Here is a 144179-nt window from a genome sequence, read left to right on the forward strand (position 1 = left end):
CCATAGTCCCTCCCAAGATCATGCCCACTCACAGCTATTGGTGAAGGTGGGGGAAGGAATGCTGGAGGGACAGCCCCGATGTTGTGCAAGCGGTAGTCATAATATTGATATCAACAGTAAGCACAGCACTGCAGGAGCTGCTGTGGAAAATCACTACCGTCCCAGACCCACTACAGACTTGTATCTTCTGTGGTCCAGGAACACACACTTGCTCCCAGCTTGCCAGCTGCTCTAGAGACCTTCTCACTCTCTACAACCATCTGAAAGGAAGCTGTAGCCAGATGAGGGTCGGTCTGTTTTCTCTGGTAACAAGCAATAGAACAAGAGGGAACGGCCTCAAGTTGCACAAGGGGAGGCTCAGGCTGGATGTGAGGAGGAATTTCTTTGCTGCAAGGGCTGTCAGGCATTGGAACAGCTGCCCAGGGAGCTGCTGGAGTCACCGTCCCTGGAGGGGTTTCAGAGCCGGGTGGGTGCTGCACTGAGGGCAATGGGCTGGTGGGTGATGGGGCTGGGACAGAAGCTGCACTCCATGGGCTGAGAGGGCTCTGCCAGCTGAAACCACTCTGTGACTCTACATGTGTGACCTTGCTGATGCACTTCTGTTGGAGCTTTTCCATTTCTCCAGCTGAGCCTTGCAGCAGAGACTCTGCTGAACGCCCAAAACTGTGACTGCTTTTTTTCCCAGATGCAACTCTTCACTTCTCTGGTGTCTCAGTGGGAGCAAAATAAACCCCATAAAACAAATGACTCACTCTCCAGCCAACCAAGCAACCTGCCCTGCCTCCCAAAACACTGTTGCTTCAGTGCAATACGAAACAGAGAAACAACTGCTGAAATGTTTGTTCAGTTTCTGCAGATAAAGCCCTCCCTGCTCTGCAGTGGGCTGAAGGCTCAATTTCTGGCTCATGTAAAGTTTTATTTAAAAACTGAAAAGTCCATGTAAACAAAGTTGAAGTGCTATTGTTCCTAAAGACAGCTCTGGGCTTTTCTCTATGGTAACTTCACAGAAGGTAATTAGGGAGCCATAGCAACAGCTACACCTCCCAGCATACTGTCTGCTCCCTCTCAAATACTGTGTTAGCTCCAAAACATACAGGCAAGCATCCCAGGCTGGTTTATCTTGTGCAAGAGGCAACTGATGTTTCCCAACATCACTTGGACCTTTGTTTTTGGCAATGTTCTGTTTACTTCTGCTGGAGTGTGTGAACAGGAGAGAGTGGCCAAAAGCTGTGATCGTGTGTCTTTGTCTTAGGAGGGAAGCCAGGCATGAAGTGTGTCTGTGCAGGCCAGGAAGCATTCCTAACTGTGAATTATCACATGCTGTGCTTGGCTCCATGTCCTGCAGCCACCTCTGCAGTGGGGGTGTTCTATAGCAGGGGAAGAAATTGCAGCCTCAGTGTTCAGCCCTCCACAGATCTGAGCTTTGTGCTTTAGGACTCTGGGGATTTTGCTCCATTACTGACCTAAGTTACACACAGTTACCTAATTTGTACTTTATGTCCTCCTGTTCCCTGGTGAGTATCTAAAGCACTGGTACCCACACTAGTGGGTTGCCTCAAATGTCTTCTATGACAGGCACTTCTTCAGGCACTCTGAGATGCCCAGACATGCCTGAGCAAGGGTTTTGTGCTAGATGTGACATCCAAGCACTCAAACCAGTGATTTTCCCTAGTTCCCCACAGGTGTCTTCCTCTGTGTAAAATGGGCCAACAACATCACTCTGCTTATGAAAGTCTTACAAACACATTCAAAAGCTTTTTTGTTACAAGAAGACACCAAATAAACGACCTGACAAGTTGACAGTTTCCATCAGTTTCCATCCCTCTTGATGTCAACTGCAATGGAAGGTGGAATATTGTAAATGAGGCAAGTTTGACATATAAATTGGACATTGTCCTCAGATACAGTGGCACAGGGCATGAGGCACAGCTGTCCTAAACAGACCTTAGACCTCAAGTACTGGTGGGCACACAGTCACAGCAGCACTGCTGCCTCCTTTACTTTGAAGCCTCTGGAAAGCACTGTCTTGGTCTGCCAGAGTATAACTGCCAAAGGAGGATGGACAGTGGGCCTGGGAGGCCCTGGAAGAGGTGGTAGTCTTTGGATGAATGATTTTTCTTGAAGAAGGCTCTCTTGCAGGGACACATCATGCTGGTAGTGAATGAAAGAGGCAGGGATGGCAAAGCCCTTTAGGACTCACCACACAATGGGACTCTGCAATGAAAGTTTTGCTCACCTGGATGAGGATGGATCTCAAGGTGTTTGTTCTTTGCTGGTGCAGATGTGGTGGTGGTTTAGAGAGAGCCACTTCTTAGTGGTGTCATGGTGGTTCAATGCCCAGGCAGTGCAGGACACAAAGGATGCAAACAGAGCAGAGGAGATCCTGTCCTGTCCCTCTTCCCCAAACCTCTTGTGTCTGTCCCAACACTGAGGACAGCAGCAGAAATTCCTGCTATAAAGAAGAATTTGGAGCATGTTGAAGCCCAACCACCCACTTAAACAAGGTATTTAGATGCAACAGGTCTCTGGTTTAGAGCTGACAGGCGTTTACTCTACGAAGACATGAAAGCTGTAATTTCCCATAATGAATAGCAACTGCTTATTAGCTGATCTCTCCTTTCCTAATTTTGTTTGATGTGGGATCTTGGCAGAAGTGCAGCCTCTCAGCTGCAGGTGGGAGATAGGAAGCAAACTTAAATATGCAGGAAGAAAAATGGAGTCTATCAGAAAAGTGCAGTGAGAGAGATTACAAACATTAGCATGAAGGGATCAAGAAAAGTCAGTTTAGGAGCAGTTTTTTCCTCTCTGGACAAGTATTTCAGTCTGGTTTACCTGCTAGTGTGAGCACAGTGGCTTTGTCCTCTCCACAGCAATTTGTATCCATTATTGCTGAATGTGGCTGTTCCAGATCAGGACTGGACACACCATTTTAATTTCTCCTCCTCAGGCTAGGCCTGTTAGAAAAACACAGAGTTGAATCAGGAATTAAGGGGCACCCAGTTGTCACAGAATCAGTATGGCTGGAAAAGATCTTCAAGATCATCAAGTCCAGCCTCTCACCTCACACTGCCAGGCCCATCACTGAACTAACCCAAATCCCTCAGCACCTCAGCTCTGTGTCTTTTGAATGTCTCCAGGGATGGGGACTCCCTCACCTCCCTGGGCAGCCCCTTCCAATGATCAACAGCCCTCTCAGGGAAAGAGTCCTTCTTCAGCTCCAATCTAAACCTGCCCTGGTGCAACTGGAGCCCATTTCCTCATGTTCTATCACTCATTACTAGACAGAAGAGATCAACTGCCACCTCACTCATGAGAGTCATCATGTCTTCTCTCAGCCTCCTCTTCTCTAGGCTAAACATCACCAGCTCCCTCAGCCACTCATCATCAGACTTGTTCTCTAGACCCTTCACCAGCTTCGTTGTCAATCTCTGGACATGCTCCAGCACCTCAGTGTCCTTCTTGTAGTGGGAAAAGGAAGAGGGAGAAATGTCTTGATGAGGATTGTTAACACATAAATGGTGTCACCCTGAGTTCTTGTTTTGCTGTTTTCTCATTCCAAGAAAGTTCTGTTTATTTTAAACTCTTGGTTTCCCTATTTGCAAGAAGGAATGCTACAATACAGAGTGAGTTCTTGCTGTGTGGTCATTGGATGGTGTTACAGGAGATGGAGTGTGGGGTGTTGGTAGTTGGATCCAATCTCTTTGGCTACCAAGAGCACAGAGACCAATGAGTACATGAAGAAGTTAAATGCTGACAGGAGTGATCAGCTTTAGAGGGTGTGATTATGTACAGGATGCACTGTCAGACATTGCAACCCTCATTGTTACCTTCTGATCCATCTACATGGGCAAACCCAAGAGCCCAAGAATGTTCTCAGTATGTGAACCAGAGGAGCCAACAGGTCAATCGAGTGATAACAACCTGCCATGTGCACGAGCTGACAGCCCAGGGCAGACTAAGGACTGTGTGTGGTGAGGACAGAGTAAGAGCCCAGCACATGCTCTGTGGCAGCATTCTGCAAGTCACAGCCTCAACTTGGGCAATTTTTGCTTAATTTAATTTCTTTGCCAATTAACACCAACTTCTGATGCTTGATTTGGGTACTGAGGGAAAAACCCAGAAGAGAAGACAATTAAAAACACTTAAGAAAGCACATTACTTCCCATTCCCTGGGGCTCAGATAAAACTTTCCCTGTCTCCCTGCTTCCCACCCCCATCTCAGTCTGGAGGCAGTGAGGGTTGATGCTGCTCTTTGCTGGTGGCTGGTTTTCCTCCACTCAGAGCTTGGTCACCAAGAGCCACAGCCCTGCAGGAGTGGCCCTGCCCTGGTGTGGGTCACCCACAGGTTACAGACCTGGCATGATTCAAACCCTGTGATTTACACCTGAGCAGAGAGAGAAGCTTGACGTGAGGTTCCTGCATCCCCCCAGCTCTCTGAGGAGGTGACAATATGAATACACACCCTGCTGTCATCTCATCCCAACCACAACGGGCTGATTGCATTAAGTGCCCTGTCAGCTATTCATTAAATGCCTGATTGAAGACTGTCACCAATGGCTTTTCTCTTTTAATTAAAATGGGCACTTTTGAAGGCAGGCATGGCTCTGGGCTCCTGCTGCAGGTGCTGGACTGGAAGCCGAGGAGGACCTTTCCCCCCCAGCTCCCCTCTCTCCCCTCTGATTCTGACTTTGGAGAGAGTGTTAATTAAAAACTGTTTGAAGGATTCATCTGCTGAGGCTCCTTTCTTAATTAGCACACCCTATTAGCAGTAAAACTGTGTAACACAAACAAGGTTTCACGTATCTTCCCTTTTTCTTCTCCTACATTTGCTGGAGTGATAAGAGAAGATGGATGATCTGCGGGTGTTTCAGCTGATTAGGAGCCAAATCTTTGTTTGTCCCTTTCTGCCCCAGTGTTACAAATGTCCAGATGAGGGACATTTCATCTGTGTCAACCACCCTGGAAAGTGAAGCATGTGCATGCAGAGGGCTCACTAATGAAGTGGTTTGGATGGCAGTTAGCACACGCAGAGCGTGTTAACATGGTGAGGACCAGCTCCCAGAGGTGCCCTGAAAGACCAAAACAGCAACAGCAAGGAATAAATACACTCAGTCAGCAAAATGGTTTTGTCAGTGCTGAAATACACCATCTAGAGCCTCTCTGCACACTTCATTTACATTCAGCAGGACAAGGGAGGTTGTGCTGCCCCTCTGCTCTGCCCTGCTGAGGCCTCATCTGGAGTCCTGTGTCCAGTTCTGGGCTCCCCAGATCCAGAGGGACAGGGAACTGCTGGAGAGAGGCCAGTGCAGGGACACCAAGATGATCAGGGGACTGGAGCATCTTCCTGATGAGGAAAGGCTGTGGGACCTGGGGCTGTTTATTCTGGAGAAGAGGAGACAGAGGGGGCATCTCATTAATATTTACAATATGTAACTGGTGGGTGTCAGCAGGTTGGGACACAACTTTCTTTCTGTTGTATTCAGTGACAGGACAAGGGGTGATGGGATGAAGCTGGAACACAAAAAGTTTCATTTAAACATAAGGAGAAACTATTTGAGTGTTTGAGTGAGGGAGCCCTGGCCCAGGCTGCCCAGGGAGGGTGTGGAGGCTCCTTCCTTGGAGGGCTTCAAAACCCACCTGGACACGTTCCTGTGTGACCTGATCTAGGTGGGAGCTGCTTTGGCAGTGGGGTTGGACTGGATGAGCTCTAAAGGTCCTTTCCAACCCTCACCATTCTGTAATTCTGTGGTTAACCCTTCTGGAAATCAAGGCTCCTCATTCAGCTGTTTGAATGGGGACTGGAGAGAGAAGCTTGATCTACACCCACTTTGCCAGGGCTGTGGATGGATTGGGGAGGGAGTAGTGGGAGACACGGCTGAGCATCCTCCTCTGCTCACTGATTCCTGCTAGAGGGGCCCCTCTGAAGGAAACAACACAGCTCAAAATGATGCTTTGGAAACCTTCACCTTGGCTGGCAGCTGATTCCTACCAGTGGTATTTATATAGAGCCCCGTGCCTGAGGCCTGAAATGATGGAGGGTGGTAATTCCTGAATTCTTCCGAGGAATACAAAGCCCAAATATTATATTCAAGTTCAGAGTCTCCAAAAACCCTATTAACAGGCTTCTCTTCATTATTCCTTTGATTTGCATAGTGCTGTCTTAATGCAGCCTAAATGTAATTATTTCTCATTGCTGTTTTGCCTGTATTAGTAAAAGCTAATGCCACAGGGCCTTGTTCAAAAACTGCCTGTGTAAATATTGTTAAAAATAAATGCATAACATTAATTCTCCATCGTTCATGTCACTGTTTGTTTAATGCTCTAAAAAGCTAATTACCACTAATTTTATTCTACATCTTCTTCAGGTCTTACAGACTCGGCACTATGAGATAAAAGAATTAATTGTTAATTAGCATACCTTTTTTTGGAGAACACTTTTTTCCTTATCAAAGATTACAAGAGGAGGAAGAGAGAGGGAAGGGGGGGAAAAAAAGGAAGCTCTCGATATTTCTGCCAGCGATGGTGCCAAAATGGGCTTTTTCTTAAACAACAACACAAACTTTTATCTGGCCCTGGGGAGGAGAAGTACAAGCTGTGGTGTGTGAAGGCAATAAAAAGCATCAGTATTATTATTAGCTTTCCTTGCACTGGATGTCTGAACACATTGTACCCGGCTGTGTCTGCAGCCTGATGGGTTTGTAAAATGGGGAATGATGTCGCTGGAATTTCAGGGATCCACAACCAAAAGCCTGAGAGCCCTTTGCTGTGAAACGACCTGGGAGGCATCATGAACATCACCTCTGAGCGTGAGCACTGCAGGATTGTGTTTGAAAGGGGGATTGTTGGGGGATGTCAAGCATTGCAGTGCTCCCTTCCAGGCTTCCCAATGCTCAAGGGAAGCCAGAGAGACCTCAGAGCCAGGCAACCAGGCGTGAGATTTCCCACATTGCCACCTCAGAAAGTCAAAATGCAATCAAGACCATCATACAGGATTAGATTTACACCACTTGCTCAAAGGCTTGTGCTCGTTGCCTCACTTTACTGTGACATCCCCCAGCTATAGCTGTGTCTCTCAGTAAGATGACATGGGTAGGTCCCATGTAGAAGATATTCAGGCAAGCAGGAGGGCTGCAGCATCTACTACCCCACAGTGGTAATATGGCTCCTGCATCCTTTTTACTCTGGGGGGGAGAGGGTGTCATCAATTCCTCCAGTGCTTGATTAGCACAGACTACACAACCCTTTGGTCTCAGGCTCATACATAGTGCCTTTCCTCCATGCTAAAGACAGGTTCTATATGGAGAGACCATAGGGAAAAGGAGACTTTTCTATCTTTTTATCCTTTCCTAGGGCCTTCCTAGTCCAGACCAGATGGGATTTCAAGAAAGGGATAAACGAGGGGTGCTGGGCTCCTGTGGGAAGGCAGTGGTCCTATTCCTGCCCTGGTTTCAGTATTCTGCCCGCCGGTCTCCATTTCTTCATCTCTATGTGGTTGCCTGTCTGACATATACGTGTTTTGGGCAGAGATGTTTACAGTGAGCTTCACCCTGACAGCAGCAGCTTTGCAGGTGACAGGAAGGGGCATTTCACCAGCTTTGTCTTGCAGAAGCCAGGACCCTGTCAAACACCACCACACTGATATACCAAACATACTTCTCTCCCCAGCTTAAGCCCCAGATCAGCCAAGAGAAGGCCAAGGGCAGCCTGGCTGGGCTCAGCAGTGGGGTGGCAGCAGGAGCAGGGCAGGGATTGTCCCCTGTGCTGGGCCCTGGGGAGGCTGCAGCTCCAGGGCTGTGTCAGTGCTGGGCCCCTCACTCACTGCCACAGGGACACTGAGGGGCTGCAGCTCCAGGGCTGTGTCAGTGCTGGGCCCCTCACTCACTGCCACAGGGACACTGAGGGGCTGCAGCGTGGCCAGAGCCGGGCACAGAGCTGGGGAAGGGGCTGGAGCACAAGGGGCTGGGGAGGGGCTGAGGGAATGGGGGTGTTGAGCCTGGAGAAGAGGAGGCTGAGGGCAGCCAGCAGCACTCTCTGACACTCCCTGACAGGAGGCTGCAGGGAGCTGGGGGTCAGACTCCTGAGTCACAAGTTACAGGACAAGAGGCAATGGGCTGGAGTTGCCCCAGGGGAGGTTGAGGCTGGAGCTGAGGCAGAACTGTTTCCCTAGAGGGGTGTCAGCCCCTGTGCCAGGCTGCCCAGGGAGCTGGGGGAGTGCCCAGCCCTGGAGGGATCCCAAAGCCCTGGAGCTGAGGTGCTGAGGGCTGTGGGTCAGTGCTGGGCTGGGCAGGGTGAGGGCAGAGTTGGACTCCATGATCTTCAAGGTCTTTTCCAATCAAAACGATTGTTATTCTAAGAGAGGCAACACTGAGTCAGCTTTAGCCCTAAAGGTTTCCTTGCTGTTGTGCCATCCCCTGCCACAATGTGTAGGGCTACCACAGCATTAATCTCTGCTGCAGCAAGCACACCTCGCAGCCTCGCCGTTCGGTGTCGCGATGGGAGCACGCTGTTCATCCCAGAGCACACTTGCTGCCTTGCTGATGTATTTATAGTTATGTTGCTTTTCTCTCGAGCTAATTGGAAATGTCAGGGAACTTTTAATTTGTAACAATGAAGTGAAACTCTTCTGCCTGTGTATTTACATAAATTAGGGGGAGTTTGCACACAGACATTTCCTGGAAGAAAAGAGAAAAAAGAAACAAATTCAGGATGAGTTTCCCACTTGAAATATTCATGAAGCCAGGCAGGAAAATATAGTAACTGACTAGACAGACTTGTTAAACTTAAGGGCAGAGCCATGAAGATAGTTAAAAGCGAGTCTTGCTAGGCTTCTTACCCTTCCCACTCATTTGGTGGTGGATTCTTTCTGCCCTTGGGTTTTGTCCCAGGCAGAAGGAGACAGTCCCTTGCATTGCAATCCGATGCTGCCCAGCACGTCAGAGCTGGGCTATGTCTGTTCAGGTGTTCGACCCCAGAAAGTGGATGGGCTGGGAAGGTCTGTCTGGTCAGAGCATGAAATGAATTCCATCTGGCTTGTCAGTCATGCTCAGAGCCTGCAGAGCAGCCTCTGCACCAGCCCTCGTTAGCGTGGGTCAGGATCCACGGCAGAAGTCAAGAAGAGCTCTGCTCCAGCGGCAATCACAGGGCTGTGCTGGGCTTCAGCAGGTCTCTGCTTTGGGCTGTTCCTGAAGGGGATTTGTGGGTTGTTATTCTTCTGTTAGAAAGGTTGGGGTTTTTTTGCTTTGATTGGATGCTGCTTTGCAGAGGTCCCTACAGCCTTACAGAGATGTGAGGGACTCCAAAGTGAGTGCCTTGCCTCTGGCCAGGGCTGAAGGAGGGCAGAGGATTCTGGGGTGGAAAGTGAGCATTTATTCTGCAGCAGCAACCAGAGGGTTCTGTTACTTCTCAGCAGGAAAGAAGAACCTGAACAATTCAGCGTTTATAACTTGTCTTAGCTTCATCTAAGCACCTGTCCACATCCATGACCTATTACCCACTCCCAGTAAATATTTAAATCTCAGATAGCTTAGCATTTTTTGGCTATTTTTATTACACCTGCAGTCAGAGCACTGCGAGGGTCAGTGATTCAGCTGCCAGCATAATTCATCCACAGCATTCTCCAGCCCTATCCTATGAATCTCCTATTAACCTGCATTATTCCATTAATTCAATATTTATCTCTGGTGCTGTTAATGGTGTATTTGATTTAACAGGACATGAATATTGCATCCTGCAGTGGTGAGGGGGAGAGAGAGAGAGAGAAAACCCAGAACAGGATAATTGCTAATCTAATGTCCTTGTGAAATTGTTAAACATCAATTCTGCTAGGCTTTACCCCAACCATGGGGCTGACATTTCAATCCAGTTAGCACAGATGGAACATTTAGTAATGTGTACAAAGGGACATATTCCACGAAGGATGCTGGAACCCTGAGAAGTTCACATCTGTTTGACGTTTCACACGGTTTGCTGTGGCTACACAACAATTCCAATCCAAGGGTAAAAATATGTCCTGGAGGAGCACTAACAGCTTGATTTAGTCTCGATGCTTTGTCATTTTCAGTCATGGTGGCACTAGGATACAGTCTGTAGAAAAGGTTTGGGCCCCACATGAATGACCCACATGCTCAGAGAACTTTGAGTTGATTCCCTGTTCCTATGTTCTTGTGTCTTCAAATTCACTCACAAATTCCTGCTTGCAGACCTTGTAAATCCCCAGACAGACTGAAATCAAGCAGGGATGGTAACATAGGCTTAGAGATAAGTCTGGTCTCTGTATAGCTCTATTTTGGGCCAAACGATGGACACCTGACAGATGCATCTTCCACAGAAGTGCCACATTTTCATTTGAAACTGCCAAAGGTGGAGAATCTTCCACAGTTTGTTTCAGTGGTTGAACATTCACACTGATAATGTGTTACAGCATCTTTCTCATCTCTCTTCCAATTATTGACTTTTCTTATTCTTTCCTACAGAGCACTTTGAAATTGTCTAAGATAACTCTGCCTCTAGGTTTCTGCACTTTACGATCTGTTCTGGGCTTAACATTGGTCTCAAATGTTTGCAGGAAAAAAGAAAATCCAGCTGTAAAAATAAAGAGAGAGAAGGTGAAAACTGGTCAAAGTTACCTGCCAGTGCTGCCACCCTGAAGCCTTGTTCCATGGCTTGAATCCAAAGCCTTGCACAGCAGCTCTGTGCTTCCAGCTGAGCCACTGCTGAGCCTATTCCACATGGTCAATCTTCTTTGTCCTCAAATTTCCTCTCCTGAGCTCAAGACAAAGACTCTGCACAGAAGTTGACTGACTGGCCTTCATCTCTTACTCCATTCCTAAAGCACAGCTCATGGGAGGGTTTGAGCATCTGTTTCCATTCTGAAATGCTTTTGCAGGTTCCTGGTCAGGGCTTTAACTAAGAAAGAAGGTCCTGTCTGCACACAATCCCTTTTGAGTTTTATCTTGATTCCACTGAATGCTGGGAGAGGGAGTTTGAAGCTTTTACCAGGGCTCTGTGGTTACCCAAGCAGTACAGATCAATAAAGCTTGTTGATACATACCTCATTATCCTGTCTCTGACTCAAGAAGCTCCTATTTACTCAGGTCATCAGAGAATACCTTTAAGTAGGTCGTTTTGGGGGAGGAGGAGGCACCTACTCATTCTCCCTGTTTAGCATTCAAAATTTGCACTGAATTTCCCATCTATCATGGTGTGGTGAGTGTTAATTACATGGGTGACGAGAAGCCAGAGAGGGTGAAGGCAGCATCAATCTTACCCTTGTGGTACTTGCCAGAATATTCATGCAGAGTTTTTCCCTTATTCCTGAATCTGCTCAAGCATGTAATGATGAGAGCTTTTTGTGTGTGGGGAGGGGCAAGTTCAGACTTCTCACACCACGAGTGCCTCCTCCTCCTCCAACTTGATGTTTCCAGAACTGCAGCCTGAGGAAAGACAGGGACTTGTCTTGCTCTTGTAGAATACAGAGAGCATTTGCAAGTGGTCAGCGTTTCTCCCAGTCTCCTTTCAGCATCTGAAGATGGTAGCAAGAAAAGCTTTTATGGGGAGTGTAACAGACCAGCGTTGAAAAGTGATATCTGCTATCTTGTAAGTGCAGGCAGTGATGAAAAGAAACCAAGGTCAAGGATCAGAGACTTTGTATAGGGCAGATGGATCAGACATGCAGTGTATCAAATTGATGAGATAACTCTCACCTAAGGTATTTACAATATCAAGGGCCTTGCTGGAAGAGCAGTACAAAGGGAGAGTTTTTCAGCTGTACTTGCTGCAGGGTGGTCAGCCGTGTCAATACTCCACAATTACTACCACAGAGAACCAAACTCCTCCTCACCTTCACCACAAAAGTCTGATACAGGGAGAGATTTGGACAAAGTGCTGAATAATAGCTTTCTTACTGATGCTACATGATTAAAACCGAGTCTGGGCTTCAGTACTGGATCCAAGCCAAAATAACAATGCCTTAGTAAATCTCTGCAAGGGCCTGCCAATTTGCTGTGATATAAAAGTGCTGCTCAGCTGGTCCTGTGCCTTCCACGAGCATCTCACAGCTCCCCAGCGACAGGCTGCTTGGGCTTTCTGGATGCTTGGGCTGTACTGCCAACCAGCAGTCCATCTGCTGATTCCAGTAATGCCTGGGCCTTTCAGCTGAGGCTTTCTGGTTAGGTCAGGGCTGCTTTTCCCCACACAGGGAGCATTAAATCCTCATTTTTTTCAATATTACACATTAGATTTTATTTTAAATACCAAAAGTTCCCCACAAAGTCACATCATCTTTCTCTGTGCAGCTGTAAAAAACATTAAATCTGAGAGCTGCTGATGAGGTTCTAGCTTGTCTCAGGCCCAGATAGGCACCAGTACACAGTTTTTTGGTATCAACAGCTTCCTGATGAAATACATCTCCAGTCAGGCCAGGCTGGGCCTGCAAGCAGTGCAAATACTGGACCTCTGAGAAACTGGGAGTTTCTGCTTTTTCTTTGACCTCACTTGAGCATCAGGAGCAAAGTAGAGCTTTTGAAATATAGGGTAAAAAAAAGAAGGGATGTTGAATACAAAGTGATCAGCTTCCTCAGTGATGAAGGTGCTGGGCCCTTGGATGGACTCCATTCAGTTCCAACTGCACTGAAGTGCTGCAACACGTTTTTGTTTGGAATCATTGAATTCTTTAGGTTGAAGGGAACCACTGGAGGTTAGATGTAGGTTAGATGTCACCATGTTTCTGTTTTCAGGGCCAAGACCAAAGGCAGCTGTTTTCAAGTAGCCTGCACAGTGGGTGTGAGTTTAAGGAATGCAAGAATTACACCAGACCACAGTTAGTTGTTTCCCTTTCTGATTCCAAACTGTCATATTGTTCCAGTTATTATAAAAGATACACCTCCAGACATTATTTGGCAGCTGTGTGCAATGAAATTGTTTTCACTGACACCAGAAGAGGCAGAACCACCTCTCCAGCCTCTGATCTGAAAATTATATCAGTACCTTGAATTTTACTGCCAGACAGAAGTGTTAATGCAGCCTGGTGACCTCTACCAGCAGTTCTCACCTGTGAGTCCCTCTTCTCTCTTTTTTTTTTCACTGCTTGCTTGTATGTCCCAAATCCCTGTTTGGGTGTCAGTTATTACAGGTAGTCCCTGATTTAAGACTTTGTTCCTATTTTGGGAGCAAGTTTGCCTCAGGACATGTGAGCAAGAGATTAATTTAGATCACATGTGGTGATGAAAAAGCATTTGTCTGGCAGCAAATGTATCATCATGCTTTGCTGGGGCACTATTCTTCCAGGGCTGAAGGAACAGCCAAGGAACTGCTTTCATTTGGGGGTCCTCAGGGTCCTCTGTTGCAGCCAGTTCTCCCTCTTCTCTGAATATATCTTCACCACTTCAACCTTGTCTGTGCTGGGAATCAGATAGGTTTTCCAAACCTGCTGCTCAGATATCATTGTTGTTCCAAATGAAACCTCGTGTTTTTGCTTTTTGGTCTGCTCTGGAGATCTGCAGTTGTGCTGATACTGGCAAAGAGTGATCAAAACTAAGGCTTTTTTGTTTTTTTCCATACAAAATCTAGCTTAACAACTTGAGTTTTAGTCAGAATGCATTCTCAAGTAAACATTTCCAGCCAGCTCCAGTCATTAAGGGGTATGTCTGACTACCTGTAACTAAAGGCAGACCTGCACCACTTCACATTAATGCCCTTTCTCTCCTTTCTTTCTTTTCTCTTTCATCACTCAATAGAAAATCACTAACCATGTCAAATTCAGGGTGAAGAGGATTTTTATTGTATCTATTATTGTAGCATTCTTCTGATCCAGGAGACTCAGTTAACTGGGACCTGAACTCAGCCCCTCACCCCTTAGCACACATAATGTTGGTCATTCCACACAGGTACAATGTTCCCATGGAAGACAAATCCTAGCCTTTAGTTGTCTCTTGTTTCTGTCCTAAGAATAAACCTCTGAAAGAAATGAATGATTGAATCAAGGTGTCAGGAAGGAAGAGAAGCAGAACCTGTAAGCTGGTGTCTCCATGGTATGGCCAGCACCTGATGAAGGTGCTAAATGAAGCACCTGGCTTTTAAAAGGCTATAGTTAGATGCAATGAATCCCAATCTCAAGCTCTGAGAACAACTGAGTGTTTGGTTCTTTGGTCAGCCCTGAGGAAGCCCTCAATTATTTTAAGCCCATCCCAAACTGTAGTTTTGTTTCTTTACCTTCTAAATGGAATAAGAAAAGCATCAAGAACAACCTGCTAGATCAGAGAGTACCTTGGGTTTAAACTGAAATGAATCTGTGGAGGTTGGAGCTTTCTGTATCACTTTAAACCTTTTGAAAAGTTAAATTTAGGTCAATATCAAAGTAAAACATCATTTCAGCATGCCAGGGCAAAGTATTCACTTTGCTAGTGTAGAAACTGACTTCTAAAATTTTTATGTATTATTTTCTCTCTTTCTCTCTCCCTTTTGCTCAAAAACATTTGTCAAAGTTGGTTTGGATTCATATATAATTATTTTCAACCTGGCCAGAAAATGGAAAGAGCAGAGATGAAACTCACACTCCTTTCCCCATCTACAGCCTGCCAACCTGCCCAGAGGAAGAATTTTCAGATGCACACTCTTCTGTGCTCTGAAACTAAAGCAAGAAAGGATGAAGTAAAGTTTTGCCCCTCTGCAGGGGTTTAAAGCTCCAGACTCAGCTCGAAGTGAAAGGTGATGATTGCATCATGGCAGATGATTCCTAGTTACCTGTTTATTTACTCACCTGTTTTTAAAAAGCAGTAGGTGATGGTTTCCCTGCTTGTACATCTCTCACCACGGTGATAGATGCAGCAGAGCATTGCCCATTTTCCATTGATAATTAATTCTGATGTATGAATGAGCCACTGTTTATAATTAGCACAGTGATGTACAGGCCCTGCTCTTCGTGGCTGATTTTTCATCTCTATTACTATTCACTTGTTGGTGACAGTGACTGTTTTCCACCTCATGAAGTGACAAGACTCACATGTCAATACTGTCTCATGCATTAAGGGAATTTCACATTAGAAAGAACCACAGAACTCAGATGCACTGTAAACAAGGCAAAAGAGAGCACAGTTTGAGTGGGGAAACTGTGAACAAAGAAGTCTTTTCTATACCAGTAGGATCCCCAAACAAGCCACAGAAGCCCGCAAAGACATGATAAATACACCTGCCAGGCCCAGGTACCAGGAACATCCTTCTCCTTTAAGCATCAGCATTTCTGAACAGCACAGTTGTCATTTTTACATCAAAATGAATGGCTGGGCTTTCAAGGGGCTCAATGGAGGTATGACAGCTCCTATACAGAGAGAGCTGACTGCATGCAGGCAAACCCTTTCCAGATATTCAGTCCCATCAGGATGGAAGATTATGCAGAATTGTGTTGCTATCGTTAGTATTTTACCTCACAGGAAAGTTATGAAAGGATTGACATATTCCTTTCAAAGCTGCTTTCATTGTAATAGAATGTTTTCTCCTGCAATTTGCAATTACTTTTCACTTTGGGGTTATATTTTTAATCTCAAAATGACCTTAAAATTAAATCCATTTACTCACAAATCTTTTGTTTTCAGGAGCAAAAGTCCTTGCTCAGAACTTCATTAGGAAACAAGTTGTTTCATGCAGGCTGGCCAAAAGTTTTAACTTAGATTTTGGCATCAAAACCAGAGAATTAGGCTCTGAGGGAAAGGACCCTTTAGCATCACAGCTTTGGTCCTATATATCTCTTTCCCTAGAGGGAAAGCAAATTGTTAGTGGTCTCTATAATTAGTCTTGAAGGACCTTTAGGTCCTCTCTAGATCCCAGCTTTCAGCTTTTCCATCACCCTGCTTCCCACAGAATAGTGCACCCTTTGCTAACACCATCCCCACCCAGGTATCGTCCACCCTAGTCCCCACTTCATTCCCAGTCCCCACCTCATACCCAGAGATGGATCTGACTTAGAGCTGGGGAAAGTTATGACCAACTTCTTACAGGAGCTACCACTACAGAAACAGCTCCACACAAACCCATGATGGTATGGAGTGGACTAGAAACCGCCAGTGCATATATTGCTTCACGTCCCCCAGTCTGCTGTCTCTGCACCTTTGTCAGCCCCAGAGGAATTGGATTTACTGCATGCAGAAGTCTCCCTTTCCCAGCACCTTTAATGCTCTCCTTTGCAGTGCCAAACAGCTGCAACACCATGAATCTCACTTCACTTCTTGTTTTCCCAAGGCTGACTTCAAAAATCCGTGTGTCTTATTAAAAGACGAACTTTAAAGACTAGTCCTCTCCCAGCCATCATCTCATCTTCTGGGCTTCACTCTCCAGGCTATGCAGTGAAGTGGCTTGTACTCATCTTGTGGTAAATGCAGTAATATGCATTCTACATGACCCAGGGGGCTAGGCAATGATATTACACAGCACAGTAATATTTCATTCAATCAGATACAGGCACAAGAGAGAACTGTGTATTAAAATGAATGCAAAAGAATTATTAGCTAGAAATTGGTTTCAAAACCAGAGCCCCCATTCAATTGTATTTCTTTCTCTCTTGGACAAACCCTAAAACACTGGGAGTCGACCCCTTGACTGGTGTAAATTGTGAAATTTAATGTGGCCATGATGCTTTATGATGAAGTTCTGGCTTGTATTAGTTGTACACCAGTGTAAGCCCTCTGTGTGCCAGGAAATTATTGCAGCTTATAATTGAGATTGGTATCTGGCCCCCACAGAGTAACTGTAGTCTATAGCATACAGCTAATGGTTTTATTAAGAACTTTTCAGTTCTCCTACTACTTTATGGGAACGTTTTTGCAATAGATGGGTAAGTATTTTATCACTAGGAGCACAAGAGAAAGATACTCCCAAAACTTTTGTGGATGCTAGAATGTCTTGGTACAAGGATGCCTACTTGTATGCAAGGCATTGTCTCTGTGCTGAGGAGCAGCAGGATGACGTGACAGGAATTTGGATCCCTGAGGGGACTGCTGTTACATGAAGATCTAGCCTAGAGCAGAAGACCTGCATGTCAGTCCAAAGTACATGCCTGCCAGCCCTGGCACCAGCTCTGCTGCCTTCCTGTGCACACAGTGAAGCCCCTCCACCTCCTTCTCAAATGGTGAGCCCAGAACTGCTCACAGTGCTCAAGGAGAGTCTGCAGCAACACTAAATGCAGCAGAACAATCCCCTCTTTTGACCATCTGGTAAGATTTTCCTTACAAAATTACTGCCAAAGGAGGCAGCAGATCCATATTTGTGACTCAAAGGTGATAGTGAGCCCCAGATTGTGTTCAGGAACGAGTGTGTGGCAAAGGCAGTGACCTGGGGAGTTCAATCTCAGAGGCAAGGCATAGGAACATAGGAAAGCATAGGAACAGCCATATGCCTGACTGCCTGGCTTCTCCTCTTCACTGCTGCCACCCCTCCAGCCCACTCAGCCTTGTCAACACATAAGCTTGCACAAGCAAACCTGCTCCAATGATTTCTTTTTTATGTGTCATGAGATGCAACCAGCCACCTGATTGAGGAGCTTATGGTCCCTAAAGCAGATTTATCCAAGCAGCTAGCAACCTTGGGCCTCCCTGAGAACAGGTTGAGGAGAAATCAAGCATCTCATCTGTATTATCTCTGGTTCTGTGTTAATCTATACAGCATGCAAAGTATAGTATACCACAGAATGGGCTACACAAGGCAACATGCCCACAGTCATCTAGAAGACCACTGCCCTCACTGCTCTTGGCAAGGGGCTGGAGGTCTCTTCCAACCCAAATCATTCTATGATTGTATGACTCAGAGCTGTCAGTGATGGAGAAAGTTGCTTTACTTCCCCGAAACAGCAGTGCACAACACCTGCAGGTCTGTGTGGCTTTTGTCTTCTGCAGATGTCCAGAGAAAATGCTGTGATCTCCCTCTCTGCTCCTGCTGCTAGAATCAGGAAGGGACTTTTGATTACATCCCAGCAACGGGCTACACTGTGATAATTGTGCCAACATGAATCTGGAGTCACTCCACCTGTGGCTGCAGAACAGCCCTACAATTGTGCCACCCTGTGTTGCCAGATTAAAAGTGAAGTAATTGGGACTGTCTGAGTTGGCAAAGACTTGGAACAAGGCCATTGTTAGTGTTCATTAGTAGATCTATTGAAAAAAATCTGCCTCTAAAGTAAACAGCAGTTCCCCAAGACCAATTTAATATCTATTTTTACTTCCATCTCTGAGAGTCTGGAAAAAGATTTTGAAGAAAGCTTCTTTCAAAGTCTCTGGTGACTGGACTAATTAAATCAGGGGCCTCATGTGGAAAAAAGACATAAAGAGACAGATACACTTTGGTAACCTCTTATTTTTTTTGTTCTGCAATGAAAAATATTATTGTAGAGGTTGGGGTTTTTTTTCTCTACAAATCCATGAGATTTCTAAAGGAAATTATTGTGAAGAATAGCTTCCTCCTTTATGAAAAGGTGCTCACTAGCCCTGAAACACCACATAATTTAGGGATGCAGAACATGAAACTGTGCTGACTTTTGTCACTCCCTGTACTCAGCCCTCATGTTTCCAGGCATTCAGCAGCCCATTTCCACTGTTCTGCAACTTTTTTAAGGACTAGCCAGTATGGTGCTCTCTCTTGGATATTTTCCTTTCATTATTTATATCTTTTGTCTAAAATATATGCAATTTTCAATTGCAAGTGCATCTGGTTTTCCTCCTTTAAAATCTAAGTGAGTATTTAGTAATGGCACTTTACAGTTTTCTAATGGCTCCTCTCAGAGCAATTTGCAGACACTAATGACTGTGCTCTAACAACACTCCTGAGAGCAAATGCTGTCATAATACTGTCCTCAGTTTTAACAATATGCAAGACTGAAGCACAAATAGGTGTCTGTGGTGGTGGAGAATCCACATCACCTAACCAGCACCCACCATGTGAGCCTGGAGCTCAGTGGCTGTCATTCCCTATTGCTGGAGAGCAAAAGCCAGTGAGGACTATAACTTTGACATCTGGTTTTAGAGGGACCATTCCTAGCTCTCCTCCTCTCTACCTCGTTGGAAAGATGCTTGCATGAGGGACACTCAGGGGAGCAAAAGTCATTTAATGAAAAGCATGAAGGCAGTGTAGGGCTCTCCCTTTGTGCTTTGACACACACAGGTCTGTGCTGGGAGATGCTTTCCAGCATGTCCATATTTACCCATGGATATTTGAGCAAGGTCTTCTGTGTTTCAGCTGTTCTTCCTTGGCAAGTTGAGGATGGGCATGAAAAAATTGGATCTTCTGACCTCAACAGTTGCCCTCATTTCCCAAATCAAACCCAGATTATATGGAAGAGCCTCAGAGCTCAGTGATGGTAGAGTCTGATGGGCCTCATTGCCTTGCAGTGATATTTGCCACAATAATAAGCAGAATGGCATCCCAACAGGGCCTTGGGTGACTTTGAGCTACTGCTTAAAGTCATTCATGTCTGCTGAAGGTCAACCCATGGCAGAAGTCTCAGCTGAAGCTCTCTGTGAGGAGTAGGATACCTTAATTTGGGAAGGGAGGGTACCAGCATCCTGTCCCAATTTATAACCGTCTGTGTAGGAAGTTATTGTTTCTGAAAATGGTAAAACTGCAACCTCTTCATAACATTTGTGCTGAAAGGAGTATCAATGTATCAATAATAAAGAGGGAAGTGACTTGTTGAACTTGTCAATTTGATACAGTCTTTGCAAAGTTGATACAAAGCCATACAAGTCCCTGTTAGGATGCTGTTTTGTCTGTCAGTTTGCTTCACAGAAAGCAATTATAAAGGTATCCTGGGCTGCATCAGCAGAAGCAAGGGCAGCAGGTCAAGGGAGGGGATTCTCCCCCACTACTCTGCAGCACTGTGTCCAGCTCTGGTTCCTTCACCATAAGGACATGGAGCTGTTGAAATGGGCTTGGAGGAGGCCACAAAGGTGATCAGAGGGTTGGAGCCCTTCTCCTATGGAAACAGGCTGAGACAGTTGGGGGTGTTCATCCTGGGGAAGGCTTTGGGGAGACCTCAGAGCAGCCTCCAGAGCCTAAAGGAGCCAATGAGAAAGCTGTAGAGGGACTTTTTACAACAGCATGGAGTGATAAGACAAGTAATGGCTCCAAACTGAAAGGGGGGAGATTTAGATCTTAGGAAGAAGCTCTTCCCTGTGAGGCTGGTGAGATTTCCCAGAGAGGCCGTGGCTGCCCCATCCCTGGAAGTATTCAAGGGCAAGTTGGATGGGGCTTGGAGCAACCTGGTCTAATGGAAGATGTTCAGATAGTTGATTGGCTTATCATTGTCACTGGTCTGGATTTATTATCTATAAGTCTTTATAACATAGACTTGGCATGTTTATCTTGGTCTCCATTCAGCCTTACTATAAAACTGACTTTGTCTTCATTGCCATTCTCATTATAAAATTGACTTCCAGAATTGAAACAATCTAAACACTTTGCTAAATGATTCCCAGGTATTGATTATGCAATGATATGATCTGTAAGGATGTATAATGTATATACACTCAAAGAGATACACTCTATATACTGATCATCATAGGGGAAAAAAGATGGAGACAATATTTTCCTCCCTTATGATTCCTAAATGCCCTCTTAGTCCTCTTGTACAAAATTGCCATGCACGTGGTAGTTTCACTTTATCGTGTGAGCACACTGACATGTTTAGCATGTAGAAACCCTGAGCTGGTAATTAATGTCTGTCTAATTACTTGGAGAGACATACTGAGAAGCTTATTCCTTATAACAGGTCAGCACATGGAGCATCATCCCTTCTCATTGCCCTGTCAAGAGAACAAGTCCTTCCTTTGCCTCTGCTCAAACCTGCACTGTGAACTCACTCTCTGCAGTCACCTTGGAAAATTACACAAACAAACAAGAAGAGGAGGGAAAATAAACAAGAAACAATCTCAGGTCTTAATATAATTTGCTTCTTCAGTACTTCAGATCAGAAGGAAGCCTAGTTCATCTAGCCACTGTACTAACAGCATTGCCTCGGGAACAGCACAATCTCTTTCACGTTTACTGTGGGAAAAAATGACAAAGTATTCCCTTGTTCATGTGTTTCTTCAGTTATTTGGAGAGATTCAAGGGAATCAGAAAAAGTACATGCTTGCTATCTACCTCTCCCCCTTTTCCCAGCCTCCACCTTGATTCATCTTGTTATAAACTTTAGCGATTTAACACAGTGTGTTGTCTCCTGCTGAGCAAATGGAAAAGTGACAAGAGACAAGGTCGAGCTGCCCTTTGCTCCTCCTGGCACACAAGCTATTTCATGTGTCTAAAGCTCAGGCTATCACAGGACTGGAAAAATATCAAAAGATATTAAAGTTAAGAAAACAAGTCACCAGGAGACTGTAACCTTCATCAAGAGGGAAAGAAAAAGATTCTTATTCTTGGCTTTCCTGGTTGCTTTGTGCTTGTTTGAACACACGAGGCCGTTTTAATGTTCTATTTTATTTCACCCACTCTTGTTGGCAATGTGATAGTTTCAGAATGGAAAGCAATTTTTGTGAATTGATAGTTGAGAGAGGTTGGAAGGTACGTGTGTGTACATGCACACACCAGCCAAGAAAACCCTTAGTTGTCCCAGCAGAGGGACAATAAATATGACCATAAATACCAATAAAAACAAAATGCTGAGTTTTTTCTGAAGATTGATTACAGAGGAGACCCCTGTGAAGACAGTGGTTATTGGTCCCTCTTGGGATATTTTATGCAATTGTACAAGCACATCAGGGCCACACTTTGATTTTTCCTCTTGGTGCATCCAAAAGATAGCAGCAATAGATAAATGTATTTTGATGACAGTCTTTGTTTTGTCCACAGTAAAGGCAGACCTGGAAAGAAAATCTATAGGGTTTGGGGTTTTTTTCCCTTTTATTGCTGCCATTTCAAATATGTAGTACATTTGAATGGGGAAATATATCTAGGGAGTGATATGCTTTACTCTGTCAAAGGTTTCAAAGGTAAATAAACAAGTTTTATTGGTTGCTCTTTAGATCTAGATGTAGCATTTAATAGATATATTAAACAGTGATACAGCTGCCAGATATTCCAAGGAAATATTGTTGATATCACAGCTAAGACTTACAGTGTCATAACAAATCTATATTTTACTAATGGAAACAAGGCTTTCACACATAAACTGCTCAGAGCTTGTGAATCTCATTTTCTACCCCAGTCATTTCTCCCATACTCTCCCAGATGTTTTGCAATTATACCCAACTGCTGCTGCAAACAAACCTGTGCTATACAAATGACCTTGATCTCCTAATAGTTGTGTTGAGACGCTGAAGAAGGAAATGAGATGTAAACTTGGGGTGGAGTAAGGCTGAAAAGGTACAAGCAGAAGGACTCTTTAATGGACCAAGCAAGCAAGAAGGATGTAAGTACTTACAAAAACCATGATTAAGTAACTAAAGTAGGATCCATGTAGATGAAGTGTTGATGCCTAAATGCAGAATTAAAAAGAGAGAGCCCCTCCATATTCACTGCATCTCTATGGTGGCCAAGCTGCTTTCTTAAGAGCAAGAGACAGTGAGTTTTAATCTCTTCAGGAAGCGGAGAGCCTGGGTCTCCTACATCTTTGGGCTATTATTGCTATTTATAGCCTTTGGTATAAAAGCCTCTATGCATTGGTGGTGGATTTGAAATAATCTCTTTCAAAAGAAGAATAAATCTCAGCTTTTCTCTTTCTTCTTCTCTTTAGGCAATGACAGGGGCACTTGCCCTGTGGGGAAAGTTTCAGGTCATGAGCTCTGAGTGCTTGAAGTTTTGGAGCTGGCCTTGTTACACCTATCTAAATTAATCCCAGAGGGTGTACCTACACCAATGATCTCACCTGTCTTGCTGAAGCTCAGTGCCAAACATCTTTTCCTTCTCCCCACACAGCTGCAGTGACTGCTCTAGCCTGATCATCCTCATGAAGCAGGAAAAGCCTGTTTCAGTGGCACCATGGTGCCTGGAAACCAGCCTTGTGTTCCACAGGGTGCCTGCTTTTGCAGCTATGGGGCTGTTCTGCAGAGAAAAGCCAGTGGGGCTGGATCAAGGTCATCGGCTGATCAGACCCATTAACAGTGTTATTAAAGTCCAACCCACTCAAAACCTAATTAATTCTCCCCTTGCTCATGTTATGAGTCCACAAGCCTGCTTTGAGAGATTGTCTCAGCCCAAGTTCTGGAAAAATGTGCAAGGAAAGAGCTTGGGCAAAGTGTGTGCTGAGGCAAGTCAAAGCTTTTGCTTGTTTAGCCAGCTTGTACACGTAGTGCAGTTGCACAGTCCATCAGTAGCTGTTCCAAGCTTGACTCTTCCAAATCTCCACGTGAATTATTTTACTCCAAGATAAAGTCATACTGCTAGCAACAGGGACAGAAACTGTAATGCTCATGTAGCTAGACAAAATTAAATCTGGATTCAAGCCCACTCTTAATCTTACAGACGACTCAAACCATGCCAGCTTTCCTTCTGTATTGCGAAGAGCACATTTTCATGCAGCTGTTGTCTTCTGCCCCTCTCTTGTTGATGCCAAGATGTAATAGCAGGGTTATATTACTGGCTCCTGGAACAAAATAGTGACAGTCAAAGTAGAGTTCTGAAAGTACTAAGAGATATTAGAGGCCAGAGAATGTAATAAAAGAACGATCATAGTCGGCTTTAACTTGCTACGTATTAATGGGCCAAATGTCACTTCCAGTTGCAATTTAGAGAAGTGATTTCTTGACATGAACACTAGTTTCTAGGAAGAGTAGATCTTTGGTACATAAGTAGGGGGATTTGCCCTAGAATTAATCTTTACTGAGAATTTTACTGGCATGCAAAGACTTTAGAGGGTGTTTCTCACATTCTTGAGTGACTTGGATACAGCTTTTGGTTGTTTCATATTGAAGACTGTTTTGGTGCCATGTTGTGGAGACATTTATAACAGCTCAAAGTCTTTGGCCATGGTAAATGGAAAGCAAAATTCTCCAGAGTGCTGAGTTCTCAGTGACTCTTTGTGACATAATGACCAGACTGGACATTAGTTTGTCATGTCTTTTCCAAGGTTCAGAAAGCCTCCATAGTCTCAAGATAAAACATACTTGGACCAGCAAGCAATAAAGTGTCTGAAACTAAGAGTAGTGATAATTTCTGGGAGCTTCCTAGTAGAACCACAGGTAAGTTCACTGACTGTTAAAATTGACTCTGACAAGTCACAAGTCCTAAAAGTACAAAATGTTTTCTTTCCCTTCCTGGGAATCTTGAGGAGAAATGGTTGAACCTTTGTTGAATTATTCTGAAACTGATCTGAACACTCCAACATGTGTCTTCTTTACTGATATCTTCTTCTTACTAGTGTAACTAGTCTCTGAAACTTCCAAGGGGCTTCAGGACAGATAAACTTGGTCTCTCACAGAAATTTAGCTCAAGGCACACACACTACCAGAGTCTCACTGCACCTAACAGTTTGCTGTTGGATGGATTTCATAGAGGATGAGCAAGACATTAAGACACTCTTGCATCAAAGCCTCAGTGAGAACCTCAAGTTCTTGAGACCATGGCCACATTTTTGGAAAAGAGGTAGAAAAGCAAAGTCCAGTGAAGACAAAGGATGAAAAATGGATCAAACATCAAGAACTGAAGAGATGAGAGAAAAACTAAAAATGAGGAGCAAAGGGAGGATCTGAAGAAAATTCTTTCTGATATAGCACTCAATAATAAATAAAATATGTACCACCACAATGTGCTACAGCAACTTGGCTTTGGGCTGTTCCCTCTCTATCTGATATAAACAAAGTTCCCCCTGCTTATTAAATTCATCACAGCCAAGTCTCTGCTGCCTGGAGCTACTTGGTCTCCTCAAATACTTGCATTACAAAAGTGCTTCAGGGATTTCATTTCCAGTAGTTACCAAGATCTACTTTCATCAGGATTTCAGACCAAGTTGAATCATCATGCTAATGAAATGCTGTCCTGACTGTACACCACGTGCTCTGCTCAGAGCCACTATTTATTTTCTCCCCCCCAAAAAATTCCATGAGAACAGTTTTCTACTGCAGGGAAGATGTATTCCCATTACAAGGCCAGCAGATCTTTCCATTAGTGCTGGGTCACTGTAAGCATCCCTCCCCTCACAGGTACACTGTCAATCACATTGTAATGCCTGAAGTCCATACTAAGAAAACGCTGAAGTTTGATGCCTGAGTGCAGCTCCAACCTTGCTCACCTCTGGGGGTTAGTCATGCCATACTCCAGCTACAAGCAGCAGCACAAGCAAAGTTCTTTCTTCATTATACAGATGTATTCCCAGTGACAGTAGGTGGTATGAGCATAGGACCAAGATCATATGTTTACCCAGCTTAATGATGTCTTCTCTTTCATCATCACCAGTCTCTGCGTTGCATACAAGGATTGTGTATTGGGTGGATCTATGAGGGCTGCAGCTTGCTGTTAGCACCAAGGGTGCACTCAGTAATGGGGTTGTGACCATGCAGCTGTGCAACCCATAGAAGGGTTGGAGTCACTCCTTTATCACAAAACTGACAAGAATAAAGTTGTCCAGTTGTCCAGGCAGAGGGCACATTACCCCTGAGAATTGTTCCCTTATTTAATAGACAGAACAGTAGTTGATCCTTTCCTTTTTCTGATATCCCCAGAGTCCACTTGGGCCCTGAAATGGCCACTCTGATTACTATCCAGGTCTTGACCCCAGTACAACGATCCTGTTCCATCACAAACTGCTTTGTCTCGGGCAACCTGACAGTCACCTCCCACCAAACTGGGCAGAAGAACTCAGTGCTCTTGAAGCTGTGGCTGGATTCACTCTTCTCTCACTCTGGATGACAGATACAGGCTTTGAGTGACACAGGACAGACTGAATATTGTCAGGGCTAGAAGACTAAACACCAAGTGAATGGAAAGGACCTGAAGGCATCAGCAATGGGGATAAGTGACATTTGCTTATTGCTGTAATAGTACCCAAGGCAGGGCAACTGCACAGCTGTGCTAGCATAAGGACAGCTGCAAAAGCAGATGGCTCTGTATTCTTAGTCCAGTACAAAAAGAGACTAAGATTGACCCTAAATAAAATGGAAGGTAGAGCTCTGGATAAAAACAAGCTGTGTTTTCCACAGGTGAAAAAAAGCCTAGCTAGGAGGATGAGTCAGTCCAATGAATGAGTCATAGAAAAGGAACCAAGATCATATGAATTCCCAGTGACATACAGCACCATTAGACACAGTGGAGCTGCAATGTCCAGACCTAGTTTGAGCTTCCTGATTTTTGGTGTTCCTAAACTTTCAGACTGGTACAGCCAGGAAATATCAGACACAGAGGTTGAAGAATGTGGTAACAGATGGAAGCAAACTCATAGGGCAGCCACAGTCTGTCAACATTTCACAGCTGGGACCACAATGGGCTCAGCTGAATCTCTATACTTACTTCCCCATTGAATCTCTCTATTTGATAGGCATTGCACTTTCAAGCAAAATAGGGATTTTCCTGGAAAAAAAGTAGAGTTTTCTTCCACTCCTCCAAATTTATCTTTCTTTTTAGTAGAAAAACTGTTTTAAAACAGCAAAATCCATTTTATCCTTCCAACAAAAACCTTTCTGCCAAAAACATACTGTTTCCAGATTCTGAAAACAGAGCCAGAGCTGGGGCTGAAGGAACAAATAGAGAAAACCAAGCAACAAGCAACAAACTACTCTGGTAACATCACATCTACAGGCTCTAGGTTCTGTCTCTCAGACACACTGGGGCTTAATTTCTCTCTGACACGCAGATGGAAATCAGAGACAATGACACTGAAGATGGGGAAGCTGCTCTGATGAGAATATTAGATAAGATTGTAGCAGAATCAAGTCTTTTCTAGTTAATAAAAAAATCAGTTACACTCCAGGTGGTTTTTGCAAAATTCAACCACTTTTTTCCCCTACAATAAGCCAAGCTCAGGTTAGCCCTCACAGCTGGGATAAACAGCTGAACTAAGACATCCAAAGGTGAAAAGCAGAAGGGAGTTTCAACAACAAAAATAATTCCATCCTCAGGAACAAAAAAGTATGAGAAAACTCAGAAAGTGAGACAGAGAAAATCCCATGTTGTCTTGGTGCAGATTACATATGGTGGCAGTGACAGGTTTGACAGGCCTTAGGGACATTCTGTCCCGGGTGGGACAAAAAATCATCAAAACTGCACTTTGCAATATGGATGCTGTGGGAGGCTCAACACAGAGCCATGCTTTGCTGACAAGCTACCCACTGGCATGATTTTTTAATGCTAGACAGAATATCAGAGAACTCTCTCTTCTTTCCCACTCTCCCTCCTTGCACTCCTGTATGCAACATTTTTACAGACTCACTGTATTTTCTTTTCATTTGCAGTTGAAAGCAGAAATCAGTTTTGTGCTCCCACAGAACCCTGCAAATTCCCACCCAAATTATTCCAGAGCTGATCTCCTTACCCAGAGGGGCTCTGCTGGCAGCGTTTTCCATCGAACATCATTTATATTCCCACTGAGTTCAGCGATAAAGCTCTCCCATCTGAATGACTGAGGTCAGCATACAACACCACCTTGCTGAGAGAGCCCATTCCCAATTGGCTTTGGGAGTAGTCACCAAGTTAGCTGTCATGCTGCTATGAAGCCTCTCTCATTTGGATCCTCTCATTTGCCTGCTGAAGTATAACAAATTATTTTTCTCTCTTTCTTTCTCTTTTTTCCCCCCCACAAATGATATACAATTGCTGAAAGCTGAGCAATGGCTTTTGTGTGAATGTGCAATTGAAGATGGATCCTTGGTACTCGTTATTATTCTGTTTCAGTAACGGTCATACCTTGAAAAGCCAAAGGAAAGCAACAGAGCATAAAAGAGAAGCTCAATGAAGCAGAAAAGGTTTGATATGATATTCAAAGCTCATGTTCTGTTCAGTGGACAAGGTGGGAGACTATCCTATCCAAATATCAATGCTAATATACAATCCTTAGGTAGAACTGGCAATCCAACTCCTAAATATTATTTTCTTCTTTCTGAGCCATGAAAAGCCAGATAGTGCATTAACCACCAACAGCTTCTTGTATCAGATATTAACCACAAGGACTACACCGGGCTGTTTGATGAAGAAAAGAGAAACGGCTGCTGGGATTCACAGGCTCTGACTCTGCTAAGGCACTCTGAGCATGGCCATAGGACACTGATGCAGGAGCTCCCCTAGGCTAAGAGTAACCCAAAGAGGCTCATCTGAGCCTCTACTGAAGGCCAGAGGAAGGAGAGATTTCTTCTGAAAGAGAAATGAGTTCCACACTGGCCTTTGCCTATAGGATTGTCCATCTCTTTCTCCCCTGACTATAGATTTAGGCTTGTGTTTGACCTTTACACTGGAAACTTGCAGGGGAAAACAAAGCCCAAAAGAAACTGCTTTTCTGGCAACAGCTTTCAGCTGAGTTTCCTCCCATATATCTCAAGCTCCTCCTTCTGGGACAGCAGCTCCTCCTTCCCCAGAGCTCAGCAATCCTGTATTAATTGCTTTTGTATTAATATACCAGATAGTGGAATGTCTCTTATGCCAAATTTGTCACATTTAGAGCACTGAGTCTTCCCTTGGACAGATTTTCTGGTTAAACAGATAAATAAAACTTTAAGCAATTTTATTCACATGGCTTAACATGATCCAGCATTACCACAAATATTGCCATAATGAGGACAGCATGAAAATGCAGATGAAATGAAATGGCTGAGCATTTATCCATGTGATGAAACTACTTATTAAGTCACTACTTAGTGACTTAAAACCCTTTCTAAAAGAACTTGTGGAGTGCCAAGAGACCCTCATCCCTCAGGAATACAGACTCAAAACCATTAGGATTCAGGAGGTAAATTTCTAGGAGGAAGGTTGCTCACTATCTCCTGCACTCTTCTATCCTATCCTGAAACATCTGGTACTGGCCAGCAGAGACAACCTTGGACTGACAAGTTCAAGGTCTCAGTCTGTGACATCTTGCAGTGCTGTGGCTTACTTACACCAGTGTGCATGCAAATTGGAGTCACTGAATACTTAAAACATCCTTCCAGACACATCTCCTTGTTAACTATTTCTTACAGGGACATTTAAACTTTGTTATTCAGTCCTGGTTGAGATATTGATAAATGCATGTATTAATTTATTATTTCAGCTTTGGATTTGGGTTTTTTTTTGTAGTTAATTACACAGCAACTTAATTTATCCTTTGTCAATTTGTTTTCCCTCAATAAATGATCTGCCAACAATATGTTATTTTTAATTAGCCTGCAGCAAGTGTCTCGATGAATGTAAATCAAATGCTTATTTGAGCCATTAATTGAAAAGGAGAGATCATTGGAATTCAGATTGTGTTATACTTGGGGTTTTTTTTTTCCATTTTCTTATTCTGAAAGGATTATGACAAAATAGTGCCTGCAGCAAGGAATTGACAACACACTCTGATAATCAAAAAGAAACAGAAACGTACAGAAAAAGACATAACTACTTTTTTCTTTTAGCAGACAATAAATGCCAGGTACATAAACCAAAGAGAGAACTAGAGCTGAGGATTTCATATCTTGATAATTGGAAAAAACAGAAACCCATCTCTCTACACCTTTTCTTTCATCCATACATATACACACACATGATTTTATTTATTTCTTATTTTTACATTTAGGGAACAATCATTCTGGATCTATGTGCCTTAAGAGGTGCAGAAAGCCCAGACACTCCTATAGAAGAGTGTCCATCTCAGTGGAGAAATGAGAAAATGATCAGGAATTAATATGGGGACAAGGAGCATTCTGCTGCACGTAGGATTTTGCAGCTGCTGGGGCAAATATCTTCTGGATCACTGTCCCAGATTATATTCCACCTAAGCCTGTTCCTCTCTCCTTGGATTTTGCACCAAGGCACTTCTTGACCCTTGTGACCTTATCTAGGTGAACCTGCTTCTGCAGGGGGGTTGGACTAGATGATCTCTAAAGGTCCTTTCCAACCCCCACCATTCTATGATGACATTTTCCTCAGTCCATTATCACTATGGCAAAATTCTCTCCAGTGTTTGACCACTTCTTTCCCTTAGTTCAGTGGAAGAGCTCTGTTCCATCTGTTTTGTATTCTACAGTTTTAATTCAGATTTCAGGAGCATCAAAACCTGAAAAAAATATCTGCAGTGTCATTTTGGTTTATGTCCTCCACGGTTAATTACAGCAAGTCTTTCAGGTTTTAGATGTCACCTTAAACAAAACCATTGCTGATCACATTTCAGTCAGAGAGGTGTTTGAGGGTTTTATTGCATTTTATAATCACACAATTCCCTCTATTTCAAGCAAAGCATCAATGGCCCATCTGGCACATAAACAATAGTTCAAAAGAAAGCCATTGTCTTACAATAATGAAGCAAGAAGCATTTTAACCTTGATGTTCTGGGGTGTTTGAGTACTTCTCAGTGAAAAGAGTGTTTATGGGAAAACCTCTTGGTAGCTCAGATTTTCTGAGGCATTTAGAACAATGGTCTCCCAAAGGGACTTTATCCTCATAATTATCTTCATTACTGTTTCTTTGTGCCATGTGTCACCCTGTTGCACTACTCCACCTAAAGTGTCCTTGATTGCTGTGTGGCTGCTGACAAAAAAGTGACAGGTACCTGGTATTTAGTGGAGGGTTCACTTAAAGGGGGTTTTTAACCAAATCTGAAGGAATCATTGTTTGTGAAACACTATATTTTGCTGTACAGAAATGAGGGCATACTCCAGCAGCATTTTATCACCCCTTGCTTTCTGCAGTGTCACCATGAATTCTGCAAAATGGAAAGCTGCTGTGATCATCTGTGATTTGAGTTCAGATTTACTGTCACTGAATGGACAGAGGTTCTTAACTTCAAAGGGCAGAAGGATTAGGGCCTGAGAAACAAGTTATGAAAAGTATTAGAAGAAACACTTAATGAAAATGTCATAGAAGTGAAAGTCCCAGAGAAGAACTGATGAGGTTCATTTAGGAAGTTTCACTTCCCAGAACAGGAGTGCTCTTTGCCATTTGTGTCATGCATCCCTATGAGATCAGCATCCCCTGAGTCCTGACTGCATCATCTGTTAAGACAGCAGTTCCTGTTCAATTGCTAATAGCTCACTGTGCAACTGCTTCTCACCTCCAGTGAGTGCTCCAACACACATTTAGTTCTCCTGAAGTCATTAATAATCGGAGCCCACTAATAAGATAAGATGTCTTCCCAGTGTTGGAGTTTGACTCATAGCTAGATGCTTATAGATGCTGATTAAATTCTCAGTAAAGCTCTCTGCTACTTTCAGGATCAAAATCCCACAGTTGAGTGCCAGTCAAGTGCTTAAAGCCCCCATTCAGATGCTGTCTATCCCAGTTGCCTCCATCAGCCAGGTGAAGCACCGAAGGGATGGTTTTGCAGGTGTACCTGCTCTGACATGGGTCCTCCTCCCCTTAGAGATACCTCTTACATGGAGTAACTCTGAAAAAACATCTCCAGCTGGATCTCCAACAATATCTCTTTGCACAGATCCCCTCCATTTCTCCATTTTCTCCTCTCTTGTCTCTTAATGTGTCTTTTCATCTCCACTGTCTCATCCTGTGTGTCCTCTCATCTCTCCACACATCCCCTTTTCTGTCTCTCCTCCAGGGGATGCCACTCTTTGCTAAACATCTTTGCAAAGGTACCACGTGCTCCTGTGCCTGGCTGAAGTTCTGGTGTGCAGTGGGTTGTTTTAATCCGTTTCAGAGCTGCTTGGAACTGCCTGTGACTGGCACAGGACCAATGGGAGGGATGCACAGGAGGACAGCTCCCTGGGTCCCGTGGGAGTTTGTGTGTCTCCTGGTTTAGCAGCTGTGATGTTGCAGAGACCCTGCAGACAATATTTAAGAACTATGAGGATTTTACCAGCAGAAGTGTGGCACCAGTAGCAAAGATGGTGAGATCCAAAAGAACTCAAGAAGCCTAGAAACTCTGCTCTCAGGGTATTGAAGCAGAAGTAGCAGGTGTCCTGGGCTTGAAGGCAGGTCTCCTGGGCTTGTATTGCTATATCCACACAGTGTTGCTCTGTGCTAGGAGGGGCCAGAGAGGTCAAGGCCACTGTGCTGCATGGCACACCTGAGCACTCTGGTATCTGAAGAGCTCTGGTCCATGGCTTAGGCAGCTGCAGAGCAATGGTTTTTAGAATCTAAACTTTGTATGGAGATACCCAGCATAGCTCTGAGACAGGAATTAAACCACAGATATTTGTATCTGCTTAGAACGTTCAATAATTCAAATAGGTGATTGCCTCAACTGCTTATGTGGCTTTCAAACTGTTGCATTGTCCAGATGAAGACTAGTGATCAAGTGACCAGGTCTAGGATTTCTACAGCACTAGAAGAGTTTGGTGCTCAGGTGCCTCCAACCAGCAGCTGCATCCATGAATCCAGGTAATAGAATTTGGCAAAATGCAGTGAACAAAAGGTACTGTTAATGCCCCACACCAGGTCTCTTCGAAAACTGCACTTATTTGGAGCATTGGCTCTTAACTTTGAGACAGAGGCAACATATGATAGACAAGAGAAGGAATACTGTCTCATAACCAATGGCTTCTCCATGTCAGACAGTCCCACTTGTGAGGAGACTCTCAGATGCAGAGAAATTAGTTGATGCTGGTGACAGTCACCAGTGAAAAACTCTGCCAAGGCTTTGGGTTCTTTGGAAGATTCCTCTTCAGGGCATTAAAGGAAATATGTCTGGATAAAACTGGCACCTTGAGGTAAACAAAAGGGCAGATTCCTACTAGGGAGATAAGACAAAAGTGCCCCTTTCAGTCCAAGGTGAAGGACAGTTCAGGAATTGCTGTTCTTGTTCTGCAACTACAATTTTTAAAAATAAACAAATCTGATTAAAGTTTAATTCTAAGAATGCCCTCTGTTTTCAGATGCTTGATTGAATTACCCTTTAAAAATTAAATTGTAATCCTTTAGGAGTTATTGATTCAGAAGGGAGAAAATGCCAATAGTACCATTCTGGCCTGAAACGCTGCCCATCAAATTGACATAATGCTTTCAATTTGCCTAAATAACTCATTGCATCTGACTTATTCCCGTGGATGGCTTCTCCAGCATTCAGTATCCACTTAGTAAGGCAGAAATAAAAATGCAGAAGGGGTCATCCTCAGTTGTGCACAGTGACAGATGCACCACTTAGGCACAGAACAATTCCTTGACATCCCTGGCTAGGGTGACATTCTCTTTTAGCGACTGACAACAGGCATTAGGGCATCCTCATGGCACTGTTCTGAGCCTTTGGGGTTAGTGGTGGCCCAGGAGGACTTTGGGATATATCCATAAGCACTGAATATCCTTTGTTAAAAGGAACATGCACATGCCAAGCTGCACAACAGCACAGTAGCTTCTGGTTCCTCTTGGCTTCCCACCCATCCACCCAGCTCCCACATCTGAGATCTGAATGATGAAGAATAAGACTCAAAACATTCCTTTCCTTTTCTCCCTTGTTGAATTACATCTCCAGCAACAGTGAAGGCATCACAAAAGAAGGAATAAACCTTCCATTGTGTTTTGCAGGAATCTCAGCTCATTTTTGAATTAAAACACCAACATGACAAAAAAGTCAGAATGAATAGAGCTACCAAGATATAAACATGGGCTGTGTAATTCAGATTCCCCATGCTAACAAAAGGTTGCAGCTCTCAAACAGAGGCACTGTTGAGAAAGCACTTGAAAAAAAGGATGAATCAATTAATGCTTTTGATAGTTTGAATGTCCCACTATCTAAAAAACAAGCATTGCTTTAATAGTGAGATAATTCAGTTTACTGAATCCAATTACATGTAATTGGCTTTTTCCCTTTTTTTTTTCCCTCCCCCTCTCTTAATTGCTGTTGGAACCAGGGCTCTGATGCACTTCTGCTGGCTCTGCCAGATGCTCCTGTTACTGGTGTTGCAAGGGCATTCTAGGGATCAGAGGATTCAATTAACATCAAAGGTGCAGCCTTCAGCCTGAATGGACACATCAGCTGCTTGGAACTTTGCAGCCCTGGATAAAAAAGTGCTTATGAAACCCAGCCAAAAAAACACTTATGAAAGTTCCCAAAGAGGCAAAGTATAAGTTATACTTTCCATTCTATTATGGACAAGCAAGACTCTTTGCTTTGCTCTCAAGCTCATGTTCTGGGATGTGAGGTTTTTAATCCACATCTTGTGGAAAAATGTGACAGGACAGCCAAAGGCACTGGAGGTTGGGTGAATCTAACAAGCTTGGTGGGACCTTTTTGGTAACATTTGCTTGTTTGCCTGGGACCTCTGCTTAAGCAGGATTATGTCTTTCTTCCTGGAAGCTTTCCAGCCTGGCCCTCTCTAGGACTCCAAATCCTCACCTGGGCAGAACTACAAGCTTGGCTCAGACATCATCAACACAGGGACAGCTCATGTTTGTAAGCTCTTGTACAGAATCACAGAATCATGAGGGTTGGAAGGGCCCTGCAGAGCTCATCCAGCCCAACCTCCTGCTAAAGCAGGTTCTTGATCAGGGGGCACAGGAACGTGTCCAGGTGCGGTTGGAAACCTCCTGAGCAGGAGCCTCCACACCCTCCCTGGGCAGCCTGGGCCAGGGCTCCCTCACCTCAGCACCAAAGTGTTTCCTTGTGTTTAAGTGGAACTTGTGTTCCAGCTTGTGTCCATTACTCCTGGTCTCATCACTGGACACTACAGGAAAAAAGTTTTACCCCATCTCCTTGACATCCACCCTTTAGGTACTTAAGTGTTGACAAGGTCCCTCCTCAGCTGTCTCCTTTCTAGGCTGAACAGCCTCAGGTCCTGTAGCCTTTCCTCATAAGAAAGATGTTCCAGTCTCCTCATCACCTTTGTAGCCCTTCACTGGACTCTCTTTAGAAGTTCCCCATCTCCCATTTCTTTGGAAGTGTTGCACACACTACCACTGACCAGTACTAGAGGTGGTAGCGTACACTTGTTTGCCCCAGAAAAACTAGGGACAAACATTTTGGGATTTTGGGTGCATTACCTGCCTGGAGTTCCAGGTATCCTGCAGAGGCCTTCACTGCCTCTGGCTACTGTTCTTTCACCTCATTTTGAAAGCAAACTGGCCAGGAGTGTGCCTCATTGCTAACAAGAGTGCTTTCTGGGAGATGCTGTGGTGAGGCCTCCTGGCCCTGTAAGACAAGCGAGCCAGAAGGCACATGAGCTGCAACTCTGGGGACACTGCAGAAGCATTTTCAAGACTGTTGCCTTTTTTATGCAAAAACTGCTCTCCAAGTTTTACAGGAAAACTTTCTCTTTTCTTTCCTTTTAAATGGAAATAAGGAAGAAATATTTGAAACCAGTTCTCTTAATAATATGACCACATTGACAAAAAAATTTCCCCCTGGCTTATTCATCTGCAAGTCTCCCCTCCATGCTCATTCTGTACTGCATGACATCTGAACAAACAACCCATTGAGTGGATGGGAGGAAGGCAGTGTGCTGGAAATGCTGGGTGCTGTTATTAGCCCAGCAGTGATTGACAAGGCAGTTCACACAAGTGGATGTAGCTAGCGAAGTATTGTCAGATGCCCAGGGATGAAAGGTGCTCCAAGCATGCAGAGTGCTGCTCTGAATTAGCATCAGCATCTAGCAGGGCATGCTGTGTTTTGAGTCACAAAATACCAACTTAATGGCTAGAGAAACAATCCAGTCCAGGGAAGCGTATGCTGGAGGATGGGAGAGGTGCTGCTTTGCAGTTTGAAGATGAAACCCCTCCTCTGTGCTCTTTTCCATGCCTATGTTGATTTTCTCTTCCTTGTCTTGCAAATTCAGAACCTGCATGCTGCTGTCAGCCCAGGCTCATCACCACTTCAAGTATGCAATGGGAAATTTGATGTAATTAGCCACTAACTGAGAGTTAAGGAATATAGCCCAGGAACTGATGCATCCATGCAGTCATGGGGGGTGGCTGATCTCAGTCATGTCAACTGACTTTGGGCCAGAATCTCTCAACAATCTGAGCTCAGGGGATTTGGAGGAGTGGGAATAACAACTCACAGCTCAGTCCCTCCCATCTTTTGCACCATTTCAGCAGAAAATACTGCCACACCATTTGGCTGGTCTTCTACATCTTGCTTTTGGATGCAGAAGAAAGGGAGAAGGGTCTTTACAGACAAACCCTTAAACCATGGCCCTTTCCACAGAGGGCCTTGCTAACACAGTCCTCTGCATTTCCTGCCCCAGGGCAGAACCTCTCTGTCTGCTCATAGCTGAAGAGTGGGCAAGAGTAGAGCCTTCTTGCAACTTTTAGAGACATGTCTCCACTGGTAGCTGTAGGAGAAACAATTGGCAGGTGGCTGCAGAGTCGAAAGGTAAATGCAGGCATTGTGCCTGCACGCAGGCATCAGTGCTGCTCTTGGGAAACATAAGATATACAGAGGGGAAAAGATGACCTGAACCCCCTCAATCCTCCAAAACAACTGTGCTTCAGGTCAGTATGGGGGTGGAGGAAAGAATGTGGATCATTTCCTATTTAAGTCTAATGGGGTCATCCACTTCTGATCTTTAAGATTTGAGAAGAAATGTAGAACATTGTGACACAGTTGGGAACCCAACTCAAAGCTCCTTCCAAACTCCTCCATTACTTTTTAAGACAGATGCTTCGCAGGATGAGTACTAGCCATGAGGTTAGAAGCTATAAATACAGCATGCAAGACCTCCAGGTTGCTCTGCAGTTGAAGGCAGCCTTGCTTTTGTACCAGCTGCAAAGAATTCCTCCAAAGTTATATTCAAAGAAAAAAGTTCCTCTCTTACCTGTGCTGTTAAGAATATTCTTTTCACAGACCATTTCCTTGACATTCTCCAGGTCAGGTGATTTATCCCATGCCTGGTGAAGGCTGTATGTTGCCTTTTGCACTACCTCTTTTTTTCCTGGCTGTACTCACTTGAAATAGGATTTTGTGTGTGATTAAGTGAGAAGCTGCTAAGACAAAGGCTGATAGCTTTCCATATTTATTCTTCTGAGGTGCTAATTCAGTCTAGAGAATCTCAGGTCTATGAAAAGAGGTCAGACACAACTTCTTCCTAATGTAGGGGTTCTGTGAATTTAATCTATTATTGTTTGATGATGTCATCTGTAACTTTATTCCAAAGGAACTACATTTAGCAATTGTGAATGTTCATGCAGTCAAGGAAAAACCTGTTTGTCTTTTCCTCCTCTGCACTGCTGTTCTTTCCTGAGTCTCACAGCAGGTCTGTGACTCTAGACAAAGGAAAAAGTGCCTCTAGTTTGAAAAGGTTACTTATGCCCTGGGCAGTTCTCGCTTTGACAGGCTTTGGCTGGCACTATCTGGACACAACTGTCATGTTCTGTGGAGACTGATGCTACACAGTCCTGACTAGTCTGAAACACCAAGATCTCTTGTCTTAGAGTGATTCCTGAACACCATAGAGCCAATAAACTCACTTGAGGTTGTATCTTTTGCAGGAATCAAGCCCTTCTAATACTCTGTTTCCAGTCTTCAAGCCAATTATCTCTGCAGTGATGTTGTGTCTTACCCCATGACTGCTAAAAGCATTTTACAGGAGACCTTGCCAGGAGCTTTCTAGTGATCCATGCAGCAAATGGTTGCCTGTTGTTCTCTTTGAACAGAGGCTTCAAAGCCTTTACAAAACCACTGTGACTGTCCTGCAGACTTGCCAGGTCCCTTCTTGCCCTGTTCTTTACCTCATTTCACACTGATTTGCCTGCTGCAACCCTCAGGTCCCCAATGAGTAGATCCCTTTATAGACATTTATACAAGTGACCTCCTCAGTGTAGACATCTTAGCACCCAGCAGATGCAATGAGGGGACAGGAACTGTAAGCAACAACTTTCAGGACTCACCATTCCTTCAGCTACTGCTCTCCAGACTGAGCTCTGCAGGCCCAGGACTCCACAGATTACTCTGAAAGGGTTTTCAGGAAGATTTTCAGGAACATGATCCTACTGGCAGCACATTTACATCCTCTGGTCAGGGGCCCATACTGTACTTGACAATGGTCAGAGATCCACAAAATGAAGATGACTGAAGAAGAGTCATTTTCCCTCCCAGGGACTGGAATGTTTCTTCCTCTTATTTTTTTGTTCCCTAAGCCATACTCCTCAAAAGTGCCTTGCATTCAGTAGCATCCTTTTCAACGCATGACACTGGATCTCATTGTCTTTTGAAGTCTTCAAGGTGGAGATTATGATGTCACAGTGTATAAATGCAGACAGTACCTGGCACAAAAGGGCTTTCACTATGGCTGGGCCTTCATATACTACTGTGTAATGGCAATTATAATAATAATATAGCATGTGAGATTAGAATCTGGCTGTACTGATGCAGAGTCTGGGTTTGGAGGCTCAGCTGCAGCTCCTCAGGCCAGCATGGAGCTGACCCAAGCCATATATGTTCACAGAGATGCTCAGGAAGCAAGAAATACCAACATTCCTGTGCCTGTATGGTAATACTCACAGCAGAGAGCAGCTGGGTAGCCACCACAGCCTGCCTGCCCACAGACAGCACACCTCCAGCTGCTCATTACTCATCCACAATACTAATACTGCAGTCTGGCACACCCACTGCTGGGGAGAACTGCTGCAAGTCACCTCAGCCAAAGCAAAACAACGACAGGCAACCAAAATGGCAAACATCTTTTGGTTTAGTATTTTTTTTGCTTTATGTCCTGCACTTTCCCAGAGGATGGAGAGTGCTACGAGCTCTGCAGAGCCCTGGGTGGCAGCAGAGCCCTGCAGCTTCCCAGGGCAGATTCAGCACTCGAGCGTTTTGCAGCACCATGCAAGTGGCAAGGCTCAGTTGTCCAGTTCATGGATAGTAATGATTGCTCACTGGGGCACGTTATATTAAATTCAGAGAAGTGGCTTACTGGATAACTCAGTGTAAACCACTCCATGAACATTTCACTGGTGTTTGTTCCCTCCTATGTGATGAACAGCCTCTACCAGAAATGGTGCTGGCCAGTAAATAGATTTTTTGACCCTGAAAAATTCTTCTTTTTCCCCTTCAAAATAGGGAAACTCATCCCCCTGGAATAACCCACTCTCAGAAGTTCCAGGAAATGTAATATGGAGACAGCAAACGAATTTCAGGTCAGCATTATTTTTTTGTTTTCCAAAAGTTCATTTCAGTTGTGAATTTCTTTATGTGGACACACGTGAATTGAGGCCGTTTCCAGACCCAAAAAGACAAAGCCCTGAGCAACACAGAAGCATGAAATGGTCAGGGTTAGAAGGGATCTCATCTTAGTGGAGCTCATCTTGCCCAACCCTTCTAAAGCATGTTCTTCTCGATCAGGGGGCACAGGAACATGTCCAGGTGGGTTTGGAAACCTTCTGAGGAGACTCCACACCCTCCCCAGGCAGCCTGTGCCAGGGCTTAACTGAATGTCTCCAAGCAGGAGGTAGAAGCAGACGACCTCCTGAGGTCCCATCCCACCTGGATTATCCCTTCCTTGCACGGCAATGTTTTGACACAACTCCAAAGTCAGTGCCATTTTCTGTGAGCAAATGAAGCAGCTTTTTCTACAATCTCGATGCCAACATAAGAGCTACCCAAGTTTTCTTTGTGCTTTCAATATCTTCAGAGTTTGGTTTCTGCCAGTGCATCTACTGTCCGGTCTCCTCCCCTCCAGTAACCTGCAGCATTTGCATTGCTCCCCATCCCAACGCTGCACTTTGCACCTGAATTCTAACATCCTCACTTCCACAAAGCCTCAACACTATCTCATCTAGACTAAGCCTGTTTGACCTCTTTCTCTTAATTGGCTCTGTCAGGGAAACACTCGTCATTCCAACCCTCCTGTTGATCATTAGTGCCAGAATCAACAGGGGAAAAAAAAGAGAGGGGAAAAAAAAAAGCCCAGAGGCCTTCAGAAGCAACACCCTGCATCTTCCAACTCGTGACAAGGAGAAAACCTGGTCCATGCTTACAGCCATTCCCACCTTTCCCTCACCTACCTCACCATCCAGGTAGGTTTTCTTCTTCTCACAAGCTGCATCTTCCAGCTGGTGACAAGAAGAAAGGTGGGAATGGCTGTGAGCATGGACCAGGTTTTGTGGAGTTCTGCATTAAGGCAGCTGTCAATATCTCCAGAACTGCTGTGTTTTCACCCAGAGGAACTGCCTAGTAGCTCTTGCAATGAAGTTACAACTGTTGTCCCGAGGTGACTGTGTGAAGCAATGATGGCTGCTTCTGTGTGAAGTGTCAAGGGAGGAATGGGGACAGAGGATATTCACTGTAGTGACAATGGCAGAAATTGGTGGGTTTTTTGAGAACAGCACTTCTGCAAGAGTCTGAAATGTTCTGCCAGTTATTGTCTGAGCTGTCTGGGTGATATTTCTCTTGACTCTGCTTGAAGGTTACTAGATGCTTCCCAGCAGCCATGGAAACTCAGGACATGGCCTCCCTTGTGTGGGCACCCACCTGAAGGTTGCAACTGGGCAGAGGAAACAGGAGTGTGCAAAGAGGCCAGTGGAGGCCTGATGTGTAAGAAGAGAGAAGATGGAACTCCTCAATGGCTCTGTTGGGATCACCTTTTTAAAGGTTTTGCTAATTTAGCTGAAACTGCTGTGGTTGTGGAGCTGTTTGGAAGCAAAGACTGGAAAATGCCTTCCTAAGATATGGCTAAATAAATTGCTTCCCCATCCATGCATATCACTGGTTTCTTCCATGGGGAAAGGATGGCAGATTAGCATTGCTCATCTTTCCCTTCACACCCGTAGCATGTTGTTCCTGAAACAAAAGAGATCTTGTCATCTGCTTAGCCTAAGAGGTGCTCTGGGGTTTTTCAGGGCTTGAGGTGAGCGTAGGACACACTGCACCACACAGAAGAGACCGATAGAGACGTGGGGGCTGAGATCTGGCTTCTGAGTTTCAACTCCTGCCTTTGCCACCAATGTCCTGTTTGACCTTGGTAGTGTCACTGAGTTTCTCAGTGCCTCAGTTCCCCTCTGTGTGCTAGGAACACGCAGGGGTGCCCTACTGCCTTTTGTGTGGTGATGATCTAAAAAGCAGGCACAGTACGCTTTTCTTGTAGCTGTTGTGCTAAGCTTGGTGCTGGTATTTGTGGAGAGGGAGTAAAGAAGAGGGAGACAAACTCTCTGTTTTTTTCATGCACAAATTAAATTACAGGAAATTTTGTTTCATCATAAAAAGAGCTTTATTTACTGTGAGGGAACAGGCTGCCCAGCTCAGTTGTGGAGGTAATGCAGGTGTGCATTCAGACATCTTTGGAAGTTTTAAACAGCTGACTGGACAGGGCTTAGATGTAATTGATCCTGCTTTGGATCACCTTTGGATCACCTGCAAGGTGGCTGGGCTAGAGCATCTCCACAGCTTCCTTCCAACCTCTGTGATTCATCTCTGCAGGTCCTGCTTCAGTACTAGAGAAATAAATCAGAAAGTCTTTTCTGAGGTGACCCTCAGGAAAGGTCTGGTAGGATCTGCCCTCTGGAAGAAACTCTCTGTCAGGAGATGTATCTAATGCCTGCAGCAGGGTGTGTGCTGTGTGGTGGCAGCTGGTCAGGGGGACTAGGTGTGTAACACAAGAAGAGCATCATCACTACCCATGGTGTGAAGTGACAACTCCACCTGCATGGCTAATATTCTGGTTTTTGTGGCCATAAAGCTTCCTTTGCACAGCTGTCATTCCAGGTAGAGGCTTTTTGTTGGCAGGAGTCTGGAGGTTTCAGTGTTCAGTGCAAACATGTATCCCTGCTAGGCAGCCTGTTTGTCATATTGTCCATGGCTCGGAGTGGTTGGGTGTCTGTTCCTTTCAGCCTTGAAATCTGCCTGTGAATGAGATCCTGCCCCATCTCTCTCGTCTCATCCATGCTCCTGGAACATGCATGCTCTGTGGGAGAGATCCCATGTCAAACCAGCTCACTTGGTTTGTGTACACTGAGCAAAATATTTGAGTTCACTCCCTGAGTCACCTTCTGTGGGCAGAGGAAATGTGAGCACTGCAACGTCAGTGCTGGAGACTGAAGTCATCTGTGCCCTTAAGTAAAAGGTGTAAATAGCCTTTTCTTCCCACTCCTTGTGTCAACAGCAACAGAAACCAAGACTCCCACTCTCTGCAAGAATTAAAAACCTCTCAAAACCTCAGGCCTGTGACTCTCACTCTGTTTCTATGTGTGTTTCTAAGCCCTCTCAGTGTTCTGGTACCTGTCCCACTGCCTTTGCCAGTTTAGAGGCAAGATGCTGCTTGTGAAGCCTTCTATTTGGCTCTGGAAAGCAGGCCAAACACACAGCCCCTATGTGCCAGGCCCTGAACAAACAAATGAGATGTACCTCAGTGTGCAATCAGAGGTTTGGCTGCAGCATTTGTAGTACTTAAGCTCACTTTTATTCAGGGTAGGAATAGCTGTATGGCCATGGGAGCCCCTCAGCTCCCATAAAGTGGGATCAGTAACAATGGGAAATCCATGATGGAACAGGCCCCTTGCTGTTGTCTTGTGAGTTAAAATGAGGTTAAAGGTAGTGTAAAGGTAGATTCAAGCTAGTTTGGGTCTGTCTGTGCACATGTCACAGTGACCACAGAACAAGGCTATTGCTTGACCAAGAAAGAAGGATGTTTCTTGCTGTGGTATTTTCCTCCATCCCTCTCTGCTGTCTTTCAGTCCTCCTCTCTCCCTTACTATCTATCTTCCACATGTCTCCATTTTAGATGCTAATACTCAGATGCAGAGCTGACCCCAAAGCCTTTTTCCAGGAGAATAATGGCAGCAGAGAAAGACACTCCATAAACATGTCCCCAACACCTGCAGTTGTGCTTTTCCTTTCTCAGTGCACCTTCCCTGCATCCCAGACCCGAAGTCATGTACAATCTGATACCAATTGATATTGGGAAGATACCTGGAGAGCCTCACTGGGGGTTAATAAATGCAAGATACCACAGCAAGTATTTAGAAACTGGGAAGATCTAGAGGTTAAGAAAATACTCTTAGCTGGAAAAGTCTGAAGGCTGAGAGATGAGTAGGGAAGGCATCATACCTGCTTGCTCTACTCTTGCTCTGTCTTTTTGAAGGGCAGAGTTAGAGAGAGGGTACTCAGTGAGATGAACCCATGGTCTGAATTGATCTTATTGTTTCTTGTAGAACCTGCCAGTAAGGAGCATGGCATTTCCCAGGGGTGTCTGAGAAAATGCAGATAGAACAAGTACTTGTAGGAAAGGGGAGACAGTTTTTAGGTATTTGAGATTTTTTGAAGGGCAGGGTGAGATGTTTTAAAGTTGTTGTCCAAGGGAGCTTGGCCAAAGACCCTTAGCCTGTTGTAGTGTTGAAAGAAGAAAGGTCTCAGTGATCCACTATCAACAGGGATCACATCAGCACCATCCCTGACTTGGGCTTGGGTCTCACTGGGAGGGTTTTTCCTGGCCTTTGACACCTGAGGGAGCTGCAGGTATGTGGGATGTGAACTGTCTTCAACAGACAGTCCAAGCAGAATGAACTACGTGACAAAGTCATTTGACTTAGTAAAATAGATATTTGGAGTCATCTGTAAGTTCTGGTAAAAGGAAGGAAGATGTTTTTACTCCCTCAGAGCTTTTGTTTAATGCAGATTGAAATGTTTCTTTCGGTATTGCAGGGTTTTCCATCCAAAAACTTTCTCGTGTAAATGTGAAGGCAATATCCAAGTAAAAATTCAGTAAAAAATGGGGAATGTTCATTTCCAAGGTTTCTCTAAATATTTTTGTAGGTTTTTTCTTGAATAAACAACCCAATAAGCTTTTGTGAAATACATCAGGGTCACCAGGTGCTTCATCTGATTCACGATAAGGCTGCAGCTATAAATAATGTTAACAGCAATAGAAACTTGATCAGTAAAGCTTGGCAGCAGTGTTAAGGTATCAAATAAAAGAATGAGTTGAACTGAGTTAGCATGTGTGTGAGGTTCCCTGAAAGAGTCATGGCAGCATTTTGTCTTGTGGATGTAGAAGAGAGAAAAATCTTCTGTTCTGCCAGGGAGCAGAAAGGTGTCCTGGGACAGAGGAGAGAATATTTTCCTTGAAGCATTTTGCTGCTTCTCTGCAAAGTGTGTCTAAAAAGAGCATCCCCTGAAATGGCTGGATTTCTGCTACAGATTCGAATTACATGGAGATGGAGGATAAAAGGGACATTAGCAATTATCTCTGGTGATAACTTTAGCTGCTAGAAAAGTTGGGCTGGTGAAGAAGAACTATTAATTGAAATCCCCAGTTAATATAGAACTGTCAATAATGAATGCATAATGGAGAAAGTCCATTTAATTTTTAATTATCACCAGCCTCTTCCAAACAAATACAGTGTATTAAATCTCCCTGTCACCTTCACCCATGCAAAGGGTGTTTGATGGAAGTCTTCATTAACCCCAGGTCTGCTCACGGCATCCTGCCAGGCCATTAGCTAGTTAGTTACAATAGCAATGACTGGCACTTGGCAAGAAAAAGCCCAGGCGGTTGTTGCCAGGTCCAGAACGTGGCAGGAATTAACTCTGTGGGAAGAAGAATTTCAGGAGGAGGCTGAGCTCTCTGACATGGTGGGATCTGGAGCTCCTGCTGCATCTGATATGGGTTGGATCCTTGGGGGTTAATGTAGTAGACAGTCCCAATCGAGTCACAATTCCCAGCTGAAAGCACTATTGGTTTGGGGGTCCCTTCTGTAGGATGACCTCCAGGACAGCCATGGCAAGTCAGCCAAATCAGCACAAGTAAAGCACAATTTGTCTTTTATAAATTGAGGAGCATGGATATGCATATTTTCAGGTTTGAATAATGGGGTGTGGGTTGAATTAAGTGCTTCAGTCTTGAACGCTTGACAGTGTTCACACGTGGGTCTGAACAATTTCAGCCTGTGCTAGGAGGTCTCTGCATGGACCGTGTTTAATGACCCCATTTAGGGTTTGACTAGGAATCTACTACTGGAAGCCAACTTGGGAAGAAACTCCCATGGGCTTTTGGTGAATTATAGCTGGCCTGGGACTTCCATCTCCACCAAAGCACAGCATCTCCAGCCAGGCAGTGCTTATTTGCAGCATTAATGCAGATGGAATAATTGTGATAATGATCAGCACTGTGGGAGGCTGAATTCTGCTTTCCTGGTGATACAAATCAGAACTGTTTCTCCCAAGTTTGTTAGTATCAACAACATGAAACTCATGGAAGCTGGGTCAAAATCAATCTGTGCTTCTCTGCTGAAAGTGTGAATAGAAGCAAGCAAGGAGTACTGACTTTACAGGAGCACTGACTCACGGAGAGTTGGCAGAACTTCATGCTTGGGATGGGTGTGAGGGAAGGGTTTATAACGCTGAAGAGTCACCTTCTCTTAGCACTTGTCCCAAATGTGTCCCAACACTTACTATTTTTAGTGTTGCTCTCAAATGAGTTTGCCTAGGGACAGCCTTCTGGGGATTCAATTAAACTCTAGGATAAAATAAACACTATCCCTTAGCAAGGACTTGAATGCTAAGCAGAGGCATTATTTGAACAAAGTAGGGCTGTAAGTTTCAGTGTTCGAATGTCCTCTGTTTTCATCAGCTAGTGGTCAGAGACAAGTGAAGACAGGAAAAACCCTGTTCATTAACTCAACTCATCCACTCCCATAGCCTTTCCACTACTGCTCTGAAGTGATCTAAACACCTTAAGGGCATTTCCCTTGGAAACAATTATACATTTTAGCATCTGAATTTGAAGTCACTGAAACAGTGTCTATTCTTTTTCAGATTAGAAACCAAGCGACACAGAGACCTAGGCTGCAATGCCATTTGTCTTTTGAGTGACCTTAGACAAGCTTGTGTCTGTTTTTCCTCTAATTAAATACTTGCTCAGTGCATTGTGATCCATCAGTCATCACGTGGATGAAGTCTCTTAGATGATTCTATCCAGATTTGTTTGTTTTTTCTCTTGGAGAAGGGGAGTGGTTGTCTCAGCATATATAGAGACTGGGTGAGCTACTGCACTACAGCAATACACCAAAAGCAGGAGGAATCCCAAAATTCACATCTCACTCAGGAATATTGTGTTTGGAGCACCAGCTTTGTAGGGAATGAAGTTCCCTAAGATGTGTTTGACAGTATCCAGTGCAGCTGTGACTTGTGTGAAGTCTCCTCAATATCTTATCAGAATTTCTGAGCTGGTGCAATTTCTGGATGGTTCAGATTCACCTGAAGCTGGGTTGCAGCTAGTTAGTAGGTACTCATATACACCAAACTTTGAAAACATCCATTATCAGTCCACACCAGAGTGTGCCTTGCAAGATGTGTGCAGCTGGCTTTCTGCTCTGCACTGGGAGACTCCAGCTGGGTGTTGTGTCCAGTTTGGGACATTAAACTTTAAGAGTGATGGAGACCAAATAACTGAGGAAACTGCAGAGGAGACTGATAAAATGATCAAGAGGTCTGGAAAACTGTGACCAGCAGGGAAGAGAAATAATTGGGTTGTGTAGCTTAGAGAAGAGAAAGCTAAGTGATAAAATCCTTAACACACAAAAAGGCGGTTCAAGAAAGGGAATGATGCCTTCTTCACATCTGCTGTGGCTATGGAATCACGGGCACAGTCTTTAGCAAGAAAGATCCAAGTGAAACATAAAGCAAACTTCTGTGGAAGAAACCATAAAAGCCCTGAAAAAGGAGGAGGAGTGAGCGAAAGAAGTCTGTAGGTTAAACAAATACCTGACAGGAATGACGTGCAGAGCTCGTCACGTCCTTGGACAGGAGGATTAACTTAATAACACAAATCATTCCCATTTTTCACTGCAATTATACAAGTGCACATTGAAACAGTACCAAACATACAGAGCTGGCTGTACACATGCAGCACACGCTGTCTTTGCACAGATACATGCATACAATGACTTTAGAAAACAAGAATCTGTCATTAGCTCCCTGTCAGCTTCTTCTGGGTGACTTGGCCTCATTAATTGTAATACTTATTGTAATACTGTAACTGTCTTAGAACAGATTTTCTCAGGAGCCAATTCACACTATGCAGTCAAGTAGCAGTCTTAGCAGCTCCCTTTTGTTGAGATGCTACTTTTTATTTATATCTCTCAGTCTAAAAGAAGCTAAGATAATAATTGCCAAGGGGGTTTTAATCCAGCTTTTCTGTCTCCTGCTGCTGCAGCTAAACAAAACCTTGGGTCCATCCATTCCTCCAGATGACAGCTAATCCCTTTCTCCTCACTGTTGAAGCAAAAAGCAGCTTAGGAAGGTTTGGGGTTGGAGAGGAAGCAGCAGTGTTTGAAGATGTTCCCAAAATGCGATGGTATGGAGGACCTGTGGGCTATGCTCTCCTCTTGGTCAGAGAAAACTGACTTGTTTTGTGCTGTGGTCAGTTAAAATCTGTGTTTTCCATGGGCCTGTTAATTTTGGAACAAGCTGTACTGAAGTCATTTCTTGAATCTGGGACCAGTCTGTGTGAAACAAGCTCTTGACTCTAGGTTATGTAAGAAGTTGCTATATCGTCTCAGTATCTCAAAACTCTATCCTGTTATGTTATGGCCTGGGAAAGACAGACCATAAATGCTTCTTTCTTGTCCTTGGAGAAAAGAGTCAGGGCAGGGTGGAGTGTGATTTTAACATTTGGCCAGGACAAAGCAGGTACTCAGTCTGAGCTTGTGCATTTTCTGTTTTGCCATGTGCTCCTCTTAGTCCCTGGTTTATGAAATTGAAACATCTTCTGGCGGGATTTAAGCTTCCTTTCCTCTCCTGTTGGGGTTTTGTTTGGGTTTGTTTGTTTTAATTGCTGGATGCCAGAAGTGTCTGCAGAGCTGAGTAGAGGCAGAGTGTGTGAGGGGGTGATGCACTGGTGCTGGCAGCTCACAATGCCTCATCTGCAATCCCTGCAGGGATCTCGTTGCAGGAAGGTCTTTCTGGAGTAGTGTCTGTGCACTTGGTGATTCAATCTAACACACATGCTGGAATCAGCAGTGCCTGTTCAAGGTTACAACTGATTGAATGAGAAGAGAATTCAGCTCCCAGGCTTTTGTTTTGATCAGCACCAGATCACTTTTTGTGATTTTTTTGATCACTTTAATTTCTGTTCCCAGTTTTAGGGCTGAGATCCCAGAGCACTGTCCTGACTAGGAATTGGACTGGGATAGAGTCATTTTTCTGATTCCCATTTTTTCTGTTTCCTAGAGGTCTGAGTGACACAGCATGCTTTGAACATGTTGTGTATAGAAAGAAAGCCAGTACTAAATAATAGATCACCTTTTTGTCACTTCTCTTCCATTATTAATTTTTCATGGCATACAATTTATTAGCAATTTCCCTTTTAAACCAAGAATTTGGGGATCTCTCATGGATGATACCAAGGGATACATCCTAGTCTCATTTCAATACTGGTGCACAAGTTTCCCAGCAGGGTGGACATTAAAGCAAGTTGGAGAGTGAAGAGGAGCTGACAGCCCAGCAGCTTGTCACACCTTCAGTGAGATTCTGCACTCCTGTCTGCTAAACGGTTGTTGGCACTTGGGCATCAGTCTGAAGGAAGCATCCTCCTGTTCTGGAAATAATGCCTCACTCCTTTCTCACTGCAACTACTTTGCTGTTGACATAAATGAGTGTTTGCACCCAGACTGGTCTACATCCATGTCAGCCCCAGGGTGTAGCCTCTGAAATTCAATGCCCTGCTTCCCTCACCAGTGTCATGAGATGGGCCATTCTATACAGGATCTTGGGAACGAACATTGTACTTAGCATGGAAGGCTGGAGCAAAAACCAAAGGGAACCACTTTGGTAGCACAGATGAGCCCACTGAGATGCAGACTTTCAAGGGTAGAAGTGAGTGGTCAGTTTTAAGGTTGAGTGCATCTCACTGCTTCAGTATCTAAAAGACAAATAAAAACCAAATAAAAAGCTTCTTTCCAGACTTTTTTAATATTCAATGGAGAGAAACAAGGTCCTCAAGGTGATTCACTGGACCTGGCTTAGCAGCATGTTTTGGGAAGAGATGAGTCACTTTTCTCTCTTGTGACTATAAAAGGGGCATAGGGTGAGTAGATCAGTCTTAGATATCTAACTTTCAGACATCTGAAGTCAGAGCCCCTACTTGCCCTTTTAAAGAACATGAAAGCTTCACTTCCAGGCAAAGACCCACCCTGGGGTGAGGATGTCAGCCTCCACTGGCAGTTTACTGCAAGATCCATCACTCTTCATATGAAATACAACAGTGCATCCCAACTTCACCGAGGACTGAAATGCAGTGGGAAGCTTCATCTCTCTACACCTGCCAGTTTCATTGCATCCCATCCCTCCCCTTTGCCAGAAGCAGGCTGTTAGCTGAGTCCCCTGCAGGGCTCCAATGAGTCTGTTCAGTCACGAGCTGACACAGTCACTACTCAGCTCTGTAGCAAAGGTATCCAAGTGAATTTACAGGTTTGATGCTATTAATTTTTTCAAGCCTGCTCAAGGAGTTGTTTGATAGATGACTCCTTTCCTTGTCCCTGGAGTGCAGAGACTTGCTGTGTTTCCATACCCAGCTTTCAGTGCTGCTGTGGGTCCAGAAGCAGAGATCTTGCAGGAGAGCATGAAAAAAGGGTGAAGGGACAATATGGTGAAGTCAAGGACAGAAGCAGGGATGGCCATGGGCAGCAGGAGCTGGCAATGTGATGTCAGAGCACAGCCTAACTCAGGTCATGCTTTCTAACATGGAAGGGAAATTTTCTGTGCTAACAAGTGCCTGGGCTGTTGGTACCCTGTTGCTAGCACCACCACTTAGGCATTTTCTTGCCCTTTCATAGTCTTTTATTTGACATATCTGAATGTTACAGCACCTACATAAAACAGTCAAGGCAAAAGAAGGCTCTTTAGCTCCTCCAGAACAGGAGGGGCAGCAGGATCTCACTGTAACAATTCAATACTGAAAGCAATGCCAGGGAAATCTGAGCCCATGTTGACTGTGTTGGTGTAGAATAGCCAGAGTGAGAAAAAGTAAGTGAAAGATGCTTATAAAACTAGTCTTGGAGTTAACATGAATACAGTAAACACAACATTTCGTTCCCTGTGAGAAAGGTGCTGTTTGTAGCCTCTCCCTTGCACTGCTGCCCACTTTAATCAAGAGCTGCTGAGGTGGTGTGTCTTGCTGAAGCTCACAGTGGCAGAGCTGGGGCTAGATTTCACAACTATTAGGTGTCATTTGGTGTCTCGTCTTTCTGTCTGTCTGAAGATGTCTGTATGGTTCACTTCTGCCAGTAAACAAAGATCAGAATGAGGCTCAAATCCCCGCTCTGCTGTGTGTCCTCTGTTTCTGCCCCTCTTAAATGGAGATAATTAGCCTTTCCTGCTTGCATAAAGCATTGAGAAATAACATAAAAGCAAAACTCCATTTTCAAATTAAATGCTGTTATTAACATCTAGTGTTTGATGGATGATTATGGTCTTACAACAACATAAATACTTCTCTGGGGGCATTTGGCCAGCCATGTCCTAGGATGCTTTGCAGTTCCAACCTGATTAAAAATGAAATTCTATTACATATCTCTGAAGAGATTCAAACCATTGAATAGCAATCAGAAGGAGATTCTGCCAAGTGTGAGGCATAAATACTGACAATTCTTGCTACAAATGTTTCCAAGTCCTTCTTTTTTTTTTCCTGGTAGGACAAACTTATAAATTAGAAGGATGTGGCTCAAGAACAGCCTGGGAACATAAAAAGAAAGTGAATGATAAAGAAGTTCCAGAGCTAGACTATTACAGCACTATAGTGTAGGCAAGCAGAAGCTTTTTAAAAATCAATAAGAAATGTCACTGGCGAGCAGTGCAGATTTCAGTGCCAGGGTAGGCAGATCAAAAGGACTGGGGAAATGTATTGCAAGAGTTTGAAAGATATGTGGGTGTGCAGAAGTAACATCTTTGAACAATGATGTTTCTCTGTGGCTGGAACAGTGAGATGTAAGGCATTGGTTGTGGAAACAGTTCCCAATATCCTGATGTTGGTTACTTAGGTTGGCTTACAGCTTCTTTGCTCCTAGGCACTGACATTCATCTCAAAGAAGCCTAAGGAACTCAGGTGCCAACATCCATTTGATTTCAGTAGGGTTTAGCTGCTTGGCTGTTAGTTAACATATAGAAAAGCCAAATTCCTGTTGTTATTTTTCCTATAAAAAAGCAAAATTCCCGAAAATTCCACACTGCATAGAATCATAGAATCATAGAATCATAGAATCATAGAATCATAGAATCATAGAATCATAGAATCATAGAAGTAGGGGTTGGAAGGGACCTTTAGAGCTCATCCAGTCCAACCCCTTGCAGAAGCAGGTCCCACCTAGATCAGGTTGCATAGGAACGTCTCCAGGTGGGTCTTGAAGACCTCCAAGGAAGGAGCCTCCACACTCTCCCTGGGCAGCCTGGGCCAGGGCTCCCTCACTCAAACACTGACACAGTTTTTCCTTATGTTTCAATGGAACTTTTTGTGTTCCAGCTTCATCCCATCACCTCTTGTCCTGTTGCTAGCTATTATAGAAAAAAGGGATGTCCCAACCTCCTGACACCCACCCTTTAGATATTTATAAATGCATGATACATATGGAACAGTCTGCACATCATGAAGCTGGTGGGGGTAAAGGAGATAAGAACTTGATATAGCTTGAATTCAAACAGCTCTCATCTCTTTAAAAATAAGTTTCTTGCAAATTAATCCATAGATAATCCATAACTTTCCATAACCCCTACAAAAATAAGAGAAAGTGCAACTATTGGGCCAGAAGGAACTGGCTATGCAGAATTCTGCCTGTGATCCAGCCGTGGCAGGGGACTTAATGTGACCTCTGCATGGTGTCAGACCATGCTGACTGACAGCACAGGGACAGCTGGCTGGGCTCAGGGTATGACCAGGTATCAACCCTGATAGCAGTTCCTCTTCTCATGATGAAAGCTCTTTTGTTTATTTCCCTAATTAGGCTCAGGAGTCTTCATGAAGAGAGAGAGAACTGTCTGCTAAGACTGGATAAGAGGAGTTACTTCATATTCCCAGAGCTGGGATGAGACTAAAACTCTTTATGAGATTTTGATGCTTTGTGTTCATTTCCAAGAAGCCCCCCCTAGACATTATAAGCTCAGCTTTGGTTGTTTTTATCACATGTGGCAGAAAAGTTAAATATGTAATGAGATGATTTAAGCACCTCAAATTTTTAGGAAGTTTGAAATTGCAATCTGGGTACAGATTTAAATGGAACTTTAGCAGTGGTGGGAAACATTCAGATATATTTTTCGCTTGTCTTTTCTCATCTTTATGCAACTCTGTTCTTGCATCAAGCCAGACTCAAAAATCTCAATGAGGAATCATTTTCTCTTGAGATTTCTGCCCCATTTTTACAGCCCTGCAAAGTCTCTGTGGGTTGATTAAGCAGCCAAACCCTGGTTTTCAGGACATCGTTACAGATTTGGGGAGACTGAGCAAATGCATAAAGATTCTTCTTTCACTGTTTTCTCTAATTATATCTTTCCTATTTGCTTTAGAAAATTCAGGCCTCTTAAATCTACATTTTCCTTTTCAAATAAAATACTGTTGAAATAGAACCTTTACCTTTAGAGTAAATACCCAGTCCTGAACTGTATCTCTGTCTTCAGAAAGTGGTAGGGAAACAGAAGGAACCTCTGAAACTATAAGATAAAGCCTTTGAAAACTAAAGAGAAAAAAATCCCCAAGACTCTAACAATAACTAATGCAACATGTTTGATGTAAAATTTCATTGAAAATTGGAATTATTCTCTCAAAATCCAACAAGTCCTTTTCTTGAGAGAGAAAAGCCACTTGTAATGGGCACAGACAATATACCTCAGTTGCCTAATCTGCAGAATGATGACAATAAGGGTAATTTTGAGTGGAGCAATAATGGCTATATATTAAGAGTGTGCTTTTATTTCTCTCCTACTGCAACTAGACCAGCTTAAGGGTGAACAAGCTTGTCCCACAGTACAATTGCCTAATAGCAGGTTGGATTATGTTCATTTTTCATGGGAATAGCATGGTCTGGTGAAGCATGTGCACAAGATGGGACTGTAACCATAGCAGGAATGTCTCTATTGGTACAAGTGGTGTGCTTTATTTTGCATTGTAAAAATGTCCTGAAAATATTCATCCTGGTTCCTGGAAGTCAGCAGGAAACTTGTTATTCACTCCTAGGCAGGCAGGAATTCCCCTGAGGCACTCAGGGGGGATGATATCTTAATTTAAAAGCAACCCAGTGTTACCAAGTGGAATTCATTCTTCAGTGCAAGTGAGATCTCATGATTTTTGGAATGAAGATGGAAGAATCATCCCTTTTAGTTTAAAGTCTACACATTGAGCTTTTGGCAGCTCAAGCCAAGAGCTGGTGGGGACTTTTTTCTTCTTCGATGGCTTGTTATGGATGCAGGTCACACAGTCTTTGGCTTCAGGAAATAAGAAACCTCCACGTGAACAAGCAGCACGGAGTAGGACTATCCAACAGCTCCCTTAGTGTTAGCTCTTTCCATCAACACCTGCTTCCCTGACTTCAGCTTGAAGGGCTTGTTTATTTGGGTTGGTTCTTCTTGTTGGCATTTAGTTTATAAGTAACTGCACAGGGAAAAGAAAAGCCATCTCCTGGCCTGGCACTACTGTGATTCAGCAAATGTGCAGAGCAAGTGCTTGCACTGTCTGTGTGATTACACACTCCTTTGGGAGCAGAGGAGCCATATAGGCCTGTCCATATGTGTTTGTACATATTTACAGTTTGGTGCACACAGAGAGGAAAAAAAAGTCTGCCTACACATTTCTGTGCATGCAGAAAGCCAGTACCAGTATTTCTCAATGCAAGGGACTTCTGTCACTGAAGTTAAATGAGCTGTTTGCATGGTACAAATAAATACAGTTCTGTCCACAGGGCTCAGCTCTGAAACATAGTTTTAGGTTCCAAATTCCCTCATGTTAGTTTAGCTCCTGTCTGCCAGATGTTAACTGAGCTGGATCAGTTATTAATACTTGCATTTTGCCATCACTGAGAGAATCTAATGGAAGGTGATGTTTTACTGTGTCAGATGTTGTCTAGAAGGGGTCACATTTGCCTCTGAACAACTTAAATCTGATTACACCAGAGGGTGATAAGCAGAGGACCACTGTGTTCCCACCTCACCCAGCAGATGAGGAGTAGGAAACTGTATTTCTCCATGTGAAAGCTTGTTCTGCCTCTACCTACTGTAGTCTCCACTTCTCCCTGACATGTACTGTCTCTTCTCTAGGATTTACAGCCACTTTTTAGCTGATGGACTTACAACACAGATGCAGTAAAGTTCTTTCTGTCATTTCTCTCCAGTACCCTTGAGTGTTGCTTTATCTCAGAATATAGCTATCCAGTAGCTGTGAGGTTAAATCAGGAATCAGTAATTGTTCCAGGGAAAACAGGACACAAGTTCTTTACTTTGGGAATGATTTTGATTTTAAAAACAACAGACATTCTCATTGCTCTTCCCTTCCTTATTGTGGGGACTGTGCAACCCATTTGCAATTAAATTGAGTCCAGTTACCCTCCAAAGTGAAGGAGGCTGTTCTGAAAATAAGTAGTATGAGTTTCTCTACCTTTTGACAAATTATTTGCTAATGAAAAACATCTGCTCAGGCTAAGAAGGTTCAGTCATCTTTACTTCCACCTCATGCAAATGGTTTTTGTTTTGCATATTGTAAAAAAAAAGTGCTTTGGTCATATAGCCAAAAGGGACAGGAAGGTATTGATGAAATGCAGCAGTGCTGTGAGTGGAATATAACTCCCCCCCCTCTTTAATTATCCCCTTTCTTTAGAACAGGTGTAATGAGCACAACACCTGATGGCTAATGATAATCCAGATGGCTTGGAATTGTGTCTCCATATGCTACATGATTTAATGCAGAACAAGGCTGAAGTTAACTCTATATGGGTTGAAGAAGCAAACTCTATACAGTTTGATTTGGGGGTTTATGTTATCGAATAAGGAAGAAATCAAAAGAGACGCTCTGAGGTGTTTGTTAATAGGGTGATGTGGAAAGCATCCATTCCACTTTAGCCCAAGAGTGTACCCTTCCAGAGGCTGCACTGCTCTGTTCTGCCTGATGACACTTTCTCAAGACCCAAGTTTAGTCCTGGCAGAGGTCAATGCTCTACCTCTAGTTGAAGCCCAGTTCTTAGCTCTCTGTGCTAGGCTTTCAAGCACCTTAGTGGTGCCCATTGACTTCTAGGAATATGAACTGTATTGTGCTCCTCTGCTAACCCAGTTCTGCTTTGCACTAATGGGACCAATTCTAGGTCACAACATTTTAGGACCTGTTGCTGCTCAATCAATTTTTGAAGGCATCTCTTCTGATCTGTTTCACTGAACTAGGATTACAATCAGGCTACAATGACATTCAGAAGTATTTCTGGAATTATACCTTTACCTTTGAAGTAATCACAGCTGGAGCCAGACTAACATGAATGTTTTCTCCTTAGGGAAAAGTTAATCTGTAAGCCATAAGGATTCTTTATACAGAGAGGTGGCATCATTGTCCTCATGCTATGAGGGGAAACTGGAGCAGACTGGCTTTGATTCAGCTAAGTACTTAAAGCTCCACGGGGCATAAGCACATGCTTTCGTGTTTTGCTAAACTGGAACCATGCAGAGATGTCGTGATTTGCCCAAAGTCACACAGTGAGCTGAAAATAGGAATCAGGAGTTCTTTGGACAACTACAGCAGCTATTTACATTTGACAGGTTTTCTTTCTGTGCTGCCCAGAGGACAAGAAATCTTTTTGTAAACCACAAGCAAAGGTGCTTTTAGTTAAATATTGGTGACGTTGTGGGAAATAAATCTGTAGCCTGCACTGGGCCATCAGGAACTGTTTTTCTAGATCAACAGCAGCATCTGTCTGTGGTAGGTTTTGGAAAAGTTTTCGACTGAGGTGTCTTAGAGCTGCTATTGTTCAACCCCAAAGCTGGCACAGACAGCCTAGCATCAGTTTACTTGTCAAGAAGGATTTCTGGTGCATTTCAAGCATAGATTCCTGTTTCTTTCCTAGGATATAGGTGAATTTTTAGGTCGAGAAGGGAAATAGATCTCCTTTTCTTGATGTTCACTCAACTTGGGGCTGATTTTACAGTCTGGTTTGTAGCAGTGATTTGATCAGCAGTGAAAACGTTACCTCTCCAGCCCTGGGAATAACATGCAGCCTGTATAATCTAGCCAGAGGAAAACATTTGTGTGTTTATGCCATTTCCTCATAGCAAGGACTTAGCTTTGGCAGAAGCCAGTATCATGAGTTTCATCCAGCCAGTTTCTTCCCCATCTGAATTAATGCCTGACAGCACGTGGAGAAAAATGTGTGGCCTTTGCATTGCTTGAACAAGGAATGGTTTCAGTGGATACAAACCTACAGACAGAGAAGTAAAATTCATACCTGCAAAGAGAAACAGCCCAATGCTTTTATGGGGTGGCATATTTTTTTTCCATAGGTAGTCAACCAACCAGAGTAAATGCAGACAGTCTTCCCTGCTGTGCCACACTGGTTTAAATAGCTCTTGGCCTTGGGATATGAAAGAATTTAATCTTAATTCAGGACAATGTATGTTGTGGGTGTAAGCTGAAGTGGAATGTTTAGATTCCTGTTCCTGTGCTTGCCAGGGACTGATGCAGAGGATCCTTTCGAGTTGTTTTTGTTGAAGGATGTAGGTAATTTACCTCAAGAAAAGACACTATGCACATTCTCATTTCATACCTGACAGAAAGCCAGGGCAAGATGAATACCTCCTACAAACGTTAAAAAAGTAACAAGTAGGTGAAAAAGCTTTTGCTTTTCTCTATCTCATAAGAAGCTCATGACGCTGTTAGAGGAGAAATGTTTCTACAGTAGAGGCTTTAATACAGGAGATTATGGATTTAAACCCTCTGGTTGGCTCAAGGGACCACTCACGCTGCTGAGCCCTGGATGTCAGGAGTAGTGCTGAGGCAAAGATAGCACTATTCAGCATCTGCATTCAGCTTGCAAATGCTGGGTCACATTCCCTGGCCAATGTTGATGGCTGCACGTCTGCTGAAGCTACAGAGCTCCACCAATTTACTCCTGGGGGTGGATCTTGCCCACTCTGCAACATTCCAGCCTGGATGATGTTATTAGTCCCTTGTTGCCAGAGGAAAACTGTTTGTCTGGAGCCTGGAGAGACCATCATGAGGACAGATGAATTCCCAAGGCGTGATGCCATCATAATAATCCCTACTGCTTTAAAGACAGCTAAAATGTCAATTGAAAGTAAAGGAGTGGTACTGCTGTAGGAAAAGAAAACATGAGATATTTAAGAACTGTGGTTCATGGAGGCAGAAAATGGGGGACTCAGGAAGCAAAGAGCCAGACTTCCAGAGCATGTAAGCACGTTAGGCAGCTAATTCCCACTATAGGCCTGGCAATTGACTCTCATATGGAGAAATGAAGACAGAAAAACAGTAGTGAAGGAATAATTCCCTCAAACCTCCCCTCTGACAGGACTGCCTGTGTGAGCTCTTCAGGCCTGTAGCAGGGAGGCACAAGCTTAGGCTGGACTTGCCTCTGCTGTGCCATCTTGAGTTTTGGAAGGAAAGTTTTTGTAGCCATAACCTACCAATGAGATTGGTTTTAGGTAACACTTGTATCTCTTCACCTTCTTTTCCTTCCTGTTAGAAGGTAACATCAGGACCAGGAATGTCTTCAGCCTTGGAGAGGCAGCATTCAGCTTTGCCTGCACTTCTGGGCAGCCCAGTGCTTGCTCTGCTCCTTCTAGGTGGCTGAATAGCTTTGGAAATCTGGCCTGGAGAGACATGGACTACACAATGCCATTTTCAGCAGCAATACTCAAACTACAAATCAGGAAGAAAATGAAATACCAAGGACCACCTCACAGCAGGCACTCTGGAGTCTTTCTGAAGCTAAATTGCACAGACCAAGCAGGGATGCTGACTGAATGAATGCAGACAAAACGTAAGGCACCCAGCAAAGAAAGAAGCAAATGAAGCTAAACAGAGGTGGAATGGCAGCTGAAGCACAATAAAAATGTACTCAGACACTACCTGTGGTTAATTTAGGCAGAGCTACGGGGGATCATACTGTACTCCTTTCCCCTCTGCCTCAAGTGCTTATTTACCCAGGTGGAACAGGGACGACATCCTCTTCTTTATGAGAGCTATGAGTAATTTTAGATCTGTTTAAACAAGTATTATGGAAGTATTAAGATGATGGCAGGGAGATTAGATGGTCAGTGAGTACTGTCAGGAGAGCTGGGCCTACGCAAATTCCTCATATCTACAACAAAGCTCTTCAGAACACTTAGATATAAATATCTTTTCAAGCTGTATTTTTCCCCCTATCATAGAATTGGGTATTCACAGAAAGAACCAGGTTAGGCATTCAGACTAGGCATTATTCCTGCCTAGAGAAATTCACTGCTGAGCAAAATGCACAGGCAAGGTTTAGGAGGGGCAGAGCACAGACCTGAACTTGTCCTGTCCCTGTAATGCAAACAGAGCTCCTTCCACAGATCTCAGACAGAAGTTGTTGGCATCATATCTAAGGGAAACTGGGAAGTGGTGTAACAGGGTGGAAGGACTCAGTAGATGTGGCTTAGGCACAATAGCAAAATCTGGTCTCCTGACTCCCAGGATATCACCATGTGTGGTGTGGACCATCAGCTCTTTGCAAAGGTCGTCTTATGGTTCCATCACTGTAAGACTACAGAGCTGAAGCAACTCTGAGATGACAGAGATGCAGTCTCACTTTATCCAGCTAATTGGAATCCATCTATGCAAAAAACGGCAAGCATCAGAGGTGGGCTCTATGGGAATAAACCACAACCTTGTTCTGCCTCCAGCTCCTCTGTGTGGGCTGTGTCCCAGAGAAGAATAATGTCACAGTTTTGCAGATCAGATACCAGCCTCCTGCATTGCAGCATTAAGGCCAACTTGGTTGTTCAGCCAGTAGCCTCAGAGGAATACTGTGGCTTATGTCAAACCTGATCAGTTTTAGTTTCTGACACTGTAAAATAAGTTTATCTGGAATCATCCTTTAGCAGACTCTTAAGTTTGACTGAAACTCATACTTTTTGGATATTGAAAAGATCCTTTTAACTGCTCTGCACCCAGCCCTATCCTGCTGCATCTCACAGCTTGTGGCTTTTACTGTTGCCATATTGACAACACAGGCACTTTCAGATTATTTATCCTGCCTGTGCTTTTTCATTTAACATCTCACAAAGTCCATTACCCTCAATGCCACTTCCAATTGGCATTTGAATTTAAGGTGAAATCTAGACCTTGTAAGAAATAGGTTATTTTCTTCCTCTTCAGATGGTTCTGTCTCCTACACAGTGTCACTTTGGTTGATTCATTTATACAACCTGACAAAAATCTCCCAATTTTTCATGAATGACTTCTCTGTGAGTGTCACACGGAATTTGTTCAGTCGAACAATGTGTATCTACCAGTGAACTGGAGAGCAAAGTGCTAAAGCTAGATGGGGAAACCATTGTAAGATGATACTTCTTTCCTACTTTCCTTCTCATAAAAGATTTCCCCCCCCCTGTTATTTCTGTTGCCCTCTTTGGGTATGTGCCTACATTGCATTATCCTTACACCTCTGCCTCAGACTGGTCCCACGCAGACCTCAGCTAGCTGTGTGAGACAGGCCTTCTGTCCATCACATGTCCCCAGCATGTTAAATTTTAGTTACATTTGTCACCACATTGAAAAACAAATTAAAAAGAATAAAGGATGAACTCTTCCATCTGTGAGTATGAATGCTTTTACACATGCAACCTCTCATTGCCTGCAGTGGGGAAAAACCTCCACACGTCTCAAAAGATCAAAGAGTAGAGTCAGTAACACCAGAATAAAATTTGGCTTGGGTCAGGTGTTCCTCACAAGATCTGATGGTCACCTGGATATTCTCTGATCCTCTCCAAGGTTGCAAGCCCCACCTGATAATCTCACCAGACATCAGGTTTTCACTTAATGCTGGCAGGAAGGAAGGGGTTAGGATGTCAAATAGGGGGTCACAGGATTTGGGTCTGTGTCCCACTCTGCCATCAACAGATGGATTAAGGCAGTGCCACTTGACCTCTGTGTGCTTATGCATCAACCCAGACATTTACTGTATTGTATCTACAAGGAGCACTGAGGCTTAGTCAGGGTACTCCTGTGTCAGAGGCAGTGGAATCCCAGTCACTTGCTCAAAGGGAAGGATTTGGTCCTGCCCTTCAGAACATTCCCTCTTTGGGGAAAAGGTGGTAGGATGGCCAGAATGGTGCTGGTACATGTTGTGAGCCGTGTTAGGGATGTGCTGAGTAAGTGAAAATCAAACCATGTGCAGCTGGAGGAGTTTGCCTGCTTTCACTTAGCTCAGCAGCCCAGTCCAGGCTCTGTGGGAAGCAAGGCTGTGTGCAGTAGTGGTATCTCCCCACTGGTAACCAGCCACCTCATTTAGTGCATAAGATTATTTATTTTTGTATGTAATTACATGGGTTGATTCTTTAGTCAGCAGTTAATTAATCCTAATTGGATATAAATTAATTAAGAACATAGTATGTCAAATTCAGTTTGCTCTTACCCAACTCCACTCTTCCCTGGAGCAAAGTTGAAGATACTGGCCCCAATCCAGGATGGCAGTACCTTTCAGCATGGCTGCAATACAGACCCATGCTCAGTGTAGCAACAAGGCACACTGGAGGTCTTGGGGTGGACATTACACCTTCTTGTTGATATGAAGAGATGTTCCAGGGGATACTTTCTTATGAGAAGATACCTGCTTATGAGAAATGGATCCAGACAGCTGACCTAATACTGAATAAAGAAAGGAAATTAGATAAGAAGAAGTGAAACAATCCCTTTCCATATTTAATCACTGCAGAAAACCCAGTCATTATAGATAACATCTTCCTGGCCGGGAGACATTAGGATGATGTCATGCTTTATTCTTCCATGTATCATTTTGTCTTTATAGTAAACCTTGTTTATATTACTGTTCAGTATGAAGTTCAATTGAGATGATCGTATCATGTGCTGGATGTGGTGCATATGTAGCAAAAATAGCTACTAAACCACCTCAACTCCAGGAGTCTTGAGATTATGCTGACACAGTGTGAAAAAAGATAGAGAGGGAAGAAGAATTATTTTCTCTGTTTCAGCACTGGAGAAATGGGAATATAATACATGCTGAGATAGCAAGCAGTAAGCAGCATTGAGGAGTGACAATATTCATTAGTCCAGAGCCAGAGTAGGACACTTCTTACCAAACTTTATCTCTTTAAATGTTAGGTATGTTTTCCAGGTGAGTATCACACCATCATCTGTAATTCATAGAAAGAGGGAGTGATGTATGTGTTAGGTGGGAATGAGTTATCCTCCTGGAAATGCTGCTGATCTCTCTGCTGATCACAAAAGGAACACAGCCCACCTAAATTACACATCCCAGCATTCAAACAGCTAATGTGAGGTGAGCTGGAGGCTTCCTGCCCGTGAACACTCACCCCTCAGGAAAGGAGTAAAAGTGGGACAAATGAAGCATCAGGATTAATGGAAGAAGATGCCTGTTTTAGAAGCAAATGCAGATACAATATTTCTGCTCTACAGCTACTATCCTAGAAATACCTGTGCACTCTCAACCCTGGTAGCTTGTCTCTGTGCTCATATATTAAATGATCAAAGCAATGCTCCTACATTTCGGGCAGAAAATCCTGAAGGCAATCAGCACACGCTCAGCTCAGTGAATCGGATGCACCAGGCATCTAGCACACAGTTGATCTGGGTATGAACAGGGATGCTTTGTACAGGATTTCTGGGCATCAGGCAGTCTGCTTAGGGCTTCTGTTCCAGATGAGCTGCTGGAGACAGAAAATCTCAGACAAAGGTCACATTTCTTTTTCCATTCAAACAGTTTTGTAAAAGCCCAGCCATAAAATGTGTTCAAATGTAGGACAAGATCTGTAAAATAATTTAATATCCTTATATGCTAAAGAACCTTTAATAATTTAGTCTTCAAGGGTCCAGTTTCACTGATTGCAGAGCACAGCATTAATCCGACCTTTTCCTCTTCTTCATCCAATAACTCATTTACAGAGGCTATTCTTGCAGTGTTTAGTAGGTGTCTATTCTTATTTAATTTGTCTTTCAGGTCAAAGCTCTTCAGAAGAAATTTTCCATCTTAGTTATGAGATACTAAAAATAAAGTAAAATAAATCAAAACCCCACCAACTTTAAGAATGTAGGTTTTGCAGCCTGAAAATCAGCTCTGCTTGTGTGCATTTCCAAAATACATCACTGCAGTGCCAATCATCTAAAACAAGAGGGGGGAAAGATGTCAGCAAAATTCACTAGATGCACAGAGTCATTGAATAGATTCATGGGCAGCCTACTGTAATGGCAAGTTTGCAGGGGCTATCAGAACTCTTTATACATCAAGCTAAAAAATGACAAAGAAGGTGAAAAGAGTGATTTGTGCTCTGAACCAGAGGATGGTTGATTCCACCAAAAGAAGGATGTAATCTTGTAAAAATACATAGTTAACCCCAGAGTCTTTGTCAGGCAGGTATATCAATAGAAGAGCCAGAAATCACCATGGAGAGAAATTGATTGATCTGTAGGACTTTGATAATGTAAATCTTTTCCATTTAAATCTACATTGGACCACTGGACCTGAGGACACTTCGAAGAGTAACAAAACTGCCCAGCAGAGCTGAAATAAACCCAACTGCCCAAACTCAATTATGAATTGTTGGCTGGAGACAATCCCATCCAAATACACTCGTTAACACCTGACACATCCTAGCTGTGGGCTCAGTTTGCATGGCAAAGAGTTGAGCTCTGCACAGAGGATAAGGTACTGTAAGAGGGAGCTGAAATGTGGGCACTGGTACTCTAGGGGCAATGAGTCTATGTGCTACAGCCAGGCAGCAACTACTATATACGTTGTGTGCATACATGAGAATATGAGGCTAGACCTTCTGTCCTCCAGCTAATGGCAAACTCATGGGAAGCAAACCACCTACTGTGCAGTCTGTTTGCTATTAGGCATTAATAGTCCTTTTTATCCTATCCAGCTTCTGCTGAAAATTGATCTCCACTATGCATTGTCTGGATTTCTCTACTTATTGGAGACCTGTGGGGTTTTTTTCCCCATGGTGTCTTGGACTGGCCACTCAGCTCTAGCAACTTGTTACAAAAATGATCTGAAGTACTTGTAGTTGTAGCTCTCCTCACTGGGGGCTTCTGTTTTTCAAAGTCTTGTAGCTCAAGTAAAATTTTACCTAAAGCCTCTAAGTAAAAAACACAGAGGAACAATTCCCAGTGAAAGTTTCTGGGACTTCTGCTCTTGCTGTAGCCAGCAGATCAGGGAAGTTATCTTGCCCCTCTACTCTGGTGAGGCCACATCTGGAGTCCTGTGTCCAGTTCTGGGCTCCCCAGTTCAAAATATTCATGGAACTGCTGAAGAGGGGGCAGTGCAGGGTTACCATATGAAGAAGGGACTGGAACACCTTTCTTATGAAGAAAAGCTGTGAGATCTGGGGTTGTTCAGCCTGGAGAAGAGAAGGCTGAGAGCAGACCTTGTCAATGCTGATCAGTCCCTAAAGGGTGGGTGTCGGGAGGATGGGGCCAGTCTTTTTCTTGTGGTGGCCAGCGATAGGACAAGGGGTGATGGGCACAGACTGAAAAGCAAAAAGTTCCACTAGAACAGGAGAAAAAACTCCTTTGGTGCTGAGGTGAGGGAGCCCTGGCCCAGGCTGCCCAGGGAGGGTGTGGAGGCTCCTTCCTTGGAGGGCTTCAAGACCTACCTGGACATGTTCCTATGTCCCTGATTGAGGGGAATCTGCTTTGGCAGAGGGTGTCCCTTCCAACCCCAACCACTCTGATTCTGTGATTCAGTGTCCTCACTCTGCTCTTCTCACATGCTGGAGAACATATCAAAGCCTTAAAGAGAGCAGACCATACACCTCTGTAAGGCAAAGGTATCACAGCAGAGGTTCATCATAAGGAGATGTATGTGGTGATAAAAGAGAATGTCTCTGCCCAGCACTGCTCCCCAGACAAAGGGTTGGATGGTACAAAAGCCCAAAAGAGGGTGATACCAAATCCCAGGCCATCCATGTTAATCCAGGTTTTTTGAACCTTGGGTTGTGTGTTACTGATGCAGTCTTTGAAGGCAGCTTTAGATTTTGCCCTCACCTTCATCCTTCCACTTTTTCCCGTCCTTGGGGACTGGGAGCAGTGAAATGGCCAAGCTTATGAAACAGCTAATGAACAACAAATGCCTTTTGGCAGGGTTTTTCTATTTTGGCATCGGATTGGTCTTTTGACCATCAAACCACTACTCAGAACTGCTACCCCTTGATTAAATCACACACTGCCTGTGATTTCACATGAAAGGACATCTGTCCTTGCTGCAACTCTCCTGAAGCTATGAACTTGCCCTGGAAGGGCTGTTGGCTCAGTCTTCATCAATTCAGAACTGGCAGGATTAATATAAAACCAGTGGATTGGTTTTCCACTTAGGATCATGACTTAAGAAATGACTGCAGGTTTTTGTTGGTCAGGTTTTGTGCTTGCAACCCCATGGACATCTGAAATAATCAGGAGGAATGAATCCAGATGAGCCCACCTCACTCAGCAAATCAATGCCACTCAGAAGCAAAAGAGGGAGAGAAGACTGGAGTCAGGTTTGTGAGGTGTGCAGTGTGCCCGTGCCAGGAGTTTGATAGCCAACTCAAATTCCTTTCTGCCACACAGGAGCTTGTTACTAAGACAGTGTCACTCTGGAATCACCTCATAGATGAACAAAGCTTTTGCTGATTGATGTCTGATTTGCTCGGTGTTTATCAGAACTGAAACAGTAATAAAATTGCTTTCATTTGCACCAGGAGGGGCTTGGGATGTAAACTGTTTCATGGTTTCAAGGAACCTTTTTTCATTCTTCCCAGTAATTATGCCCAGGAGGGTGAAAAGCATTTGAATTGCATAAGACATATGCCATTGTACATGACAGTTCATATTTTATAAAGCATTTCATAACCCCTACAGGGAAATAATGTGCAGTCTCTGTTTGTTTAAGTAGGGAATCTAGCTAAGATATTCTAAAGGGAGGGAGATACGGAGTTTTCTGGTGAAATGTGGCAATGTGGAGAGAAAAGAGCCAGAATCTTTCCTCACTCTTCAAAATCTGGAGAGTTTCAGGTTCAAAACTAGACCTGGAAAACTAGGTGTTAAATGTGCAGTGTACAAGAGTGGAAATCCTGCCATGAGGTGTCAGGGACATTGAATCCAGTTCCAGTCTCTGCATTTGTGAGCTGTTTCTAACCTCTCTGCATTCCCACAGGAGAGATTTGGTGATGGAGCCAAGAGATCTCTGACTTCTCAGACATTCAGCAAGGTGGTTGTGTGCCTTTGCTTTAGTGTTTGTTTTGTGGAGATCATAGTGTTTTCATAGGTCAGGGAGGTGAGGTTTACCTGCTTGCTTTTCATATATTATCCTGCAGTTTGGGCTGGACTGCTGAGAGAATTGAGTCTATGCAGGAACTCAGGTTTCCTGTAACATCACCATCTGTCTTTGGGTACAAGTGCCTTTGAGGACTTCAGCCTAGCTGTGGGGAAGATGTCTTCAGCCTGTCCTCTGGTAGTCAGGCTCAGCAGCACAGCACATCTTTCAGGCCCAGTGCCTTTATAAGTACTTTGTTGTAAGCAGCTCTCCCTCTGGGAAGGAGATAATAGATAATGAACAGCAAAAAGTCACTCAAGGAAGGCACATTTGTGCCAGGCTGAGAAGCTAAATAGATTAGATCATTAGATGCTCTTCTGCGGTGCCCCTTGCTCCTGGAACACACTTTCTGTCCCACTTGCTGTTATCTGCTACATTAGATCACACAAACCATGGTGAGCTCCAGCCACGTTCCTGACCAATGTGTCAGCAAGGAGCAAAGAGCTCCACAAAATAAGTAGCTGCTTCAGATCAGATGGTTTTAAAGGTGTTCCTTCAGGGCTTTATTCTTTCTAATTCAGGCTTTTAGCTTTGTCCCACAGGACAGCAGAAAAATAACCTTCAGATTTGTAAGTCTTTCTCTTCCCTTCTCCCAGCATCATGTGTTTTCATCTTCCTTTACGGGCTGACTGTGAAGAGTTCCAGTGTTAAGTATGCACAGTATTATAGGAAAAAGAAAGTGGTTTATTATGTGTTAGGTTGATACTGTGCAATCAGAGATGGCACAGCCATTGGGGCAGGATAAATGACAATTCCTACTGTCTGATCTATGCCTCATAACGAATCAGATCTTTTCCTTCTAGAAATTTACTATCAGAAACATTGAAGCAATGAAACTAATCAAAAGAAGATTGTCAACATTTACCGAATTCTCCCCTATTTCACACTGTAAAAGTCCTTGTAAACATTACAGAGACTGTTAAATTTCCTTAGTACTGAAGTACACATCTAAGAACAGATGCTCAACACAGTGTCAAAAATGGTGAAAGGATGCTATAAATCACTGCCTATAATTCACAATTTTAACAAGGTGCTGTGTGTGCTCTGGGGAGAAGGAGTTATGTATTGTATAATTTCCAACCGAGGAAGCAATCTTTATTGACATTTGTGATGGCACTCTGTACAAAGCTGAGATTTAGTGGCCATCTAAATTAGGGAAAAAGAAAAAAAGAAGCTGTGAAAATGACTTAGGCTGTGAACTTTTGGGGAAGAGTATGTACTTTTCCTATGAAATTGGACATGATCCCATTTTCAGAAGTATTAAGCTCCAAAAATGTGTAAAGTTGTTTTTTAACACTCCTGAGGCTGTGGCATAATCACAGAGACTGAGTAAGTTACATCACTTAGAAGTTACCGCTCTGCCTGATTTACAATAACTGATAGTTCTTTGCAAACAGAGAGTAAAACAGAGTTATATAAACCACATTTCTGGCTTCACTCCGTGGTCGTAGGTGTCAGTGCACACAGTCTCTTAGTATCTTTCTGTTGAACAGTGGTGAAATCCAGAAGCAGAGTGTAATTTGTTCAGATGCTCTTACTTCTAAATTCAACCAATTTTGTATGTTTTGAGGCATTAAAGAAACATGGAGCAGGACTATGGTCTTCAGAGGACGAATAAAATCAGATACTTAATTGGTGTCATCTAAGTGGTCAGCTCCCAAAAGATCCTTTGTAAATCTCATCTACTTCTAACAAAGGCAACACCAAGTCTGTTTGGTTCAGAGTTAAGACAAGAAAGAAATGCATTTAAAAAGGCATATCCAGGAGGTTATCAGGGCCACTAAAAGTAATTGGGAAGGTCTAGGTTTAGAAGCAGAGAGAGCAATGAAGTAGAAAGACTTTTTCTTATACCTAGAGCTTGCACAAAAGTTTCCTTTTAATTTCTTTGTTTTTACTTTTCTGTTGAAAGATGAAATGCTGTAGGTGCTGAATGAAGACACACCCCATTAAAATTACCCTGCTTATAAAAAAACAAATGCTGATGTTAAGCATTATCCACTTCTTTAAATTACTTTGCTTATAAACCCAAATGCTGATGTTAAGCATTAAAGCTCAAAGTGTCTGGCGCAAGAGGAGGTTATCTGTTGTGCCTGTTTAATTGTCCCAGAAATTCTAGTGGCAAAAGGGACTGATGCAATCAGATTTCGAGTTTAAAACTTGCTCCCTAATCCAAACGAACCAGGTTTCAGCAGATGGATGACAATACGGGCAGGAGACGAAGAATAAAGCAACTTGATAAAATGAAGATCAAATGTTGCAAAACCTATTTTAGTGAAACTTAACATCTGCCAGCAAAGACTGCCTAAGGAATCAAAGCACAGAACTGGAAACAGATAGGAGGATGCAGGAGAAATATCGGGCTGAGGGTCATCAGATAGATTCTCAGAGGCAGGTTTGCAAAAGCTGCGGAACACCTCCTTTGTAGGCATGTACCCTGAAACTGTAGAGCTTGGAACACTGTTGAGCCTCTGAAGATGAGAGAAAAGGTGCCCAAGTGGCTGATTCTCACTAGTTTCACTGCAGTTTCAGTGGCAAGCAATTCAGTAGCCTACAGCCTTCAGGAGAGGCTGTATGCACGTTAGCCCCAGGGCTTCCAGCCAACCCATCAACTTTGCCCTTTTCTCGCCTTTAGAATTCAGAGGATGGTAATTAATCTTCTCCACAACTTTTCCTCCTGGCAGCCATTTCACTGCAAGGATAGCAGGCAGACCTGCTTTGGCAGTGGGGTTGGACTAGATGATCTCTAAAGGCCCCTTCCAACCCCTACCGTTCTATGGTTCTATGGACATAGAGAAGTGTCTGAGGGTTAGAGCCTCCACTGATAGATCACTGGGAGGATGAATGTGAATGAGCAGCTTAAAGTTAATTAATGATGTCTGCAACTGATTGACACTTGCTTTCTAACATTTATTTTATTCTTGCTATTGCCCAGCTGAGCTGTCTCAGTCATGTGTTCTTAAGATTATTACTTGGAAAGCAATCGAAACTGCTGAAGCTTGGGAAATCTTGCTTGCCAAGTGCTTTTTTTATTTAAGTAAAGAAAAGAAAAAGGACAATGGAAGGAGAAGAAAAAAGCCATATAAGCTTAAAGGAAACTTAAGTACAACAATGCAGAGATCAAAGGGAAGACATCATTGGAACTGGGAGGTGTATGGAAGGCTTTTTATCGGGTTGTCAGGCCTTTACTAAAAGTTTCACAGATGCCTCTGGTTTTTTTTTCAGGGAGAAAGAATTCCTGATCTAGGTAAACCTGCTTCTGCAGGGGGGTTGGACTAGATGATCTCTAAAGGTCCCTTCCAACCCCTAGCATTCTATAACTCCTCACAGTTGCAGACCTGAGTTTGTGTCTTTGGTATTACTACTGTCCCACACAGCCTGATGTTTCAGGAGCATGGGTTTGTATCCTACTACAGTCTGGAGAGCATGGCAGTGCTGTACTCATTCAGAACAGCTGTCCCTAAAGCAGTTCTTTTTGAAATTTCAGGCACTGATGTTTGAAAAATGATCCCAAACCTGCAGCTTAGTAACACCCTCTCTGAGAACATTGCATTGTGTCTGACTACTCCTTGAAGTTGCTTTTGCTTCGTTCCCAGTGTGTGAGGACAGCAATCCCTACTCTCACCCTCTTTGGGCTGGTTAGATTGCAGACTCCTTGGTGAAGGATGTCATTTGTGAATGCATGACACCTCTCACAATGTGGACCTGAGGTGACATGGGTCATGGATACACCAGTGTATCATAATTAATGGCATGTGACAGCCTGTCTCTGCGTAGGACCTGCTTCTCCTCAGATGAGTGACATTAATGGCAGGGACAGGCTATCACCATTACTACAATTGACTTTAACTCAGCTGTCCTCTTAATTGCCACTATTATTAGGAAAATCGACCCCTTCCCAGCTTCTTCTCTTCCCTGCCAAAGGAGAAGATCAGTTTGTGTTGTCTGCCTCAGCCCTGGTTGATTTGACAGAAGGTCTCAAAGGTGCAAAGTGTTCCTCCGACTCACCTGCCCTGCCCCAAGTGAACTTACAGCTAAACAGCACTGTGGTGTTTTACAAATTGTGTTTAGCTTTTAATGATTTGCTATAACATGCTTGATTAAAAACCTGCCTAAATTCCAAACCTAATGAACCTTAAACTTTCGCATTAGATACATTAATTACGGTGGTCCCAGTGGCATGCTAGCACAGGAAAGTCATCCTGCCACATTAATATGAAAATGAAGGGTTGCTGTAAGAACTAAATTAAAAAAAAATAGACAAATAATAAGACTCTATTGCTAAAGCTGTTGTGCCTCTGAATTAAGTTACTGTCTTTTGTTCTTGCTTTTTAATTAATCAGATGGCTGCGGCTGTAGCAATGTCCCAAAGGCATCGCTTCAAACGCCAGAGGCTGATGGGAAGCAACAGAAATAACCAATGCCTTTGCCATTGGTGCTTGGGTGCCATAGCAATGATGAACGTGAAGAGGAAAGTTAGATAGATCAATTTGCTATTCATTAATATTACAGTGTGGTGTTCTATTTTGATTCATGTCTTTTCGATTTCTAAGGGAACACTAATCGGTGCTTACAGTCAGTGCGATGCAGCGAGGGAAACGCATCGATAGGTGTCGTTGAAGGATGCTGCATGCTGGCAGTTTCTTCAGCAGCACAACACCTTGAAGAAGTGGCATTCCTGGGTAAAGGTTGTCACTTCCAGGCCTCAGCCTTGCTCGCTTCTGCCAGTGGAATTATCTAGAGGGTTGCTTATGGACCAGGCTGCTGCAATACTGCAAGTATCAGACTTTTGTTTTGAATGTCAACCAGATTGTTGCAGTGATTGCCTACACTGCAGTCCCATAAACATTTGTATGGGCATAGTTGAGAGAAACTGAATAGGGTGAGATATGAGGTAGGAAAAGCACATTTAAAAAATGTTAGCAAGAAAAACCTTAAGTATCCTTTTGGCTTTATGTCACATGCTGTTGCTGCAAAGTCTCGGTCAAGGTAAATTCAGTTCTCATAGGATGAACCCCTGAGTTGATTGAGATACTTAATGTGGATAGGAAGGTTTACACCCCTTCAACCCTGCATCAGCTACTTCTGTAGGCTCCTAGCTTTCCACTGATGACTCTATGATCTGAGCAGAGATGTCCATCTTGGGGCTGAAGGAGATGGTTACCTTCACTTTTTGCTCACAGCCCCTTGGTCTCACCTGGAATGTGGCCAGGACAGGCCTTTCCTACCAAACCTGACCTGGGCAGTTGGAGTTTGCTGGTCACAGAGGAGGCAGGTCCTGCTGGCCTCGCAGCCATGCTGCTGAAGATCAGCTGAGGAGCCCTTCTCCTTCCTTGTTGCAACACCACCATGTTATGGATGGTTGAGTGGTGTAAACAGAGCCTTGCCAGTCTAGGCTGCCGTAAAATCTGGTTCATGCTGCTTAAAGTACATTGACTTTCACATGCATACTTGTCTGTGCCTAACAAGTGATGGTGGGTGTTTAGAATCCCATTACAGGTTCATTACAGCACATTCCATATGAAATTGATTACAAATTCCACTGCAGCCAAGCAAAAGATTGTTAATTAGCTAATTATTGCCCAACATACATTCAAAAGGCTCACTCAGTTGCTTGAACTTTCACTTCATATTTCACGCATTCTCTGCATTCAAATTCAGCAGCAGAATGGAAGGAACATTGATCTTGAGCTCTCCCTTTCATGGAGGCTGAACAGACGCCTAACTGCCAAGCTAATCTTCCGAAGACAAGGGGGCTGCTGCCTCACCCTTTGCTCTTAAGCTTCCTTCAGTCCTTGCCAACCTCTGTTCTTCTCTTGCTTTGCCACTGACAAGCGAGGAAATGAAATTTGCATTAGTTTTCCTTTCTGGGGCTGCACCCTCCTTATTAAGCAATTGAAATCACACCAGCCAGTGGAGCTCCTCTTGACTTTTGTCTTCACTTCTCCAAGGTTCCATTCCTCAATCATGTTGAACTCCTCCTCCTCTGAGCTGAACACATGCTGCTCTAGGGCAGACTGAGCTGATGTAAATTTGCATTGTGTCATGGTTACAGCCCAGCTGGGAACAAAGAACCACAAGCAGCCAGTGGCTCAGTCCTCCCTTCAGCGTGGGACAGGGAAGAGAGATGTAACCATGGGGCTTTAGTAATCCCTGAGGACAGGGAGGGCTCACTCACCACTTATGGTCTAAGGCAAAACAACGAGGACTACTCAATCTGGGGAAAAAAACCAAAACCTAATTTAATCCTCCACCAACCAAAACCATAACAAACAGCAACACTGAGGGTGACGATGATGAAGACTACGAGCACCCCTTTCAAACCTCCTTCTCCCCACCACTCCCCTCTTCCTAGACTCAGACACTTGATCCTGGGATCTCTTCATCCTCTCACCCTGAGGGGCACAGAGGACAGGGAATTAGAGATGCAATCAGTCCTTTCCTGATGGCTTCTTCTGCTTGTCTTACTTCAGGGTGGGTGGGCTCCTCGCCATTCCCCTGCTCCACCACTTCCAGGGGTGCTGCTGGTCACCAGCCACTTGGTAATTGGTGGATAACACCTCTTCTTGCAGTCATGTAAGGATCTCCCACTGCCCTTATGTCCCCAGGGCTCACAGTCATCCATGCATTCTTTACTATGTTTCCTGAAGTTCCTGAAACAATAGAGTAAGAGGAAACAACCTCAAGTTGCACCAGGGGAGGTTCAGGCTGGGTGTGAGGAGGAATTTCTGTGCTGCCAGGGCTGTCAGGCATTGGAACAGCTGCCCAGGGAGCTGCTGGAGTCACCATCCCTGGAGGGGTTTCAGAGCTGGGTGGGTGTTGCACCTAGTGGTTCATAGGGCTGGGACAAAGGCTGGACTCTATGATCTTAAAGTTCTCTTCCAACTGAAATGATTCTGTGACTCTATGATTCTGTCATTGATCTGCTGCTGGAGGCTTTTTGTAGGACTTCAGTAGCACTCAGGGTCATATATAGTAAAACTTCAGACTGGAGGTTTCAGCCTCTAAGCTCCAGTATGCCAGAGATCTTGCTCTGTCAAAAAGTGGCCTAATCCAGATGCATGAAAGATGATGAAGTCACAGTGATGCAATTGAGTTTTCAGGTGAAATATTTGCTATTCTCTCACTCCTGCTTTGGGGATTCTGCACATAACAGGATCACTGAAGAGGTTGCTATTCTCTGGCCTAGATCCTATAAATGTTCTCACATTGCCATGGTGAGGACCTGTCTAGTCTGTTTATGCAAAAAGGTTGATTTATTAATTAGATAAATATGTAATTTTTTGGTTTCTTTGTTTAAAAATATTTCCAGAGTACTGTCAGAAGCTCCAGCAATGGAGGCTGTGATTTATCACTCACACTCCTCTAACCAAAGAGATGTTTATTAAAAAGATTCAGCAGATGAACCCACGCTTCTATTATTCTCTCTCCAAATAAAATTGAAGCAGAAGCACAGAATTAACTCAATGAGCTTTTTAAAGCACAAAAAGACAGGGGAAAAAAAAACCCCAAACAACTAGAAATGAGAGGCAGGAAAAAAAAAGGAGAGAAACCAGGGAAAAATCACAAAGAAAACATCAGTCAAGTGCGTAGGGAGGTGTAGTGGCAGCTACACTTGGGGATGGATCCAGCTGATAGGGGAATTTTCATCTCAGGTTTCTGTAATAGCTAACATTTGTTGAAAGCAGAGGAGTATTGACCCCTCTCTCCCCCCTCCATCTCCTGCCTAACAATTCAGCACATATTTAGCAGGAGGTAGCCCTTCTTATATAGCAATGGAGTGCAGGCAGAAATGGACCTGGTTTTCCCAGCCAACCCTGAAGATTCTGTGATTCTGTGATTAAATGGCAGATTCTTGACTAAATGGCAGTTTCCATACAAAGCAGGGAGCAGGCAGCTTATTGGGAGCAGACACCTCATTTCATTTGGGCTGCTGGGCCAATCCCCCACCCAACACTGGCTGCCCAAGCTGTTGCTGCCATAAAATCTGAGGCAGAAATTGAGCTGTTTTCTCATTTACAGATAGTTGAGTGGTTACTGTGCTTTCTTCCACTGCCAAACACTCAGTTCCCATCTTGGCTCCATGTGAGTCAAACACTTGCTCCTATGGTGCCTGCACTGAGCATGAACAGATTTTGTTGTGAACCCAAATGTTATCATCTTCACCACTCATTTGCAGTGATTCCTGAGGGGAATGAGAGAGACCAGAGGAATCATGATAGTTGCATTATCTCCTCAGTGGGTCCAGACGTAGGGAGCCCTGTGGCACCTCTCTTTGCATTGAGTGAGCACTGGATAAAACAAATAGCCTGGGAGTGAGCATCCTAGTCCCTCAGTGTCTGTATCACTGGGTGGAGCAATGAGAGTGAAGTGACATGTCTCCTGTCAGTCAGAGCAGAAGTGACATCTAAGAGAGTGTCTTTCATTTAAGCAGGTGGTTTAGATAGGTTTGAGACCCTTCTCTACACATCTCCCCCAAACCTAGTCCCAGGCCAGAGTCCTGCAGTGTGGAGTGACAAAGACAGTATGCAAAGTCAAAACAAGGAGGGGAGGGGGATATTGTGTTTATAAAACCTTTGGGCACTTCTAATGTTCATCCCTATTTGAAAGGACTCTCCTGTTACTGTGTTCCATGTTTGAGCAGGAGACTGGGGTCTTTCTAACTGGAAACACTAATCCAGTGCTTCATTGGCAAGAAAATGACTGTCACTTCCACCAAATCCCAGCTGTGTCCAAAACACATTATGTCAAATAGCTAACAGTGTTCTTATGACGAAATGTGTTTTTGTCTAATACCTAGATCATATCTGCCAGGAAAATGAATTCTGTCAAAGTCCCTTGAAGCTCTCTGTCAAATTAAAATATATTTTCCCAACCTGCAGACAGATCTCTTACTCTGATGGCAAAATTCATTTGATATGATCCCTTAAGCTTTTCTCCTGAAAAATCATCATGTTAAAATTCCAAAGCCACTTTGCAGAGAAATGTAACTTCACCCTCTCTCCATCCTCACTGCTATTGTTAAAGACTTCTTCTTCTTGGAAAAAAAAAAGAAGCAAGAGAGATCAGGCATAATAACAACAATTTTACTGCTCAGAAGAGTTTCTGTAAAAAAAGATACTGAGAATGACAAAGCCTTTTTTTTTAATAGTCCATTTAATAGTCCAGTTCAGGGTGAAAGGGTTAAAGAAGAAGAAAATCTCTGTCAAGTAACAACAGCAATAAGAATGAAGTGTAAAATGTATACATGTATAAGACCAGTGCACAGAATATGCATTATTTGTCTGGGACAATGTTTAGAAAGGTAACAAAGAAACAGTAAATTATTGCAAGGACAAAAAGATTTTTCTTTTCCTCCAAATGCAAATACAATGAGGGGCCTCCCACAGAGTCTGCCTCCAGTCCTTCAGTCCTTATACCTGCTTGGTATATGGATGTCACAGTCAATTGTATTTCAAATAGTCCCATTCAAATCCAGCTCTGGATAGTGCTGCAATTCAAATACACCAGACTGTCAACATTTCAAGCCAATGGGAATCAGGATCCATGGTGAAAGGAGCAGATGATGAACTTATTGGCCAAATGTAGAAATGATGCCACCTTGGGAGGCCACTCTGGAACCCCTTTTCTAAAGTTTAGGACATATTTTGAGGTGTTCTCCCTTTTCCTTCCTTCTCACATGCTTTTCTGTTTGTGAGATGCCACTTCATGAGACAAGCCAATTCTTTTGCTTGATGGAATATGATTAGCAAATGACATTAATTGCTGAAGCATAAAGATACAGGGTGGAGCAAATATGCTTCTATGTATGGCTGTATTTCTGATTTGTATTCATTTGGAGAGGATAAAAACAAAGATCAGGGCTCTTTCATGAGACACTAATACACACAAAGGCTTTGAGTCTGTGTCTTTGATCCATTGGTACTGGAACAAAGGAGGAACTTTGTACTGGGACATTGCCAGCTGTGGCTGGAATCCCAAAACAAGGAGAGAAACCCTTTCGTTGCTTTTCATTGTGCTGCACTACTGAACTACTGCAGGAGCAATGAAATGCTGTGAACCAGAGGATGGTGGGAGATGGCTGGCTGGACCCTGACCTTCTGTGTGACCTTGGATGGTAAATGGTCACCATGTACTGTGGGAAGCTGTTGTTGTGAACAGAAGGAGGATTTTTCCCCCCATGACAGTGTTCTGGTACTTGAGCAGTAGAGCTCAAATTCTAGTTTCTTATAAAGGAGCTGCCATTGAATCAGTGCTTGCTCTCTGTATTCTCAACTGCAGAAAGGCAGGCTCAGGCTTAAAAAGTGATTTAAGTTGATCTTAATTCCTTAGAAGTGATAGATCTTACCTGCCCTTTCCTGGGCCTGTGGTTCCCAGCTTTTCTGGGTCTAACTAAACACCAGCACTCCAGGTCTGAGTTGGGGAACAGGACAGCTGAAAAACAAGAAAAGGAAGCAAAGAAAGAAAAAGACATCTTTGCTTTTGGTGCAGAATTAGATCAGCTTAAAGTGATTGTCAGATTTCACTCTGACACCATGACCTGGTCAAAGCTGAGCTAGAACTGCCTCACCTTCTCATGCACTAGAAGAACAATAAACACAGAGTTCTGATAAATGGAGCTGGACAGGTAATGGAGTTCAGAAGGGTGAATGAATCCTAGGAAACAGAGAGCACTGTCAGATGAGAGCATAAATTTACCCCTACCATCCTTAAGCTAGACTCTAATATGCCACAGACATGCATTTACACTATGAGAGTGCAATAGGTCAGCTTTCAGCAACCCCAGAGATCATCTGTGTTAGCATCAGCTGAAAATTCATCAGGTGCTCGTGTTATTAAACTGGTATTATCATCCATTCTGCTCCCACGTGTCTAATAGCAGAATGATATCATCAAGGATATCTATTACAAGGGTATCCATTGTCTTTAGATTACTCATGGTAAGGAAAAACTCTAAAAGATCAGCATTTAGGCCTAATGGGAATGAAAAAAAAGTGAAATTAAACTGAAGGAGTTCAAAAATGAAAATGGATCTATAGCAGGTCTGATCTGGGTGGAAAACAATCAGATATTGTTGTTATCCATAATTGATAAACTGCATGGTCCTCTGAGTTACCCAGCAAGTGTGCAGCAGAAATGTGAAAAGCAAGCTGTGTCTCGTTTTGGCCTCTTAACTAAACAGCCCATCTGCTGGAGGACTTGACAAGAACTCTGCCCTTGACTCTCTGCAAGTCTGATACCACTGTATTCATCTTCAGTGTCCAGTTTTGGGCCCCTCTCTACAAGGACATGGAGGGGCTGGAGAGGATCCAGAGCTGGGCTACCAAGCTAGGAAAGGATTTGGAGCATGTCTCAGATGAGGAAGGGTTGAGGGATCTGGGGCTGTTGAGCCTGGAGGAAAGAAGCCTCAGGGGAGAAGTTCTCACTCTCTACAACTACCTGAAAGGAAGCTGCAGCCAGGTGGGGGTCGATCTGTTCTCCCTGGTAATAAGAAATAGAACAAGAGGAAACAGCCTCAAGTTGCACAAGGGGAGGTTCAGGCTGGATGTGAGGAGGAATTTCTTTGGTGCCAGGGCTGTCAGGCATTGGAACAGCTGCCCAGGGAGCTGCTGGAGTCACCGTCCCTGGAGAGGTTTAAGAGATGGATGGGTGTTGCACTGAGGGCAATGGGCTGGTGGGTGATAGGGCTGGGACAGAGGCTGCACTCCATGGGCTGAAAGGGCTCTCCCTGCTCTAGATTAATAACTTCTGAAGCTCTGTGTGTGTGTGTGTATTCACTTTGCCACTAACACAATGCATAAACATCCTTCCTGTAATTGGTGGTGTGGAGCACACAATTGTGAACTTAACATCATTGTAGCTGTGCCTGGAATAAGAAGCTGATGTTCATCAGTGGGAGGGGGAACAATACACAGTTATTTAGATAAGCATGTGGTAATTGCAGATAATTACATTCTATATTTGTAGATGGATCAAAATACTTTATTTAAAAAAAAAATCCACTCTGCAATTATACACCTACAGATGTATCAGAGTTTAATAACTGCATCACAGGAGCTTTGCCAATACACACATGGAGCAAAGTGTGTAGTAAAGTCAGCATACAAATTAGAAACTAAACTAAACACAAGTACAACTGAGGCTTTGGTAGCAGGAGGGCTAAATCATAGAATCACAGAGTGGTGGAGGTTCGAGGGAATCTTTAGAGATCATCCAGTCCAACCTACCTGAAGAAGCATCTCCACCTAGATCAGGTCACATAGGAACGAGTCCAGATGGGTTTTACAGACTAAACAGCCCCAGGTCCCACAGCCTTTCCTCATAAGGAAGATGCTCCAGTCCCCTGATCATCTTAGTAGCCCTGCACTGGCCTCTCTCCAGCAGTTCCCCATCCCTCTTGAGCTGGGGAGCCCAGAATTGGATACAGGACTCATAAAGTCTTCCAACAGGGCATCTAGGGCCCATGAGGCTGGGACCCTGCTGTGTTAGATGCTGTGCTGGCAGGCTGCCACAGTGCTCTGGGAACAGAGACAGGCTGAGCCATGTGCTCAGACCTGCCTTTGCAGATGGACATCTGAGATTCAGCTCTCACCCTCCCTTTCCATGGAGTTTCACTAGTAGCTCAGAGAATCAAAACATCTCACTTACCCCATGCTGAATGGCTGCAAGCTGCTCTGTCTCTCTTGGAAAGGGTTTTTCTCCCCAGCTTCTGCCAGTGTGTGCTGCGTGGCCTGTCACCATGCTGATGCTCTGAGGTAACACAGGGGCTTCATCAGAGCCAGCTCGACATGAGGATTTATCCTAACTGGTTAATACTTTTGTTCCACTTTGTAGGACATGCTGTTAATAAACCATGTAAATCCAGAGAGCTGGGATTTTGAAGGACTTATAACTGAAAGAAAGAGCATGTCAGTTTAGAGACTTTTTTTCTTCCTTTTTCTCCCTACATCCCATTCTATTACAGCAGTAATTAGGATGACAGGAGGAACAGCCTAAATCTATTAGAATGACTCTATCCTGAGCAGCAGCCACCATCACTCCCATCTGATACCTTCCAAGCATTGTAAAAAATGTTCTTTAACACTGATAGTCATTTCAGGAAAGAGAACAAATCTCCATTTGATAATTTTCCCTTTTTTCTTACACCAAGCTTTCCTGTTGTGTTTTTACTTCTGATGAGCTAGTGCATAAGCAGCTGTGTGACAGGGGGCTTGAGATGAGGTGTGAGAATCCGAGCCCCAGGGTCTGCACTGAAGATACAAAGACTGTAAGGTCTGTTGCCATCCCCACCAGCAGTGGCTCTATGTGTGTGTGTGTGTGTGTGTGTGTGTGTTAAGCAGCTGGGAAGAGAAAACTGAGGAGATATTCTGAAAACAACAGGGAGAAAGAAGAGTGGTTCTCTCCTTGGAGAAACAAGGTCATCCAGCCTCTAAAAGAACTAGTCTCCATTGCCTCTAAAAGGAACCTAGAAACATTATTTAGTCAGGGGTAGTGAATCCCTCCTCACTGTTAAGTTGTAGGAGACAGCCAGCCAACTCCTTCCAAGTCCAGCTGTGCCTGGAGCAGTGGTCCATACCCTTCACCACCTTCCAGCTGCTGATCTGCTGACTGAGATGTTCCTGCTACCAGCTGCTCTCCATTTATACATGTGCTTCACATCTTAAATGCTTTGCTAACATGCCTTGTTTTGACTTGGGCAGCTTTGAGAAGAGTTGCTAACAGTTTCACTAGTAGGCTAGAGAAAAGAGATGTGCTGGTGGGGACATCTGTACCTGGTGTGGCTGAGCAGCTGCCTGCCTGTTCTAAGAGAGTTAAATAGTTGTTTCATGGTGCATTTTGATGCCTCAGCAAATGGGTTTCACTAGGTACTCTTTAGGCAGAAGAAAGGCTGAAATGTCCCTGGGGCTGGAGGAATTCAAAGAAGGGGTGGCTTGTCAGTCTCTGCAATCTGTTTTTCTTCTGGCCTATCTTAGGGATACAACTGATGCAATTTATGTGTTCTACCAGTCCCTTTAGCACATAAACAACATTTGCATCTCTCAGAAGGTGATCTCTCAGCTAATTTAAAGCTGATGCTTTCGTTGGTTTTGATGATAGGAATTGTTGACTTAGAAGTTCCTGGCGCTAGGACGGTAAAGTCACAGCATGAACAAACATCCCTCCTCAGTATTCTGGAGATGGATTCAAAATGAATGTAATAGATGTACCTTGTACAGTTATCACAGCTGTGGAAGGCTGCAGGAAGCTGTAAATTACAGTGGTTTTTAGCTTCTCAGATGGGCAAAAATCAAAATATTGGGTCAGATCAAAGCTCTCTCCAGTTGGTATTCTGCTTCTGGCTGCTAGCCAGCGGTAGAGGCATGGGGAAGTGCATACAGAACAGTACATGCAGGGAAATTAGCCTCCCCTTTTACCTCCCACAGTGGTCAGTGCTTCAGGGATTGTCAGCAGTGAAGGTTACTTCCAGAGCCTGTGGTGCAGCAGCCAGGAACAATCTAGTCTCGTGTAACTCCTCTCTAGGTCCATGTAACTTCTCTCTGAATTGATCCAAGTGACAGAACATTCCCTTTTCCTGCAGCTTTTTTTCCCCTCCAAACAGAAGTGAATGTAAAAAGGTAGCAGTGGGGTTAGAAAGCCTGAAGGCTTCCCTGGCAAGTTACATCTACTGAATTTGTGTTAAGTGACACTGAAGCTTCTTAGATTGGTTCCCTGGTGCTTTCGGTTCTGTGCAGAAGCCTGTGATGTGACTGGTCTCATAACTATGGACCAACTGGTCTAAACATTCACAGGAGTGTGAGGTTGAGTCTGGGTTCTGGCTTATTCTGCAGAGAATCACAGAATGGCAGGGGTTGGAAAGAACTTCTAGAGATCATCTACTCCAACCCTTTTGCTAAAACAAATCCAGCTAGATGGAGTGGCACAGGAACACATGCAGGTGGGTTTTGGAAACCTCCCAAGAAGGAGCCTCCACACCCTCCCTGGGCAGCCTGGGCCAGGGCTCCCTCACCCTTACAGTAAAGAAGTTTTTCCTTCAGTGGAAGTTTTGGTGTTCCAGCTTTTGTCCATTACCCCTAGTCCTATCACAGGACACTACAGAAAAAAGTGTTGCCACATCCACTTGCCATCCACCTTTCAAATACTATGAAGTATTAATGAGACCCTCCCTCAGCCTTCTCTTCTCCAGGCTGAACAGTCCCAGGTCCTGCAGCCTTTCCTCCACACAAGAAAGATGTTCCAGTCCCCTCAGCATCTTGGTAGCCCTGCACTGGCCTCTCTGTAGAAGTTCCCTGTCCCTCCTGAGCTGGAGAGCATGATAGAGGAACCAAACACTAAAGAACTTCAGTTTCTTTCTTTGCCTTTGCCCCTTAGAGAAACTTTATCACAACTCTGGATAGCCTGTTCATTAGCCCTGACAACAACCATATCCCTGCTTCTCTTCCCAAGCCACAGCATTATCTGCCAATTACTTACTATGTGTTTCTCCTCCCTTTATATATAATCTCATTTTAATGTGCATGTCACAGTTTTAATAAACTGGAGTTCAAAGGATGAGCAATTATAAAAATCTTTCATTTCACACATGAAAAGGACGATTTTAAAGTTGTCAGCAAAAGGGGAAAAAAAGGCATTTCTTTGATTCACTTCTCCATGCAATTACCTAATGTCTGTTGTGGGCTTCAGCAAGGCACAACTTCAGCTGGTGTCAATCTGTGGAGTGCCTTTGATTTCAATGTCTTACACTGGTTGAAGTTTGGCTTCCAAGGTGGCTTACTGCAACTTTCAAGATAAGAAATGAGGTTGGAGTTTATCTGCAGCCCAAAGGAAAACAGTGATGGCTGATGCCCTGGTTTGGTTCAGTCCTGTGGGATTTAGATTCTTTCTAAGCATTTTGTTTACCCTTCAAAAAATGTAGGGAAGAAATCATACCCCAAAGATAAAACAGTGAGAGGTGTGATCCTGTAGGACTATGTGATTTCTGTGGCTGTTCCCAAACTTACCAAATAAGGAAAAAATGCTCTTAATGCAAAAATGTAAAGGAAGGACAGTATTAAGCATTCAGCTGGAAGTTCTAGGAGGTCCCTCTACATGATGGAGTTAGAGGGAGAGATGCTGTCTTCTGAACAACTGAAGTGAAACCTCAGTGCAGGTCAGAGAAAGCCCTCCTCTCGCAGCTGGCTGTATGGATGATCAAGGATAGCTGGAGACCTGCAGTTCCTGGTGTAAGAGCATTTCCCCAGCTCCCACACTTTGCAGTAGTGACCATGAAGTGCTTCCTTTGGCTTTGGGAAATGAACATTCAGGGTTTCAGGGCAAAGTATGCAGCCCCAGCACATCCCTGGGGCAGCAGGTTATAAAAGGCTTGTCCTTAGTTGTGATTTTCCCAGTTGTCTTCAGTCCCAGCTGCATGAGAGGCAATGCAAGACTGTAAAGTTTCTTTCCTGGTGTCTGTAAAGTCCTTGAGCAATCTGTAGGAGTCAGTTTCACCCTTTCTTGAACCTTCTTGGAGCAGAATGAAGTGACATGCTGGGTGAACAAAATCACACACAATTCACTAAGACTGGAACTGATACATTGAAAACTTCCTGAAGACACAGTACTGCGAAGCTCACTCTGTTGGCATTTGCAAAGCACTTAGAGATGCTCTGATGAAAAGCGATAGTGCAAGTGCAAAGCATCACACATTTTTTGCTATGGTGAGTTCCTTGGGGGTGAAATCCACGGGGCATGCAGCCTCTCCAAGGCCATTTTGTGAAGTTTCCATCCGTGGCTGAGGAAAGCATCTTTAACATTAGGGCTGCAGTGGAGGCCATGGCTGACTTCTCAGAGGCTAGAATGCAACTGCAGTGTTTTTAATTATAGCACTCTACTGTTTTTCAGATAGAACTTTTCACTTGACATGATGGGTGACTGTTCTTAGAGGGCTTTGCTTTAGCTGGGATAAGTGACTGGAAAGACCCACAGCGCTGACATCTGCAGGAGAGCAGGTGGGGAGGTGTGTGATTGCTACAGCAAGCGGTTCCCTGTGCATCACACTGAAACTATTTAGTGTAACCCTTAGTTAAAAAGTAAATTGGCTAAATGGCTACACTCACATTATCCCTCTGTAATAAGCATTGTGGCTGATCCTGTAATGCTCCTGCCCTCTTTTCTTTAAGTAAAGGATGCTACTGGAGAGGCATCATTTTCATAAAAACATTCTAGGGAAAGGGGAAAAAAAAAGGCAAACCTCGAAATACCCTGCAGAACCCTTTGCATTCACCTAAAGAAACAATAATTCAAATTATGCAAAATGATTATAACCTAGTTCTGCATTAAGGAAAATTACAGCACAATGCAGAAATTGGAGGTGGTGGCATTGATATGGAATTATAAAATAAGAGAATACTGCCTAGAGTTCAGTGCTTTTCATTCTCTTGTTGCTCTATTTCCTTTCTGTTATTCTCTACTTTATCCTTGCATGAGTGTGGACAGCCTCAGTCTGAGTGGAAATCCTCTCACACAGGAGTGTGTCCTAAATGAGTTGCCTGTGAACAGAAGCCAGCCTGGATTGTCAGGATGGAAACTGCTGTGGTGTGCATGATGCTGCTCAACACTCTCCACAAATCATAAATGCAAGCATTTAAGCAGGAGACAGTCTTCAGCAGAGACTCAACATAGTCTGGCTCTCAGCTTTGGAGCATAAGTTTTTTGAACCTATCAAGTATGCAAAGGAAGTGCAAGTGAACCCTCCATGTTCTTCTCCAAGAGAAGTATCTCATCTCCTCTCTTGAGCCATTAGGTTGTAAATGGGTTTTATTCTCCTGTGTGGTCACACAGGCTAGAAACTCAACAAGACAGAAAGAAAGGCAACACTGGCAGTGATCACATGGTTCTTGGAGCTGCAGTCTCGATTAAAGCACCAAATGCTGCCTGAGCTGACAACACATGGAACTAAATCCTCTTTATCATCTTGTGCTCTGTAGTTTGTCCAGGTGCAAACTCACGAGCTGCTTCTCCAGAGCATTAGCTCTGGTTGTGTGGCCTCCCTGTTGCCACACACAGGAGCAGGTTGCTGACCAGTATGTATTCATGAGCATTTATATGGCAGAGATCAACCTGCCTGTGCCTCCTGGTGCCAGTTACACACCTGGCCTCATTCTTGCTATTTTGCTATGACACTTGGTCTTCTTATGGAGGAGATAACGATGGAACAAACAAATCTGTGCAAGAGGCACGAGTTTGGGCAGCATCATAAATCAGGGTGGACTGGACTGCATGCCTATTTTTCTTTCCCCATGCCAAAACATAATGGATTTAAGCCTCTAAAGTTGTCAACTGTTCTTTCTCCTCTCCTTCACACCATCTCTTTAATTCTTGTCTTTATCGATGGCTGTGCTAACACAGATATACTCTGGTTTTTGAACTGTGTGTATGGTTGGATGACACTTAAATCAATATCATGTGGCAGTTTTATTTTCCCAGCCTTAGACACAATCTGTCCATTGTGCAAATGCTGTTTGTGACTTAAACGAATGCAAGAATTTATAGGTGCATCTTGAAAGTGCTGCTTCCTTTAATCATGCCAGATAAAGGAATTCCTTCCTTATGCAAAGCAGGAGTGTCATCTGGTTAATGGGAAGATACTTAGCAGATGCAAGCTGCATGAATCCTTCATTTAAATGGCTGCATTTACAGCCCTAATTGGACAAAGGAAACGGTGGACCAGCAAGAAATAAAAGGCTGCCAAAAAGAAACAGAAAATATCCTCCATTGGGTACACTCTGGCAGGATGAGAGTACTTATCATAGTCTGCCATGTAACAGTGTTTTGTTTGTTTCTTCTGCCATTGCTCCACATCATAGCCTTGCTGTGTAGGCACATCAGATGCTGCAAATATCATGGTGCCAAGCACCTTCTCGTTAAGAAGTATTAAAGATGTTGAGGTTACAGTAGCTGTGTGAGCATTAACTCTGTGACCAGCAGATTGACAGACAAACATGCAAAATGTGCAGACCTCTTAGGCTCTGTCAGTGGAGAAATGTCCTTCAAGTAGACTGCTGTCTCATAAACTCTCCTGTATCAAGGTAGTTGGAGGGATGGGAGACCAGCTTCCTTCCCAAGAGGTTCTAACGAATGCATCAGCAGGGAGATACTGAGGCACTCAGCCTGTGACTGTATAACCCACTCCTGGTGAAGAGCAATTATTCTTTTGACAGTCTTCTATACTCAGTTCTTCTAAAAGCCAAGAGAAGGGCTATTTACAAAGTGTAAACAGTGTCAGAAAAAGCTGATTCTGTTTCAAAGGGTTTGAAATGAATTTGCAAAAGAACCAACATGCTGAAATGATCTCATGGTCTCTTTCCTTAAATGGAAGAAATTAAGATACCTCAGGGGTACCAAAAGCTATGTTTCATCAAACACATTTCCTAGAGCCATTCAAATAATAATTTAGCATATCCAGCAGTAGGCCCACAGCTACAAATAATTTATAAGATACCTAAGGATAGGAAGTGTTCCATCAGTGTGAGAGTACAACGTAAACACTCATTAGGGTATATTCACTATTGTGCTCTCTGATCTCCAGATGAGCCACTTTAAAAACACTGAACCTGTCATCTTCCAGGAAATCAAAGCTCATTTAAGTACCAGGATCCACTGAGAGCAGTTCAAACAATACCCATCTCTTGACAAAAAGAGGCTCACTCATCCAACGCGAAGGAACACAGTTTTACAAAACTCCATGAGAATTAAAGCCACAATGCAGCATGTGCTCTGTTTGACAAGTGATAATTAACTGCTGACAATATAATTTTAGTTTTGATGCAAACTTGTTTTTCATTAAAAACTAATCAGGGAACGTTTGCATGGGGTGGGACAGCCTCCTGCAAGGCAGGAACGTTCATCGTTCACTGACTCTGCCGACACATTTACCGCACGCTGAACATGTGTCCTACAGGGGAAATCAAAGGGTCACATCTTCTTCCCAGTGAAACTGGAGGGTTTTTTTTTAATCAACTGCAAGGGCTTTGGATCTGATGGATGCAATGCCCCAGGCAATGCTTTTGATAAGGAGCTGCTTCATTTTCAGAAAATGCAAATTGAGGGGCTCAAGTCAACTCCTTGGGAGGCAGCCCAGCCTGTAGCTTTAGAAGGTGAGGTTTAGCTCCTTCCAAGAACAATCATGAGTATCTCATTTTAGAGTGGACTTGGATATAGTGTGACTGCCTGTTTCAGAGAATTATGCCTGCAGTGTAGGAGGGGCAAAATAAGAAAGGAAATGAGGTGAATTTCATTTGAGAGTCTGGGGTACATCTTGGCACGACAATGTCAAAATTTAGTGCATAGGTCAGCTTCCAGAAAGGAAACCAGACATCTCAAAGACCACTCTGAACCTTCAGATGACTGCAAAGATCATTACCCTTTGTCTCAGCTTTAATGCTGGGACTTCTCAGTGGATGGAGTCCTTCTGTAACCCACCTGCCTCGAGGTGGGGAGCAGCGAGCTGTCCCTCCCTCCCTCCTGAGCCTGCCCTTGCTGCTCATGGGGTACCCTCTCCATTGAAGAATACTGACCTGCTCTTCTGAAGTGTAAGAACACAATCATGGCATAGACAATCCACTCTGCTCATAGCTGACGATGGACTCATTCAAACATGGAAAGAACAATTTAGGGTAATGTAGAAAGTCAGATTACCCAGATCATAGAGAGATGCTGTGGCAAAGATGTGGAAAGAATCAAAGAGTCATTAACTTGCAGATTTCACCACTCACCACTACCCTTTCCTGGGTTTCCAAACATGCAAGTGTTCTACAGTAAATTATAATTCTCAAAGGTTAATTTTTAATAAGGCAGTTAATGTATGTTATTTAAGCAATGATTGTTAAAAACGTGTTTGAGGTTTACAATGTAATTGGTAATTACTTCATCCAGAACAATTACAACAAAGCAGCACCTTCTTGTCTTCAACAATCCACTGGTATTTGTTTAACCTATAATAACATCATTCTTATTAAACCTAAATTATATGGATGGTATTCAAAGTGTCATAGCAAATTTCATGGAAAACAGCTCTGGCTGAGCTGAGTGTCTTTCCATGCTAGTTAAGCTGCCTTTTATATTAATATGACTTGACCCAAAGCTCTTGAGGCTCACCAAAGTCTGCTCATCAGCTGCAGAGAGCAGTAGTCAAGCTCAATACCCGTTAAAGCTCAGGCCTAAGCCAATGTAATCACCCACTCTCTGTTCCAATAACCAGTTCTCTGCACCAGCCATGGTGATATTTTCCAGCAGTGCAGAAAGTTGTCACCAGCTGCACAACTTTGATGGATCTCTAAGAGCCTACATTTTTGTGGTCTAGCTAGGATGATGGATCATTGCTCAGTGATTAGAAACATCTTGGGGGGTGTAATGCTGATGCAGAGAGAGTGAAGCAGAGGTGTGGCATAGAGCATCCACCAAACAAGTGGTTGTGAATGAGGGCAAGGGGCACATTTTTTCCAAGTCCTGCCTCCCAATTGTTTGTCCTGTGATGACCTCTCAAAAGCTGTCAGTGAAACCATGTCAGTTTGAACTAACTAATATGGTATTGCTTCCTCAGTCTAAAGTCTTTCTAAGTTGTTGGGGGTTTTTTTCCCACAATAGTGTCTCTTTCATGGATGATTTGTAATAGAAGTTTCATTATAAGATCACAAAACACCAGGGAATATGTTAATATGGTTCAGCATGTAATCCAGTATAATATCATTGAAAAGAGTTGCATTTTTGTCTACAATTGAGGCAGCAAATAGGAGCTCCTTCTTTTTCTGGATTAATATCCATAGATGAATTAAAACTTCCATTCCTATAATCCTGCCTATATTTACCAAAATGAGCATGCTGATTAGTGTAGATATAGACTCATTTTCTGCAAACAATATTCATAGGTAGGGTATTTTTGATCCTTCATAAATATATCTTGAAGGATTGGGGGTACTGTAAGAGTCTCGGTGAGCTATCACTTTCCTCACATTTATGTGAATCAAAGGGAGCTGGGAACATAATGTTTAACCTACTTTTCTTTGTATGAACAAGCATTTGTTTGCTGATAGGGTGTGCTGAGAAGTGTCACAGCTCACTCTGACCTCACTGTACACATGTCCTACTGTAGAGTTGTCACTGTAGGTTTGCAATCTGGATCTACCCTAGCAAAAGGGACCAAGCCCTACAACCAATGTCACATGAGCAGACATAATAAAGATGAAATCATGCATTCTCCTTCCTTAGTCTGTTGTGTGTTAAATTTAAGATATGCACCCACTCCTGTGGCCACTGTGAGCCTGGGGGTGGTAAATTAGCCCACACTGAGTTCTGTACAGACAGCTAGACTGCTATTGATTTGTTAGGCTCTGTAACTAGAGAATGGACGTATCCTTTGTCTATAAATGATGAAACGTGTTGAGATTCTCAGCTGGAAAGCGTCCAAGAAAGACTAAAAGGTTTCTTGAGCATCTTTTTTTGGTACCAGAATTTTCACTTCTTCCTAAACTGCCTCTTGTCTCTCTAATGCAAATCCTATCAATCCACAAACTGTCCAAACCAACATTCATATAGTACTTTTGTATCGATTCATCCTTGATGCTGTAAGAACTCCAGCAATATATCAGGCAATCAGGAAAGACTTTATTCTGTCCTTGCTCTAAAAGAGCAGAAGCATGTTTTAAATTTCTCATATTCTGTGGAAAAAACAGTTTGAATTGCAAGCCAAAGATGCTCATTTGACAGATGGATTCTTGGCTATGTTGCAGTATTTGAAACGTGTTCAAACTCACCAGATTGTGTCCTGTTGACAAACAGGTTCCCATTTAGATACCTTGGGACCAGGAGATATGGAACTTGATATTTAAGGATTGTCAAGCAGAAACAAACCTGCATAAATCCAATTAGTAATGGGCAGGTAATGCTTATAGAAGAGTCTCTAGCAATTGCAGGGAGCTTGTTTACTGAAAGTTGTACTACAAGGTATGAAAGGCAAGACTTTACTGAGCTAGGTCAGGGAAGCATGAGAGCTCAGTGGAGGCCAGAGGCCAAGCCCACATTGGTGCTCTCTAATGTTTTGAATGCATTTTAGAGGGAAGCCTGGCAGTCTGTAAATACAAGGAACAGATAAGGGAGGTCAGACCAAAGCCCTGCTAGTATAACCTGAGGTGGGACTTGAAGACAATCTAATTTGGTTGCAGAGGTTAACTGACACAAGGTGGAGAATTTGAAAATGGAAGCAAGGAAGGTTTCTTATGGATCTATTTTTATACATGGTGAAATAGCAAAACTTTCCTACATGCTTTTCTCTTGCTTAGTTTCTGACCTCTTACACAAAAATCTCCAGAAGGGTTAAAATGGAGTACTTCCCTCTATCTCAGTACCCTCTGAAAAGTTGTAGCTATGTAGACTGAGAGCTGAGGATACATAGAGCAGGAAAGAGTCCATGACTAAAAGTTAATGAGAATATATGGGATTGAAAATCTCACCCCAGACTGCCACATAAGCAGCAATGAACTGTAAGTCCCTGCCTCAAGCTGCCATTGCAATGGTCAAAGCTACAGCTTGCCTATTAAGATTTAAAGCTATACCAGTGGAAAAACCTTCTTAGCTTCCCACCATAGTCAAACCTCTCCTTCCACAGGATCCACCAGCAGAGGGGATCACAATTCTTCCTCTTTCTGCTCTCAGCAAAACTGATACACCTTACAGAGTCACACAGGGGTTCCTACCCTGCTTGGCCTGAGGGAAGTTTCCTTCCTCCTTGGGGAGAGCCATGTATTTCCAAATAAAACATGAAATGAGGTGGCTTAGCTGCATTGTGTAAAAGTCACTGAATGATCCTCAAAGTGGATGTGGATTCCATCAGAGACCTGGGAAGCAGCTGAGATACTTATGGGTAGGACGTCCTTTTCCTTACAGTGCTGTGCTGGATTGTGACATACTAATGCTTCAGCACTAAATTAGTCTGAGCAAAGCTCAGTGAGAAAGGCATTCTTGAATTGTAGGAAAGGGTGTGTCATCAGAGCAGATAATTCATGAATTAAAGCCTGCTTTTCATGCCAAGATCTCCATCAGACTTTAGTTGTGAGCAAAGGGAAAGTCTCATGTGAAGTTTTGGATGTCATGCCCCATGCATTATTCACTGTGCTTCTGAGCCAGGAGTCAGGCCACTTTCACTAAAGGGACTGCTCTGTGGTTACTGCTGAATGCTGTGAGAGCAGTCCTGAAATCAGGAACTTTGGTGGTAAAACTCTACTGTGTCAGAACTTTCATCTTCCAAGAACAAGTGCAAGAAAACAACATCAAAACATACTCATTGCATACTAACTAGTGGATCTCAGTGCACTTAGCACAGGGCAGTGGTCCTATTCCTTATTGTAGTTAAAGAAAAGTAGAAGTACAGATAGATTATTTGGGGGCTGGGATGCCACAAAACAAGTTGATGGCACATCTGCAGACAGGGTGTTTATCTTGATGCAGCTATTTCAGCTCACAGTGTTAGCCTGTGAGTTGAAACGTGTGGATACGTGCAGTGAGCAAGAGACGTGTCCAGCCTCTGGCCCCTCAGTGTGACCATTCTCAGGGGATGGATCTTTGTTTCAGTAAGAAAATAAAGATGGCATTTATCCATGGCAGATTAACTGCAGTGATTTTTGTATTTGGCAAATTATATGGAAGTCAATAGAAGAAAAACAGTTTCTATATCTTTGTCATCTAACTGTATTAATATTGATGTTATTCACCCTAGAGAAGCCTTTGGATGCATACTGCAGTTTAGTTTTGCAGACTAAAGCAGCCTCACTTTGCTTGTCTCTCTCCAAATAACCTGACATTTTAAGGGAAGAAAATTCACACGCTGAACAATGCAATGAACTGGAAACAAAAACCTAATCTTTATAAGATACCCCGAGGGACAGTTTTGTTGCACCTTATGTCCTCTTCCCAGTACTACCCACAAAAACTCTCATTTGCAGCCAGTCATAGAATCACAGAATGGTAGGGGTTTGGAAGGGACCTTTAGGGATCATCCAGTCCAACCCCCCTGCAGAAGCAGGGTCACCTAGATCAGGTCACACAGGAACATGTCCAGGTTGGTCTTGAAGAGCTCCAAGGAAGGAGCCTCCACAAGCCCTCTGGGCAGCCTGGGCCAGGGCTCCCTCACCTCAACAGGGAAGGAGTTTTTCCCTTTTTCTTGTTGTTTGGAGAATGGTTTGGAAAAAACCTTCTCTTGCTACTACATAGCTCTGGGTCCATTCAATATATTGTCTGAATCCCTCTGACTTCTGATAAATCTTGTAATGTTGCTGGTTTTGCTTAGGTCAGACTTTTCATGAGGCCGGGATGGAAGCATTAGAGGAAGAAGATAGCCACTGACAGAAGTAAGTGAGATGTGCAAGCAAGAAGAATGTGTTTTATTTTTCTCCATACTGTCAGAAATGATTGCCTTCACTTGGATCAATCCAAGCATACTTCATAACCTGCACAGAGGACTTTGTTAGATTTATTTTCTTAGCTTGCTTGTTCAAGCCTGTTATTAATCCCCTCATCAGTTCAACTCACTGAAGAAAACATACATTCTTAAAGAGTTTTTAGGCTGAAAATAAATGCCTCATTAAGTTAAACATATGAACCTGAAAACAGTTATTTATGTCAAATAGACTAATGAATGCCATTATGGGAAACAGGCACTGGAACCTGCAGGAGCTCAGGTGATGGTTTGGTGCCCTTTGTAACACCCACACACCCACACCCACACTGTCAGTGAAGTGAGGAGGAGCAGAGCAAGACTTGGAGCCATGCCTTCTTCACATACAGTTATTTCACATGGTGTGTTAGATGTTAGGCAGCTTTTTGCTGAAAGAATCTTTGGGCAGCACAGGTACTTTGTGTGGTAGCATAGCTTTCTGCAGAAACTAGTAGCTATACAAATGTGCCCAGTGTCATGGCTGGTAGGGGGAAATCCCCTTGTCACTTGTAAAAGCAGTTTTTCTGCTTTTGCCCTTCCTGAGGCATACAACTAGTCATTAAAAGGGATGTTTCTTGCTAGCATATCCTTGCATAATGCTTCCAAGCCCACTGCCCTGCCTCAGATACTGCAAATACTGTTAGCACCTGCTCTAGTAGTAAGGTTCCGTGATCCTTGTAGTTGTTCAGAGAATGCACAGGCTGCTTTTAAGCTTCTTTTATGCAAGGAGATTGAGGAGGGAAATCCAAAGCTCAGCCAGAGTATTTCTACAGCTGCCATGCTACCCAAAGCACAGCATTGTGGTGTGGAGATCCCCATCCTCAAGCTGCTGGCAGTGCAGGGCAGAAAGGCACAGCACAGTTTCTGCCTGTGACACTTGCTTTTGCATGAATTTCCTCGTGCCTCAGTTTCTCATCTTGTTTGATTAAAATGCTCAGAATGGGGATAAATCTGTAAACCACCTGGGGGGGGCTGGGATCTCACTGAAAACACCTCACATTTAACAGAGTAAAAGGCTTATTGGTGACTGGTTGTTTCCCTGCCTTTGTACAGCTGGGGTGATCTCTCTTGACGTGGACTTGCTTCCACAGGTGGGAACTAAACTCCTCAGGCATAGCTAGTCATTTTTTAAGAGTTGAAGGAATGAAGATGAATTCATTGTTTTCCAGAGGTCAGGGACATCACATATGTCCTTGGCTACAGTCCTGAACAAGTTGCTGGGTGACATTAGGAAGCCAGTTTCAGAGCAGGGAAAAGAGCCAGCATACTGGGTTAGTCAGTACATACCCAAGTAGCCTTTCCTTCTCTGGAGCTGATGAAACAAATTAATATTCCAGGCCATAGCTCCTCTGGCCCATCTTCCCTCCCTAACACTGAATGCTTTTCTGAACCCAAGACCTGATTTGAATGCAGCTCAGAAAAGTCTCGTGTAATTCACCCAAATCAAGATAGAAGTAGCCAGGAGGGGATGAAGAGAGTGACAGCAACAATCACATACTAATGAGCTATTGTCCTTAGAGGTATTTAATTGAAGGCTTCTACAAAATATGCTTGAGACTTAATGCATTAACAAGCTTCATATAGAAAAAATGCAAAGCTGTGAGTTGGGAAAAGGATATGTAACATGTTATAGGGAGACAGAGAAGCTGTGATCCTTCCCCTGAAAGGTATGAATGGCAGTCTTCACTTTCCCTTATGTCAGAGGGTATGACCCTATAAATGAAAGATGAAGTGGGCTCTGACATGACGTTATCAAGGTGCCTAGAAGTAAGCAAGTAGCCACAAGGCACTTTGTGCTCCCTCCAAGTGGTTCAGTCTCTGATCATTCCTCTGCCACAGCAGAGGTCTTCTTGTAAAGGTAAGGAGTCATTAATATGCTTTGCTCTTCGAAGTCCCCACAGAAGCAAATCGACAGAGCCACTTGTCTGAACAAGCTTCAAGCTTCTGGCTTGTGTTTCATGAAAATCTGGGTAATTGGATAGTGGTGGTGCCATCCATGCACAGCTCAGCCCAGCATCACGCCTGCAGTCTCTCCTACCCCCCTCAGCAATTTCCCTCTCTTTGTTGCTGTGCCATCAGTCAGCAGGAGCTATAAGCAAGCTGCAGAGCTGCAGAAACCTGGCCTGAAGTCAGGGACAAATTGCTGTTGATTTTATTAGATGGATCTGTGACCAGTGTGCCAGAACCTTGCCCTCTTCCACGGTGTTTTTCCCTCTGGACCACCTATGGAGTGGTGAGGGTTTGGAGCAGTCAGTAGAACTCAGACTGACCCATCTCTAGGGGCAGCGGCAATCTAACTGGCTTATGCCTACCCACATGCCAAATTTGAGCACTATCCCTTAAGACAGAGCAGCTATAACCTATCTATACCTTCATGTATCACCATGTAGATGTCATTGTCAGGATCTGTTCTCTGGCCTTAACCTCAACTAAAATGTCCATGGGGTTAAACTGTCTTAGTCTCTGAACTAAACTGCTGTCATGAGGTAATCCTTACCTGTGCCAGATTACAGGAGACCAAAACTGCACTGAGACTGTACAATTGAAGCACATACTGCAGCTTTGGTGGCCCACACCCTGATACTCCACAGCTGACCGGTGTTGAGATGCCATCCAGTGCCAATATTTCACTTCACCTTTCTAGAGAGCTAAACCAAGAGAACTAGACTGTCATGCTCCAGCTCTTTTGCAGCTATCCATGATACCAACACGAGAGACAGGAGCCCTGCTGACCTCAGTGTCTGGATGAGCATACACACATTCATCTCACTTGAGGCATCTCCTGTTGGTGGAAAATTGAGAGCAGCCAGAGATGTTGGCAAAAGGGAAGAGCAGGAGGGTTTTTTGCTGTCTCTCCCATCACTTTGTTACAGTGCTTTTGTGGCTGCAGAAAAGCCTTCACCTGAGGTGTTGAGCAGATAGACCCAACAGAGCTGCCTAAAGTGGCAGAACGTGGCTTTATTACACATAGAGTTACACAACTTGTTGTACTTAGGCAAAGTATTGCTTTCATTCCACTATGGTTTAATTTACTCCTCTCTCTCTGTGCAATTAGCCATTTAGTACTTACTAATATATCTAATTTCCACAGGCTCTAGGTGATGTTTTGGAAAAAAAAAAGAAGAAAAAAAATTGATCCTTCCATGCAAAATATCCTTTTGAGAAATAACTATCTCCAAGGCCTAACTGAATTACACTCTTATCAACTGAAGGAAAATAATCCACTTGAAACATGAAATACAAGCGGAATGAAAAGCCTTCGCAAGTTACAGTGGAAGGAGAACACAGTATGAGTCTCAAATAGCACTGCTTTACCCACATGCACAAATACATTTTTCTTGGAATCATTCCCTCTTTCAATATGTAATGAAGTTTCTCAATTGCTCACCCTTCCACCCTCCTTCTAATACAATAAAAGGGAAATAATCCCTCTATTTGCAGCCCTGAGAAGAGGGTTCAGCTTGTTTGGAGCTCGGCAGGACTGCCTTCTGCAGATGGTGATGAGTTTTTCTTCTCTTTGTTTTGTGGGAGAATGGTTGTATTCACTGAGCTGTGCTTTGGGTTCTCATTATTTGGACTTTCCAGCACAGCTATGTAGATACCCACAGCCAAGATATACTCAAAGTACTGCCTTTTGCCTTGATTTGGCATCTCCTTGTAAATCAAGAAAGCCTGAAGGAAGAAGTAGGTTTATAAATAAAAGCCACAGTCCACATGGATTCCTTTCTGGGAAGGTTAATTCAGGTTTCTGATTAAAGACTCCAGATTCTGTCTCCTCCTCTCTCTTTCATACTAAAGACAATCTTTTATCCTTTGTAATGGAGCTATTGAGTACCGTCAGGTTGAATCAGTGGGACTCTCCTTAGAGCAAATAGAGCTTGAAAGTTAGTCCAGCTAATGACTCAATGCCAGCCAAAAACCTCTCTTGTGTGGCCAGCCAGGGCAGAAGTGGCAAAGCCCTTCTCTAAAACTGAGGTCTTACTCTGAACTCAATATCCTGGTGTTCCCAGAGGGAACTCACCTACTGCTACCTGCCCAGTGCACTGCACTAGGCAGGTCTGAGGCACCCTGCAGATACACAACACCCAGAAAGTACAGGACACCCAGCAGGGATGTGACACCCAGCAGGGCTGCAGCAGCTGCTGAGCTGTTCACTCCCTGCCCCAGCCCACTGCAGCACATGAAGCTCCAGCCTCACTGCCTGTCTCATAGCCAGAGAATCACAGGATCTCAGGGGTTGGAAGGGACCTGCAAAGCTCATCCAGTGCAACCCCCTGACAGAGCAGCACCACCTAGAGCAGAGCACACAGGGACTCTTCAGCTGGGTTGGAATGTCTCCAGAGAAGGAGCCTCCACAGCCCATCTGGGCAGCCCCTGCCAGTGCTCCCTCACCTCAACAGGGAACAAATTTCCCCTTATATTTCTTTGGAACCTCTTAGTCCCTGCACATGCTGCTTTTCTTGACACTTGTAACCTTTTTTTTATTATTACTATCACTTACTATCTAGAAGAGAACTGCAGAGCTCTTTGTGACCCAAAGTGGAAAGTACAAACCATCTCCTTGCTGAGTTTTCGGGATGCCAGAGTCACAGCATGAATTATACAGGTTTTGCTATCCAGGCAGAAAACAAGAGGGATAGACAGCAGTAAGCCCATCCAAGCATCATTGTGAACAGGAGGTAGATCTTGAATTAACAATAACTTGCAGTGTTTACTATGCCTAGAACAAGCAAACTAAATTCACACATAAATGAAACTAATTAAAGACGCTGCTATAAAAATTAAAACTTTCCTTGTTGGTTTAGTTGGGATTTTTTGAGCAGCTTTTTGTTTGTAGCTTTGCTTTTGTTTTGTTTGGGGATTTATTTTTGTTCTTTTTCAGTGCTGCAGCAAATCTGAAACTGCTGTTGTGTTTAAAACAGTGCTGCAGACTCCAGCATTTAGTCCCATGTGTAACAAATGTTTTCACTGGACTTTTAAAAAGCTCTAGAGGAGCACATGCAAAAGACTTCACACTCCAGTCACTCTCATGGCCAAGTCAGGTGCATCTTCCTTATGAGGAAAAGCTACAGGACCTGGGGCTGTTCAGTCTGGAGAAGAGGAGACTGAGGGGGGAACTCATTAATAGTTACAAATATCTCACTGGTGGGTGTCAGGAGCTTGGGGCAGCACTTGTTTCTGTTGTATCCAGTGATAGGACAAGGGGTGATGGGAAGAAGCTGGAACACACAAAGTTCCATTGAAACTGTTTGAGTGTTGAGGTGAGGGAGCCCTGGCCCAGGCTGCACAGGGAGGGTTTAAAGGTTCCTCCTCTGGAGGGATTCAAGACCCACCTGGACACGTTCCTGTGTGACCTGATGTATGTGGGACCTGCTTTGGCAGGGGGTTGACTGGATGAGCTCTAAAGGTCCCTTCCAACCCCCACCATTCTGTGATTTCAATCAATGTGAGCCCTCTGGTATTGCACTCCATCTTCCTTTCAACACTGCAGAAATTGTCCTCACATGGACAAGGCTGCAAGACTTGCAGTCTACAAGACCTTTGGGGTCAGCAAAGCAAGTCTTCCTGATCCAAATATGAAGGGAACCCCTCTCCAGGGCATACACATCATGCAACAGTGGCAACTGGTTGCACAGAGACTTTAAATCAACCAGTTAGAGAGCTGAGGTCCTGCTGAATTCGATGGCAGCACCTCCCACACAGCCAAGATGGACTCAAGATAGTGTCTTATATTGATGCTGCCCACATGGCAATACATGGTAGTTGTCCCTTGGGGGTTTGGGTTTTTTGTGCCCCCATAAGCTGATACATACAGTCGGGGTGTTTGGCACACAGCTGTCTTATTCTGTGTAAATATATAGCACATAACTAAGGAGCAGTGATGAGATCAGTCAGAGCCAAGCCTTCTCTGAGGTAGCTTTAATGAACTGAAGAGCTCCAGTGCTCTCAGATGGCAACTGCTGGTGCACAACAAGACATCTGATAATGAAATTTTAACAGCTGCAACTGGAATCTAAATGACAGATTCCAGGGTGCACCAAATGGAACCCGAATGCATGGGGTGCTCAGGGCTCCATGGTCAGTGTAATTCCTAAGAGCTTTACTGTTGTAATTAAAAATAAATCATTTCAAGGCACCAGGGATTCCTAATGAAACCTTTCAACACAAGACCCATTAGACTGATTTACATAGAAGAAGCTCAAAAACCACCTGAGTGCGTTAGTGCAGGGAAGGTCGTATGCACACACACACAGATTCTAGGGATGATTGCAATGCAAATCCAGTGAGCAGCTCTGCTCCAAGGAAAAGCCACAGGATATGGGGATGCCACAGGGACTGCTGTGCAGGGAAATTGCATCTCAGGGAAGTCAGAATGGGTCTCCCAGAAACAAGGAGTGGCTGTCTCATCTCTACTCACACCCACAATAAATAAACAGAGGGCACAGGGGGAGACTTACAAAAGCTGTAAACCCATTATCTGCTAATGTTATTAATAGCATTCCTGACAGATGCCTTTAGGCAGCAAGGAAACATTGCTAAGGGCATTCAGCACTTCAGGAGCTGGACATATTTAGGCCATTTAGAACAATCTCTTTTGGCACATCTGCTGCAGATGGTCCAGTACAGGAAGCATTCATTTGGCAGACTTGAGGAGTAGCTTTTGTTTGCTCTCTCTTAATTTTTTGATACATGACCTTGTGTTAGTCCTGAGGGTGGTACCTCCATCAGCTCTGAATCGAGGAGAAGGATGTTTACCAACATTTATTAACTCTTCAGCATCTAAGTGTCATCGAGATGTTGTTAATGAATGTCACAGTGATGAATTCAACCTACTGCCTATGTCTGGTCTTGCAGTTCTGTCTTTTGATACTGGAGCTGACAAGGAATTAGACACTGAAGATGTTAAGGCTGACTCAGGGCTCTTTGTACCGTGGTCTGTTCTGTAATTTGGCTCATTCCTGAAGGCACAAATAAAACTCCCAAACACTAACAAGCAAATCCAGCCATGCTGAGAGCAGAGATGTAGCCCAGCATCACTTTCAAAACGCTGATGGGTTTCCAATAGCCAGTCCTGTCTGCTACCTGCTTTACCACTGCTGCCTGGTACCTGTCAGCCCTTCAGTCAACTACAATTCCCATCTCTCTCTTCCAGGTGATGGAAAGGAGCACGTACAGATTTCCACCTGCACATCTTGACCCACCTGCTCACAGCACTAAACTAGCCTGGGGGTCACAAGCCTTTCCCTGCACTGACTGCTGTGAGAAGGGTACATAGTTATGGACACATCTGATGCTGATATCAACACCTCTCAGTGCTTCTGAAAGTAATACATTTTCTCTTTCAAAAGTGTGTAATGAGAACTTACCAGAATGGATTCTCTAGTCCTCAGGTTTGGACTGGAGTTCATGTTTTAATTCACAGTATAGGAAACTGAGCATGTTGTGATTAATGGTCATCTCTAGACAGACATTTGTGGTCTGCTTTCCTATTTCATTTCTTTTTCTATTTGATGTAACCAACATGAAGCAGTTCTATCCCACTTTCAGTTTGCAGTCCAAAGATCTGGAAAAACTGAGAATGTCATCACTTCTGCCAGCAGAAAGTGTAATTCTATAGCAAAAGGAGAATTTCTTGGTGATGGTGTCAGATGTAGCTGTTACATCTTAAGCTGAAATTGCTTGCTTAGCCATTATATATGTGAAGTGCCCCATAGGTCTTTGTAAGCAATTCTGCTTGGATCTATCCTACACTGCAAACAACCCATGCACTTCTCCATAACTGGTATTTTCTCTCTCAGAGAGTTCCAAGGGTTGAGATGGCAACAGATGTTGCAAATTGCATTTGTAGGGAGTAATGGATGTATGACCCCAGAAACAGACACCAGGAAATGCCCAAATCAGTTGTGACTTCAGACTGAGACTGAAAAAACAACTGGAAGAGCTACAGAGAGAAAGATTGCAACTGGTAGGGCTCTGTGCTGCATTACCATTGCCCACTTTCTGTGTGATTTGGAAGAGAGAAAAGCTTCATCTCCCAGCTTCAGCCTCACAGCAATAATACACATTGGAGTCTCCAGGAATGTTTGTGCAGGATGGGGTCAGGTTAGGATATTACCTGGAGATAGACTGGAGTGTTGAGTCTTGCCCTAAAATACTCAGTTCTCCATTTACATTCTGTAGGCAGTAAATTGCACCCAACTGCTCAACAACATAAACGTTGCCTTTCTGTTCTGCTGCGTGTCACTTACTGCTTTGCATAATGTATTTCTCACTCATTTCCATATTCCCCTCCATTGTAGTGGTAAACTAATAAATCTGGGACATTCAGAAGATGGTTTTTTAAAACCCATTTGCTGACTCTGGTATTATCCAGAAGTTTGGGAGAAGAGAGAGACAGCAAATAATTGAACAAATAGTTTTCAAGTTCTTTCTATTTGGCATCTTTTAAAATGGGGGTGGTTTTTGTTTCTCCCTTCTTTCAAAACACTTGTGAGCATTTTTATTGGTGATTGTATGAAGATGATGAAGTAATCACTGAAATTTTTACCTTTAATAAAGGCCTAGTTATAAGAAAATGGCAAATGTCAATAGGATTCTAAATAACGATGCAAAGCAAAAAGATACAACAAACTTTAACAGCCATTAAAAAATCAAATCAATATTTTCCCATATTTTTGGAAACAGGAGCACTACTTGTTCAAAAAAAGAGAAATCAATAAGCACAACCACTATTTCAGCTCCTGATTATCTCATTATGTAGCCATTTTTGCAAGTGCAGAGCTGCAAAGTGCCTTCAGTTAATCATGAAAAAATCCAAAAGTCTTTTAAAAGCTTCAGGGCTAAATGAAGTCATTATAATTGCAGACAGAGCTAATCATTCCCTCAGTCGCTTAGTTGTGGCCACGTGCAAAGTTTGCAAGCCTACCAGCCTGTCTGCCTGTATATGTGCTGCTCAGGGTTCTTCTGATGGTTGGTATGAGCTGGGCTGCCAGAGCTACGAGCACGAGGGACTGAGGCTTGGGCGAAGGTTCCATCCTCACCCTGCTCTTGTTTACAGATCACCAAAGGGCAAGGAGATGCTGTGATCTGATTCTCAAAGGCACACTGCTGTACCAGCTTCTCAGTACTGATTCTGTCTTTTCTGAAACATCTTTCTCCAGCAATCTCTCTTAAGGATGGGAAGCCTCCACCCTGTGTCTAGAGTGCTTTTCTTCTGCTACTCCTTCAACAGCTGTCTGGAAGGAATTAGCTCTGGTTTATGCCATTTCTATGGTCCTAATTCATCTGTCTAAACAGAGGGGTTTCTCCTGTTTGACACACTGGGAAATCCTGCTGGCATCAAGCTGTGGGTCCCAGTGGTCTTAGATCTCCTATAGACTGTTGTAAGATCTGCCAGGTCCTTGCAGTGTTCAGGATTGCCAAGGGCATCTCAACCAGAGCTGGATGCCTACATTTAGGGAAGTGAATCAAGCCCAATTTTCTCTATTCCCTGTCGCTTCTTGAAGCAGTAATGACCTGGGAATTGAACATGTGTTCATCCTTCAAGCAACCTCTCACTCATCTTCTAGAAACCAGGCCCAGAAGAATCTTTTTCAAGGTCCATCTGAATGAATTCAGAGTGTTTCCTCTAAAAAAATACTGAGGCAACCCAAATGGTTGCAGAGGTTCTCAGGCACCCACTGGAAATATGGGCCATGTTCACACAGGATCTGAGGCAGCAGACAGGATGAAATACTGCTCAAAATGCATTAAGCCTTTTATGTTCCAAGCAATTGTACAATGGGAGCTACTGGTGGTGCTGATTGAAATTCCTGTAACCATATTAGGGGAAGAAGCAGGTGCCAGACACATGATCATCCATATGCCCAGCTAAATCTACTCAGAATTGATTGAGTTACGCTGAAGGAGACCTAGAAATCAATCTGTTCAGGCTTGCTTGTAGAAAAATGACACACTGGAGGTGACACAACTTAATTCTATTTTCATCACTCTCTCTCATGTGAGCAAGATGGGCACATTGCATCTCACATGTCTTCTCCCCAGGTAATTATATTTGCAAAGATAATAAGCTGTCACAGTAATAACAGTAAAATACTTTTCCCTAATCACATGCCTTCCTGGGGCATTGCAGGTAACTTTTCAGACAAATACAAGTGAAATCAAACCAGGGAACAGCTTTTGTTAGGAAAGGAATGCACATTCACACTGTAGAGGTGGTTCACTACCATTAGCAGTTTGTCCATAGCAGGGTGTAAAGTGTTAAAGCTTGGTATTTTCTGTGATTTGTGAAGTGCTGGGCATGACTCAGGACTGCACTTCTACAGCTACTGAATGAATATAATTATTGCAAGCTAGATCAATGGAACACTTTTTTAGATAAACTGGATTATCCAGCATCATGGCTTAAACTGGTCACAGTGAAGTCTAAATGTTATTCACTTTCATCCCAACCATGCTGAAAACATGTTGGTCATAATAAGGTAGCTGTTCTGTTCCAAACACAGTGCTTTAAGTCCTATTCCAGGTGAAACCTGCATAGATAAGAAGCTGATTCTTGATAAAAGAGTCCTACTGCATGTGACCTAATTCATTTTGCAAGAGGTTATTCCTGTTGTAGGAGAAAAGAGAGATTCAATCTTTTACAGACTGGGTTCAGGAAAATCAGTGATAGTTCATCTGGAAATAGGAGCTCAAGGACAGATCTTCATCAGTATCAAATCAGCTCTCTGGGGTATGTCTACTCACTCCAGCTAAGGAACTGGCAATATCAAGTCTTGTCAGCACCCTGCTTGTCTCCTGCCTTATATTAACACCATGCTTGTTATGAGAGCAGCTCTGCAAAGAATTGATTATTTGGCAGGGCTGTACAACACTAAAAACCATGAGAAAATCACTAGAAACTAAACTTTCCATTTTGTCTCTGAGCACATGGCTTTCCTTTCCAGGCAATAACCAAGGTTAACTCTGCGGAGTTTTATCTTTCTAATCTATCTCTTCAGTGCAAAGTTTTCTTCATCTGGATTTGAATTAATTGAATTTCAATTATGACTTCTCTAAATTTGCAGTCCATGAAGATCTCTTTTATCTTTGCCTGCTCATCTCTATTTCCACTCCATTTAAAAAACGAACAAATCAGTTGACATCATTTTTCCACAGTTCTCTTTTCTTTTTGGTTTTAAATCAATTCTGTGAAGATTGGGACCTAAGGTTGAATTCAGCATCTCACTGTTGCAGGGCTCCTCCTAACCTGTGCCTTTGGCAGGTGTTTCCACAAATGCAGGTTGAATGGCTGGGAGTTGTCAGGTTTTGGCCAGTTGACACTGTAACGTTGTGTGCTGCTGCCAACACGAGCTTGCAAGGTGGCAGAGAGTCGTCCTCCATGTGTTTTCTAGCTGTTCTGACTTCATTTGGTGAATTAGCCAGTAATTCATTACCAATAAATTTCATTGGGCTTTTTGCCAATATTTCTCATCAGAAATGACATGAAGACAAATACTGTCATTATTTGTCCAGCTGTGCAGCTACATTTATATTCTCTGCAGGACTGAACCCATTATCAGAGCTAAATAACACTGATAATAAAAGGGATATCTCTCCACTACAGTCCATCCAGTGTCAACACATGCACCTAGACAATACAAAACCCCTTCTGTGTTGATTTAATAACCCTCCACACCCACTTTGTTCATATGTAGACTTGCTCTATAATCTTCCAATTGAAGCAAAAAAACCCCAGCTGGTTTTCTTAAAGCAAAATGTTTCTCAACAGCATGCTGAATTTGATGAATTTATATTTCAGGAGGGGAAAAGAAATTCTCAGGCTGTTTCAATAATACATCAATATCCTGTTCTCAGATTGTCAAAACAAAACATTTTTATTTGTATTTCAAGTGACTTTTTGTTCAGGAGTATTTTTAGTTTACAATATAAATATTCCTTTTAAAAAAAATATGTGACCAGCTTGGAATGTTTCTCTTTCATAAAACAAAATATCACCATTATCCTCAAATGCCTGTTTTTTTAACACTCACAGGACTGGCATTTACATTTTTGCTTTGACACTGTTCGGTAGCAGAAAATAAACTTGCTAGGAAATGGAATATAGGATTCCTGCCCATTTCTTGCAGCTCTCAGGACATGCCTGAAGAAAAAGCTGTGGCAAACACAAGCTGAGTGCTAACATGGCTACTTGCCCATGCTTATCCTCTCTGGACTAAAAGGAGTAAGAGGTGGCTGTTGTAGAAGACTCAGGAAGAGGAAAGTAGCTGACCACAAGCTTGTCCAGGCTGTTGCAGAAATCTCCTTGACTGCTCTGGTCTTGCAGTGAGACAGAGCTGAGAAAGGCATAAGGCACTGCAGCATCCTTTGTGATTCTCTGTTCCATGAGACTATGCAAGAACCTCTGCAGCTTCTACTGTAATTTACCCCTCTAATTTACAGCTCTGCTTCCCTTGCTCCTTCTCAGCACAGAAAAGAGCTGTAAATCAGTTCAGACCAAGGTTGCCACTCTCCCAGCCCTAGACAAGGACTGCTGTTGCTCCCTTCCATAGGTAACTAGTAAGTTCCCTGTGGATGTCTCTTCAGGTGGGGGATTTTGAAAGGTTCATGAGATAATGGGAAATTTTAATGTATATAATCCTCCCCCAAAAAATCACCTGCAATCTACTCTTTAATGCATCTACTCTCCTGCTCCTCACATGCATATCTACCTCCCTAGATTTGTGTGACTAAGGATAAGGCATTTCAGCTTCTGCCTGTTTACATGTGACCAAAGCTGCCTTCTTTGACTCTGATTCAATCAGCCTCTGAGATTAGACTGAGATTAAATATTTTGTGTGTGTTTTAAGGGGAAAGATTAATTGAACTTTATTATAGGTTTAATGCTTCAGTCTCAATTTGCATTTTAAAAGGCGTGATCTCATCCACTTTCAGAATACTGCTTTTCGTGTTTACCTCTTAGAATTGATTCCATGTTTGATAGGTTATAATTAAAGTAGGCACATTAAGGATTTAATAGTGCTTCTTATTGTTAAGAAGGATTAAAAGGGTGTTAGAATTCATACTTTAAATTAATGGCTTTGATTAAACGAGGGCACGAGATGGTCCTTCGATACTGACTCTGGTTCTGAACTTGGAAAAGTCACCTGGGCCTAGGACCTGGTCTAAATGAGCTAAAACTCTCCTCCAACTAAGCATATTTTACAGATTTAGGCTTAACTCCTTTGCATCTTGGTCATTCTCTTTGTAAAAGCTGGTGACTGGGAGATTTCCAGTTTGGGAAAGGGGCCTTTTCCATTCCCATTAGAGCTGTAGTTTGGCAGGATGGAGCCCAGATTCCTGCATTGTGTGAGCCTAAGTAACTTTGGATTTCCAGCATTGGTCCTAGTGGAAGAAATCTCACCCTCTGTAACAATACACACATTGCTTTCTGAAGGTCCTTGGTTCATATCAACCAATGAGTTGCAGATGCATTCCGACTTCACAACAGAGACCTGGGTTTTAGGGTCAATATGCTGGAGATTTCTTGGAGTTTTACCTTGTAAAGTACTAAGCCCACTGTCTGACTTGAGCAGCAGTGAGGGGAAGGAGTTCAGTTGTGTCTTGGTGCATGATTGCATCTCAAACATGCCACTGTTTCATTAAAATAGGAAAAAACATCAACTTTGCTCCTTTAAAAGAGAATTCTATTGAAAAATGACCATGAAATACTTCCTTGTTCCATCATTTCTGGTACTTGATATATTCTCTGCAGGATTCATCCAGAGATGGTGGCAAATCTTCAGCTGTGATGTGGCAATACACCACAAAGGGGAAAATTCAGCCTAATATTAGGATCACTGAAAAGGGAATGTTTTATTTCAGTTCAACAAGAAAGAGTGAAATCTTTTAGCTTGAAATATGTCAACCTGTTTCTCTTCATTTAAAAATATCTCACTGAAAAGCTTCTGGAGTTTAAGTTCAATAACAAACATTCGCTTTCCATCACAGTTTGGGATGAAAACAAAGTATTGAAACATGGGGATTTGCCATAGAATACTAATCCCATGTTTTGCTCAGCTTTAACCATATGGCTTCTGCTTCATACTTGGAGCATTTGAATTGTGAAATGAAAGAGTAATGGATTAGGAACAGCTACTTCATAAAGTGAATTGTAAATGCTTTTCTTTCTCCTGTTATGCACCTTCTCCTGCAAAGCTAGAGGTGAAGAGTGAGTGGTGTTCAAGTCATGAGGGCTTCAATGGGACTTTGTGGTGTGGAGCCACAGGCTGGCTTCCTGCATGTCAATCTGTGGCAAAATGAAAACCTGGTAAAGACACTGACTCTGGGTCATCTCTTGGGGTAATTCAGGAATCATTTTTTTAAACCCATGTTGCACCATTGGTGCAAGTCAGAGCTGTTCTCTGGGAAGATCTCTGCTCATTCATACCAGAGTTGCTCAGCCTGAGAGCTGAACCTGGCTGTTCAGCTGGAGAGCAAGGCGGTAGGAGGTGGAGTGATATCTTCTGTTGCTTGTCAAGCAGCCCCTGTTTAAAGGCTGCCAATCACACACCTTTCAGGCAATTCCCTGAAAAAGGGAAATCTTTGTGGATGTGTAAGTGGTAGCTACATCTGATCTGAGCTGTGTTTTGGGTCAAAAACCCCATCTGCTGATCCCCCAAGTAACTGACGATCGGTTCATCTCATCGCTAAAGCGCAAATTGCCAGTGCCAGTATCTCCCTCACATGTGCAGACCAGTCTGTCAGCTCCAGGACATTGATGCAGGCACATGGGATTTGATGGAGTGATGCTGATTTACATCAGCTGAAGACTGTCATGGTCTGACATCCTTTTTTCCTCTGAGAGCCATAGTCTGGACGACCGTCTGTTACATTCTGCCATTAAATAATTCATCTCCAATAAGGGGTGGATTAAAATTTCATAAGACAGTTGTATAATCCTGGAATGCAAGCAGAGAATGCATTTTCTGGGATTTGTAAAGCATGTAGCATAATCCTTTATCTGTAACCAGTCTTGTTAACTCTGATACTCTTACCATGATCATCTAGTTTGGAGAAGCAATCTTTTTATCTTGACTTAGGAAAAACCACAGTTGTTTGTTGGGCTGTGAGATTTGGCCACATTTCAATTAGAAGCTGAGCTATTTGTCACCTCTAACAACTGTTGAAGTGGACAAACAGTGTTATTAACGTTTTTTGGGGGGGATAAGAAATGTACTGCATCCACATAGGTAGCAACAGCAGAATGCTAAGCATGGTTATTAATTAACTTATTAAGTTATGGTGCAATTAAGTTTTAAAATCTATTTGCCCAGGTTTACCACTGCTGAATGTAAATATGTCTCTTCTGCAAGACTACTTGACTTTAATTTGGTACCTAATACACCTTCTGCGTTGGCTCCAAATGCAGTCGTTATTAACTTGGAGACGAAGCACGCTCTTGGAATTGCAAAGAAAGAAATTCATTTCACCTGCCTACACAAACCTTCCCAAGCTGACTTCACACAAATACTGGGTAGGCATGTCTGGAGGAGGTTCAATAAAAAAAGGCAATTGCCACCCAGCCACGAGCAGAGCTTTCAAATGGAGGTGAAGGGAAACTTCAAAGGAGACGTATCCTAGGGCAAAAGCTGGGTTCAGAACGTGCAGATAGGAGCAGCTGGCTGCCATGGGCCTGAGCTTTTTTCTGGCTTCCAGGGACATACACACTGTGTTATCCTGACTATTAGAGTAAAACTCAGCAGTGCATTCTGGACCTGGAAATCACAAGGTGCCTCTTTTTGCCTCCTGGAAACAAACTGTCTTTGATCCTTTTTATGCCCTAAGCCATGCCAGAACACCTCCACCTTTTAATGAATTGCACCATTTTGTTTCCAGGTACTCCACCTGTTAGCTGCCAGCCAGAGAGCCCTACAACAGCATGATCCATTTCTAGTGCCAGCTTTATAGCCTTTACAGATAAAATTGGCAAGCCAAAGCAAATACCTGTCAGTGGCATTAAACTGTTGACGCTGCAATTCTCTTGGACTGCTGTTTGTGAAGAGAGGGGATAGAGTAGCTCAGGCACTATTTCACAGCCCTGTAGATTCATGAGTTAATATGTGGGATTATGAAACTAAACTGTAGTAGAATCCTAGGACAGACTGTGCAAGAATGGGAGGAGTTGCAACCTGCTCTTCTGACAAGATAGCACAGAAAGGAGAATGCAGCACTAGGACCCATTCCTCAAGATCTGCTCCTTTGCTGCATAAATCAAGATGTTCTAATCTCCATAAAGGGGATTTAGTTCAAATTCAGCCCTTGCAAGGGAATTATTTGTCAGCTTTTCTTTTCATTTAGTAATTTCTCCCCAACCCCTCTGTTTGCCCATTTCTCTCAAATCCAGCCAATTCCTGTTCAGTGAGGGGACCACTTCTCCTGCACAAAGCCGAGGCTGTCTTAATCCCAGGGAAGCCCGTGATGAGATGCTGAAAGGAGCCAACAGAGCTTTGTCGGCAATGAGAGTAAAGAACAGGCTTAGTCAACCTCTTCAGTCATTTACCCTCCCCCATGCCAGCTATTAGCTGCACCTTGGACTCAAAGGATGAGATTTTTCTAATGAAATTTTAGATCACAAAGATTCTGAGCTGGACATCTCTGCATTACTGTCAGTGAGGGGAAACATGCACTTCCAGAGACCAGCCTTTGATAACTGTCATAGGATGAGACAAATGTCCTGCTGGATATATCTGTGTCCCTCCACTGGCTATGAGGAAAGGTAGGGACACTAGCTCACCTATAAAAGCCTTTCTTTTAGCCAGGTTTGTGAAGTCAGGCCATTCACAGCTGAGCTGTTTATCTGTCAGTGGAAGGGACTGTGGGCTTTTCCCAGCATAAAACTCTGATAGTAGCAATGACAGCTTGTATTCATGGGAAGGTACCAGCCATATTCTCCCCCTCCCATGTCAAACGGCTTTGGATGTGCTAAGCCAATTCAGGTGTACCTGAGAATCTGTCTTACAATGATGTGCAGTTAAAACCTCAGAGCAGAGTGGAATGTAGACTTGAGAGACCGTGTAGACTCACAGAGGGGACAAGAAACCTGTAGCAAGTACATTAGCCTCACTCTGTGCTCTGGCACTAGAGTTCAGTGGTGAAAACAAGTACACATGAGCAAACAAGACCTGAGAGGTACATGGGGCTGGGAAGTACACACAGCACCAAGTTACATTACGGTGATATTTTTGTTCATTAACTCTCTGATCTTTCCACATGCTGCCATATGTAGAAAGCACACATTGTACATATGGGGGTTTTATTTATGCTGTCAGGAGTAGATGGATTATTTCTAGTTATAGCAACTCCTTCCCTCCAATATTCAGGAAAGAAAAAGCCTTTTGTAGTACATTCTTCCCAGAGTTTCCAAATCATGTTCCCTTTCCTGTTGTTTTTCTGCATTTCTGTTTCACAAACATTGTTTTTTGGTTCCCTGTTGCTTCTATCCTGATTGGCACCATTTACATCCATGCTGGAACTAGTGCTGTCAATAGAGCTGGTCAAATAAAGATAAAACTAATTTGGGAGTGAACATCAGGCCAGACTCTGCTGATGCAAGTGAGAACTGAGCCAGCCTGTGGATGTGTGCCAGTGGAGAGCCTGGAGCAGACAGTCTGGCTTTGTTAGACTTATGTTACCCACTATTCTAAGGAGTTCAAAGGACCCCAGAGATTCTCTGACCAGATGTAAAAATAAAATGACCATGTGTTTCAGAAGGAACTGTTACTCATCCAGGAATGCATCCATTAGGAAGTTTGTGGTCCAGTGGTGACTATGCTCCAGGCTCAAACCATTTCAGGCATTTAGAAAAGTTGCTGGGGAAATACCAGGCAATGTGAGGATGGACCTTGTGAGGAGGTATGTAGCTTGTAAGAATTTCCTGTCTTGGAAATTAGAACAATGATAAGAATGGATTCTTCAGGGCACCTTTGAGCCAAGGCAAGCAGCAAGACACAGTCTCTGAGTCCAATCTGCTTGGATTTCACCCTCTTGCAATCTGGATTCAATTGCACTTGTCCCACCTACCAGTGACATAGAGGAGGAATAATCTTGACAAAATCTAAATAGAGGTATTTGTAGTAAACTGGAAGAGAAAACAATGACCAAGACAGCTTCTTGTGGAGTCCATAAATCCACATGCTGATAAATTACTTCAGAAAGTGCATTGCAGAGACACAGAATCCTAATTCACAAGAGTCTGGAGCTGATGATAATGACTTCACAGGTTGTTGCTACCGGGGCATAGCCAGTCTATTTTTCTCTTTTATGGCTATCCATTCTCAGGAATGCATCCATCAGGAAAAAAGTCCTTTCTAAACGTTGAATTTATTTGATAGCCAGCCAAGTGCCAGTGCCACGTTGGCTGAAACATGTGGCTCAGTAGCTAATATATAGACTAACAAAAGCTTCTTGCTCTGGTTCTTCCTCTTTGCTTGAGATGACTGGTTGAACTCCAGACAGAGCTTGCCATTCATTCATTTGTAACAAACTTCTTGGCTCACAGGGTGATAAAATCCGTTCTGCTGTGCTGGTTCTTCCAGGAATTAGTAGAGAAGCTTTCTGATGCTTGACTATGGTCCTCTTGAAGATAATTTTAGGTGATTAAATGGTAGATGAGCAGTTGCTGATTACCCAGACCTTCTGCCATTGCTCTGGATGGTATTCTTCAAACCATATCCTTGGGGGTTAGGAAGGATGTTGGCATCACTGTTGCATTCACTGATGGTTTTGCTTAATTAATAGCTCTGATTTCAGGCTGGTTTACACAAAAGAAAAGCCCTCCAACTTGAGCAACATGGTGTTCAAAACTCAAGATAGTCTGTTCATCAGCAGGGTGTAATGTCCAAAAGCACTGAGAAAACATCACTGATGAGCTGTTACTCAGACACTCTGCTGCTGCTTTTGGATTGCTGACTCAGCCACCCCACAGCACACAGCAGTTGGGTCTCCCTGGCTGGAACAAGCCCAGCTTAGTGCAGTAGCATCAGAGAAATACCTTCAGCTCCACCATAAGAGATGTAATAAGCTGGATATGCAGCTCTGCCAGCTGAATGCATCCACAATTCATGACTCCAAAATCCTCAGATTGGCTTTAACAAATCATGAGTTGAATTTTTCATTCATGGGATTTTTTTTCAGTGGTAGTTTGACATTTTTCTTCTCCTTCCACTGTCTGGTCACCTGGGTCAATTTTTTTTTTTTGCTGATCTGAGTATTCTGTGAGAAGCTTCTCTTCTGTAAAGGAAAGCTGAGGCTTCCCATGTACACAGAGAAATGAGGAACTGAGGAATGATGATATGTATCATTATCAGGAGACCTGTAAGAAAATAATGGTAGCTGACAGTGGCAGATTCAAGATGACATTTCTAAGATAAATAACAGCAACAATTTTATTAGATCCACTGACTTAGAAATAAGAACAGATATATTTTCCCACCCAGGAGACGACACACTTTATGTCAGATTCCAGTTTTGTGTACTCATGGCTACTTGTCAGCACTGGGTGTGAGGCTTTATGAGGCTCTGCCTCCTCCCTCTGAGCAGGGCTGCTTGCTTTCATGCATTGCAAGCCAAGAGGAAAAAAGTGGTATTAGTCCCTGGTCCTGTTGCTGATTCTCAGGATGGAGCAAAGGGTGGTGAAGAATACAGCCAGGAGTGTTGAGCCACAACCCCAATTCCTGCCACTAAATTAGTGATGCTCCAAGCACAGCATAGGTAATGCAGAACAGGGACTGTGGCACTCCCTTGTCCCTCTCAGCACCTTGTGCTTACACATAAAAACTCTGCTAATAGGTCAAGGAAGTCCTAGGTCTGTGTTCAGGCCAGTGTTCTATTAAATCACAGCTATATGACAAGATGAAATTTCAGCTCAGCATGAGCCAGACAGAATCCTCAGTCTGCAAGATCAGAACCTCAAGGTATTTTTTATCATCATTGTTGTTGCTGCTTCTAAAATCTTTGAAGCAAAAGTCAGTGACCTGTCATCCTCCTTCTACAAATTTCATTCCTTGCTGTGGTTCAATGCTAACTCAGGACTGATTTCTCAAGGCCTCAAAACTTCTGAATCATGTTATTTTGCCTGCAACTGGCTCTTGTCCAGCCCAAAAACTGTCAGGTAAATGAATCCATCTCCATGGCATGGACAGGCAAAGAAACTGAAGATTGTTCAAGTGGTGTAGACACTGCTAGTTTATTTATTGCTACCATGTCTTGATAAAGCCAGGTCTGTACTTGCTGGAGCAATAGGAGTGCTTAGATGTGTAGTTTTAGCATAGCAAATGTGTTACATGTATATACTGTGTCTATGGAGTGTTGTTTTGCTCTGGTCCCTCAACCACTGGACTCTGAGATCGCCCTGTTCCATCCCACTCACAGCCTCAGCTTCTCTTCATGATCATGCTGCTCAGCCTCACAGGGTTAGCCTGAGCATGAAACTACTCTTGGAAGCAGCAGAACCTCAGGCCTTTGGTTTTTTGCTGGTTTTTCTGAACAGCCTTGAAACCCAGACAAAGCAGCTGGGCAGAGTCAGCAGGGCACACTGACCTCAGCCTTCAAAGACTCTTTCTCTGCAGGGTCCTTCAAGGATGAGCAGAGAGGAGCACAGCCTGACTTTCCAGTTTGTGATGGTGTTTTCAGCGCTCATCGTAGGCCTCCAGTGAAAAATGTGTGAAATGAATCAAAGTATAACCATCATAAATAATTTCTGGCAACTCCTTTCAGGTACCCCTGAGTTCATGGGATATCCTCAGAATTCTTGCTCCAGCTGGTTTGGATTTGCCTCGTGAGTTGAGTTTTATGTTGTGTTACTCAAAGACAGAGCTGTTGAGTTGGATAGTAAAGAGAATAAAGTAACATGTAAGTTGATCTTGTGCCCAGGTAGCCAGAATGCCTGAATCTATTCTGTCTTCAGACATGTTACAAATATGAATGAATCCTCGCCTCGTCACTAGGAGGTAAAGTACCATCAGCTTTATTGCTCAGGCAGGAAGATAGTGGCCAAAAAAGTTTAAACTCACATGGGACTGCTCATCATGACTGAAAATACCTGGAGCTGAAAGGCCTCTGTTGTACCTGTCACTACTCACCGTGCTGGCAACCGAGGAGAGATGGATGTTTTGAAGAGCTTGAACCAGGAAACAGCTTTTCAATGGGAGAGAAGAAAGATGGGAAAGGGACAAGCAAATCAAACTGCCCAGATGGTTAGAAACTGAAATCACTCACTCTCTAGAGGAATCACAGGCATTTCATAGAATCATAGGATGGTAGGGGTTGGAAGGGACCTTTAGAGATCATCTAGTCCAACCCCCCTGCAGAAGCAGGTTCACCTAGACTTCTCCTTCAACTTTCAGTATAACCATGTTGTACTCTGTATATCCACCTGATGACATCAGTCCCATGGGGGACAGGGGCTCCTTAGCCCACAGCCATCACTTCCACAGAGCCATATGAACACCTTTCGGAAACACTTAAGCAGGAAAAAGAGAGAAGGGAAGCCAAGGCATTTTGAGAAAACTGGAGCAGCACTGCCTGGCAGACTGTGGCCTGAGTGCCATTCATCTACCTGATTTTATAGCCCTGCTTAATGATGAGCTGTGATGTTTGATGAAGCCGTGAATCGATCCGAGATGACAGACTGATAGGGACGTATCAGGTGGAAGATGGATCTCCCTGACTGGCAGTCCTCAAAGCGGAAGGAGCTCTTCCTTTTCTCCACACTTTGTGTCCTTGCCAGCTGCAATTCAGGCTCAGGCTTTGATCTTTTGGAGGTAAAAGTAGAAAGCCCTCATAAATATCTGAAGGGGAGGCTTCTTAGAAATCTCTGGGCTTTGTGGGAAGTAGCAGGGCTGACTTGGTGAGTGAGTGGCTGTCGTTCTGTGCATCAGCATGGAGGCTGCATCCAACTAAGGTCCTAGCATTCAGTGCCAGGGAAATGATGTATCATAAGGAAGCAGGCATATGGAAGATTTGGATGATGCATTATCAAAGCATTTTTTTCCAGTAAGATCAGTGCTCTTTCATTTTAATAATATTGCCATGAGAGTGTAAGAAGTCAGAGAAATCAAACCAGGCAGTGTTTGCTGTCAGAGATTTAATCACGTTGTGTTTTATTATGTTGTGTTAGTGTGACTCTTCAACATAAAATGTACCACCTCCAAAACTCAGGATATGAGAATAAGATACAGAATTTCTGAATGCCAGTGTTGTGGGGAAAGATGCCATAGAAAGCAAAACAAATTCAGCTTATTCAATTTAGAAGAGAGAATGGTATCAGCAAATGGAGTTACTGGTCATAAATAGGTTAAAACCCCTGAATTACAGCTTTCATTTTTAGCTGTGGTGGTTGGACCATCTCACTTGGAGTTGTATGTGATTTATTTGGCTTGTTGGAGAAAGCACTTGTGAAACTCTCTTGATCATATGAATCAGAATTTGAACAAAGTTTGTGTAACAGTCTCCTTCTTCTGTACAACTTCTGAATGAAGTCACAGCTGACAAATTCTGGGGTGGCTCAGTAAAAACCAAAATGAGACTATTGTGCTTAAGAAGTTAAAGCAAGAAGCTGGAGAATGAGCTGAGGGGAAAGTGTCTCCTGAGAGTGTGTGTGTTATGCAGCCAGCCTGGCCCGAGTTAAAGCAGAACTGCAGCATTATTCTGAAACAGAAAGAAATGACTGAGTATTTTCTCCATGGCTCAAGACTGCAGCGAGCCCAGCCTAAAACACCCCAGAGGCCTCACTCACCAGGCACCACAGAATGACCCCTGTCTGAAAAGCCATCTCACTCCACTGTGCTGTGAGCAGAACACTTGCATTAGTTCAGGGCCCTTTTGCAGTTTCATATTTAACTGCTGGTCTGAAATGTTTCTGTCTCACAGCCTCTGCAGATATATAGGTGATATTCTGAGCAATGTTAGCATGTTGTACTGCTGTATACTGCTCCATTTCAACTGCTGATAAACAAATGAGAGTCTGTGCTAGATCATATAAACTCTCCTGTTTATGAGGATTGTGAGGCAGAGATTGGTATGCAAAGCCAAAGGGAAATGTCTCTTACTGATAATGATCTGAATGGCTTCCTAACACACACTTTTACAACTGGAAAGTTATTAGCTACTTCAGACAGAATTGCTGTGGTGTGACTTGGCTGTTTATGCTGGGAGCCAGTCACACACCCATTTCAGTTTCTGAGGAGCAATGCAGTCCACCAAGAGGGACTGTTATCTTACAGACACCGAGTTGTGCCTTAGAAAGAGGGAAACAAAGAAGGAAGGAGAAGAGAATGTGTAGAATGCAGACTAACTTACACCATGGATGAAACAGGGATAGTTAGTAGCTAAAGAAAAGAGAGAACCAAAATAATGTCTTTCTTAATGCCCCTGTCTACACCTATATTTTGAAAAGCTTTCATGAATAGTTTTCCTTTAGTGTTTTAATATTTCATTAAAATCATCATCATCATCATCATCATCATAACAACTGCAAGATGGGGGTGTTTCCAGCTGACTTGGTAATAACTCTGTCCTCAGCTAATAAACTTCAGTGCTGAATATTCCACCACCGCCTTTTACAATTTATTTTGTCTATGATATGGTTATTGCATCCCATAAACAAGAAGCATCCTCAAGTTACCATTATAATAAAACTGTTACAATGCACTGCTTTTTATATAGGACTTCTGGAATGGGCTTTTGCATGACTGAAAATTTATACATTTAGTTCACAGATTTATGTGTAGAATTTTTTTTGTGCTGGCATTTTCAAGTGCAAAACTACTGTACTTGGGGTATGTGAACACATGTTAGTGTGCCATGATGGTTATGTCCTAAGCAGATAAACAAAATAGATGGTGTATAGTTAGCTAGGTACTTTGGAATCCTTTAGGGAGAAAGCCTTGGTTCAGAGATAGTGTAGAATAAGCAGCAGATTTCCTCCATCCAGGATTGTTTCCTTCCAATGAGTAAGGCTAAAGACAAAGTAGAATATGTCCTATCAGTAACAGAGTTTGGGCATCTGGAAATGCTGAATGTTTCTCCTGCACTTTGCAAACTGGGTGCTAATGCTACAGCTGTGCAGAGTGCAGCATCTTTATTACCCCAGATGGCTTTTATTTCAGCCAACTGGGAAGGAAAGAAGACACAAAGGAGAAAACAACTCTAGCAAGCAGGAAGGAGTGTGAGGCCTGTGCAGAAGTCATGATGTGCCACTTGGCCTTCACTTGAGACTGTGATGTGAATGAAATCATGGGCTGAGCTTTGGGGCCTCCATTGGAGCTGAGAGTGTGAGCCAGTGGAGGGGCAGCAGTGTGGCTGCTAACATGGCTCTGTGCTGCTCATGCCCTGGGCTGCACAATGGGACATCAAAGGCCTCTCCTCACCACTCATCTCATTTCAGAGCCTGGGAAGGACCAATATTCCTTTCCCAGCCTGCTGTGTGGGAAAACCTTCAATCCATCCTTTGCCTGTCTTTGTATCAGTCTGCACAGTCTCAATGTCTTACCAACTGTTTTAGGGAGCTGTTTTCTATAAATTCCCAGCCCATGGAAGGAGCTCTGGGTATGAGGGATGAAATCTGTAAGGTCTCAGGAAAGGAAAAGAACAGCCTCTCACATTCACTCACACTCCTGTCATGGGCTTTGTGCTCATGTGCATCACACTCAAAAGATATGAACTCATGAAAGTAAATTCATGAGAGTCCTGCAGTCTGGCAGGCTGCTGCAGTGGCAGGGCTGCAAGGTGGGTGGTGAGGCAGAAAACTGCCTCGTGCATAGAGAATCCCAGATCACAGAATCTCAAGGGCTGGAAGGGACCTCGAAAGCTCACCCAGTCCAGCCTCCTGTCAGAGCAGAACCACCTAGATAGGTCACACAGGAACTCATCCAGCTGGGTGAGAGTGGAAGAGCTGTGGCAGCAGAGAAACCACTGAAAGCTTTGTGCTCCTGAGCTCTGCTCCTCATAGCCCTGAACTGCCAGGCTCTCAGGTCCAAAAGAGAGAGCCCTCCCACTTGCACTGCTGTTAGTGGCAAACTGCAAGACTGTGGGAACCCATGTCCTGGGAGAACATCCCCCACTTTCAGAGCATGTGGCTGTGAGTAGTGTGTGCCCTGCATCCAGCAGTGCCACTGGGGACCAACAGGGAGGTCCTGTCAGGTCAGATCTTGGCATGAAACACCAGAGCATCAGTGATTCCTCTGTCATCTGCTGATGAGACTGAGGAATAACTCAGTCTCAGCATGTTTCATCTGCATGAGGTAATTATTTTGCAGAGAAGTACTCCAGAGGGAGAGGAAATCTCTGTCTGCTGGTGAAGGAGAAAGTGTATAGGAACAGTGAGAGCCTTATTTGCATTAACCTTTCCACCCAAGATTGCTTGAGTGACATTTTATGAGTAACCACAACTTACTGTGAACTCAGAAGTGGTTAGAGAGTAAAATCGAACTGAGCAAACACGAAATCAAAGAGGGTCAAAGAGAGTTGCAAATGGGAAAGTATTGTCTGTAAGGGCACCCCAGGGAAGTAATTAGACCAAAAGTTCTGGGTGGGATACAGCTGATGGCATTATTTCTTTTTGTGAACAGCCTCAATTATTTGATCCCAGCCCTTGTGCTGCCAGTGTACATACAGTTACTTGAAGCTGAGTGAGCCCACTGGTATTCAAACCGTCTGCCAAAGTAACACAGGATTAGAAATTTCCTTTGAAGTTTGACACAATGCTTTTTTCCTAACACTTGTCGTTTTTTTGCTTTAAAATTACCTTTTCTTGTAAAAGAAAAAAATCATGAAACTCAAAAGCTGGGGTGGAGGGGGAAAACAGTTCAAGGTTTTCCTTTTCTTTCTGTATTCACTCCTTTGCAGCCACTTTCTGTCCATTTTGAAAGGGAAAAGGGGGAAAAGGAAACCCATTGGCAATTAAAATGGAGAGACATGACATGGGGAATATTTGTGAAAGTGTGTAAATGTGGATTGGGGTTTTGTATGACAGCTTATGGAATTTCACAATCCCCTCTCCTTCATCCTCTTCTTTTTTCATTAACTCTACGTGTGCAGAAAGACACAGACAAGCAGTTAATGTAGTGGCAGAGCAAAAAGCACCCTCAGCCTGTTTTTGAGGTGCCAGGAAGGCTCTGAAGGTGCCTTGGCCACAAGCAGGGCTCTCCAGCTGTTGTAACCACCAAGACTGAGACTGACAGTAAAACTTCCAGGATAGCAAAACTATTTGTCTTGTCCTTCCTTTGCCATGTCAGTTAATTGCCTATGGCCAGGCCATCTGGATGATATTATAAAGTAGTCAGTGTGTCTAGAGATATCACTTTTAAACTAGGAATCCTTGGGTATTCATCTGTGCAGGATTCATAAGGAAGACTCACCCAAGTGGCTAGTGGCTGTCTGAAGAGGATTTATTTTACTCTAAAGAAAAGCTCTGCCTCTCCTGCAGGCACTGTATAAACTAGTGCCCTGCCACTTACCATCTTGCTTTACAGTGCTTTCCTGGTATGTTTTACACCAGACAATAAAGAGGCCAAACGTGAGCAAAAAAACCCCACAAGGTGTGAGTGCCACTGCTGCAGAGTACAGAACAGGCAGAGGGGAGACGTGGAAAGACTCTGTAACAGGTTCATAAAATCCATCACTCTACATGATGTGGTTTGAGTTCACTGTACAGGGAGTTGTGGTCCAGTGGGGAGAGCCTGGGATGGGAAGTTCAAAGGCACGACTGCTGCCAGCCCTGTGGAAACGCTCTGCGACTTCAGCAGCTCCTGTAATGGCTTTGTACTTGGTTTGCTTGTGCATGTACATGGTTTAGTGCTGCTCAGTGTCCTCTCAGAGTAAGCAATGCAAACCACTGTATGATTTAGGGCTTGGTGGAAATATTTGAATCAATATTTCCAAACAAAGTGCCAATTGTCGTTTAGTTGAGGCTTAAAATGCCATTTTGCATTGGTTTTTTCCATGAAACAAGAGAGAAACTAAGTTGAGCAGCAACTTCATGAGAGCTAATTTGTTCTCATTCTCATAAGCCATGTAATGTGATTTGTTAACATTTTATTTAGCTAAAAAATGAAAGAGATCACTTCAAAAATCAATTCAAAATGGTGAGAGTAATTTCATCTCATAGTTTCAAACTTAGACTGAAAGTACCTGTCTTGTTTCTACCATTATCTCTGAGAGGGCTGCAAATGTTTCATTGGAAGTTACATCTCCTCATAACAGAAAATGTAGAAAATGCATTACTGTATGATTTCACTGAAACCCCCACTTTCCATGGGAGCTTTTGCTAGTCAAGACACCATTCTGCATTGCCATAAATGTTGGTTTATCTCAACAGTAAGAAATGTTTTCAGGCTGTGAGTATCCTCAAACACACAAACCTGCTACAGGAAAGACTTGCACACATGGACTGCAGCCTGAGCACAGGCAGGAGCCAGCTCAGTACACACATGCTGGCACACTTGCAGGTGGCATCATCTCTGATTTTAGAGGGCAGCAGAGCCTATATTTCACTCTTAACCCTTCCTCCATAAAGTCTTACAGACAGTAGTTTGCTGGCTCCACTCCCTGATGTGTCCACACAGGTCTAGATAGGAGCTCCCTGGCATAAAAGGTGTTTCTCAGTGATGTGCATGGGCAATGCCAAGGACAACTGCAAGTGAATATGCCCCTGGAGCTTCTGTCTGTACCATAGTCACTGGGATGCTGGTAAGAGCCTTGGTATAATCTCACATTCATTTTTTGGCCAAGAACCCAAAATGATGGCCTAGGTGATAAGGTATAGCCTAGATGATAAGGCATAGAATATATTCCCAGTTCTGAAGATACTGTTGAGTGATTTTTATTCAGATTAACTGATTTCTCCTCCCATTTCTGTCGTGGTTTAACCCCAGCTGACAGCCAAGCCCTGCACAGCCCCTCACTCACTCCCACTAGTGGAATGGGGTCATGAGAGAGATAAAAGTCAGAAAACTTGTGGGTTGAGACAGGTTTATAGGTAAAGCAAAAGCTGTGCACTCAAGCAAAACAAAACAAGGGATTCATTCAGCACTTCCCATGGCAGGTGTTCAGCCAGCCCCAGGAGTGCAGAGCTCCATCATGTGTAACGGTGACTTGAGAGGACAAACAGCATCACTCCAAATGTGCCCCCCTTTCTTCTTCTTCCCCAGCTTCATATTGCTGAGTGTGACATCTTGGTCTGGGAAATTCCTGGGGTCAGTTGGGGTCAGCTGTCCTGGCTGTGTCCCCTCCCAGCTCCTTGTGCATCTCCACCTACTCGTTGATGGGATGGTGAGAGAAGCAGAAAGAGCTTTGGCTCTGTGCAAGCCCTGCTCAGCAGGAACCAAAACGTCCCTCGGTTATCAACACTGTTTCCAGCTCAAATCCAAACCACAGCCCCATGGTAGCTACTAGGAAGAGAATGAACTCAACCCCAGCCAAAAGCAATGCAGCTTATTAACTTCTCAAAGTGTGTGGGCAGCTCTTTGAAAGTATTTGGGTATCTGAATACAAAAGATACTAAACTTGGAGGAGCAGTTGATACACCAGAAGGTTTTACTGCCATTCAGAAGGACCACAACAGGCTGGAGAAATGGGCAGAGAGATACATCACAGAGTCAAACACAGGGAATTTTATTTGGCCATTCCTGATCCTTGAGCTTGACAATGAAGATACACAGGAGAGGTGGAATTACAAAGCTGAACAGGCCCCAGGAAAACAAGGCAAATGAGAGTTTTGGGTATCTGGATGCCAGCAGTCAAATGCTGTTCACACTTTGCTCTGGTGTTTGAGGGCAACAGAAGGGCCAGGCTTTGCAGATGAATCATGGCAGGCTAATATTGCTACAAATCACCAGAGCTGTGCTCTCACCACCGATGATATGATTAAAAGCTCCAAATTGATTTATCACAGGGCAATCCATCTCACCTCCCTTGCTCTTCAGCACATAAATCCCTGTACCCATTCAATGGGACACACTGCTCAGTGTTCAGTTGGTCACAGCTGCTCAGGGCACATCCACCAGCAAGATCAGCAAAGGTATTAACAGTCTGCTTGGAGCAACCAGTTGCTTCCTCCCTCCTACTGTATCTCGTGCACAATTTCCCCATCCTCTCATGCACACACTGAGAGTTTATTCTAGGTAGGGAGGAGTTAACAGTCATAGCTGAACTCCAGGGAGAAGGACAGTTACAGTTTGTGTTGTTCTGGTGACTCTTTATAGCAGGGAATTAATGACACTGAAAGCCTCAGAGCACTAGCTGTGTGTATGGTGGGTTTATCTAAGAACATAGCACCTGACATATTCCCTTCTTCCCATGTCTGCCATCAGCTAACACATTATATGCCCCTGCACTAAGATACACAACTTTATCTGTCCATATATATTAAAATGTCTGTCTTTGAAGGGAGAATTCCCAGCCCCAAGTTATGTATTTGCTTTTTAGGTGTGCAAACACAAGCTAGTCACTCTAATCAGTGGGAAGAAATAGGCTCCTGCAACGGGCAGTTGTTCCCATGGTCAGACCCACCTCAGTTGGGTCAAAATCATTTCCTTTTAAAGACACCACTGACTTCAGAGGAAGCTTAGAGTAACCAGCACATACATAGAGCCATCCCTGTTAGACATCTAAAGTGAGAGGAGATCATTCTGATTAATTTCTGGATGCTTTGCTTGGACTTCACTTGGAATTTTCTACTCTCTCTTCCAGGAGAATGAAAGGAGCACCACAACTGCTAAAAGAGTGGGTGAATGATGATTTAGTTACTGACAGTGCATGGTCTGTACTGTCTTGAAGGCAGCATTGGAAGGAGGTTGCCAGTTGCCTACTTTTGCTTCCCAATTAATATAAAGGGCAAATGATGCTGCTGTAGTTTGGGTTAGTCCTTGGAAACTGATATTCTTCACCTCTTTGTTAGTGAATTCAGACATCCAGCCTTGTCTTTCAACAGTGATTATCCCAGAAGATAAATTCATAGACTACTGAATTTTTAAAGGTCCATGAAAGTGTTGTGCCTTCAACAAACACATCCATCCCTGTGCCATGGCTGTGGTTACAGCACAGGGGATGTGATTCCTATCACTTCTCATTCCTTTGAAAAAAAAAAATGGATACAAATTCAGCTTTGAAAACATTAGGGAAAAATAGTAATCAAAGAATCATTTGAAAATGTGCTGCAGAATAAATCTAAAGCATCTCTCTGGCTGATGCTGTTTGAGCACTTTGGGTGATCGGCTGCAAATTTGCACATCATCGTAATTATTAACGACTGTAGGAACAAGCAGTGAGCATGATCAATATGGCTGAGGGGGTAAGGAGGGGCTGTGTCCCTTGTGTGTGTTTTGTTTGAGGATCTCACAAGCATACTCAGTGAGTGCTTGCTTGGCACGAGCTGCTGGGACACAAAGCATGGTCCTGTAAAAGGAAGATGCACAGAGGTGGGGAGAGATCGAGCGCTTTACCCAGGGTCGTGTGACAAATCAATGAACAACAGTCTGGAATCATTCTGTGCCAGGTCAAGCTTGCCCAGAAAAAAATCCTACCTCTCTCTTCTGCCTTTCTTACTCAGATTGAGTGGGGAATAGCACAAAAAAATAGCACTAACACTGTGCCCCAAATAGTACATTTCACTGGAAGATGGTTCTGCAGGCAGAATGGGTCAAAATACTTAGTGCAGCTGACAAGCAGGAAGAGTGGCTTTTATTTATATTTGTGTAGCAAAAGCCCTTTGGAGCCATGAACTTCATCTGCATAAAGGTCCTGAGCTGTCATGTATCAGCCTCACTCTTATCTAAGTTAAAAGCATAGTCCTTGCCAGGTGTTCACAGTGTCCAGGGGGAAGGGAAGGAGAGATGGAACTTGAGAGAGAGGGCTGAGATGGGATTCATCTGGGAAGAGACAGCACCTGGCTTTGAGACGTGCTTCAAACACCTGCAGGAGAGCAGATAAAGGCAGAGTGTGTCATTACCCATTTCCAGGTGAGGCACTGAAACCTGATGTGTTGCTGTAAATAAGGAAATGAATGTGAAGAACAGAAGGCACTGAGCCTATTCCAGTAGTTCTGTAGCCAGTCCATTACCCCAGCATCACACTCACCACATGCAGGGACACTGGTGAGTGCTGACACATGTGCTGTGCTGCACAGGTACCCAGTGTGGGCCTGAAACACCCCTGATTGCTCAAGTTTGGGCTCCTGTCCAGTTTTTGCATCGTGTTGATGTGGTACAGGTACCAGCTGAGCTGGCAGCTGAAGGGTTCACCTCACCACTCCCTGTGGTCTAGCCTTAAGGTGCCCAGCTAGCTTGGGTCCATAACACCAACCACCACCACAGCAGTGGCAGAGAAATTTGGAGTGGGAAAATAATCTCCTGTCCTCTGGAATTGCTTATAGTTGAGGTTAACTGACACCCAGGAACAATGCAGGTTGCAACAGCAGCTGGATGTATTGTGTCAAAGCGAGACACCTTCCTTTATTAACTCCAAGATAATCTCTGACTTTACCCTTCAGAGACATGAATTAATATTCTACTTGGAAAGACAGAAAGAAAATCAATAGAGCAGAAAGCTCTGTGTGTTGTTTGTGGCAGCCAGGAAGGATTCATTCGCCTTATGACGCTTTGTTGTGACAGATGGTTACTTTGTGCTGTTCGGTGGAGGCCCATGCAGCAAAATTAAGATCTTTATTGGGAGAAGTCATGACAGATTTCATGAGGGCAGCAGTTTTAGGAGAGGTATCCAACAAAGAGATGTAGCGCTTGCAGAGCCTTCTTCTTGCTGTTACAAGCTGTGGCAGCTTGTGGCTGTTCATTTGCTCAGAAGCTCTTTGCTTGTGCTCCAAGTCCCTGGAAACAGTGGTCATGTTGGCAATAGCAGTAGTTGTTCAAATCCAATTCAGTTACTGTAGCTTGATGAGTTACCATTTCTCCACCAGACCATGGGGAGTGACTGCATTCATACTCTAGTCATTGCAGCTCCCAAGTAACAGCCATTGATTTCACCCATTGCTCGCTGCTGCCATTGCCTGTCGCTGTTTGTACTCTCAGAATGCAACACACTGGCCTTGGTTTAATGAATGACCAGAGCTGTCCTTTCTTTAATGAAATGGAGGACCAGCATCCTTCTCTGGACCTTCTGCCAGTTGCTCTACCACTCTGTGCACAGCAAGACTGAACCTGATAAAAAGACCAGGGTGAGATGCAAAGCATTTTTGCTTCTAATGTGACGTTGCAAGCTGAGTAAGACTCTGGCCTCTGCATTTCCAACATCAGTGCACAGCAACTTCTAAAACCATTTCCACTTTCTGCAGCCCCTCCTGTATGCTTTCCTATTATTATTCATTGACAAAGTTCCATCTGAGTCGTGCCTGAATTCTAACCAATGTAATTAGGTTCTGCCTCCTCCTTGCAGAGAATAAAGCAGCTGCTTCAGCTCTTGATCTAAATTCTGAGGTGAGGTTTTGCTGGATATTTGTAAAAGTTTGCTTTTCTCTGCTGAGGCAGCCCTGTTTGAACATTAAAGACAGGATTCTAATCTAATCTAATCTAATCTAATCTAATCTAATCTAATCTAATCTAATCTATCTGCCTCCATGTCTTCCTACAAACCTGCTTTTTGTGTCAGTTTGCCTGTTAAAATCAAGGAACCTTCCCAATTGAAACAACGCAGGAAAGACTAAGGAAGTACTTTCTGTTGTAGAGGAGCAAACTATACAAAGAAAACACCAGAAGATTACGTCGTCCTTCAGCTTTGTCTGCTCCCACCTGTTGGCAGGGCAAGTAATTCTCAAGTCAAAAGCAAACCACATTACACTGGAGAAATACAGTTACTTAACACCTGGAGTTACCATTTCATCCTCCCACCCCAAATATACGTGCTCAGTCATTGGCAAACTGCTGCAGGCTTCAGTGATATACTGCATAACACAGTGCATTTATTGACCAAAACAGAAGACCATGTCCAAGAATACGAAGTTTTATTGATTTGTTTTCTTGTAGACGGTATTTTCCCCTGAAAGCTGCAGCATGATCATGATTTGTTTTCATCTCTAACTTTTATATATCTATTGATTTAGGATGGGGGAAACAAAAAGGAGAATTGAAGTTTGGTCTTCAGATCTGTCCTTTGTTGTGTTTGCCAAGAACCTGAGAGCTTTGAGGAGGAATATAAATTCATAGGCAGTTATTTGGGTGTCGTTCCTAATGTACGGTGGAAAATGCTTCCAAGCAATTCATTAAAGATGTTTTATCTACACCAAGGAAGAGAACACACACTATCCCTTTGCCAACCATTTAGTTAGGGTCACCTTACCCACTTACAAATCTAGAGAGCAGTCTAGGCCTTCCCTGACCTGCCTCTTTAAAGTCCTCAGTTCTCTAGGAATTGTAAGGCCACACAGAAACAGAGAAGAATATGGACTTGTAATACATGTGTATATTGAGACAGAGAGAGAATGAAAGTAATTAGATGCTTATCAAGGACATGATGCTCCTGAGAAGGTAGTTTATTTATTCAGATTGATGTATATAAGCCAATGTATTGAACCAGTACAGAAAATTGTACTTGCTGTGTGATTTCTCCTATAGATAGCTGGAAGAAGAAAGCTGTGTCTAGGTCAAGAATGGACTAAAACACCAGACTGGAACCTGCCTTCAGTGGAGTCAGACTGGCTATTTGAGTCCTAGTGCTTCTGTCCAGAAAAAAAGAAATCAACCCTGCTTTTGTCTCACAAAGACCTTTGAGGTTTCAAATTTTCTGTTCTTTCCAGGGAAGAACAAATCCAGAATGTCTTATTGGCACAGTTTTGCACATTTTTCCTCCTGCCATCTCTCTCCCTTTCTAGCACTTTCCCCCTTTTTGGTGAGAACTGTCAAGCTCAGCAAATTTCCCATCAAAACCCATCCTTAAAACCAATATCATTCTATAGGGGAAGCTGGCTGAAGCAGCACAGCATCTTTTGATGACAGTGCTTTGCAGTGGAGGTACTGTGAGCAGTGAGCTGCTGCAACTTCACAATGATGTAGACAGCCTCAGGGAAATCACATGTGGGAATTTTGCCAGCTAGTGACCAAGGATGTGAAACACTGTACTTTGGCCTTTGCTTCCCAAAGATTAAATAATGAAGGTTAAAAGTTACTAGTCATCAGCTGCAAAAGAAACTCTTCAAAAAAGTAATTCATGAAGGAACCAAACAGCCAGATGTGCTGTGCAGAGAGAGGAGATTCCAAGCCTGGAGGAAACAATTGCAGTCATCACATCTGGCATGCCAGAAAATGAGAGAACATCCTCTATGACTGCCTGGGTCAGCCCAGCAGCCCCCTGTTCAGCCAGAGCAAACTGATCAGCCAGGCTCTGATCCTGTCAAAAGCAGCAGTAGTCATGACTGCTCATGGAGGTAAGCAGCATCCTTTGGATGCCTGGAGAGGAGAAACAACAAGGCTGGTGAGTGGGGCTGGCTCAGGGCACCCCAGCAGCATGGGCTGTCCCATGTCTTGGTACTTTAGCAACAAGGACAAAACAATTACCCAAACCTGGCTATCACTGATATGAAATCATCATCCTGCTGAAACAAACAGCCCTTGTACTTTCACCAACAGCACATTTAGTCTGCACACAGGGCTTTCTGTCCTTGGATGAGGTCTCTAGGTGTCAGGTTGGGACTGAGCACAAATCAAAAGGGACAGCTCTGATTTTTACCACCTAAGGGAGATGGACATGCAGCTCCTGTTAAACTAGATAAGATAGTGATGTCCAAAACTCCCAGGCAGCCTGGAAAATCTCATCCTCCCTATTCCCCTAGAAGACTTTGCAAATGAGAATGTCAGCTATTATTTCCTGAGCTTGCACAACCAAGGGAACTTCTGGCTCCAGTGACTGTGTCACTGACCCTCTGAGTGACCCACACACTTTGTTCCTTGCCAGTTGCTGTGGGCCAAACAACCTCCTGCCCACGTTTGTGAGTATGATAGATATCCAGGGACTGGTTCCACTCTGTGTGGCACTGGTGACCTTCTTGTGTTGGCTCAGTTGTTAGGAGATGCTGACAACATTGCTACAGCTGTGACCAGAGGTGAATACTTGAGTTCTTTTAGTGAAAGGTCCCAGGTTTGAATCCTGTTGCCAACAGGCTGCTGAGGGCCAGGATGTAACATTTTGAAAAGCCTCAGAGATCCTTTGATGGAAGATGTTATTTGAGTATAAAGCTGCCTTATTATCCTCTGCACCGTTGAGAAGCAGGTGCACAAACCTCCATCCAAGAAGTGTTTGCATGTAATTGGCATCATGTGTGAGGATGCAGCAATTGTCCTGGAGGTGGGAACAAAGGAAACAGAAAGTATGTCTTTCTGCTCACAAAGCAACTGGATACATCTCTGCAAGAAAAGATCATCCTAAGCTATCCAAATGGCTACTTTTGATAGCCCTCTCTGCTCATACACTGCATACTATCCAGCAATCAGTGCAGGCTGTTTTTCATCACCATGCTTGATGCAGGGGAAAAAAAAATCTAACATTGAGACAGTTTTATATTTCAATTAAAACTCCATGAAAATTTTGGCTGTGCTTTTTAATGTGATAATGTTAATTAAACTGTGCTCTCATGTTCTGAAGCCTTATAAAATGTCTTGGAAAAGGATAAAAAATAATAGCAGATATAAAATTGGGCTATTTATCTACCAGGAGATTAAAGGGCTTCTTGTTTCCTTTGTGAATTTAGATTTCCAGAATTAAATGAGTGTGAAGTAATGATATTTTTCAGCAGAATCATTATCATTTTTATTGCAATGGAAAGTATGCAGCATTTCATTGTTATTGTACTTAACTCACCTAATTGTACCTCTCCACTCACCGAGCACATCCACCTCACAGCGATGGACTCTGTGCTCTTGTGGATCACAGAATCCAGCCTTTGCCTCCAAATTAGTGCCAATATGTGTTTTTCTAAGCCCTGCTCTCTCATGGGGTGCTTCAGGCAGTAGGTGCAACACCATTAGCTACTTAAATATCCATCAGGCTGGTCTGCAAATGTCTTTTTTTTCCCAGTCTTTACAAGACCTGGTTTTATAGTACATTCCATACTTAGGAAGTATAATAAAGATCTACTTAAGCATAGTTTATCATACAAATGTGCAACATCTAAAATACAAAGGCATTCACAAACACAGATAGGCACAGGTGTCGAAGCAGAAATATGGATGTTCTAGCACAAAGCCTGGAGATGTCCTGTTGATAAAGTAATTACTATATTGCAATTGCATTCAGAAAAGTGACAGGGGAGAATATTGAAGGGACAGTACGTGCTGTCTTTGTGTCTGTCTGTACAGATACATTTACCTGCTGCTTAAATACCTGTGGAGCGGAGCGTGGTGGCTGTTTAACTGGGCACGGTGATACCGCAGCAAAAGCATGGCAAGCTAAAAAATAGCCTTACAGTCCAGATCCCCAGCTGATCAAAGCTAATGCTTTACTTGGTATCGATGTAGGCACGTTTCCCACTGCCCAGCTGAGACTGTTTTTCAGCCTGGCACAGGTAGATGCCTTCGAGTCTGAGCACCAGCATGGGCACACCTTGTCCTTGCCATTTGCAGAGTCTGTAAAGGCAGCTCCTGATATGTTGACAGCTGAAAGCACACTGATAAGGACAAGTAGTGAGTGTTTTCCAGCCATTTAATATACCATTTGAGGCTCTTTCCCCATACATTTGAGTAGAGCAGAGAATCACTTGAGGGCAGCCCTGTTTCAGCTAATGGGGCCACTCAGCATGACAGAGCTTAAATCTGATTTCTCATCAGACATTAATGCATCCCTATTCAAATGTCTGTTTTATGGAAGTAAAAGGAGAAGAGGAAGACTGTGAAAGAAATCCTCATCCCAGTGACAAGAATGAGATGTTTTCTATCCCTTTCACTGTGGTCAGGCTTTTCTCCTTGCACAGCAGGATGCTCCTGAGGCTCTGATCACTGAACATAGCTGCTTCTCCCTGGGTCTCCCCTGATACCTCCCTGTAGTATTAGAAATAGGATGGACAGTCAATGAAGTGATCACATAATTAGTGTCAACCTAGGGTTAGAAGAAAGGGAAATCTAGGGCACACTATGAAAAAGAGGAACTTCTGCTTCAATTTTGTATTTAGTCATCGATACTTTGAGACAGGAACTGAAAGTGTGTATTGGGTTGACCTGGTTATGGTTTGGGCACTTCAAGAACAACTGAGAGATGATGTGATAATCCTCACCATGAATTTTCTGCCAAATTCCAGATTTCTGATCTGATATTTGGAAGAGATTATAGCAAATACCTATGTCCTTTTGTTAATGTGTCACCATACAAAGGAGTGATTGGAGCAGTCATTGCACAGCTCCACACCTCCAAGTCAGTTTATGGCAGGCTGATGTCCAAGAAGTATGCACCCCTATTAGCCTAACTCAGTGTTGTCATCTTTATTTTCCTTCCTTCTTAGCTTTCTGCTTTGATTTTGTCAGTCATTGACCTTTTAAGATTTATCCATTACAATTTTTAATCCTGGAGTGACAGCTGCTCAGGGCACAAACCTAATATGAAGCTGTTTGTTCATCTCTCAGACTGGGAGCAGAAAAATAACAACGTGTAGTCTGGGACCTCCAGAGAGGTGCAGTAAAACTGTGGAGTCATCTTGTAAACTGAAGAAGAAATCTCTTCTGATAACATATATTTGTCAGCCTGACATTCTTTATTGCTCTTCAAAGTCCAAACTATAATGGGGACTTTGGGGCCAGGAGACTTTATGATGACAAGTCAGGGATGGGTCAAAAGTTCTCTGCCCTCAAGGCTTTGGATGCTGCTGTTCCTGCCTCTCCATACACAAAAGAGAGGAAATGAAACTGAAGAAATATTACATTATAAAGAATATGCTGCTTGGGTTTCTTCTGTCTTTTCTCTGAAAAAACATGCTCCCCCTACTTCTGACTCTCCTTCTATGCTCCTTAATTGTATTGGATGATAAAATATTTGTTTAGAGGAGTGGGGACTGGCCCAGAAATTCAGATTCAGGATCCCAGTCATGGCAGTGGGCTTTAATTGGTTTGGCAAGGTGCTTGCCGTGAGTTTTAGTGACAGAGGCAGTGAACCAGAACGGATTTTCCTGTAATACCAACATTTTTAAATGGTTTTGCAATTCATGAAGCTGTAAGTACTGCTCAACATAAAATGTGTTTTCTAAGACTAGGAGAATCTTATTGCCCTCTCTCTCTCTCTCTCCAAGTGTCAAAGGCTCCTCAGACTGGGCATGCAGAGAGTAGGGAGGGCCTGGGATTGATCTCAGTGATCCAGATGTAAATCAGAAGTGACAGCAATGAAGTCAGGGGTGTGATGTTGGTGAGGAGTTAAGATGGGTGCAGGTGGCACTGGGTGATGCAGGTACAGGGAAACACTGGGCCAGTGTCCCCCACCTGGCTCTGGCAGCAGTGTGTCTATGCCATGGCAATACTCTGTGAACCCAGGTGGAAACCAAGGTCCTGCTAAAGAAAGTGCTTCTCCCACTGCACACTGCAGCTGTGAGAGCAGGTGGGATGTCCTGACAGTGCTGTGGGGTATTGGTGGACCTGTGCCAAATTTAGAGTGACAGTGTTTTAAGTGAGATCTCCTCTGAGCAGATACCTGTGGTAGGTAGGGACAGGGATTAGATCCTGGGGACAGCACAGAGAATTTCCAGTGGTTAGAATCAGGAAGAGCTGAAAAGAATACTGTAGCAGTCAGGATGTTTGAGGTAAAGCCTGTGAGTGAAGGTTGCCACACTAACCCTCTCAGGACATCTCCTGCAGCCTCACAGCCTGCAATTGTCATTGTTCCTTTTCCCTGCAGCCTTTCATCTTGCTATCACAGCATGAGGCTCAGTAGTCCTGGCCTGGCTGCACTGCAGCTCACTCAGTAGCCCTGTACCTGTGGGAAACCTGGGCTCAAATCCCCTTATCAGAGTGCTTCTGCACCTGTAAGGCATTACACATAGAGGAAACTTTCAAGGCACAGTTCTTCCCAGAGTCTCCAAATGACTGAAGGGTTAGCTGGGGCTAAGGGAGAGTTGGCCTCAGTTCTGCTGCAGCAGGAGGCTGCCTGTCACAGGCACACGAGGGCTGTAGCCTCAGTCCTGATGGAGATGGCAGCTGGGCATTTTGTGTTCTTTCCTTGGTCTCAAATCTTGAATGGCAGCCAAGACAATGGCACAGGATGGACTTGCTTAGTACATGTTCCACCTGACAAGAAATGTATTCTTCCTGTGCTGGAGAGAGCATGTCTCCAGGAGGGCAAAAGGGTAGGAACTCCTTCGTATGCCTGTCCTTCCTCTCCAGAGAAGGGGCAACAGGCACAAGCTGGAACAGAAGAGGTTCCAAAGCAACACAAGGGAGAATTTGTTCCCTGTTGAGGTGAGGGAGCACTGGCAGGGGCTGCCCAGATGGGCTGTGGAGGCTCCTTCTCTGGAGACATTCCAACCCAGCTGGATGAGTCCCTGTGTGCCCTGCTCTAGGTGGTGCTGCTCTGGCAGGGGGTTGCACTGGATGAGCTTTGCAGGTCCCTTCCAGTCCTTGAGATCTGTGATTCTGTAATTCCTCTCCTCACCAGCTCAGCTAACCCAGAGGACAGCATACACCCATTGCTCATTATACCTTAAAGTGCTACCAGCATTTTGGAAACCTCATTTCCAATCTTTTCCGTGGTGATATCTGTGCACCAAGCAACAAACAGCTAAAACCTTACATCCACTTTTAATCACACTAAATCAATGCACCGTAAGGAGGAGGTTTAAAACCAATTCTTTATGCACCGCTGCTTAACATTGCAAAGACTCATTACAACCCAAATCAATCAATGCACTGTAACTCTGAAGTAACTCCTGGATTGCATCAATGATGCTAATGAAGATGGGAGGGTGGTGGAACAACGAGAGAGAGTGGGAAGGTGTTAAACATAACAAAGCCTTTTGGAAATATTTTGCCTTGGTACTGAGGCAGAAGCAGCTGTGTTGGGCTGAAACAGAACTTCCCTGTCTGGAGAGGTCTGGTTTCACATGAGATATTGCTCAAGGACCACAAGAGGGCAATGGAGATTGGCTCCAGAGCCATGCCCGTGGAGCTCAGCTCTTGCCTCTTGCTTCGCCCACTTCACAGCACCCAAGAAATGCCATTCCCTGCCACGCAGAGGGAAAAATGAAGTGTGACAATAAAAGCACTTGGGTTTGCAGGGCTGCTTTTTTGGAATCAATGAGACATTATTACAAACAAAACATATGTCTGCTTTGTAGCTAATGCTGTCTAAATCACATTAAGCCCCGAGCAGCCTGGATGGTCTGTACATGGATTCTCAGAAAGGTGCGTGGAAGCAGTATTGATCTTTTGACTAAGTGTCCTAATGAAATACAAATCTGCTATCATTTAGAGAGCCATCTGTCATGGTGAGACATAAAAGAAATGCTACAAGCAGAGCAATAACTGTAATTCAATTTGAGAATCCAACCTACGCTCAGCAGGGACGAGGCTGCTGGCCCCAGCCCTTGGCCTCTGGGACCGATTCTGTTTACTCTGTTAGACTTTGTCAAAGGGTAATAAAGGAATCAGTCAATAAGGTATTCAGGAAATTTCCAATTATGGGTAAGGAACTTGTTGCAGAAGACCTCTTTAGCTCAGTGTGGTGATTTAAAATCCATCTCCGTGCCTCACGTTCTTCGGCAGAGTAATTTAATGCTTGTGGTGTTCTGTTGTCCAACATAATGGTAAACTGCCACAAAAAAGTAGTGTGCAACTGCTGAGGAGAGAACTAGTGACAGCAGGTTAATGGAGAGGGCATTTTCCTAACGCTCTCCAGGCCACTGGTGATGCAGGACTCCCCTGTTAGAGACTTCTCGGGAAAATTAATCCAAATTAACTTCTCAAGTGCGTTGGTTAAACTGTATTAGCCACCCGTGTGGACATGCTCATTCACTTTAAATGGGTTTGCTTCCATCTAGCTTTGTTCAGCTGCAAGCTGCAGTTCATCAGAGCACACGAGTGTTTGCTTGTGTTTGTGGAACGTGCTGAGACACACAGTCCACAGAGCTGTTCTGATTAGGGCTGGATGTGAACAACCCCACAGCAGTGAGGCAACAGGTAAATGGTCCAACAGTGGCTCTTGGCCTTGGTTTTTGGTGTTTTCTATGTTTGTTGCAAGTCCTTGGGGCAGGGTTTTGCCTTAGCCCCCAGCTAATTGCATGCAGCACAGCCCAGCCAAGCTGAGATATGGCTGTAACACACTTGTGAAACCAATGAACACTTGTGTACCTTCATGTGCCTGTGGTTTCAGCTCCCTATAATCTTTCTTAGCTGTTTCTTCAAAACAGACTTGTGAGGGCCAGGCCAGCTTCAGCACAGGAGCACAGGCAGATGGGCTGTTGTCAGACCAACAGGCTGCTGGGTGGTTGTAGGGGGGCCCCAGCCTTGGTGCCCAAGTAACAGGGTGCTGGGAGTAGCTGGTTACGGTGCAGCAGAGGCAGCCAACTCCCCACCTCTTACAGAGACAATTAACTTCATCTGGGCTAATTTTTCTGAAAAGCTTTTGGCCATCTGTGTGGAGGAAATACTGTGATTGCCAGGAAAAAGAGATCAGTGTCCTCAGACATCCTGAGAGTAGTGTCTAGTGACTGAGAGAGTCCCCAGGGAGGGACCAACACTGCCTCGTGCTGCTGGGCACAGCTCTGAGAGGGCCCTGTGTGCCCCAGCCCCAGGGATGCAGCATGGCTCACCTCACACTGTGTGTGGGCACTGGCAGGACTCATCCTCTGCTCCATGCTCAGGTTTATCTTCTGAAAAAACACCCAACTTGTTTCTTTGTGCAGAGGAGCCAGGTGAGATCTCCCCTGTATTATATTAATATAATCTCCCCTGTATACTGTATTAATAAACAGGACACCAGCAATGTGATGCAGAAGAAAAGGGAAAGAACCACTTTGACTGTGTCACAGTCTCAAAGCCAAAATGCTGCAGCCACAGGCTGATTCTTTTCCATCCTGTACATTGTTTTATTTCTTTCCTAACCAGATATCTGAGGTTTGCAGTGGTGCTGCTCGGGCCACAAACCCCCTCTGAAACCACTGGCTGGGGTCTAGTGAAAAGCCATGGCTGTGTGCACTGCTGTATTGTCTGAGATAATATATGTCCAAATTATTTTTTTGGAACCTTTTGCTAAAGTCTTTATCTGCCAGGCTCCAGGCTGTGGGATCGATGTGCTACCATGTACTCATTCGCTTTCCGTCTCTGCAGCTTTACTCTGAGAATGGCTGTGTTGGAGCTTGGCTTGTGACAGTCCCTGATAAGCCAGGTTACTGTTTTCTTTGACAATCGTTTCTCCAGAATGTCCTGTGTAATTTTATGGGTATCAAAGTTTAGACTCTCTGAATGTTTTGGTGTTAATCAAGGGTCTCTCTCCTCCAGCTGCTGCTCAGCATTAATGACCCTGCATCTGGTAGCAATCTAGGCTGGTGTCAGTGAATGGACCAATTACTAAAGGTAGATTTGATTAATCTTCCTCTGACAGAGGAGAATCAAGTCTCTGAGCATTGGATTCTCGTGGATTTGTGTGATTTGAGCTACACAGAGGCGGATGGGGCTTCAGTCTAGTGGAGCTCACTGCAAAGTGTTACTTCAGCGCCTGGGAGATTGACAGGAGCGACAGAGCAGGGAGAGAAAGGAACGGACAAAGTGGAGGGAAAAAGAACTTTTGGTAGAGAGAGACTCCACTTTCCCCAGCCCTGGCAGAGAGGAGGCATTCCTAATGAGAGACTCAGCCTGGCTGCTTTAAGGATGAGGCACCTGGAGCCCTGAGATACTCATGCAGAGGAGTAGGAGCTCAGCTGTATCTGTCAAGGAGATGCTGGGAAGGGAGGTCCCACACTGCCTCAAGATGAAAGCCTGGCAGTTGTTGAGACATGCTAAGCACACAGACACTCTGTGCCTGAGCCCCACAAAATGCTTTTCCCTGGCCAATTCATCATAGGAATAACTGCTCTTTAGACACCAGGTTCTTGTGTGAGGGTGAGGGAGCACTGGCAGGGGCTGCCCAGATGGGCTGTGGAGGCTCCTTCTCTGGAGACATTCCAACCCAGCTGGATGAGTCCCTGTGTGCCCTGCTCTAGGTGGTGCTGCTCTGGCAGGGGGGTTGCACTGGATGAGCTTTTCAAGGTCTCTTCCAGCCCTTGATTCTATATTCCTGTGACCATGAGGGCAGAGTATCACAGCCAAACCCCAGCATCTCCTCAGACTTGAAGATATCTTCAATTCCTTGTGTTGTTTGTAAATATTTTACTCTCTGGTATTAAGTGAACATAATTACCACAGCTTAAAGACGGGGGAAGTTGTTTAATGGGGATGCTGTCAAAGTATTTTCCCCTAAGTTTAAAAGGCTGTTATTTTTTTCCTCTCCTGTCGTTGGTAATAATCCCTTGAAAGCTTGGAAGTGAAATGTACTGCCTTCCCTTGCTACTGTTTTTCTTTGTTACCTTTCTCAGACAAAGAGTAAAACATGCACTTTCAGTCTCCATGACTTTTATTTTAGATTAAGGGAAATAAACAAAGAATGAACTATTTGAGAGAGAAAGCAACCACATCTACTCAAGCTACACTGTCTTGGTTTGGGCAGCAGTAGCTGCTGCCAGCCAACAGCTCCTACAGCAGCTAATGCTGACTATGCTGTGTTCAGATTCACCCTCACTAAATGCCCCAGAATGAAACACACACTTCTGTTGCACTCTCCATCCATGGTTTGGCCTCATCTTCCACCTCCATCAGGTTGCTCTGTTATCCCATGTGCTACATGTACTGTGGTCAAGCAGGCACCAACCTGCAGCATCCAGCTTCATGGAGTGGAGAGGCAGCAGGAGGAAGGTTTGTAGGTGGAGAGGGCAGGATGGTGCTGCCTGTGACCCAACCATGAGGTCCCACTCAGAAGAGAAACTTCTACATCTTTAACCAATGAAGTGTCTCCTGTTCTTGCAGGGGCTCAAGAAGGGATCTTACAAGGCAGTGTGAGCACCTTCACTGGGAGACGTTGGCTTGGAACTTGTTGACTCTCCCAGCATGAAGCACAGGAAGGTATTTTACTGTGTGTCAGAACAGGAAGGAGCAGTCACATCATTAGTGGGTATGATTCTGCCTCCAGCCAACAGATGCTTGGTTGCTTAAAATGATGTTCCAGGCAGCTTCACAGCAGAGCTACTGGCAAGGCTCTGGAAGTCTTCTCCCTCCTTCTGCTTTGTAATGACACTTCCTTCTGTAAACTGCAGCTGTATGACACAGCTCACACTGGGTTTAGATTCCTGGAGATGATGTTTGAGAAGGAGGGCATGCCACTTGCTCATCAAATCTCAGGGTGGTGTTCACAGAAGTAGCAGTTAAAGCACATAATTCAGTGCAAGTGACATTGTCCTGCAATGCAAACATTTCTTTATTCCTATCAAGAATAACAGACCTGATTATTCAGAGTCTGCTGACACCCAAACAGGGACTCATTTGCTGTGGGTCCATCTCACCCAGCATCCTCCTCATGAGTGATACACATCACCAGCATCTCCACTAGTGCTGGCTAGGATTTCCCAGGGTGGTCCAGACCTGCAGCAAAGCAAGAGGCTTTTGTTCTAGAAGTCATGGCAAGCTATTGCTTTGAAATACACATTTGCACATGAATCTTAAGCAGGTCTTAGCTCTCAGATTCCTGGTGTGTCCTGAATTCATTGGGGGTCTATAATATGGCATGAAAATGGAGAGTTTCTTTGGGCAAGATGATGCTTGAGGTCTTTTGCAAATCAGCAGTTACCTGCTTGATCAGATACAGTCTGGAATAAGAATGAACAAACTGATGCCCTGATCTGAGTGAGGTGATGGTCTTGTCAGGAAGAAGCTCTTGCTGTCCTGGTGAAGCAGGCTGTTTCTTTAGCTGCCTCTGGAGCACCTAAATACCCTGATCCTGACTTTAGCAAAGTTGACAAGATTTGATATCAAAGGCACTGGTTCCTGTGTTAAAATGAACCATCTCTTTGTGAACTGTACTGGATCAAAGCCAGGCAGATGGGCATCCTGTATCTATGTCCTGTGCTGCTCCCCATCAATCTCACTCCAGGGCAGCTCTGCTCTTCACCTCTGTGGCCTACTCAGAAGAGTGTCAGCAGCTCCATCACCACCCTCAGCTGTCACATTTTCCCCTGAGACCACTCCAGGGCTGCTGCAATGCAGAGCAAGCAGGATACAAACCAGCTTTGGTCCAGAGGCGCATGCTCCTTCCCTTTGTGTGTTTTCCAGGTAGGAGGCAGTTAACCAGCAGCTAACCCTACCATAACCAGCAGCTAACCCCACCATAACCAGCAGCTAACTCCACCGTAACCAGCAGCTAACCCTGCAGTAACCTCCAGCAGGGAGAGGTCAGAGGGGCCTTTCTGTGACTATGTGGTTTCATCTCCTGACCTTGTCCTAAACAAGAGTAACAAGATGCTCCTCTGGTACCTTGTACTAACAATAAATCAGCTTAGGTTAAAAACGCTAATGGGAGGAGTTTAGCTTGTAAATAGTGTGAGCTAACCATCCTTCATTAGAGGTTAACAAGTCTGTCTCTGTCTCCCAATCTTCTGATAGCTTATTCTGAAATCCCCACAAATAGTCCACAAAATAACTCTGCTGCTTGGTTTTCTTTAAACAAGGTTACTTGCATTATTCTGCTGCTAATAAGCACTTGCCTCGCTTTCTGGGGGCCAGTGACAGTGACAGGCTTCTTCCTTTTACCAAGAAACTTTTTGTTTCCCTTTGATTCTCTCCATCTTTTTACCATAAAATAGAAGCCACTGATTGACAGCCCAATTGAAACTTAGGATTAATATTGCAATCAAGAGGGATATTTTGTGTTTGCTTTTTGAAGTGAGCAGAAAGGGTGGTTGAATTTGCCTTCTTGCAATCATTTCACCCACAAAAGTGAATGCATCCAGTGAAGTGAAATTTTGCTAGCAAGGAAGAAAAAGAAAAGGAGAAGGAGGGATAAGAAAGAGAGGAGATTAACAGCCTTTAAAATGTGCCTGTTTACTCCTATCGTCTCAAAGCTAACTTTAAATAGGATAAAATGATCCTTTAATCCCCTTTATCTTCTTAAGAGCTGCTGTAAAAGATCTACTTGACATTTGAGAAATGAAAAAAAAGAGGAGGTCTGGTAATATGAATCAGGAATGGTGGATGGAAAGATTGGAATTTAACAAAACACGAGGAGTTGGATCCTGACCTGGGCATCAATTCTAAATTCTCATAGCTTGTGCTGAGTGGCAGCAGCTCTCAGTGGTTCCAGCCCTCTGACTGCCTTGCCTGTGGCACGTGAGTGTGTGCTGTAGGGCCCCTTGCAGCAGGTTTGGCTCCTAATGCAGAAGGTAAGGGTGGAAATCCATCTGCCCAGGCACCATTGCTAATGTTGGTGAGAGTGGCTTTTGCTGTGCTTCGGAGCTCCTGGGTTGGCACTGAAGCCTCTCTCTGGTTTAGCTGCTGGTTTGCCTTTAAAAATCTGGCACCTCTTGCTGACTTGTTATCTGCAGCCTGGCTTCCACAACATCTGTTTAGTCTTGAATAAATATGCATTCCAGTTACTTAATGGCCTTCTCTCAATTTCCAACCCAGAAAGAGTAATGAATCATGAATAAGTTATAAGGAGCTACAGCACAGAGACCTCTAAGTTAAGCAATGTATCCTGCAATGTATTGCCTTGGCTATCTATGCCTGACTACTGAAACACTGCAAGAAAAGGAAGAGCCTTTCAATTGTTGCTCTCCCATTTGCAGTGAGTAATGAAAGAATGACAACCACTAAAAGCCGAGGGATGTTTGCTCCAGAATGTTGAACTTCCAGTGATGAACTGTCTTACTCAGCCATGCTGGGACTAATGCTTGGAGTGATGTATCTGGACTTCCATGGGCTCATAACTCAGAGCCATATGAGAGCATACAAGTAGAGTTGTTTCAAGGAAAATAGACTCACCTGAACTTTGCAGATAGTACTTTGCTTGGCTAAGCACACACAAACGCTGCATGGCAGCTCATAGTGGGATGTCCTTTACTGGCATGGTTGTGTGGATGAAAGCACTGAGACAATATAACACAGGCCTTCATAAATGGGGGTCAGCTAGTGCCAGAACACAGCTGACAGGAATTGAGGTACCAGGAAGGAGATTCAGCTGTTCAAAAAAGATGTCTTTTTCAAGCATTGTGTATTTAGGTGGTAGATTCTCTCACTTGGAAACAACAGAATAAACCACAGCAGGAGTTTCCTTTCTAACCCAGTTCATAGAATCACAGAATGGTGGGGGTTGGAAGGGACCTTTAGAGATCATCCAGTCCAACCCCCCTGCTAAAAACAGGTACAATTTCATTGGTAACAGCAGAAACCTAATATGTTCATATATCATCTGGTATTTGTCACCTTCTTTGTCAGCAGCAAGGTTCCTCACGTCTTGAGCTACATATGTCCCAAAGAAGTGCAGTTCCAGATTACTTTAGAGTTGATGTTGAATCTGCAAGCAGTCTTTGCACTTAGGCAAGGACAGGACAGCTACCAAGAGACATGAGTGAGGGAGTGTGAGGGGAAGCTTTCCTGCAGTGCAATGGGAATATGAATGAGCTGGCTGAATTCCAAGGAAACTTGTTCGAGTCAACTCCACTAAATACCACCTACAATTGTGGCATTGCTATCATAGTTGAAATGGACACATAAAAGCCTTTATGTGAGAACAAAAGAAATTCCCAGCACAGCAGCTTTCTCTCCTGCTGCCTGTGGGCAAACAGCATATTTGAAACACAGGTATAGCTTCCTCTGTGCCTGCATGCCCCATCTCATCTCATCTCACCTACTCCCAAGCAGCATTTCTTCAGTTCATAGGTGCTAGAAGTGCAATTCTAAAAACCTCCTTTTCCCTTACAGCTCACTCTATTCAGTTTCTGTAGTGATCCCACAATACTTGAGTTTAGAATGTGCTCCTACTGATCCCAGTGATGCTCTGCCTCCATAAGAATTAATCACTGCAGTAAACCTCTAGAAATGGTGCTGAAGTTATCTGTGTCTAATAATGGAGAAGCAAGACACAGATTAAAAACTAGGGGGAAGGTATGAAACCCAGCAAGCCCAGTGTTTTAACCCCAAAGCTATTCTTCTAGCTCTTTTATTATGGGAGGTTGGGAATTTTAAAGGTAGCTATTTTGGCACCAGAACAGGTTAACCAGAGGGTTTACAGTAGCCTGTAGTGTGTAGCTCTCTTAAGGACATGCTAGATCTGAAGGCATGGAAAAAGAAATGTCCTGTTTAGCTCCATCTCCAGCCACTCTACCCAGCCAAATGCATGAGGATGTCTCAAATTCATTACTCAAGTAGTTTATGTTCAGAAGCACAGAGCTCAGCCTGGCCTGATTCACCCTTCCAATAGGCATTTTGGAATAGGTCAAATATTTCTGTGCTGCACAGTGACTACTCTGTGACTTCAGCAGAGATGTAACCTTAGGTTCTTCTGAAAATCCCAGCTTAAACTTCTCATTATCATGGACTTCTGTGTCTTTCACTGTCTAGCCTCTGACTTTCCCTAAAATAAACCAGCAGCTCAGCTAATTATAGTGTTATTTCAGGTTTCCTTCTACATGGGAGATAAGCACTTCGCTTAGCTCAGGAGACCCTTCTTTGTGGCTGTGGTCCTTGTGAGGACATAGTTCAACAGCAAGTACTTCAGGAGCTTTCTAATCCTCTAAGAGATTGCAAATGAGAATAGCCTTTCTTGATTAGCATTGTACACAAAAGAAAGCAGGTCATAGCTGAGAACCTTGAAAAAGATGGAGAAACTACCTCCAATCAGCTTGTTTAAGGAAAAAGCTTAAATAAGGAATAAAGGTTGTTACCAAAGTGCAAAGGGATTTTAAAGACAGTGCCACAGAGCTCTTCTGGCTAGTTCCCCTTCTAACAAAGTGGAGTCTCATCTATAGCTAAACTGCTCCATGAAGCAGGGTTGATGGCTCAAGTCCTGTTGCTACTCTGCACTCTGGCAATTGTGGATTGATGGGAGTAGAGACAATGGGGGGCTTTAACCCTAAAGGAAACAGATAACTAGCAAATACTCTTCACAATCATCCAGGAATGCTTTGAATGCAAAACACGACTTTCTACAGTTGATGATGGGAAATTATCATGGGAATACAAAAAGGCACCAGAAACTCAAGCACAAACTCAAGAGGTTTCAGAATTCTGTCACAAATGACTTGTACATTTGTTTTAATTGCCATCAGGACGTGCAGAATTGTTTCAGCTACTTGGCTGAAGACCAGAAACAATGCCCAGTGATTCAGGCAATCAAAGGCATGTCTCCAGTAGCCTACAATCAATGTAAGCATGAACAACCTGCAGGCTGGAAAATTGCCTTTCCTGAGAATCTGTGAAAACAGTTTCAGGTAATAAATATCCTTGAGGAAAATCTCTGTGGTGAAATCCCAAAGGATTAGTTAACTGTAGAAGGAATCCCACAGCAGACTGGAGGAAACCTGAGGCAATGGCAGCTGGATGCCTGGAAGATGCTGGTCCTTGGAAAAAGCCTAAAGATGGGCCAATGGTGCAACATTCCATCATCTCTATGAGGTTGAGAGGGCAATATAAAAATGCAAGAAACACCAACTGGGTGTTGAACTTGAGTTTTGATTTTATAAATGCTGAGACATCAGGAGACTTAGCTGGAATCCCAGTTGGAATCCCTCAGTGCTGGTGATAGCCTCTTCTATAAAGACAAGCTGTGAGAGCTGAGCTTGGTGAGCCTGGAGAAGGCTCCCAGGAGACCATATTGTTGCCTTTCAGTTCTAACAAGAAGGAGAGGGACTTTTTACAAGGGTGTGGACTGACAGGACAAGGGGTAATGGCTTCAAACTGAAAGACAGGAGATTTAGATGAGATATTAGGAAGAAGCTCTTCCTTGTGAGTGTGGTGGGGCCATCCCTGTAAGTTCAAGGGCAGCTTGGATGAGGCTTGGAGCAACCTGGTCTGGTTGAAGGTGTCTCTGCCTGTGGGAGGGGGTTGGAACAAGATGAGCTTTAAGGTCTCTTCCAACTCAAACCATTCTGTATTTCTATGGTAAGCCCCACCAATAAAAGAGTCCCCAAGAGCGAGAATCCCAGAGGAAGGAAACCAGAGGTATTTCTGAAGAGGTTGGAACTGGGACGTCTTAAAGCATCCACTTCTGAAGTGCTGGATAGCCACAGCTGCTTGCTCAGCACGAAGAGCTGTAGGGGAGACCTGCCCTTAGCCATGGGGTTCAGTCATCACCTTTCAGTGACGTCTGTGAGGTAGTTGGCCAATACTTCATGCTCCATTCTCTTCCAGAACACCATCAACATGGAGCTGACCTCTTCCCAGGCCACTCTTTTCCACCCAGCCTTGTGAGCATTGTGAAGCTGTTACCATGGTGACTACATTTTTGGTACCTTCACATTATTCATGCCAGAGGCCATAATGTGATACATACAGTATTTGTAATAAGCAGCAGACAGACGTCTGCAAGCACCCAACTGAGCCAGGATTGACACATTCAGCCACTTCAAGGTCAAAATGGGATCTGATGACCTAGATGCCACCCTGAATGGATTTATGCAAAATACTATTAAGATGCAATGATGCCAAATGAGTGAAATGCATTTCGTTTAGGCATATTTTCCCTTGGGAGAAGCGGAGAAGTCTCACTAAGCATCAGTTTATATTCAAGAGGAGCTTGTTCTGCCACTTAAATACATGTATATTATTTTTGCAGGCGACTGTGGAGGAGCTCTATTTCCATTTGCATCCTGTCTGAAAAATAATAATAATCATAATTATAATAAACTCATATTGATTCCATTATGCAGGGGGAAAAAAGACAGTGGAGAGTCCCTTTCAAACCTAGTCTTCTGCCTGTGGGTGCTTCTTCAACACAGTGTTTGAGATGACTGACTGAGCTGTCTATTTAGCAGCATGGCTCTGCTGCCTTTCCAGGCTCTGCTATGAGGCAATTTCCCTTCTTGTTAGGCTTCATGAGATTGTTATGAATTGAAGACATCTCCTGACATTGCTTTCACTGGGGTCTCAGGTTAGGAAGTGGAATTAAAGCCCATAACCTGCTTGAATCTTGTCAGTGCAAAGTACGTTTGGCTCTCTGTTATCTCTCCACTGTGTTACCACTGGCTCCACTTCCCAGATGTGGCAGAGATTCTGGTGTTTTCCTACTTGGCTTTGGTGAAAGCCCTACAAGTACAGACAGTTTATAGCTAAGGATTTGAGTAACCTGCCTTTTTTTGCCTGCATTTCTCACTAGAGATTGCTAGCTGTCTGCTCTCTGCCCTGCTCAGCCATCCCAAAGAGCAGCAGCTCAGTAGGTGAGGGTAACAAATCCTGCCTGCCAGAGAACAGAACTGCCATGCCTGTAGGGATGGGATTTTGTCAGGAACTCAGCTGACTCACTTTCCTGAGCCCCTCACAGCCTGTGAAAGCTCTCTGCCAATCCCACAGGGGCCAAGCCCCTGGGTCTCCATCCAGCCCTCCTTTGTCCCTGCTATGATGCATCCCAACTTAATCCTCTTGAATGAAGGATTCTGGTGCTAATGTCAAAGACAGATGTTCCAACATGATGAGCTAAATGACATCTTGGAGCAAGAGCCAAGCAAAGAGGAGAAATACTACTACTGGAAGGCCCCCATGCTGGAGCCAGGATGCTGAGAGTCGGGAAGCTGTTGTTTGTCTTACACTCCCGCTGTTTCAGTCTCTTCCTGAAGGCAGCAGAGGAGAGATGAAATAATCCTCTTATTCAGGAGACATGAAGCTAAAAAGAATGACCCATCAGGTTACTCGATTCAGGTGTGTGCTGCAGCGTGTCAGATACCTGTGACAGCCTTGTCTCACGGAGGCAGTGGGCTATGCAGCCCTCGGGGCGACAGCACAAGCAGACGAGCGCAGGCAAGTGTGAGAGCTGGGGATGCCAGTGCCTTTGGCAAGAAAAGAAGACCCAGAACTGCAAATATTTAGGCTCATGAGCAATTTCTGTATTTATCTTGTCTCCCAGGGAAGAAGTTACTCACGTGCCTGAGCATCTGCATGTCTAAATCCATGGAGCATTTCAGAGACTGCTGTTCATTAATATTTCACAGGCATTTTTACATAGTTCCTTGAAACAGCAAAAAATAGGTGATGAAGGTGGGGGTTTTCATTTATTCAGGAAGATCATAGAATCATAGAATGGAAGGGGTTGGAAGAGACCTTTAGAGCTCATCCAGTCCAACCCCCCTGTCAAAGCAGGTCCCACCTAGATCAGGTCACACCAGAACGTGTCCAGGTGGGTTTTGAGACCTCCAGAGAAGGAGCCTCCAAACCCTCCTTGGACAGCCTGTGTTGGGGTCTTAGTAGAAAGCCCCTCAGTGAGTCAAATATTTCAAGCCAATGTTAGTTGGTCTGAATATTTGGTAATTTTCTGTGTATTTTCCAAGTGTGCTTATTGCAATGAAACTGTGATTGTAAAAATAGCATCATGGTGCTATTTTCTGCTCTTTCCCTGTGTGTCTCCAGAGTGAACACTACTTTATTTATAGTTGTAAAATGATCTTTCTCTGTGGATTGGTTGTTATTTTTTGGGTTTGTTTTTTTTCCTTGGTAACTTTGAGAGAAGAAACAACCCAAACAATCCATCATCTGTTCTTCTTCATTCATCACAAACAAACCAGCTAATGAAGTTCTGATTCCTGAGTCTTTAGCATGGCACTGACATCTTTAAGAACAACACTGGCAGCTGGAGTATGAGATCCCTGAACTGGGTCTTCAGTGCTGCTGGGTGACATTTGGAGCAGTCTTTAGCCCTGCAAATGGAGAAGATTCGCTACTGAGTGGTTAAAATGTAAACCTGAACATTTTCTTTTCGAGGATATAGCCACAATTTTGTTGTTTCTGGGTGAGCTTTTCAACTGCACCAGTTTTGAACTCAGCACAGCTGGGAAACAGTGAAGAAAACCCCCCTTAGCCATATTCTGCAATTTGACACAAAACAGGCAAAGGGAGAACCAAGAGTAATCCTCCTTGTGTGGCAGGTGTGGGAAGAATTATTCTGCTGGTTCCCTTAATGATTTGACCAGAACACCTTCTGCAGGTGAATGATTTTTTCCTCTTGTGTCAGTAGAACTGACCCAGATGGGTTTAAAACATTTGCAGAAATTTGCTTCTCCTTAAACATCATGTTTGTGCTCAGCTCCAGCCTAGAGTTTGTTTTCAGT

Source organism: Colius striatus, chromosome 24 (assembly GCF_028858725.1).
Source record: "Colius striatus isolate bColStr4 chromosome 24, bColStr4.1.hap1, whole genome shotgun sequence".
NCBI lineage: Eukaryota > Metazoa > Chordata > Aves > Coliiformes > Coliidae > Colius > Colius striatus.